General features: G+C 46.4%; 1 protein-coding gene across 1 annotated transcript; it reads left to right on the plus strand.

The window, feature by feature from the left end:
- Window positions 1–12,886: 12,886 nt before the first annotated feature.
- LOC147663114 (uncharacterized) lies at window positions 12,887–117,331 on the plus strand. The gene is made up of 3 exons (XM_086950668.1): window positions 12,887–13,062; window positions 34,678–34,769; window positions 113,371–117,331. Exon 3 carries the CDS (start codon window positions 114,093–114,095, stop codon window positions 115,020–115,022), a length of 930 nt encoding a protein of 309 aa, XP_086806794.1. The 5' UTR covers window positions 12,887–13,062; window positions 34,678–34,769; window positions 113,371–114,092; the 3' UTR covers window positions 115,023–117,331.
- The last annotated feature ends 26,848 nt before the right edge of the window (window positions 117,332–144,179 follow it).

Here is a 144,179-nt window from a genome sequence, read left to right on the forward strand (position 1 = left end):
AAAAGATTCTAAACAAAGTATGTGGTCGCGTTTGGTCTTTACTCACTAGTAGTGTACACCAATCACTGTATATGAACACTGATGCAAAGTCCAAATCCTCACCGCCGACCACCAATATTAGATCTGGAGGTCTCTAGTTGGCAATGGTATTCACTTTTGTCCTGATAGGGACCCTTACTTCTAAATCAGGATAAGGGGTTTACACTCCTTAATAATCCCTGCTCACCCCCTTGGTAGCTTGGCACGAGCAGACAGGCTTATCTCATAGGCAGTGTGTTAGGCAGTTGTGAATATACACAGTAATACAGTAAAAACACTACAGATGGACACAACATAGGTTTTATAAAAATAAGTATTCTTTATAGAGACTTAAACAGAAGACCACAATCGACAAAAATCCACAATACTACACTTAAGATTACTTAAAAGATGATTAAAGTCTCTTAGTTACTACACCCATCAGAGCATGTCCTACCTTATACTTACAATGCACCCTGCCCTTGGGCCTACCATAGGGGTGTCTAATATGAAGCAAAGGGAAGGTTTAGAGACTGGGAAGTGGGTACACTTGGCCAAGTCAACATGGCAGTTCTAGACTGCACACAGGCCCTGCAATGGCAGGTGTGAGACACACTTTACAAGCTGCTTATGTGTGTGGCACAACCAGTGCTGCAAGCACACCAGCCGCATTGGATTTACAAGCCCTGGGCACACATGGTGCACTGTACTAGGGGCAGACTGTAAATCAAATTCCCCAATCATGGAATAACCAATTAGTACATCAATGTAACATAGGGAGCACTTGCACTGTGGCACTGATTAGCAGTGGCACAGTGCCCAAAGCATAAATCCAGCAAAAAAATATCAAAACAGAGGAGGCAATCCATCAAAAATGGAAGGGAGACTCACGCCAATGATGCCAGGTCCAACAATTTACCTCTGAAGCCCTGATGTGGAAGAAATGATGCTCATTTCCATCATCATTCAATCAAATCCGAGGAGACAAAGAAATTAAAACATTTTAGTTATTAACAGGTTTCTGAAATCTTGAACAGAAAAGAATTCCAGTGCTTAGAAGCTAGAATGCAGAACTACTGACTCTCTGCTTTACATTTATGGTCCCTTGGCCTAGAACAGAAATCTGGATTCAGAAGAGAAGGAGCATGGATGATATTTATTCCTGACACAAATAGTATTCTGGGTTAGTGTTTATGAGCAAAACGGAACCCTCATTTACATAAACCCTGCTGGTGTACGTGCCCTCTGAGCAAACAAAGCTGCAGCTGTGTGATAGCCAGGCCGAGCACGAGGCTTCCCTTCAGAAGAGTGCAGGATCAATAATGAAGGTCGCAGAGCTGCTGCAGCTGTGTGATAGCCAGGCCGAGCACACTTCAGAAGAGTGCCGGATCAATAATGAAGGTCGCAGAGCTGCAGCTGTTTGATAGCCAGGCCGAGCACACTCCAGAAGAGAACAGGATCAATAATGAAGGTCACGGAGCTGCAGCTGAGTGATAGCCAGGCCGAGCACACTTCAGAAGAGTGTAGGATCAATAATGAAGGTCCCAGAGCTGCAGCTGTGTGATAGCCAGGCAGAGCACACTTCAGAAGAGTGCAGGATCAATAATGAAAGTCACAGAGCTGCGGCTGTGTGATAGCCAGGCCGAGCATACTTCAGAAGAGTGCAGGATCAATAATGAAAGTCACAGAGCTGCTGCCGTGTGATCACCAGGCCGACCACAAGGCATCTCTTTAAAAGAGTGAGGGATAATTAACAAAAGTCACACTGTATGATAGCCAGGCCGAGCACAAAGTGAACAAAATCACCATATTACATTATTGGACAACAATTGGAGATGGCAGATGAAGCCGAATTATGAAATGATTGATCCACAAAAGGATTGAAAAAAAGAGATTGATTTCACCATGCTGTTATATTCCTAGAACCAAAATGCAAAACAACAGTTGATGGACAGAATGCAGAAAAATGTCATACATTCACTCCAGTACAAGGATCTGGGCCTAAATCCATCGTTTTTTTGCACTCCACACCACCCCAGGTCAGACATGGCCATATGCAAATCAGCCTTGACCCTGTGCCTCATGGGAACAGTCCAGCCCCTGTACTGGGGTAAATGTAGAGAGAAGTGCTACTTATAATACATAGATCTGGGCTTCACTCCTAATAATTCAGTCCTTTTTATCAAACCAATACCTCATTTATTTAGGAAAACTAAAAATATTTGTGTCATGGCACTCCCCGTGTTAATAAACCATATAAATGCCACAAAATGTTCAGTTCTTGTGTGTATTCTGCTACAAGAGGGATTTAAATGTACATTTCATATTCAAAAGTAATTTGTTTTTTTTAAGGTTCTTATTAAGTTTTACCTCATCTACTGAGTGATCACTTGTGTTACATCTAGAACAACGGTGTCTGTGATGGGTGTGGAATGAGGGAGCCGAGTACAAAGAGTTTCTCAGAAAGCTGTGAGCACCTTGGAAGGGTGAACAGTAATAAAGCTAAGGTTATTTAAGGGTTTGCTTTTTGTTGAAATGTTCATGGAACGATCATATCCAGAATGTTGGTTTACCTATGTCCCTGACTAACTGAGAGTTTCAAGCTTTATTCATAGTATGGAAGACTGTTCTTCAGAGCCCCTGGTAAGAACATACAGTGCTAAAATTCTAGCAAAGGCAATCTATGTAGCCATTCCACTGGCACACTAAGTAGGACATGCTTGAGCTGTTGTCATATGTAAATTGTAAAAGAATTCTGTGAGTTCCTCTGGGGAATAATTCCATAGTCCTGCGAGAGCTTAACTCTCAATGTACAATTGGCTATAATGAAACTAAAAGCCCTTGTGGACTGGGCCAAGATATGTGTAAGTAAGTAGTCTGTACTGGTGTTTGTCTTTGTTACTTGACACACTAGTGAAAAACTCTGCTGAGACTCTGAGAGGTCAGGGCTGATTTGCATATGGCTGGGTCCAAACTGGAATGGCATGGTGAGCAATAACACCTTGGATTTAGGCCCAGATCTCTGTACTGGGGTGAATGCATGACATTGTTCTGCATTCTGTCCATTAATTGTTCTTTTCCCTTTTCGCAGCCTAGCACCAATGCAGTTGCATGCAGGATTTCTTTTGTGCAGGAAGGGGCACCTTCCTACACAAAACAATCCTGAGAGGCCCATTCCTCTTTCGATGTGTGCTGCATTCTGAAAGAGGAAGCAACGAGGAGAAATAAAGATATTTCTCCACATTACCCCTCTCCTGGCACTTTCCCAGTTTTACCAGTTCTTGTAAATCTGAGAATGCGTCAAAAACCATGGGAGGTGCATGGGAACACTCACCCAGCGCCCATGGAACGCCATCCCAGGCAGAGTTAGCAACGCAGCGATTTGTGTTGCTTGCTTTTCTCCAGATTTATGGAGCAACTCAGGGCCACGCAAAGTGACCTTGCATGGCTTCATGAATTGCATTTAAGATTTGAGTCGCTCTTGCACCACATTGCGCGGTGCAAGAGTGACGCACACTGGCTCATCAAAATACCCCATTATGTTTAGGAATATGTGGTTCGTTCTGCCATCAGTGACATAACTAATTTGAAACCAGATACTTTAGAAATTTCTTCCAATGAAACACATCCAAACACAGCCCATGGATAGAGATCCAAGAGCCTTTAAAAAAAGAATGACATTAATAAGAGCGCATTTTGGTGCAATAGTAAAGCTAGAAAATGCTGTTAAGATAAAATATAGTACAAAGGGACAACAAGAATGCGAGCAATGTGCGTGGCTTCCATTACAATGACCAGACAGGAAGCTGATTCTGATCCTGTGGATCACGCACATGCACATTCTTTCCTGGGGTGTAGGGACCAGAAAAGCAAAGTCCTATTATCACTCTAGAAACCTTATGACAAACTTCAAGGTGACTGTCTAGATGACTCCCCACTTCACCCCACTCAAGTAGTGCTGATGGCACAGGTCCGTCCCCTTCAGCTCTCTGCCCTTTGATGAACTACCCAGCATCCCAGGGTGGAGGCTCCATACACCTCCCCTCAGCATCGTTACATTTTGGTTGTGGTGAATCATGGCACCAGATGTAAAGAAGTGGTATCTTTGAAAAACACAATTGCATAGGTGGGGGTAAGGTCTCTCCTGGGCATCTTTTCTGGAATGTATTTACAAAGACTGTGATTTTCACCCAAGGAACCCATTCCAAATCCTTTCATATGTATAGGGATGTGATAGCAAGCTGGTGTGACATCCTTTCTCCACTATAAACCATCCAAAAACCAAGGGATTAGTGGAGAAGTTTAACAAAACCCTTAAAAGTATAAAGAGAGCTTTATCAGAAAACTTCAGGAGGAAGTGGGATCTTCTCCTGCCATGTTTCTTATTCACTAACGAGGAGATTCCCGACAAGGGCATGGATTTCAGTCACTTTGACTTCTGTGTGAGCACCCAGTCTGGTGCCCACTCAGGTTGAACAGCAAAGGGTGGAAGGAACTTCCAAGTTCACACAAAATGATGTGGTCGACACTGTGATTGCCCTCAAATGTTTTATGGGGTAATACATGGATCAGGCGATGAAAAACCTTCAGGCTAGTCAGGAGCTAATAAAAGGAGTGATATTTTAAGAAAGCAATGCTGATTGGGCATTAGGAGGGCCTGGGGTGTTGGTGTGAAAGCTCATACCTCTGAAAGCTTTGGAGGATAAGTGGTGTGGACCACACAAGGGGAAGCGGAAAGTGTCTGATGTGAACTGTTTGCTGGACACAGGTAAGACACTCTAACCTCAAAGAGTGTTCCATGTGAACCAACTGAAGACTTACTTCCGGAGATATAGCGCAGTGAACATTATGCTGTGGCAGAGTAATATGAACTTCATGGCACTCTACACCACTCTACTCTTTCCCCATACACACATTTGTCCAACTCTATACTCCACTCTATGAATGTATATTCCATTGTGCAACACTCTAATCCACTATACAACCCTTTTCTATACTCTATGACACAGCCCTACACTTTACTGTACAAGACCCCACTAAATGTATGACAGTTTACTACGTACGCTATGCCACTCCACTCCACACGACTCTGCTCTGTGACACACCAACACACACTATTAGACTTTACTCCCCACTACGCTACCCCACTCCACTCAAATCTACTCCTCTGTAGTAGACTTTACCTCACTTTACGCTGCTGTACAAAATCCACTGTTTGGCACACTACTGTACTCTATGCAACTCCACTCTACAACATTCAACTTCATCATATGCCACTCTCCGACACCTTACTCCAGTCTATGCTCCTACACTCGTACTATACTGTAAGCCACTCAACTCCGCTTTATGCCACTCTATGATACTCTAGTCCACTATTTCTTACGGTACGTAACTCTCTGGATGCCACTGTACACCACTTTTCTCCACTCTACTCTATGACACAGTACTCCACTCCACTAGACGCCACTCTATGTCGTTGTACTCTATAGCACTGCCAATCTACTCTACCACACTCTACACACTGTACTTTACACCACTCCACCCTTCAAAGCGCTATTGGATGTATGCCACTCTTCTCTACTGCTGCCTACAACACTTTCCAATACTGTCCAACACATCACCACACTCTACTGTTCAAAATGGAACTCCAGTTCATGACACTTTATGTAAAATGTCAAATGTCAAAGGTTCTTATAGAGCACACTTATCACCTCAAGGTCTCTAGGCGCTATGCAGCACGGGACAACAACCAGACTTCAAAGAGAGCTAAAGGTGCTTATTTAGGAAAAAGCCAGGTTTTTAATTTTTTTTCGAAAAGACATATAATCAGTGATAAGCAATAAATGGGGCGGACGTTTATTCCACAGATGAGGGGCAAGATAAGAAAAAGCCTGTTCTCCATTGCGTGAAGTACGCACACGAGGTTGAATCAAGAGGGATTGAGAGGAGGATCTTAGTAATCTTTGAGGCCGATGCCATGCCAATTCTTTTGCAAAGTAGATAGGGCCAGTGCAAAAAAGTATTTTATGAGTCAGGCTCAATACTTTGAAGTGAATTCTTTGGCAAACAGGTAGCCAGTGCAGTTTTTTTAGATTTGGAGCAGAGGCTGACTAGCAGGGAGATCTAAGATCAGTCTGGCTGCCGTGTTCTGCAGCACCTGCAACTAAGACAGAACATTCACATTCACTTTACTTTATTTATGCTACGCCACTCCACTCCACTTCCCTGCACTCTACTTTACTCCACACCACTATAGTCTACAACATGCCATGCCACTCCACTCTCCACTGTACTGAACTCCACTGCACACAAATCCACTGTATGCCACTCCAATGTGTGCTATCTTAAAGCTTCACCACTCCACACTAAGGCACTCCAGTGTGAGTAGCTCCTCTGTATGCCACTCCACTCTTGGAGACTCCACTAATTGATATTTCAGTGTATGCCACTCTACTCTACATCATCCCCTCTACACCACTCCACTGTACGCTATTCCACTCTACCCGACTCCTCTCTACCCCACTCTACTCTACACCACTCCTCTCCACAACTTTATTTATCGAGGTCTGGTCGATTTAGAAATTTCTCCACTGTACAATATTCTACTCTAGGCAACTCCACTCTATGACCCTAAACTCTACGCTTATCCACTCTGTGTCATTCTACGCCACTTCAATGCACAACGCTGGACAGGACTTTATTTCATGTGCGACACTCCACTCTATGCCACTTTCCTCTTGACCACTCCACTGTACGCTATTCCACTGTATGCCACTCCACAGTACCCTATATTTCTATACGGCACTATAGTCTACCCCACTCCACTGTACAACACTACAGCACACTGTGCACCACTTTATGCTATTCCACTCTACCCAACTCCCCTTCATTCCCCCCCGGTGTACACTATTCCAATTCAGTGTGCGCCATTCCACACTATGCCGACTCCACTCTAAGCCACTTCAGTGTACGTCACTCCACACTATGCCGACTCCACTCTAAGCCACTTCAGTGTACGTCACTCCACACTACGCCAATCCACTCTCAGGCACTCTAGTGTATGCCACTCTACTCTAGGCCACTTCTGTGTACGCCACTCCACACTATGCCACTCCACTCTAAGGCACTTCAGTGTATGCCACTCCACTCTACATTACTCCACTGTTCCCTATTTTATTGTATGATTCCATACTGTACGCTATTTCACTGGAAGCTACTCCCCTCCAAACCACTCTACTCAACACTATTCCAATGTACCTCATTCTTTCTACCCCACTCTACTCTACACCTCTCCCCTGTACTCTACGCTATTCCACTGTAGGTAACTTCACTCTACCCCACTCCACTCTATGGCACTCCAGTGTATGCCACACCACTCTACGCCACTCCACTGTACGCAATTGAAGTGTATACCACACTATACTACACTGTAAAACAATGTAAAGCCTCTCAATGCCGCTGTCCAGCACTCTATTTAATGCTATATCACTTTACGCCTCTATACATCACTCTATGACACTCTACACAACTCCCTCTATGCTGCTCCACCACAGTTAATATGAGACACTGCTGCACTGTATTCACTCAACCCCACTACTGTACTCTATGCCACACCACTGTATGCTACTCTATGCCACTCAACTATACCATACTGTACCTCACTTTACTCTACTCCGCACCACTCCACTGTACAACACTTTAATCCACTCTGTGACACTCTACTCTACTCCACTCTACAACACTTTCGGACACTCTGCAACACACCAGTCCACACCACCGGACCAAACACCACTCCACTCTACAACACTTGACTCCACCCTATACTACACCATTAACTGAGCACAACTCCATGCAACTGTGCTCTAGAACACGCTGCTACACTCAATACTACAGCACTTCACTGGACTCTATTACACTCTACCTCACTGTACGGCACTTTACCCCACTTTATGGCACTGAACAACCCTCTATTCCACTGTATGTTCTTACACCCAAGTGTACAACACTCTATGACTTTCCACCTCTCTTAAACACACCACCTCACTATACTGTAGAAAACACTGCTGCAAGTTATAACAATTCACTCCCCTCTATGCACCTAAACTACCGTGCACAACCTCTATTCCACTTTATGCCCTAACACCCTAGTGTACAGCAATCTACTCCACTTTACAACACTTTACAACACTCTAAGGCACCACTTCACTGTACTGTAGACAATGCCTTTCCAATTTATAACAATTTACTCAACTTTATACAATGCCTGCTACTCTAGTGTACTGCACACCACAGTAATATATATCATGCAACCAGGCTGTATAACAATTTACTCCACTGTACACCACTCCACTCTACACTATTCCTCTGTAAGCCGCTCCAATGTACCACATTCCATTCTATTCCACAACTCCACAACACTGTACTCTATTACAGTACTCTGTACGACACTCTCCTCCACTCTACTCTACTATACTCCATTTACTAACAGTCTAATTGACCACAGTAAACTGTATGATTTGAAACATACTTTTTATTAAAAATAAATCACCATTGAAATTCATAGAAAAAGCAAAAGGGTAAACCATTTTTATAGTTAGGAAACTGTTATTTATTCTTTCTATACACACCAAAATGAAAATACACAAGCATTAGGAATTATTAAGTTCAAGTCAAAGTCAAATGATCTTTATTCGGAAGTCAAAAGCATCCATAAAAGTACACACAGGTTAAGTTAAAAGATACATTAAAATAATTGATAAAATTTATCCAATACATTGTGTAATTGATCATACATGAAATAACATTAAAAAGTTGCATACACGCATACAAAATAGTTTTTTTCAAATGCAGAATATAGCTATTTGTGCAACATCCAATGTGCAAAAGGCAATTTGTGCAAAGATGAGCAATGTGCAAATATTCTGTAAAACAGTCCCCAAGCAGTCATATCTGAAAAACAAAGGTAACTACATATCTAAACGCCAATAAACAATACAATACTCAGGTGTGCAAAAAAGCTAATGTAATTAATAAGTTGTAGGTGTGCCTTAAACTTATAATTTAGACACCACCTTTAATATAAATGTATTTATTCTTTATCTGCAAACCAAACGGAAACCACACAGAACCCAAATTTCTAAACGTATACCTTTAATTTATAATTCACAAGACAGCAGTAAATTATTAAAACTCGCACACCACCATACACAGTGGGCCTTATTCACAAATGCAATCTGAGACAAAAATCTAACTTTATGACTTTTGGTATTCACAGAGGTAATTTACGATTCATATCTTTATGTCCGCAGTCAGGCGAGAATCACCCCTTAGTGTTTACTGCAGTGCTGATACTACAGCCATCACTGAGGGAAGTGCAAACTGTGCATTGCATGTACCATGATGCAAATGAGCAAACTTTTCTGGGACATGATCTAGTATCCGGTCACACCCTTTTCCCTGCACAAACTGTATTTCATGGCCTCCATTACCATTTACCACACGTTCCTAATGTTCCTTTTTGTAAAAATTGCATTCCAGCCCCCTGATTACACTTCATCCGGCCTGACCCAGAGTACGGCTTTAGCGGAGAGTACAGCCTGGGTGCGGAGGGTATGGCCACAGCCGGAGATTCCTGCCCAACTGCAGACGAAAAGCTACGACTTGAAAATTACCGATGTGAATATCAAAAGTCGTAAAGTTCGACTTTTGTCTCAGATTACCTTTGTGAATAGGGCCCCAAAGTATTTGACTCAGTAGACACACTACAGTAACTATAACTCGTGCCTTCTCCATGAACTACTTCTACTGTTTTATAATATCTTGCTTATGCTGTCTACAAGAACAGAAATGACATTGCAGATCAAATCTTTTGTGAGAACCGAGTGCATGGTAGAGTGGCAAGTTATAGTTAGAGAAGCTTGGCTACTGAATACACTCTGTGTGGAGGTGCATGAGTTATAATAATTTGTTGTTTTCTTTAAAATAAAGATCTTCAATTAGGGTTTGTTTTACCCAGACATACGTCTCCTGATCAACTAACCATGATGGTGTCTTATGCGTTTTAGGTCTAGCTTGATGGCGCTGGTTTGTGCACACGTGTCCAGCCGCGGGCCATGCAGGTAACAGCATTGGGGTGGGGAGGCCGGGTTGGGGGGGATTTTGAGGGACGTTGCTGAAGGAAAATTAGTTATTTATTTAATTTTCCCTCAGCATCGTCCCTCGAAATCCCCCCAACCTGATCTCACCGCCCACCGTTGTTACCTGCACGGTCCGCGTCTGCACCTGTTGTTATCAAGTTGTGCACTGAGTGAGCTTTGGATCCACCCAAAGGAGAATATCCTTCTCACTTCAAGCTAGTGGCTCTTTAGTGTGATTATTCCTCCTCTTATGGAATATTTCCTTTGCAATGCTTGGCGGACTATTTCACCATCTGAAAAGTATATTTAATTATCAAATATTTTTTTAAAATCTCATAAATGCACTGTGTACTGAACGCAATCATTGTTATTTTTTTTTTTCACTCCAGCAGGCTTTTCTTTAATTTGTGAGCCAGGACACACAATGCAAGCATGACTGGTCGGCTTTGAAAAAAGTTACCAACAGAATCTCCCAAAAGTACTATTAATAGAGTAACCACAACCAAAAACAGTCAGTGGTACATTCATGCCAAAAGACCATCTCCAAAAATATTCATCAGTTCATGTTCGGTTATTTAATTTAAAAGCAACTACAAGGTGGATCAATGTGTTCACCAGTCGGGTAACAGAAACATACGTAGGAAAAAAAAAGACCCAAAATGGGCCACGACAAACATGTTCTTTCTCATCAAGAACTCTGTTGCATCAATTACAAACAAGCATTGGCATCGCCAACAGGTCTTGCCTTTGGGACCTTATAAGTGTTTAGCCATGCAACAGTTAATGTTGTTGCACCAAGGATATTGTGCTGCATAACTAACTATTTATTAGGTCCCAAAAGCGAGACCTATTGGCCATGCTAATCGCTGTACTACAATACCTAAGGAACTCAACGTGGATGAAAGGCAGAATGGGACATCATATGTCCCATTCCAACTGAAAACAAATAGGCATTAAAATGTTACTAGAGAATTAGAATGAACCCTATGGTGAAATGATCCGTAGGTAGCTAAAACTCACCAGCTAAGCACACGGAGTCCCCAAATTCTTAAGCAAAAATCAGAAACTGGTAAGGGGACACAGGGATGCGCGGTAACCTGATCAAAAGATAGAAAACAGTACAGATGGAATATTCCACCCTGTAAAAATGCAGTCCAGAGTAGTAAATACAAGAGTCTAGGAATAATTGTATAATTTAACAAAAAATGCATGACCCCTACCCGTGAAAGCTATTATGATTGGAGATTGGCTTAGCTGGAATCTAATCCCACATGGCAACAAATGTTTAAACGAGACCAAGTCACAGTAGTGAAAAAGTCCCAGAAAAAAGACATGTAAGCATTCTTTACCAGTGCATCTGTAACCGCCATCCATATATAACCTGAAACCAACAAAGTAGTCAATGCACGCAAGAAAACATAGTATGTTTATGTAGAAACCGGACGTGAAAACGTGACGCGAACGTCATAACCCTGGTAGACCTCAAAGGTGCAGGGCTCATTTCTATCAGTGCGCTGGCTCAAAGCCTCAATAAAGTTGTATGAGCTTGTGAACGGTGAGTGAGTCTCAATCTGCAAATGTCAATGAATAATTTATACATGTAAAAAAATGAATCCGCAAATAATAAACTTTAAAGTGAAACAAAGGGAAAGTGAAGCAAGAAGCGTAAGCAAGATGGAGAGGCCAAGCGAGGCGCGCGCTTCGGAGAGTAGTCTGCTCTTTTTCGAAGGACACACTCGTGCTTGTGGTGTGCCCCTGTGCGCTCCTGCAAGGTGTATGCCGCCACAAGCACGAGTGCAGTGCTTAAAATAGAGCTGAACGACGGCTAAAGGTCTCCTATGCAGCGCATGTGCGCTGCGTAGGTGAGACCTAAAAAGACACCCCAAAAAGTGTACAACACCTGGAGTCCCTGGGCATGGAGAACACCACAAGCTGTCCGGTGTACCAGTGGAAAAGTCCCCACCTATGAAACATCCGAGTAGTTAAATCCTGGTCAGTTCCATCTAAAATCCATCCTCACAATCTGTATTTCATTCAGAAATGTTTAATCCTTTTGAAACAAATTTTTTACGCCATGAAATATACAATCACACTTAAAACTCCACTTCTGAATTAATGTAATCATTCTTATAATCACGCTGTACATACATAATACATAAATACCATCTGGGACACTCACCCAAAACAAATATTATGTAACTCTGTGTTTAAATATTAGCTTATGCACGAGTCAGGCTCCCACTCAAACCTGCTTTAAAACAGACCAGCCAACGCAATTATAAAAATACATTAACACAACCAAGATTCCCTAAAATGAATAATTCCTGCAATTAAAACAAACTTCATATCCATCGCCCTGACAGCCTAGTAATGCCACATCTGTGTGGCCCGCTGGATTGCAAATGCCGTATTTGTATTGTGTGTCTTAAGACCATCCATGTCTGTGACTAGTGTTGCCATCTCAGCTGCTTTTAGGTGTCAACCCTGTCTGTCGCATCTAGAAATCTAAAACACCCAGGTCTTTACAGGAAAAAGTGCTTGTTTGTGTGAAATGTATTCACTGCTGGAGCCTGGAGGCGGCGGTTCCGTTAGCCGCCACCAGAGGGCGCTCTTCTCCTGCTGATGAATCTACTTAACTGCACATTGCATGAAAGGGAGAAGGGTTTCCTCTTCCGGGTCAGCGGCGGCAGAGACAGCACGAGCAGCGGTGGTGACATCACTTCCGGCCTCTCACTGTGTGTGTGTAGCCTACTGCATGGAGGAAGGAGCCCTGTCTTGTGGGCAGATACCTTCATCTTCAGACCCTCCTAGACCTCAGATCTGCCCCTCTCAGACCCCAGATCTGCCCCCCCCCCCAGGCCCAGGTGGAGGAGAGAGCCTGGACACGTCTGCACAGGTCTCTACTCAGGTAGGAGATTGTCAGCACCTTCTGCTGTGTTTGTAGAAATAGACTGAACAATCCTGGAGGGAATCTCTGCAGGAGCCGGGCTGAGCTGGGCTCTTCTATCCGGGGGCCCCTGGTGGGGCTGAGCTGGGCTCTTCTATCCGGAGGCCCCTGGTGGGGCTGAGCTGGGCTCTTCTACACAGGGCTGAGCTGGGCTCTTCTCAGACATGCCAACCCTCCCGATTCAGGCGTGAGACTACCGATTTGAAGGGTAGTCTCCCGCCTCCCGATTCCTGCAAGCAAAAACCCGATTCCTCGAGGGTTTCAGCTGACAGGGCTTGTTATTGTGTTAAGTGCTAATTCTTCCAGCAAATAGTGGCGATGCAGGGGCTCTCGAAGGGTTGAAAAACCAACAAAGCGTCATTAACAAGGGAATCGTCTTTTAACGACCTGCAAAGTACTGGGGAGGGGGGGGGGCTGTTTCAGCCCGGGCTGCCACAGGGGGGTGGGGGATGCATGCACTGCCAACAGCCTGCCAGTCCAGTGCCCAACAGTTGCATCACCCTCACTGCCTGCCATTATGCTCCATGCTTCTGAAAGGTAAGAGAAAAACGTGCATTTATGTTTCAAATGTCCGATCCTACAGCAGCCACTTCCAAAGCCCATACATGCCAGTAACCCGATTCAAGGCACCATTCTCCCGATTTTTTTTTTTAATCTCCCACTTTGCTCTCCTGAAATGTTGGCATGTATGTCTTCTATCCGGGGGCCCCTGGGGCTGTGCTGGGCTCTTCTATCCGGGACCCCTGGGGCTGAGCTGGGCTCTTCTATCCGAGGACCCTGGGGGCTGAGCTGGGCTCTTCTATCTGGAGGCCCCTGGGGCTTAGCTGGGCTCTTCTATCTGAGACCCCCTGGGGCTGAGCTGGGCCCTTCTATCCTGGAGCCTTGAGGCTGAGCAGGGCTCTTCTATCTGGGGGCCCCTTGGGCTGAGCTGGGCTCTTCTATCTCGGTGCCCCAGGTCCTGAGCTGAGCTCTTCTATCTGGGGGCCCCTGGGGCTGAGCTGGGCTCCTCTATCCAGGGGCGCCAGGGCCTGAGCTGGGCTCTTCTATCCGGGGGCCCCTGGGGCTGAGCAGGGCTCTTCTATCTGGGGGCCCCTGGGGCTGAGCTGGGCTCCTCTATCCAGGGGCCCCAGGGCCTGAGCTGGGGTCTTCTATCCGGGGGCCCCTGGGGCTGAGCGGGGCTCTTCTATCCGGGGACCCTGGAGGGCTTTCCTTCCGGCATCGGGGTGTTTGTGGGCATCATTTGTGTTAAAGAGGAGATCCTTGCACTGTTGCACTGCATCTTCCTGCACTGTGAGGAATCACTGCCTGCTGCACTGATCTTACTGCACTATCCATGCATTTTACACCGCATCCTACTGCACTGGGAGACACCTGTGCATGCTGCGCTGCTTTTTAGTGCATTGAGAAATCTGTCCACCCTGCTTTTAGTACACTTTACGAAATCTGAGCACGCTGCACTGCATCATACTGCAATATGAGGGATCTGTGCACACTGTTCTGCATCTTACTACTCTTTAAGAAATCTGTGCACGCTGCAGTGCATCATACTACAATATGAGGGATCTGTGCACACTGTTCTGCATCTTACTACACTTTAAGAAATCTGTGCACGCTGCAGTGCATCATACTACAATATGAGGGATCTGTGCACACTGTTCTGCATCTTACTACTCTTTAAGAAATCTGTGCACGCTGCAGTGCATCATACTACAATATGAAGGATCTGTGCACACTGTTCTGCATCTTACTGCACTATAAGAAATCTGTGCATGCTGCACTGCATCATACTGCAATATGAGGGATCTGTGCACACTGTTCTGCATTTACTGCACTGAGTAATCTGTTCACACCGCACTGTTTTTTCTGTGTGACGGCAATATATGGGCTGCACTGCTTTTCGTTGTACTGACGAATCTGTGCACACTGCACTGCTTTTTACTATGCTCTGTGTATACGCTTCATTTCTTGTAATTGACTATGATAAAGCATTGCATGTAGTTTACCACACAATGAGATATATGTGCACACTGCACTACTCTTTGCTGCACCTTGAGAAACAATGGGACGCTGCAAAGCCTTTTACTACTCGAGGAGAAATCAGTGTACACTTCAGTGATGTTTACTGTACTCTGGAATCTGTACACACTACGCTGCTGTATGAAAAATATGTGCACAATGGATTGTGCATTCTGACCTGCTGTTTAATACAATTTGAAGAATATTTGAACACTACTGAGATTTGTCCTGATCAATTAGTAATGTGTGCGTCCCTCACTGCTTTTCTGCTAAACTGTTAGAGCACTTTTAGCACTAGGAGAAATCTGTTATGTCCTTTGGTTTAAAAAATGCCCCTGTCACCTGCCAACAACCCAGGCCCAAGTCAGGGCATTAATTGGCTTGACTAAGTACTGCAGTAGGTTTGTGAAGGGATATGGGTCCATTGTGGCTCCCCTCACAGAACTCACCTCCAAGAAAATGCCCATAAAGGTAAACTGGACAGTTAGTTGTCAAAAGGCTTTTGACACCCTGAAAGAAGCAATGTGCTCAGCACCAATTCTGAAGGCTCCAGATCATGCCAAGCAGTTCATAGTGCAGACTGATGCCTCTGAGCTAGGGAAAGGAGCGGTCCTATCCCAGACCAATGATGAAGGCCAAAACCAACCTGTTGCTTTTATAAGTAGAAGGCGTCTCCCCAGGGAGCAGCATTGGAGTGCCATTGAGAGGGAGGCCTTTGCTGTGGTTTGGTCCCTGAAGAAGTGGAGACCATTCTTGTTTGGTACTCACTTTCTAGTTCAAACTGATCACAGACCTCTCAGATGGCTAATGCAAATAAAAGGAGAAAATCCTAAAATGTTGAGGTGATCCATCTCCCTACAGGGAATAGACTTTGAAGTGGAACACAGACCTGGGACTGCCAATGCTAATGCAGATGGACTTTTCAGGTTCTTCCACTTACACAATGAAGACTCTCTAGGGGAAAGGTTAGTCTAATCTTCTTTCATTTGGGGGTGGTTGTGTGAGAACGTGCCCTCTTTCTTGCATGGTATGCCCCCACTTTTTGATGAATTGCTGATGTTCTTTGACAGAGTGTGCCCTGGGCTCCTGCTAATCAGGTTCCCAGGGCCTATGTTTCTTCCCTAAAACTGTTTTGAAGCCTAACCCCAATTGGCATCTCTGGCCACATGTCAGCCCCTTGTAAATGGTACCACATGTACCAAGGGCACTGTGACCAGAGAAGACCCCTAAGGGCTGCAGCACTTATTGTGCCACCCTTAGAGGCCCTGTACCCTGACACTCACACACTGCCCTTGCAGGCTGCGTGTCTTGGTACAGAACAAAGTGAAGAGTCGATATGGCAAACATCTCTGTGTGCCCTGCTCACAAACCACTGCCCTGGCATAGACCAGTCACCCCTCTAGCTGGCTGCCCTATGCCAGTGGTGAGGGTAAAAGTGCATGAGCCCTGTGCCCTTACAGTACCCAGGGCCATTCCAGGGCACTGTAAGTGCAGTGCTGCCATTAAGAGTATATGGTGCTGGGAGTTTGTCATCACGAAATCCACAACACCATAATGGATACACTAAAAACTGAGAGGTTGTTACCAAACTTCTCAGCACATAAAACCCACACTGATGCCAGTGTGGGATTTAATGTAAAATGCACCAAAGAGGGAATCCTAGAGATGCCCCTGAAACTCAACCAACTCCTAGTGACCTGACTGAGTGGCTGCCTAGGCTGCCACCACCAGACATGTTTCTGGACCCCTGGGTCGAGAGCTTGCTGCTCTCGGGGACCTGAAACAATGCACATGCTGGGCCGAGGTACCAAGCCTCCTCCTCCAGGATGGGCAGGGTTCACGAAGGAAAAGATTCAAAGCAGGGCTCGACAAATCTGAAAAAATGTACTCGTCCTGCAGGTCTAGTAACTTGGAAAATCCCCTCGACCCAACTGCAACCTACTTGACCTCTGTCTCTGAAATGGGAGCAAAAGTGACAAGTTAATAAGATTTAAAGGCATCTTTATTGCTTAGTCCCTTTGTGAGCAATAAAAATGCCTTTAAATCTTGTTATATTGTCACTTTCGCTCCGTTTTCAAAGACAGAGTACAAAAGTTAGTTTTTTTCCTACTCGCCAGAAAGGGCGAGTAGGACCTAAAAATAGCTCGACCTCATCCATTCTCCCTCGCAAATGCGAGCGGGCGAGTGGATTTGTCGAGCCCTGCAAAGGCATACCGCCTTTGTGAGCCTCTCCAGACAATTTGCTGCTTTCAGCAACTGGTCACTAGTGGTTCTACCCCCCACTTAGGGCGGGAAAAACAAGTGAGGAAGAGAGGTGTTGCCAACTCCACCCCTCAGGTGGGGGAAGCGGGTTGAAGCACAGCCTCGAGTCCCCAACATCTTGAGGATGGGGGACCCATACAACCAGGGACAGGCTTCAGCCGCCCTCCCACCGGAGAGTGGCAGAATAGGGGGTGTACCCACTCCAGGGAATGGACCCAATGGTCCATGCCCTTTACCTACCTGTAAAATCCCTAAATCTAGTATTAAGGGGGCACCCTGAACCTCACTTCCTCGGATCCAGAAACGACAAGAAAAAAAGATAAGAATAAGGACCGAAATACCGTGCAGAGCTAACAAGAGGACAGCGCCCACTAACTTGCCCCAATCCTACAGGCCTGTCTCCCCTCGAACCTGCTCCTGCAAAATCCCGGTGTGTCCTGCAGCCAGCAACCTCAAAACCACGGAGGACCTGCTTACACTTCAAAGACTGAATCTCCCGTGAACACTGGATTTGTTCAAACAGCAACCCCTGGCAGCAGTCAGGGACCGTAAATACAGCCCACTCTGCACCCGCCGAACCAGGCCCGAACTCGAGTGGAAAAATACCACAAGGAGGTCACCCTGGCGATCCTGACCCGAGACGCGGTGACCCCTGACCTGCCTCAAGCCTCCAGCCGAGGAATGCAGCCTAAATCCAGAAGGCCCCCTTAAACACGACCAGGAGCTGGTAAGAAGATCCGACCCCAGAAGTCACCCCTGCACCCGACGCCCCGCGGCCTTGTGTGCCCAAACCAACGGTGACTAACCAATCCTTAACTTCCCAACTTACCTCTCCCAGTGGTGGCCGCACCCAGAAGTCCTTCCTCTCCCTGTCTGAGGTTCTCCATAGAAAAAAACAGGGCGCCCAACGTCGAATCAGCACTCTGCACCCGGCCGGCCCAGTGCTGCTGAGGGTGCACCTTTTGTGCTACTTTGTTTCCCAATTTGCCCTGACCTTAACCCTAGGAGCTTTGCTCTCACAAACGCAGTGACCTGCTTGCCAGCAGCCACCATCCGGAGACCCCCTCTCCCCCTTTGGATAACAGTGGGCCTCAACACTCTGCACCCCGCCGCCCCAGTGCCGAGGGTGTAACAACAGTGCAACACTGACCATGGGGGACCCCTGCGTCTAACCCCAGAACATTAACTCCCACAGTCGATTACTTACCTATGGACTGTTAACCTGTTTTCTCTCCATAGGATAACATTGACACTTTTTCTCCAAAAAGTTTCTAAGTGTGGAGTTTTGAAACCTAAAAATATTTTGTTTAAATCATTTGAATAACCGAAACGTATTTACGTACCTGTTTCCAGGAAATGTCCAAGTGCTGAATCTAGGTATCCAGCTTTGAGTAAGAAAAGTAACGTAGAAAGTAACTTACCTGTAATTTACTGAAAAAGCATATTCATTTCAATGTGCTGGATTTGCTAACTGTTGCATCCTTCTGCATACCCTGTAAATCAAACAAAGTACAATATCTATTGCATTTTCAGAACTGTTCTATATCCAGTAACTTATTACTGAAAAGTATTTAATGCATACCTGTGCAATGTTTATTTGTCATTTGCTGACTGAGTGTGTACATCAAATGCTTAACACTGTCCTCTGATACTGCCTTACTGCTCGACCAAGCTAACAATTTAGAGAGTAAGGTTCTATCCAACTTTAACCTCTGCCTACCTCTGGGTTCACTTGGTCTCTATACACACTATACCTCATTTTTGTGTAGTATATATATATAGCCAGTTTCCTACAATATGGCATTGAGTTTTTTTGCTACAAGTAATGGATGGGACGGAAGTCTCTGTAGGGTTTGCTTCCAGAAGCATGAAAGATTTGGAAACACAATATTCTGTAATCGAAAGTGAAATGTTGGAATGCGTTTGGGGTGTCGGCAAACGTAAGCCATATCTCTTGAAAAGAAAATGTAGCTTGAGGACCGATCACAGACCACTCGTTGCTATTTTGTCTAGGATCCAGATTAAGATCCTCAACCAGATTATCTATCAAATTATTGGAGTTTTAGTGTGATTCAAATTGCAGGATGAAAGAACATTAGAGTGGACTTTCGGTCTTTGTTACCACTATATATGTGTTCAGTAGATTTACATGAAGAAATTGAGGCATGTATCATTGCATAAAGTGAAGATTTGGTCATTTGTTCCAATTTAATGGAATTGTGTGATCGGTTGAGGGAGGATACTGTATTGACCAAGGTCATGAATTTTGGGAAATTTGGGGGAAAAAACTTTGGAGACTTCTCTGCAATCTTATTGCAAGGTGGCGGATGAGTTATCTTTGAAAGGTGGATTGTTGGTAAGAGGTGATAAGTTCAAATTCAAATTCATAAAGCTTTATTCGATTTGTAAAGACAATCATAAAAGCATACAGATTAAGAACAGCATGATAAAATGCGTTTGGCATATAAAAATAGATACATTAAAAATAGCTAAAAAGTAATACAGTACTCGGGACACTTACTCACAAAAACAGAATAAATTGATGTTAATAACAGATAATAACATTTGCAAATCTAGTTATTTACCGGTTGTTCTAAGGTTGCACCGAGGTCCTGACCCTGACAACCGCTTTTAGATAAGTAGATGCAACTTTAATGACATATGCATTTTCTAGGGTTTTCCGTTTGTAATAGGCCACTCTGCAGGTTCGTATGCCCAAAAACATCAGTAGGGGTTTCAAGAAACTTTCTCTCGGGAGCAAATGGAACCTGCAGTATAATATGCAGTAGATGTTAGACTGGGATGAGATGTTATCACACGGACAGTTTTCTATATTTTTAGTCCAATTGTTACGTTGTGGGAAAGTGACTAATCTAAAAAAAGTATCGGTACGAAAGCGGGTCAAGAGCATACGAGTGAAGGGGGATGGTTCTAAGGTTAATACTTTGTACCCCTTCAGTGATAATGGTCAATTGATGCTCTGCGACCATTCGCTTACCCTTTTCTACAGGCCATCTGTTGTTATCCAGGTACTGTAAGACCAATTTTTTAAGGGTAGTTGCCGGATTAGTAAAGAATTCCGGGTGCCCAATGTCAGTGAGCATATTTCTCACGTATTTAAGCCACTTGATATTATCAGCACCGGCCAAGCTGAGACAATCTTTTATAACTTCCCTGTTCAAGCTAGTCTCCTGCTTTGCCCAGACATTGTGCCACAGTGAAATAGGTGAGGAATTGATGGTGTCCGTGATATATGTAAGACCTAATTCACTGTGGGCCACATATGTTGCTGTGCCCCGAGGAGCAGCTAGGAGGGAACGAAGGAAAAAGTTCTCGGAGCATTGCAGACTGTCTGCATGCTCAATCCCCCAGATCCCAGCGCCATAAGTACCAGTTGATATACATTTGGCTTTATAGATCTGTAAGAGGGCCTTAACCGGCCTTCCACCTAATTATTTCGCAAAATTAATCAGTGCACCCGTAGCCCTGGAGAACGCTAGGCCCCTTGCCATTACGGCTGCCTGCCAAGTGCCCTTTCTATCAAAATTGATGCCAAGGTATGAAAACCTATCTGTGTTCTCCACTTTTCTACCGTCCAGGAAAATTGGGCATTGCTTCTTTCTAGTCCCAGTTCCACAGGACATGGTAAAAGTTTTGGAGACATTTACATGTAGACCTCTATTTTTCATAAACTCAGTGAACTTCCCTACTGCCCTTTGTAGTCCTACCCTTGTTTGTGACATTATAGCGGCATCATCCGCATATAGTAGTATGGGGATTGGAATCCCGTTAATGGTAGGGTGGTCATGGTATGCTCCGTTAAGATGTTGACCAACTGCATTTATGTATAGGGTAAAGAGCAGGGGTGCTAAGATGCACCCCTCTCTTACTCCTCTGCGGATCTGGAACTTATCAGAGCACTTATCCCCCCTTCTGTACCTGACTCGTGCTCCTGCCCCCTTGTAGAGTTCTTTAATGAACAGGAGGATGTGATTATCTAAGCCGCTCTCAGAAAGTATCGCCCAGAGCAGCTCATGGGCTACGCAATCAAATGCGGAACTTAAGTCCACGAAGGTCATAAAGAGGTTTCCTCTATTTGCCTGAGTGTATTTGGCTATTATTAGGGCTAGGTTTAAGCCTTGTTCTATGGTTCCTTTGCCTGCTATAAAACCATATTGTAAATTCGAGATTACATCGTGCTCTTCAGTCCACTCCTGTTTTCTGTTTAAAATAATCCTCCTGGCAACCTTCATCAGGGCATCGAGTAGTGAAATTGGCCGGTAATAGGAAGGGTCATTCCTGTCACCTTTCTAGGAAATCGGCACTACAATAGCCTCTGGCCAGGTTGAGATAAAGCCGGAGGTATTCAAAGAGCTTAGCACGTTAGTGAGCAGGGGTGCCCATAGATCAATCATTGATTTGTATTCATCTATGGGGACACAGTCCGAGCTGGGGGCCTTCCCTGAAGGACTTTCCTTCAATGCCATAAGGACTTCCTCGCATTCAAATGTAATACCTAATGGAACTGGACTGGGTATTTTTTGCCCTGTAGATGCACCACAGTCAGTTCTCTGTACGTTCCCAGGATCCATAGGTTCCGCTTTATCGTATAAGCTACTAAAGTGTGTGACCCAGGTGTCACCAGGTATTAGTAGATCTATTTTAGCAGCCTGGTTGCTTTGCAGGAAGGGGGCATTTACTGCCTTCCAAAAGGCTGTATTGTCCCTCCTGTCGGTTGCCTCCTGAAGTGCCAGCCATGCATCCTTCTTGAGTTGTTTTTCCCTGCTTGTTAAGGCAGCACGGTAAGCATTGCCTGGCTGTCTGGATTTTTACCTGTGATCTTGGGATGATGTGTAAGGCCTCTTTTAGTGCTTTAAGTGCCTTAGTGCAACTCTCATTAAACCAGCCTTGTCTGTTTTGAGAGGCGTGTCTAGGTGCCCTTGTCAAAAGTCTTTTTATCTCTAATAGGATTTTAGTAAACAAGTTAATAACTATCTGGTGGTCGTCTTTGGTTGAGAGATAAGTCTGGATATCCTCATAAGTATTTCTAACTAGAGTTTGTAAAAAGTCCGCAGGCACCACTTTGTCCCATTTTATGGAGTACCCATTGGTACTAGCAAGTTTTAGTGGCGGACTATGTAAAAAAACTATTCGATTAGATTCAAAATCTTTATTCGAATTTTTGCAAATTCATAAAAGCAATACAAAATACAATCCCAATTAATAAAATGACCATGATTACAGATATATTTAAAAACAACACATTATAAAGTACAAACCGATTAGCAGCAACAGTTCAGAAATTTGCTAAGGGTGCTCCATTGTTTTCCGTACATGAGTAATAACTCTTAAAAAAGTGCTAGTGCGGAATATCAGTTCTTCATTGTTCAAAGCTAGCAACATCAAATTTGATTCCTCCAGAGAAAGTGGTCTGTGCTTCTTAAAATACAGTGCTAAGAACCATTTAAAATATTTTTGATAAAATTTGCAAAAAAAGAAGAAGTGTAGGTCATTTTGCAAGCTCATATCATCACATGGACACAATTTATTTCCAGATCTTAAGAAAGAGTAACCGAATGGGAAACATAATATAAATCTAACAGTGCCAGCCCTTAAGCGAAAAAGTAAGGATCTTTCCCAGTTTGTCATTAGCAACATAAGGTACAATGGAATTGGTTGTATGTGCAGATCTTTATTCACATAAACCTGGATTGTTGGTTTGGTTGATTCCTTCGCCAATCTTTCTTTACTATAAAGTGCATACAGTGCAGACTTTAGATTATTTTTGTCTTTGAGCTCAATTTTGCTAGGGTCAAGGAAGAAGTGTCCTTTACCTACACTACTCAATTTTTTAAAAACTCCAGAAAGCATCCCTTTTTCGCAGTTAAGGCAGTCTCTTATAATGTCATGGGTTAAGCTGGCCAGGTTATTCTTCCAGATAGCAAGCCAAAACATTGCCGGTCTTGATGCGATAAAATTTGATATATATGGCAGGTTCAATTCACAGTGGCAAATATATTCTGAAGAAGAAATGGGTACTCCGAGGATTTTTCTGCAGAAACGGTTTTCCTCGGTCTGGATACTCGATGTTTTGCCCAGACCCCAGATCTCTGCCCCGTAAATTGCTACTGGCACACATTGTAATTTAAAACATTTTTAAATTGCTTTCGTGGCACCTACTTTCTTAGGCCGTGGAAGGGTAAGAATAGAATTAATGGATTTTGAGAACTTGCTCGTGGAGTGGACCAAATGTCCACTCCATGAGCCGCTCGCAGCAAAAACCATTCCTAGGTAGGGAAAAGTGTTAGTGGAGTGCAGTTTATCAGAACCTACCGAAATAACGCTTAGTTGTTTCTTCCCCTGGCCACAGGACATGATAAAAGATTTTTTTAAATTTACTTTAAGATCAAGTTTTTCCATGTATTGAACAAAATCTTTTACCAAACTGCGTAAAGCATTTGGAGTAAGGCCCATGAGCACTGCATCATCTGCGTAAAGCAGAGTCGGTAGCAATCCCCCCTTTAATTTTGGGACATCTGTAGTTGCCAATTTTAGAGATTTATTTAATCCGTTAATGTAAATAATAAATAACAGGGGTGCTAAAACACACCCCTGCTCTGACACTTCCCCCGCCATCCCGATCCTTACTTGAGCCCTTGTGTCAGTGTGCAGGTATGCAAGGAAATGTACAAGCGGTTCGTCTAGACCATATTCCAGGAGGATTGACCACAATTTAGACCTATTTGCTAGGTCAAATGCGGACGATAAGTCCATGAACGCTAGTTAGATTGGTACTGACCGAGCAATGGTATATTTGCCAATTACTAAATTTTGATTTAGACACTGCTCGGTTGTTCCAACCCCGCTTCTGAACCCCATTTGACAGGAGTCTAAGATCCCTGTTTCATCTACCCACTCATTTATTCTGTTGTATAGAACTCGCCCCAGGATTTTAAGAGTATTGTCCAGGGGCGAGATGGGTCTGTAATTTGTTGGGTCTGTTCTTTCTCCTTTTTTATAAATGGGCACTAATATGCTTATGGACCATGTGTCAGGTATTGGCGCTAAAGGTAGGCTATTAAAGACATTTTTCAAGATGGGTGCCCAAAGTTCAGGTTTCCATTTGATAATGTCTATAGGGAGGCCATCTGGCCCAGGAGCTTTATTGCCAAGGCTTTGTTTAATGCCTGCGATGGCCTCTCCTAGGGTGATCTCTAAGCAGCGTAAATCGCCCGGTACAAAGTTATTACTGACATTTGGGGGTGTTGCGTACACTTTAGAAAAAGGATCTTCCCACTGACAGCTGGAGATGGTATATCTTATTACTGACATTTGCGTTCCCATGTTACGCATGTTTTTTACTGCAGCCCAAAAGATCGAGCCTTTTTTCCCTGATGCAGAGTCTGATAGCTCCCCCCAGCGATCTGACAAGATGATAGCCTTACGTTTCCCAATTGCAGATTTGTACCTCTTTCTTGCCTCCCTAACCTCAATTTGGCATCTTGGCTTAGCATTCACTGCCTTACGCAAAGCCCTATTTGCAGCTGAACAGTTGTTTTTGAACCACTTAGGGTCCGTATTTATTTTCCGGTTGGGAACAGTTAAGAGTGTTTTTATAACTGAACACAGATTAGTAAAATCTGAGATTACCCTTTGATGGTTGCCATCAGATAGTGTGCACGAGTCTATTAGATTTTGATGTTTGGTTGTGACCTGATTAAGTATGCTACCACTATCCACCCCCCTCCATTTCAATCTTAAGTTATTTGTGGCGGGGATTATATCTCTGGCTCCCACAGTGCTTTTAAACACTGGCGAGGACCCTAGTCTGATGTTTGCAACCGAGGCATTATGATCCCCAAATGCGGTCTCAATAACCTTGGCCACTATAAGGCTGTCAATGATCTCAGGTGACATAAAAATATAATCTACAGTTGAGGAATGATCTCTGCCTCTAAATGTTGGAACATAATTATTGTTGGGGGTAGGGCTTACATCCATAGTGTTAGTTAACATATGTTCACGGATGAGCAAGTCCAGTTCTTGACCCCTTTTTGTTGCTCGGTCACTTCGGGTATTTATCCCGGGTGGCTCCAAATTAGAAATTTTAGCATTGAAGTCCCCAGCTAGGATAATCCTTTGGGCCATACTTTTTTCTGGAGGTTCAGTGATGTCGGACAGAGTTTTTGAAAGTTCAGTCAAATTTTTGTTTGGGATTGAAGAGAAATCATTATTATAAAAATTAATCACATAAAAAGGGGTCTTTCTTTTATATTCAATGATTTGGATGTTTTGGCTTTTAGTGGGTATTACCTTAATGCTACCACCTGCAGTAATCCTTATACCAATTAATAGGCCACCCATCGGTCTGCCAAAATCAGGTTCGACTACAGTTATACTATTGCAGTGAAAACCCTCTATATGCAGATTGGTGGTGGCCCATGTTTCCCGGAACATGATTATATCTTTATCTGAGAGAATCTTTAACCAATCTGGATCTGATAGTCTCGATTCCAGTCCTGCAACGTTCCAACTAAGGATCGCAAGGTCAGATTTGGTTGATATATTAGGGCAGGCGTTTCCGATACTCTCAACAGTTGTGGTTCCCTCAGTGAAAGATCTTATTTCATGTAGCGGACTGTCTTCGCCCTTGCCACTACTTATAATTGATGCTACTGTCTCCTCTCTATTGTTGTTTGTCCGTGTAGGTGAGGAGAATCCCTCTATGAGGGATACTATTCCGTTTGCTTCCTTTGCAATCAGGTTGGGCAGCTGGTGGCTATTAGACAACTGATTGTTTCTACTATCAGGCTTTCTAAAGCCTTCCTGATCTTTATGTGGATTAGTGGTTGATGTCAGTCAGTCAACCATCTCTAGACAGCTGTATCTGTTTGTGGTTGGAATCCCTATAAAATTGTCCATGAAACCTGCATCTCTTCCCATGTTCCCTCCCCAATTTCCCCATTCTTCACCCCAGTCTCGGTAGCCCAATCTACGCCAGTTCCTGTCATGGCCTGGCCAGCCACGACTCCTAGGGGGATAGAAGAAGGAGAGTCGTTTAGTTTCTATGTGTTTGTAACAGCCAGGAGCATATATAATCTACAGTACGAGGGTCTTCAAAATTGATTATGACACAGTCACCCTGGGTAGTTTTACGCTCTTTTCCTATCCAGGGGGCTCTGCGCACTGTTAGGATCCTACTTGAGCAGTGTGGGGGTAAGGGGCGGTTGGCATTAAGCCAGTATTATACCTTGTTTTTTAAGGACCAACTGATTTCGACAATATGGCCTGCCACCTCTGGAACCCCAATCATAACCACTACTAAGTTCAAGTACAAGTTCGGGCAATTATAAAGCGCACTACTCACCCAGAGGGTCTCAAGGCGCTTGGGGAAGGGGTTCATTATTTGTCGAATAGCCAGGTTTAAGTTCTTTTCTGAAGGAGATGTGGTTTTGAGTAAGGCGGAGGTGAGTGGGGAGTGAGTTCCAGGTCTTGGCAGCAAGGAAGGAGAAGGATCTACCACCAATGGTGGATTTTCGGATGCGCGGGACTGCGGCGAGGGCTTGATTGGACGATCTTAGTTGGCGAGTGGGTTTGTAGAAGAACAGACGATTGTTGAGGCATTCGGGTCCTAGCTTGTAGAGGGCCTTGTGTGCGTGGGTGAGAAGGCGGAAAGTAATTCTTTTGTTGACGGGAAGCCAGTTGAGGTCTTTTAGGTGTCCGGTGATGTGATCATGGCGAGGGATGTCTAATATGAGTCTCGCTGATGCGTTTTGGATGCGTTGGAGTTTTTTCTGTAATTTTGCTGGGATTCCGGCGTATAGTAGGTTACCATAATCCAGAGGTGTGCTTGTTGTGTCCGTCTTTCGATCTCTGGTAAAGCACCTTTTAAACTCATGAGAGGTAGAAAAGTGGTGTCCTCGTTGTGTCTCTCAATTGGTCTCTGATAAAGCACATTTTAAACTCATGAGAGGGCGAAAACAAATTAGAGAATTTGTTGGATAGTGAGAGGGAAAAATTACTATTCTCACTCCAGTGAGTGCAACAGTAGGGAAAGCGTTGGATAGCGTAGGTGTAAAAATTACTATTCCCACTCCAAAGAGTGCAACAGTAGGGAAACGGTTGGATAGTGGGGGGGAGAAATTACTATTCCCACTCCAGTGAGTGCAACAGTAGGGAAAGCGTTGGATAGCATAGGGGTAACAATTACTATTCCCACTCCAGTGAGTGCAACAGTAGGGAAAGCGTTGGATAGCGAGGGGTAAAAATTACTATTCCCACTCCAGTGAGTGCAACAGTAGGGAAAGCGTTGGATAGTGTAGGGGTAAAAATTACTATTCCCACTCCAAAGAGTGCAACAGTAGGGAAACCGTTGGATAGTGGGGGGGGAGGTAGAAATTACTATTCCCACTCCAGTGAGTGCAATAGTAGGGAAAGCGTTGGATAGCATAGGGTTAACAATTACTATTCCCACTCCAAAGAGTGCAACAGTAGGGAAAGCGTTGGATAGCGGGGGGGAGGGGTAACAATTACTATTCCCACTCCAAAGAGTGCAACAGTAGGGAAAGCGTTGGATAGCATAGGGGTAAAAATTACCATTTCCACTCGAGAGAGTGCAACAGTAGGGAAAGCGTTGGATAGCCAAGGGGTACAAATTACTATTCCCACTCCAAAGAGTGCAACAGTAGGGAAAGCATTGGATAGCGGAAGGGTAAAAATTACTATTCCAACTCCAGTGAGTACAACAGTAGGAAAAGCGTTGGATAGTGTAGGGGTAAAAACTACTATTCCCACTCCAGAGAGTGCAACAGAAGGGAAAGCGTTGGATAGCGTAGGGGTAAAAATTACTATTTCCACTCCAGAGAGTGCAACAGTAGGGAAAGCGTCGGATAGTGGGGGGAAAAAAATTACTATTCCCACTCCAACGAGTGCAACAGTAGGGAAAGCGTTGAATAGCGGGGGGTGTTACAAATTACTATTCCCACTCCAGAGAGTGCAACAGTAGGGAAAGCATTGGATAGTGGAAGGGTAAACATTACTATTCCCACTCCAGTGAGTGCAACAGTAGGGTAAGCGTCGGATAGTGTAGGGGTAAAAATTACTATTCCCACTCCAGAGAGTGCAACAGAAGGGAAAGCGTTGGATAGCGTAGGGGTAAAAATTACTATTTCCACTCCAGAGAGTGCAACAGTAGGGAAAGCGTCGGATAGTGGGGGGAAAAAATTACTATTCCCACTCCAACGAGTGCAACAGTAGGGAAAGCGTTGAATAGCGGGGGGTGTTACAAATTACTATTCCCACTCCAGAGAGTGCAACAGTAGGGAAAGCATTGGATAGTGGAAGGGTAAACATTACTATTCCAACTCCAGTGAGTGCAACAGTAGGAAAAGCGTTGGATAGTGTAGGGGTAAAAATTACTATTCCCACTCCAGAGAGTGCAACAGAAGGGAAAGCGTTGGATTGCGTAGGGGTAAAAATTACTATTTCCACTCCAGAGAGTGCAACAGTAGGGAAAGCGTCGGATAGTGGGGGAAAAAAAATTACTATTCCCACTCCAACGAGTGCAACAGTAGGGAAAGCGTTGAATAGCGGGGGGTGTTACAAATTACTATTCCCACTCCAGAGAGTGCAACAGTAGGGAAAGCATTGGATAGTGGAAGGGTAAACATTACTATTCCCACTCCAGTGAGTGCAACAGTAGGGTAAGCGTTGAATAGTGTAGGGGTAAAAATTACTATTCCCATTCCAGAGAGTCCAACAGTAGGGAAAGCGTTAAATAGCGGGAGGGTAAACATTATTATTCCCACTCTAGTGAGTGCAACATTAAGGAAAGTGTTGGATAGCGTAGGAGTAAAAATTACTATTCCCACTCCAGAGAGTGCAACAGTAGGGAAAGTAATGATTCCATATTAAAATAAAATTAATTTCATTATCAATACCTATAAAAAATGTATTAAAAATAATTACCAATTAATAAAAATGTATTACCAATTACAACATTATTTACAAATTATAAAAAATTAATTACCAATAATAATTAATTATCAATTAAGTATCAATACATATAATTACAAATAAATATTTACTTTATTACAATGAAATTACTTCACAACCTATTCCCGTATAAACCCACAACCCGCTCCCAAAAATTAATAAAATTAACATAACTATCAATTAATCAATTAATAAAAGATATTTACCAGTAAATAAAAATGACTTACTAATTAAAAAAATTAATTACGAATTAATAAAAAATAATTACGTATAAAAACAATAATTACTAATTGATAAAAATGAATTACCAATTATTAATGAATTATCAATGAATTATCAATACATATAAATACAAAATGATATTTAATTTACTATAATTAAATCACTTCCCAACCTATTCCCCTATAAACTCACAACCCGCGACGGAATTAAATTACACAAAAATTAACTATAACAAAATGAAACATACATTACAAAATTAATACATAATTTTAATACATATACTACCAAACATAACACTAAAAACAATTGATATTATGGAAATCAATATTTTAAATTCAATATTATGGAATTCGATATTTCATACCCCAAATTTGATATTCTGACTTACTATATTGTGGTAATTTGATATTCTAGGCAGTCTATATTATTGATTCGATATTTTGGGCAGTCTATATTTTGGAATCGATATTTAGGGTGTACACCGCGTGTGTGTGTGTGTGTGGTGTTAAAAAAGGGAGAAGATGTGTAGCCTCTGCAGATAGGATGCCTTTACTGTTTATTGTTATTTGATGTAATATAGCAGTGTACAGAAATTGGTCATGTTGTATTCTGTTATGGAATTACTTATGTGATGGTTTGAATAGTGTTATAGATGCAAGGATCCGCTGGGCCTTCTACAGCTGTTTAACAACTGGCTCTTCAGAACCTTCTCAGAACTCTATCCCCCCCACCCCCACCTTGTGGATTGGCGTTACTTCCACATGGTTTCTCCCCTCTGTTTCGGGGGTTCTTACCTGTCCTCCGCCATGCCCTCCGCATGTTTGCTGCCACTGCCCCATACAGTTAATACTGGTGGGAGGGTAGGGTATATTTGTTTGCAAGTTCCACAAAGTTCCTTAGTTCTCCACCTGTTACTAGTTCCATAGCATATTCCTACCCTTTCTCTCCAGCAACCCCGACCAATATCCCTCATGCGAGAGTTGTATTAATGCCGACAGTGTGAGGTACTTCACATACGGAACCCTCATTTGTGTTCTCTGCAAAACCCAAGCCCATTGAAATTGCAGGGTATCCAGCAAGAGACCAGAATATTTAACGCCTGTTTCAGCATTAGGACCAATCAATCTGGTCTATGGCATGGTACTGGTGGAGAGAAAGTGTACGCCAGTCACTACCATGCCCCCTCCTCCCCCATCGACAATGTCTTCAGTAAGCTGCCCATTTCGGGTGCGCCGCCAGGCAATAAAGCTCTGAGTCAGACACCGCTAACCCACCTCCATCAGTGGGGAGCCGGATTTTGGTTAATGCCAGTCTTCGACATCCTGTGCCTTATATGAGGTATATCAATAGGCTGTTAATCTCCCAAAAGATGGATTTTGTGAGCCAAATTGGGCGAGCTGCAAAGTAATGCAAGAGACTGGGAAGGAAAACCATCTTCGCAGTATCACCCTGCCTGCGACTGATAGAGGAAGTGTTAGCCAGAAATATATGGATATCTGTAAAAATCAGTGCCAGTTGAAGATTGACCAAGATCGGCCAAGTTGTAGTAAATATGAATGCCCAGGAAGCATAATGTGACTCGTTCCAAGCAGAGATCCTGCCCCATTTCTGGCAGAATAGCAGCTGTTTTCGGAGCGTGTATCAGGAATGCATTTGACTTATCCCAATTCACCTGGACTCCAACATCTGGCTAAAATCATCCAAAGCGCTAAATGCGTGATCCACATTTGCGTGTTCCCCACACTGGTACACTTATAGATCATTCCCCGCATAGGGAGATATAGAATGGGTGGTCGTCAATCAATATTCCTTGATAATGATGGGTGGTGCAGAGCATCAGGACCAGGGGCTCAACAGCCAAGGCAAATGGCACTGGCGACAGCGGACAACCCTGTGTGGCATCAACCTCTACCCTACAGGGTGCTGATATCACACCCCATTTCGGACCGGAGACATCAGGGGCGAATATAGCAGACATGTCCAGGTGAGGAAGCTATTCCGCAGTCCCATGCTGGCCAGTGTAGCATCAAGAAAGTCTCAGCGCCGATAGTCACATGCTGTCTCTGTGTCAGTGTTGATCACTAGTGCTTTAGGATAGTCCACTAATGGGGTACGGAGCATTAGGCGAATATTAGGGATCAAACTGGGTTTAGGTATAAAACCCATTTGATCAGTGTGAATAAGATCACCTAGATGGGGGCCCAGTCACCAACATTTTATCTAAGCAGTTTATAATCTACATTTAATATGGAGAGCAGTCTTTAGGATGTTACCTTGTCACTCTACCCTTTTTGTGGAGTGGAACAAACAGGAACTCGCCCATGGTTGGTGGGAGACCCCCGCTGCTCTTGCTGCATTATACAATGTAGTCAAGATTGGGGCAAGCGAGTTTGCACAAGATGCATAAAATTCCAGGGTAAAGCCATCTGAGCCTGGTACCTTGCCAGGGCTTTACTCGCCCCCTCACCTCCTGGATTGTGATGTCCCCTCCTAGGGATGCAGCCACTACCCGTGTCATTTGCTTCGTACTTGCCGATAGAACATAATCCTGCATGGGCTGGGTGGGGCCACATCAGAGCACCCATAGATGTTAGAATAATAGACAGCAAAGACCGTATTAATCGCGGCATACCTGTAAACCAGGTCACCCTCCCCTTGTTTCGCATCTGCAATATTTGGGAACCCTGTCTATCAGGATTAGCCAACCACACTAGTAATCTGCCGGATTTATTACATTCTATGTGTGCCCTAGTTGTATAAATGCTCGATAATCGTATGCCGGGAGTCGCTCCACTAGTTTGAGGAGTTTTGCCCTTTCTGCTCTTAGTCTGTCATGCAGCACCTGTTCTCCCTCTGTCGGTAGATCCAGTTTCATTAAGAGGAGCTCCAAGTGATTGATCTCAGTATGAAGCTGGGACCGAGTCCTTACTACTGCTGAGATGCTGCGACCACGCACCATTAGTTTGAATGCCTCCCACTCGGCTAGTGGGGAGGAAGTCGTACCCGTATTTTCCATAAAGTAATTACTGATCACGTTCCCTAGGGTAGATCTGAAGACTGGGTCATCAGCTTCGCAGTATTGAGCTTCCATGTCGCAGTGCGGGGTCTGGACAATGCCCAGGCCAGAATCTGTAATAACGGATCGTGGTCGCAGTATTTTTCACCCGATATTCGACCCTTCTAGCTCTCGCATGTACGCTGGCCGAGCATAAGAAAGTATTTAAGTGTACTGAAAGCTTGTGCGTACCCGAGTAATAAGAGTCGAAGCCGCCCTCCGGAGTTGAGGGTCTCCATATATCAAAAAATCCTCAATCGTTAATCCATCATCGAAATGTGTGGGCAGTTTTATGTAGTGGGGATATGGGCAGTGGGGGTGTGATCTATCTAAAGTGACATCAGCCATGCAATTGCAATCTTCTCCGAGTAACATAGGGTAATGATGTATTCGGGTGATGAGAAAATTAGGGAGAATAGGATGATAGTTTGTCCCACATTGGGGGCATGAGTGTTCCTTCAGGCTATATATTTGCCATCTAGTTTGCCTGCTAATATCACATTGCGAACTTCTAGGTCTATGATCTCGATCTGTGAGAGAAACAGGGAAGGAAGAGGATACAAACCAGCACCACTCACCAATGGCGGAGTAGATGGAGGTGAAGATTTCCCCCTTCATCGCTTCTGCAGCGCAAGGTCCACAAAGCTGTTCTGTTTGAGGTATCTGTGAGGGATGATGCAGCTATATCACCTGTGGTCCCTGTGCCCACCCACAGTTGTTGTTTCAGGAGTACCCAATTGGTGCGTTCGAGATCTGTGGCAGAATGATATGCTTCCTGTGAGAGTTGATGGGCCATATGGTATATTTGCATCTTTGGAAGTCTCAGCCCACCTGTAGTAGTGGCTTGGAGTTTCGACATGGCCAGTCTGCATGTCTCACTTTGCCACAAGTATGTTTTAATGGCTGCGTCTATTAGGCATAGTTCTGATGCCGGGACCAGTATAGGCAGCATGCAGAAAATGTAGTTAAACCTTGGGCTACCACCATGTTCACAGTTTGGACTTGTCCGCCAAAGCGACAATTGCGGTTTGATCCATTTACTGAAACCCCTGTGCATTTGATCAGTCAGTGCAGTCATATTGACTTTGATCATAGTTGGAAAATCGGTAGTAATCAATACTCAATAATCAATACGCGTAATATTTCATCTTGTTGGTCATTTACCGAAATGGATGTGCACGGAGGGCTTCCCTTGTTGTATAGCCCATCAAGGGTAAAACTTACCTTTTGGTCCATTTCCTTCTGTACCTGGAAAATGCTGTAAAGTCTGATATGGTGAACGTCGGTGCTGACAGCGAACGTCTGGAGAGGGTAAAGTGAGGAGCATGTTGTCCGTATACAGCTTAATTTCCAGGTTGCCGGCTTTGGTTTCAGTTCCCCAAATGTCTTCTGAGCAGCATATGATGAATGTGAGGGGCTCTGGGGCTATCAGGAAGGGTATGGGTGAAAGGGGATGGCCCTGCCTAATGTCAGGACTAATGTGATTCTTTCTCTCACTTTTTTTTTTGTCTGCTATCTGTGTGTTCTAATCCAAATGCACACTTCACATTATGTGTTGTATGCATGCTCAAAACCTAGGTTTTCCTAAGTGTACAGATTCAGAAAGTCTCGACAATTATGCATTTCATCCTTAGCTTTATCAGCTTCCAAGTTAAACACAGTTACAAAAAGACTGCACTTCCCAGATCCCATTGGAATGCATGACTACAGAAAACCACACCTGGTGCACCGTCATGACACACTAGGTATCGTTGTTAATACTCCCATACATGCAACAAGTCCTCTTCTCTGATCATAGGCATTGAAAATAAGATTCATAGGCGCTTCTGTTTTCAGTTTCTATGGGTTCTAAATTGTGGGGGGTTTTTCAGTGTTTTGCAAACTTTTAAAATATTTTTTTACTTGTTTTTGCTCTGTAAAAAATCACAGGGCTAGTGAGTTTATTTCCTTCTCTTGCTTGTCCCTATTGCAATTTCAAATATCCATCTATCTTCTTTCAATTTTTATTTTTTTATTTGTTCTTTCAGGTAATGTTTCAGTGTTTTGCTCACCTCCAAACCTTTCTCATTTCCCATCGAGCTCTTTCCAGCAGTCTTGTCCCAGGATGTGCAGGGTGGAGGTATGTTTGCATTTCATTGTTTCATCAATAATTGATTGCATTTTTTATTCTTGTAAAACATCAACAAGTGGAAACTCTTTGAGCGATATAGGTTGCAGGGAACATCAATAACATAATATGTTGCAGGGATTCTGTTTATGCACAGAAAACCAGGACCTTAGTGAATTGTGGTGGACCAGAAACTCACCTCAGAACCCAGAACCCCTATCCGACTAGCATCAGTGTCTCATTAGCTCTCCATCCTAGAGCGAAGCTACCAATGATTAGACAACCCAGAACATGCAACTTAGGGTACTCTCAGGAATGGTGGGAATCAAGAACACTCTTTCGTTTTGTTCTCATACCAGTCCACAACGTGAGTAATTAGAGACACAGAAAAGTTTAAAATGTTTATTTTGAACTACGTGCTCTAAGATGCAGTACTTTGGCTAACGTAAGCAGGCATATGAACTGAAATTAAGCAGTCAGCATTGTTACAATTCCATAAAACAGAAAGGGCGAAATCATATTACAATGATAGTTGAAACAGGTCCTATAGCGCCTTGTGTACCACCCACCCCTGCTAAGAGCTAGTTTTTCTAATAATAGAAGGTCTCTTAGGCTTAAATGAGGAACCCCATACCTCCAAGATCAGCAGAGGTGAATTTATTTTATTTTATTTAAAATTTTATATAGCGCGCCGTTACCCTTGGGCATCCCAGCGCTTATCCAGACACCATCAGATAGTAAAGACGGCCAGATTAATGCACTCAAACAGGAAACAGATAGGTTTTAAGACATTTGCGAAAACGCAGTGTACAAGGCTCGGCGTGTAATTTTAAAGGGAGCGAGTTCCACAGCTTCGCCGTGTTAACTGAGAATCTTCTCCCGCTAGTGCGGGCCCTTTTAACTCTGGGGACTAAAAGAAGGTGTTTTTGGTCGGAGCGCAGCGTTCTGCTCGCTTTATATGGGACCGCTAAATTCTTTAGTATGGGGGGGCCTTTCCCCAGAAGGATTTTATGGGCTGTACAGAGTGCTTTAAATATGACTCTCTCCCGCACTGGGAGCCAGTGCAGCGCCTTTAGGGCAGGTCTAGCTGACTGCGTCCTAGGAATGTCCATGAGCAGCCTTGCCACTGCATTCTGGACCTGCTGGAGTTTATTAAGAGTGGATTCAGGAGCACCCAAGAAGATGGCATTACTGTAATCCAGTCGAGATGTGATCAGGCCCTGAATCAGCAGCTTCCTGTATGTTACAGGTAGAAGAGGGAAAATTTTACGGGCAGACTGTAACAGGGCGAAGCACACTCCTGCAGTTTTCTTAGCTTGGGTCCTATCAATCAATCAATCAATCAAAGCATTTATATAGCGCACTACTCACCCAGAGGGTCTCAAGGCGCTAGGGGAGGTGGGTCCGCTACTGCTCGAACAGCCAGGTCTTGAGTTGCTTCCTGAAGGCGAGGTGGTCCTGGGTCAGGCGGAGGTGGGTCGGGAGAGAGTTCCATGTCTTGGCGGCGAGGTAGGAGAAGGACCGTCCCCCTGTGGTGGCTCTTCGGATGCGAGGGACGGCGGCGAGGGCGTGGCCGGTCGATCGAAGCTGGCGTTTGGGAGCGTAGAAGTTGAGGCGCCTGTTGAGGTATCCTGGGCCTTGGTTGTGTAGGGCTTTTTGTGCGTGGGTGAGGAGTCGGAAGGTGATTCTCTTGTTGACCGGGAGCCAGTGCAAGTCTCTCAGGTGTCCGGAGATGTGGCTGCGACGGGGGATGTCCAGGATGAGTCGTGCTGAGGCGTTCTGGATCCGCTGGAGTCTCTTCTGGAGTTTGGCGGTGGTTCCGGCATAGAGGGAGTTGCCGTAGTCCAGACGGCTGGTGACGAGGGCCTGGGTGACCGTCTTCCTGGTCTCAGTGGGGATCCACCGGAAGATCTTACGTAGCATGCGCAGGATGTTGAAGCACGACGAGGAGACTGCGTTGACTTGTCTGGTCATGGAGAGGGAGGAGTTCAGGATGAAGCCCAGGTTGCGTGTGTGGTCTGTTGGTTTGGGTGCGCTGCCTAGGGCGGGGGGCCACCAGGAGTTGTCCCAGGCGGAGGGTGAGGATCCCAGGATGAGGACTTCCGTCTTGTCCGAGTTCAGTTTCAGGCGGCTGTTCTTCATCCATTCGGCTACCTCTTTCATCCCTTCGTGAAGGTTGTCTCTGGCGGTGGCGGGGTCGTTGGTGAGGGAGAGAATCAGCTGGGTGTCGTCGGCGTAGGAGATGATGTTGAGGTTGTGCTGGCGTGCGATGTCTGCGAGGGGGCTCATGTAGACGTTGAAGAGGGTTGGACTGAGCGAGGAGCCTTGAGGAACGCCGCAGATGACTTCGGTGGCTTCAGTTCTGAACAGGGGGAGGCGGACTCTCTGTGTCCTTCCAGCGAGGAAGGAGATGATCCACTCCAGTGCCTTCTCCTGGATTCCGACGTTGCTGAGTCGCTGCACTAGTGTACGGTGGCAGACAGTGTTGAAGGCCGTGGAGAGGTCTAGGAGGATGAGGGCTGCTGTTTCTCCATTGTCAAGCAGTGCTCGGATGTCATCGGTGGCTGCGATCAGGGCGGTCTCGGTGCTGTGGTTGGCCCGGAAGCCAGACTGCGAGAGGTCGAGGGATCCGTTTGTCTTGAGGAAGGCGGCCAGCTGCTTGTTGACGGTCTTCTTGATGACTTTTGCAGGAAACGGGAGCAGCGAGATGGGGCGGTAGTTCTTGAATGACAAGTCTTGCTCTAACCAGACTCCCAAGCTCTTGATCACCTCTTTAGTGTCCGGAAGGTCTCCCATGCAACTCGGCCAGCTGGTCAAAGGGAGAAGAAGAGTTTTGCTCTCTAACAGCATTATTTCCATCATCAAGCCATTCAGCTTAAGAGCGTATTCTTCCATCCAGGTGTGAACGTCCGACAGACAGGAGTGCAGTATGTCAGGATTCTCAGCTAGTTGGGATAACGAAACCACCAACTGCGTGTCATCCGCATAACTGACGATCTTGATGTTATACGGGGCAACTATGTCCTCCAGGGGGGCCATATATACATTAAATAATGTCGGGCTGAGGGAGGAGCCCTGTGGCACTCCACACTGGAGGGGGATCGATTTAGACCGCTCACCTCCTTCCCAGACCTGGTATGTTCATCCGGTAAGAAATGACCTCAGCCACTGCAGGGCAACCCCAGACACCCCTACCTCTGCCAGCCGCTGAATCAACACATGATGGTTCACGGTGTCGAACGCCGCACTGAGGTCCAGGAGGATCACTGCCACTGACCCTCCTGAATGCAGAATACGTCTGGTTTCGTCAACGACCGCCAAGAGGGCAGTGTCGGTACCCAGGCCTGGACGGAATCCGGTTTGCGAAACTCGAAGCAATCCGTTGGACTCCAAAAAGCCTGACAGTTGTTGATTGACCAATCTTTCAGCAATTTTGCCGAGTCCCGGCAACAGAGAAATGGGCCTGAAGATTTCCAGGTCCGAAGGATCTAAATTAGGCTTATTTAAAAGTGCTATTACAATTGCTGTTTTCCAGCTTGGTGGCACCAAGCCCTGGGCAAAAGAGGCGTTCATTAAGTCTGTAACGGGAGCTACGATGGAAGCTGCTACTTGTTTAAGGAACTTCATAGGGACCGGGTCCATGGGAGAACCACTTTTCAGGGATGCCAAAGCCTTCGAGACTTCAGCCACTGACACTGGGCCAAAATTATCTAGATGGGTGGCTGTCTCCCTAGCCTGTGTTCCTATGTTCAATTTACCGTTGTCCTGAGGCAACAAGGGCTGAGGCAAGGTATTTAAATCTTCTCAATTTTTGTAAGGAAGAACTCTGCTAGCTCTGTACATTTCTGTTTGTCATAAGTGACTGCAGGCTCGGGAAATTTGAGAAGTTCTTTAACCACTTTAAAACTCTCTCTCGAGGAGCTAGAGGCAGATTTTATGCGCTCTTCAAAGAATTGGGCTTTTGCCTGTCGAAGAGCAGACTTATAGCCCCTCATTGCGACCCGATATTCGTCTCTCCTGGTTATCTCCCATTTCTTTCTCCACAACCTCTCCAGCTTTTTACATCCCTTCCTAAGGGAGCAAAGCTCGACAGTGTACCAGGGAGCAGATCCTATTCCTTTCTCCCTCTTTTGCACTCTCTTTTTCGGAATGAGGGCGTCTAGAGAGGCGGACAGCCAATGGTTAGCATCTCCCTTAATTGGGTCCGGCTCACAGGGAAGGGGCATATCTTCCAACTTGGAGGTCCAGTCATTGATCAATAATCTGGACCAGGCTCTGTCCACCAAGAAAGACTGCTTGGCACTTGTGGGCCGTGAGTCGACTTGCCAGAGTGCTGATACCAAGAAATGGTCAGACCACGGGAGGGGATAAGCAGGCCTAACCATAAAACGGGGGATATTGGAGAACAATGGGTCAAGTAAGTGTCCCTTTTCGTGCGTGGCCCCAGAATTGATTAGGACCAACTCACATGCTTTCAAATCGCCCTGAAGATCTTGGGCTGTTAGATCAGTAGGTCAAGGAAGGACAAGGGGAACCCATAAAATCGCTCGGGACCATGGGTGGCAAGTAATTATCAAAACAACAAGTGGTCCTGAGCTTACAAGAATGAGGGAAACAAATGTATATAGATCATAATGGAATTCTATATAGTTCAGGATTCCTTGACCAGCCGGCCAGGGAATGTTTATTTGTTCAATGAGTCTAGAATCACAAAATACAACATATAACCCAAAGCATCCGGGTTACATTGGGGCACAGTCCTGTGCCAAGCAAGAGAAAGAGAGGTGAGAAAGTGGAGGCAAGTGAGGAAAGATATCAGGCAAACAGAGTGAGCTTGCAGGTCACTGAATTAAATTCACATTGACAGTGTATCCTGGAGTCATTCATACAAACAATAATATCATGGAATTAACTGTATGAATTACTCTACGGTCGTCGACGTTTCGATCCCCAGCTCAGTCACAGCCAATTGAATACTCACTACCACAAATGTATGTGTAGCGTTTTCACAAATTATGGAAGCATACTTGGGTATAATTGCATGAGTATTAGAGACCTTTCACAAAAGTCCCACGCCTCACGGCAACACCGAACACTGCGAGTCCGGATGCAATGTCTGTAGTTATAATGTGAGCGCTGACAAGACTAATAATGACTGTACATATATTTCTGTTTTTCCCTCCTTTTTATTCGAAAACAGGTGTTATAACTGACTTTTGTTCAGGCAAAATTATTTTATTTGTCCTGATGATGATCCCGTTGTAACTGAGCTGGGGATCGAAACGTCGACGACCGTAGAGTAATTCATACAGTTAATTCCATGATATTATTGTTTGTATGAATGACTCCAGGATACACTGTCAATGTGAATTTAATTCAGTGACCTGCAAGCTCACTCTGTTTGCCTGATATCTTTCCTCACTTGCCTCCACTTTCTCACCTCTCTTTCTCTTGCTTGGCACAGGACTGTGCCCCAATGTAACCCGGATGCTTTGGGTTATATGTTGTATTTTGTGATTCTAGACTCATTGAAGAAATAAACATTCCCTGGCCGGCTGGTCAAGGAATCCTGAACTATATAGAATTCCATTGTGATCTATATACATTTGTTTCCCTCATTCTTGTAAGCTCAGGACCACTTGTTGTTTTGATAATTGCTAGATCAGTAGGGTCATCGAAATGGAGATTGAGATCTCCAAGCACTATGAAATTAGCCGTGGATGAGGCCAATGTCGTCACTGATTCAATTAGGGAACTCGCAAAGTTACCCAAACCGCCCGGGGGCCGGTAGATCAGTAAACCTGATAGCGAAACTGTAGGAGATATCCGCAAAGAGAAATAGCAGCTCTCAGAGTCCAAGATTTATCCATTCTGAGCCCTACATACAAATGAGTCCCTATATAGGATAGCGAGGCCACCCCCTCACCCCTCAGGTCTATCAAGATGATAGACAAGAAAGCCCGGCGGAAGGGCTTGCACGATATCAGCATCGGAACTGGGAGTTATCCAAGTTTCCGTCAAAAACAAGATATCTAAGTCCAAATCTTGTATAAGTAGGTTGACTTCTGCTGAGTGCCGTGGGAGAGATCTGCAGTTCAATAGACCCACCGCCAAGGTGTTCTTACCTTTGTCGGGGAGAATGGACTCGCTCAGCCTGACGGCTGTAGGGAGAGTAGGGCCTTTATAGGCCGGTTCACAACCGACGATATTCATGTGACGTAATGCTATAAGGTCCTCTCGGTCGTATATCCACCTCAAAGCGGATTTTTTGAGCAGAGTGCCAGGCCCTAGGCCCGTCTGGGTCCGGACGGGCACAGACGGGCTGGACTCTGGCGTGACTCCAGCGCTGAGACGGCGCTTCCGCTGCGCGTCACCGCTGCACGTCTCCATCGTAGCTTTAAGTGGGGACCGCGTCTCGTGTGAATAAACACTAAAGCGCTCCCGAGAATGGTGCCTGCAGAACGTCCTGAAAACTACCCCCAAGATGGCGGTGGTCGTGTCAAACTGCCTGAAGACCCGCGAAAGGTGCAGTGAGGGTCCCAATTTATTGTGCAAGTGAGAGCTAGTCTAAGGAGAGCCTATTTTAAAAACATGGTATAAGAACAGAAATAAAATAATAACTAGTGACAAAAACGGGATACTAATGTTAAAAAACGCGCAACTAAGTCCACACGAAATGCCAGCTTAATAAAATGTACTCTACGCCAAATAACATAGAGCAATAGCGCTATCCGCTTCCGCTTCACATCAGGATCAGCAAAGCTTTCTGACTCTGGAAACAATATTCTTCAAGTGCTTGAATCGTTCATGCATTGCAGTATTAAAGCACTAGGATTTCAGTTGAGTGCACCTGTGTGCGTGTTATGTCTAGAACTGTGGGCTGATCAACCTGAATCACAGAAGACATTGTTGTTCTGACCTTGAAGACCTCTGCACGCAGTGTGCAGACTAAGGTCGCAGTGTAAGTCTAGGGATGTGGAAAACAGACCATTCTCATATGAAGAAAAATAAAGCATTCTAATTTGCAACAACAGCAACCTAGAGTGTTGTGTGCAAAAAGCGTCAAAGTGACAAAATGGCGTTTAACTTCTAAAACGCTTATGCTAACATAGCAATGTGTGCAAGTAGAACCCCGCCCTCACTACAAATATATGTGGCATATGTAGAGCACCTCATGGTTGGGAAGCATTGCCAGTTACATCAGTGTCAGAGCAAAATCTACTAACCCCTTCCATGCCTTGGACATAACGGTTACGTCCAAGGTTGTGGCGCTCCGGTGCCAAGGATGTAACCATTACATCCAAGGCCCACTATTTTGAACTCCAGCTGCCCGAGGCACTTTTTTTCCAGTGTGCGGACAATCGGCGCGCATGGCGTGCTGACTTCACTATAGTGAAAGTGAAATAAGCCGATCGGCTCATTTCACTTTCACTGCCTACATGCTCCTCGGGCTATCTCACCCCCAAGCACGTAGGCCCGACAGGAGAGGTATCATTGGAAAGGGGAGAATCCAGTGGATCTCAGCTTGTGCATCGCCGTAAGAGGGCAATCCCCAATCAGGGGTCCATCACTAGACACCAGGGAGGGGGGAGCGGCCCCTTGGGCAAGGGGCTTTACTCCCCCATAATATTTTGGCCAAATTTAGTCTTTCGCCTCCCCCACTCCTCCCCGGGGAGGTGGGGCGGAAGGCACTCTATAGACCAAGGATTTATTTTTTTCTTTTTACTTAGGGATGCGGGCTGCCCTAAATGGGCACTATAATGCTCCCCAACCGTCACAGAAAGCCCACTAGGCACCAGGGATTATTGTTTTTTTTTTAATAAAAGAGGGGTGGAGGCTGCCCACAATGGGCATGTTTATGCCCACACCCTAACCACAGCAGGGACAGTCTGTCTGCCCCTCTGGGAGGTAGATGGGGGTTATTACCCCCGATCAGTCTCCCTGGGGGCAGAAAACCTACTAGACGCCAGGGATTTTATTTCCTCTCTGAAAGAGGAGTGGGTGATTTCCAGAATGGGCATGCTAATGTCTCTACTCCCCAAAACAAAAGGGACAATCTATCTGTCCCTGCCAGGGGCAGATAGGGTTATTACCCCTACCCCTAGTAACCATGAAAGCAGATCCTACTTTCCTACCCCTCTACCCCTTCTCCCCACTCCTCTAGTGAGTAGCATGTGTAGTGTGTTGTTCTCTGCTCGTGCACAGTGCTGGAGAGTATGCAGCCACCTCTTAGTGTCCGGCACAGAGGTCGCTTTCCAAGAAATTGCTATTCGTCACTTGAAAAGTACGTATGCAAGGTCTTTAAACCTGTGTAAGTGTTTGCCCCTCTTTGCTTTAGGGTTAAGGCCTAGCAGGCAGGATTCAGGAGTAGGTGACCCTGTATGGTCTGCGAGTTCTGCTTTGGTGGCTGTAACCTCGAGCCATGACACCTGTAGTGGTGGGCACTCCCGCACCATATGTTAGAAACCAGCATCAGCCAGTTTACAGCACGGACACTCTGGTGTCGAATCAGGAAACACGCTCTTGATACGGTAGGGGGAGTGTTAACTGTAATGTGTGTAGTTAAATTGAGTGAATTGGAATCGAGGGATCCAGGACACTTGGCTAATATGTTGTAACGCCTGTATGCATGACTTGAGCGGTTGCAGGAGCACAGGGTTCATCTAGCCAATGCTGTCTCCCGTGTGCAGCTGGTGAAAGGCTAATGGTCGGCATTTAAAACACCTTCCTGTTGCTCTGTTCTTCAAACAATCGTTAAAGATTGGCTGAGGTGGAGTGCTCAGTGCTGTGTTATTGGAAGCCTTTTTTTAAATGGGGGGGTTTTGTCCTACGGGTCCTGGCTGGACAATAACATTAGTGAAGAAGAAAGGGCGCCAGGGCTCGAATTTGAAACACCAAAACTTATTTATTCAGCTGGTGTAAGCCTTCCTTTCAATGATTCAGGAGGGTATGTATTTATCATATTTTAACTTGTTCAAAATATGTTCAATCTTTATACAATTTTCAGAGTGAGAAAACATTCCTTAAGCTGTGGAAACAGTTTAAACACATTTTTTCATCCATTACAATGCTTTCATTATATTTAAACACAAAACAAAACAGAAAAGATTTTTCATCAATGGTTACATTCAAAACTTTTTTAGAAAAAAAGAAAGAACTGTGAATCATGCACACCCAGGCTCATTCGGGTACATTTGATTGTGAATACATTGCCCTATTTTATTTATGCGTCTCTTTTAGACAGCCAGATAGCCGACGCGTTTCCAAACCCTTTTCTTTAATCAATGGGGTTCTTCATCAGGGCTGGGCTGTGTACCTGGTTTCGCATTAGTGTTGAGCGCTGTTTTCTAGGCGGGGCATCAAGTAAAATCTAAATTTTCACCATTACTTGTATGTCTGTTCGTGTGATCCTTCACTACATCGGTATCACCTTGTCTAAGGATTTAGCTGCGCGTTCCGCGGTGATTATTGGTTTTTGCGCATTGCGGGGGAGACCCAAGCGTTGCTATATTTGTGCCTGGTTGCGCGATTGGCCACTCGACGATAATTCAAGTTTCCTGGTCCGTGTCTTTGAACGCCGCAACTTGGGGTCTGCACGCCGCGTGACTCTCACTCCGATTGTCAGTCTTCGGGGCGGGCAGCATCCTACTTTCCGCTTCTATATCTCTGAATATTACTGAGCTATAAATGTTTTATTTCTGAGAGATCTTGGCCTGCACCCGCTCTACATGGAGTCAAGCTATCCTGGCTGAAGATGGCTGATAGCCAGAAACCGGTCCTAGGATGCTTGATTCTGGTCCAGGAAAGACATGGCTTGGCAGTTCGGGCTGGACTGTTCCCATGAGGCACAGGGTCAAGGCTGATTTGCATATGGTCATGTCTGAACTGGGGTGGTGTGGAGTGCAAAAAAACGATGGATTTAGGCCCAGATCTCTGTACTGGGGTGAATCTTTGACATTGTTCTGCATTCTGTCCATCAACTGTTGTTTTTGCAAAAGTGCAATTTGCCCTTAAGAAATCGCCATTACCACCAACTTAAAGTTGGTGGTAATTTGCGATTTCTTTGAAAAATGCACTGTTTTGAATTTTGAAAGTGCCATGTGGCGCACATACATGCCATTGTGGCATGTATGAGCGTCACATGTGTACACATACATATTTCAGGGGTGCAACAGGGTATCCCTTTGACACCCTGGCACCCTTGAAATAGCATTCTCAATTTGCGATTCTCTAATTACGAATCGCAAATTGAGAATGTCTTCCAATCCATTCCTATGGGCCTCCTAGCGCATATGAATGAATGGGAAGATATTCCTTAACTGCGAATCGCGATTCGCAATTAAGGAATATTAAGGAATCGCAATTATTATTGTGATTCCTACATACATAGCATTTTGCGATTCCGTAATAGCAATTCGCTAAAAATCGCAATTAAGGAATCGCAGAAGGGCTTGTTCATACATATGCCCCTAAATGTCATAAACTCTCTAAAGTCAGAGGGTTCATTCTTATTTGTCCTTTCTTTTTGCCTGGTATCAGCTGGCCGAAGGGTGAGATCCCATCATGCTTTGCTGCGTAAAGTCTCTAAGTTTATACAAATCCGAATAGATGGCTGCTGTCTGCCTGTTGTAAGGATTAGAGAGATGACAGTTCTAGGTGGTTATGGCGCTTTACACTATATAGGCAGAATTTGTCAGATGCACTATGCTAATTTGTGTCGTTGGGTGCCTAGGTATGGGTTGTCATCCTTACCCACCAATAATCCGCAGATTTAAGTATATACATACAATCCTATCACACCAACAAGAACTATTGAGCAGAAAAGTTATCACAATATTTCAATACACAGAATTAATACAAATTGAGTTGTATATGTGATTCATTTAATTTTTTAGGCTTTCTCCAAGTCCAGCCAACACGTGTTTCGTCGAATGGGCAGGAACCCACGACTTCGTCAGGGCTGGGGAAAAAACATACAATATAGAAAATATTGGAATTGCGAGATACATTATCTCATAATCATTATTTGTACATAAAGTAATTTGGGTTACATCAAAAGCAAGTGAGAGATAACATTTTCCATGTATACCTCTGGTCATTTGAGGAGTGCTTACGGAGAGAAGAGGAGGTGGGAGAATGTAACTGACTCCCATAGAAAAAGAGTGAAAAATCTCTCATTTCTGAGAGATAATAGTATGCCCCACAGTCTAGTGAAGTTCTTTATAAAATTCATTGTGCTTACTCCAAAACCTCACCGGCGTAGTGCTATCCCAAGCCTTTTTTTACCGCTTTTGTGCTTCATTCCGTGAGTTATATAAGTGCCAGTGCCGGGTCTATTTTGTCGCCGGTGTCTATGTGTGTAGATCAATTGGTGATCTGTTTAGTTCATTTAGAAGCTGAGTGTATATACTCAGGCTTACCTGATATCATTAACTTGTGAACTTTTATGCCTGAAATATCCAAGTTATGATATAATATTAAGTATTGTATTGGGTCACAAAGTCAACATTATGATACAATAATACTAATGCAAATGAGTATACCAGCTCAGGGACATACCTTCTGGCTGGTTATACTTCCGGCCCAGCCTCACGTGGCATGGGTGATGGTCTCTTATTTGACCCCAATCTTTATATCCTTTGGGCTCTATAAATGCACATAAGGAGATATATGTCTTGTATTAAGCTGTCATTCACATAAGCAGTTTCGTTGTCAAATATTATTTTCAAATTCCGATTTGGAGTTATATAAAAGTCGGTATTCCTCCAATAGTATTTTTTGAAGGAATCTGTCTCACCCCGCTGTCGAAGGTAAGAAAAAGGAACTTATTATAATACTGGAATCAGTTAATGTTCCGTAGTTTAGTTAGTATCTAGTTTATCCCATGATTATTTGGTATGGGTCCAAATCTCACCTTCCAATTTTGAAGTCCTGGGGCAGTATTTCTACTCCGTATTCAGCGCGTTCTTCCGTATTTTGAAAGTCCGCGTCCCTAACCCGGAAGTATATGTACCTCGGGTTCCTCTTCCTACATGCGCGCTAGACCTGTCTCGTTATTCGCGTTGTCTCGGTCGGCCATATTGGAACGGTGTTTATTATGTAAAAAGCATCGTCATATTTGTGTCGATGAGAGTTATTGATGCTCTTGAATCTTATTAAATCTGGTGTAAATCGAAGTGATTATATATTAATCCTAAAAATACGTTAGGATTTATTATAGTGTCTATATATTCATTACAAATGTGCTTTTTCTCGGTCGGCCATATTGGAACGGTGTTTATTGCGTAAAAAAACACCGTCATAATTGTGTCTATGAGAGTTATTGGTGCTCTTAGATCTTATTAAATTTGGTGTGAATCGAAGTGATTATATACTAATCCTAAAAATACGTTAGGAGTTATTATAGTGTCTCTATATTCATTACGAATGTGCTCGTTACCTGGTGATATCAGAGTCCGAACTGTGGGGCCAAGTACATGTAAATCAATGCAATAGACGTACATTATAGATTTCTATACAGATAGTCATGTCATACATATGTTGAGTACTATGAGATAAATATTGAAACATGTTGTTAGTATTGTAATAGCCTCTTGACTATTCAGCTATTATCATAAGACAAGCTGAAGGGTACATTCGCTTGTATTGTGATTGTGAATTCTATACAGTACAGTTACATTTAGTACATCGATACATATCTAGATAAGTGCCTAATCAAATACTGTATTTCAGTTACCTAGATAATAGTGCAGTTCCTGATCAGAATTCATACCGTGCTCCACCGCACGCATAATTAGTATCCATGACGCTTCTCTGCGTCTCAAGGCCAATTCTCTATTCCCCCCTCTTGGATCATGTTTTACCTGGTCTATTGCACAAAACCCGATGGTTTTGTTCCTGCCTTGTTTAGAACATTGATTGATATGTGTGGCAGTGTTATATCTTGCATCCTGATGTTTTATAGCTCTTACATGTTCAAAAATCCTATCTTTAAGGGATCTTTTTGTACTGCCTATGTAAAAACTGCCACATTTGCATGTGATCATATAAATTACATAGCAACTGTTACAGTTGAGTAGTTGTTTGATAGTAAATTCTCTACCCATATAATTGCGAAATGTCTTGGTTTTATTCATGGCCATGGGGCATAGTTTGCATGTTCCACATTTGTGGAAACCAATACTTTTTTGTGTCAACCAATCAGGAGCTGTCTTGGACTTTATTGGGTAGGTTGGACTTACCCAGGATTTTATGTTTCTCCCTTTTCTGTATGTTATGAGGGGATGTTTGGTGATGTGTTGGTTTAAGGATTTGTCATTATTTAATATCCACCAATGTTTCCTCATACTGTTTCTTAGTATGATTGCTGCATCATCATAATTTGTGATTAATCTGATTTTGGTATTCGTGTTATCTTCTCTCTGTTTATCACGTAGAGTTGCTTCTCTAGGTGTACTGTCTATTCTCTGTTCAGCCTTGATAATAGTGTTTGCATTGTACCCTCTAGCTCTGAACCTTATTCTCATATTGTTCTTGCACTTTGAGAAGTCATCATCTTTACTGCAGTTCCTTCTTGCTCGAGTCAATTCACCAAAGGGAATGGATTGGATCTGATGTCTGGGATGTGAACTACCAGCATGTAAAAGAGCATTGCATGATGTCGGTTTTCTGTATAGTTTACTCTGTATTTTATTGTCTTCAATAAATAATGATAGGTCTAGAAACTCTATTTGAGCTTTGCTTATAGAGTATGTTAGGTGTATACCCATCCTATTCGAGTTCAGATATTCACAGAATTGTATGAGATTATTCATATCTCCAGCCCAGATTAAAAGACAGTCGTCAATGTAGCGACCCCAATATATGATGTATTCACTCCACTTCGTGCCATCTGGGCCCCAGATCCACTCCTCCTCGAACCTGCCCATGAACAAGTTCGCATATGAAGGAGAAAATCTGGAGCCCATGGCTACTCCCTGTTTTTGTCGGTACCAGGTAGTTTCAAATAGAAAAACATTATTCTGTAATATCAGATTCATCATGTCGATCAGCATCTCGGTGTGAGCCCACCGAGATGCTGGTCTTTTGTTGAGAAATTTTCTGGCTGCCAGGAGACCCAAGTCTGTTCTAATGTTTGTATATAGGGAGGTGACGTCTAGACTCGCCATAATCATGCCATCCTCCCATATTACATCCGAAAGAATACTTCAGATATGCTTGGTGTCCTTAATGTATGCTGGTAGATTCCGTACTAATGGTTGTAGAAAATTGTCTACGTATTGGGATAATCTCTCAGTGGGATCCCCTATACTAGAGATAATAGGTCTTCCAGGTGGACATTGGGCGTTTTTGTGTATTTTCGGCAGAGTATAGATGCAGGGGAACCTGGGTTTATCTACTTTTAAATATGTTAGTTCTTCCCTGCTGATGAGACCCTCCTGCCACCATTTTTCTAGATGAGTATTGATGTTAGTTTTTAGTTGTCCCATTGGATTCCCTGTCAGTTTCTCATAACAAGTTTCATCTCTCAATTGTGTGAGTATTTCAGTATTGTAATTTGCTGTGTTCATCACCACGATGTTGCCACCCTTGTCCGCCTCCTTGATGGTAACATCAGGTAATTTGCACAGTTCCAAAAGTGCTTGACGTTCATCTTTATATAGGTTGTCTGAAATCTTCCTATGTTTGGTGTTGTGTTTTAAGTGGTTGTATAGATCTTCTGTGACTAATTTGTGAAACATATCAACACTATTACCACTAGGTAAGGTCGGGGTCCATCGTGACTTATTGTGTAGACCACTAGAGATGGTATTGTCAGGTTCTATATCATGATCATATAACAATTCATCTATAGGCTTGCCTGTGGTGACTGCAGGTACCTGGAATGGAATGCCCTCCCACCTGCCCTGTGCAACCAAGAAAACATGAGTTCTTCCAGGAAACAAATCAAAACCTTTCTGTTCGTGTTCAGGGGCTGTGGGATTTTGATACTTATGTGCTCATACTAGCGCCATGACACTTCTTTACCGAACTAGCTGTGCAGCGCTATATAAATTGGCTCTCACATCCCATCATAAGCCATCGATCTCGGGGCCACAGATTGTTGCCGTTATAGACGCCCTAGGAGGAGGGAAGGCTTCGGGATCTGAAGGTTTGGTGTAGAGTTTTACAAACAAATACCAGCCGCATACCTGCTGGAGGTGTATGCCGAGGCATTGAAGGGTGGTGTGTCGCCTATAAGTAATGCAGTCATATCAGTGCCTCCTAAGCCTGGAAAAGACCCTTTAAGTGATTATCTTATTGCCCTCTGCCACTGGGTAACAATGACAATAAATTTCTGCCTGAGGTGATGCGACTCGGCTATCCCTCCTACTAGAGAAAATAGTCTCCCCAGTACAGTCGGCATTTGTCCGATGTAGATCTACAGCGGTTCATCTACAGACCCTATTCGCAGTATTCGCAGTGCTGCATCGGGTAAACCCAGACATGAAGTCAGCTGATGCCGATAAGGCGTTTTACTCCCTGGAGTAGCCTTTTCAATGACACGTTTAGGCGGCTTGCTGGGTCAGGGAGTTTGAGATCACATATGAAGCTGCTGGACACACAGCCTGTGGCCTGCGTTTACGTAAATGGGCTCAACTCAGACATTAATCAGATCGCCTAGGGCACTGGGCTTAGTGTTAGAATTTCTGATGTCTTCGTCTCAAACTGGAGGGTCGCAAATTTGAATCCTGGTTGGTGCACAAGGGAATAGTGACTTGTATATTTACAGTGCTATGACGTCCCTGCCCGTGACAGACAGCACTTTGAATATGAAAGCCAATAGTTTAAAGAAAGAATTAAACAAAATATACATTACGCTACACAAATTATAGGATGAGCTGTACAGAGTAAGATCAGTCGAGCATAATTTGCAAAAAAAGAGAACGTGTAAATGCTTACTGTGCTATCAGATGTTAAATTTTTAGTAAACACAATCATACTGTAGCTAGTGTTAACCTTTTTTAAGGTTTCCATGAAAATACTGCATTAAAGAAGTACTGGGAACACCCTCACAGTAATCTTAAAAATAATTACTTTTTGTTATTGTGACTCTTCAGGTTTGTCGCGCCCTTGGGTGGTCTGCTCCATTGCCTGCACTCATTTAGTGCAGCTCGGTGATCCCAGCACAACTGGAACAGCCTGGAGGGCGCACACAGCTCAGCTATTCAAGTCTTGCTTGTTTGGTGCTGGGTGGCAGGAGCTGTGAGGCAGTAAGGATCCTGTAGTGAGTGTCCACATGCCAGTTTGTCAATCGCGTTTGCAACCCAACCATTTCAGCATACTACGAATCTTTGCTGCCACCACACAAGCAAACTGACCCAGGAGTTACAAATTAACCATGGCGGCTCTAGGCCATTGCTTACATTTATGGCCCCACCCAGGTCTCTGGCCCTCTGGACAGCTATATAAACAGAGGACATGCCCTTTTGAGAAGCTAGTAACCCCTGTAGCGCTCCATTTTACACAACTAACTCTCACCCCAATGGCCTCCTCAAATGGTACAATGTTTGGGTGAAATTCCTACCGCAAATTCCTGAAGCGTGCATAAAGCACAAGCCCGAAACCCATCATACCAGGATCAACACCTAACGAAAAGAACAAACGCAGAACTCAAATGTTTTGATGCGCTGAGTCGTTCACCGTATTAGCAGGTCTTTTGTAATTAGGCGCTCCTACTTGGTGACGGTTGTTATGTGGTCACTATTAATAAGGGTTTATTGTCTGTCATTGTGGTTACACTGTCTACATTGATACTTCTGCTTTTCCTTAACCTTTGTGTTGTTCTAAAAGTACCAGTAACCTTTATAAGACAAGTCGGTAAGCTTTATAATGTTGTCTATCAGTTGTCGCTTTATCCCCTTCTTGTAAAATATGCAACCAAACTTGAAATAAGTACACTTTGTTGTGAGAATAGCTATTGTTGCCGCTGATTTCTTTTATTGCAGCACAGCAATGCCTCTATTATAAATCGAACATTGATTATTCGAATAGTATTGATTTAATTCCAGAGTGATTTTTGCACCATTAAGGCGATAAATAATACGTTGACCTCATGTTTGAGTTGGATTGGTTTATCCTGTTGTCCTGTCCTTCGTCGTCGTTTTCTAGTGAGCGGCCTAGGCTCTATAGGATCATACGGGCTCTCTCCCTCCCTGCTTCAACAGTGTTTGCCTTTAGAGATGCTGATATGGAGTGTGGAGACCTGCAGTTAAGCAGCTCTGAATGAGTGAATGAAATCCATGCTGGTGGTTTGTGCTGGGAACGTGCCTTTCATGTTTATTTCTTCCATCCATCTAAGGGGACAGAGGCACAGAAAGAGTAGGATTCACTTAGTACTAAACAGTTTAAGTTGGATGAACACAGAACGACTTTTTCCAAAGGTTATTACTTGGACATGTTACATTCTGGTGAATAGTCCATGAGAGTGCGCGATGTACACCCCCCCCCCCCCCCGGAGCAATGTCTATATGGTAATCAAACTCTCGTGTCATCGGTAGGCTAAGGGTAAGATTTATTCAACACTCATCCAACTGCACCAGGAACATAATTTTCGGGAACACTCCTGGCAGCGCATCAACAACACTCCTGGCAATGCATCGACAACCGTCCAGGAGCCGCAGGAATGAATCTTTAGTTAAAGACGCATCACCACAGTCTGGGTCCATTTTTAAAAGCATCCTAAAGAACAACTTTCGGATGGCTGTAAATACCCCCGATCTTGGATAAAAATGGGAAGAGAAGCATAAATTTACTTAGTGATTCCTGAAGCGCACTATTTCACAAATTGGTAGGTCAGGTTTAAACACAGAGTCTCCTGGTTGCACAGTTTCCTAATGCAGTAAACCACACGTGGGGTAGTGGAGATTGTGAGGGAGAAGCTGAGGGACTACTATCCCAGGATAATGGCCTGTACAGTGGCCCTTTTGAGAAGTACCATTTGGTGTTTATTTCCAGCATCTTTAGGTAAAGTGGTAAAGTCGGGATTAGATGTTATGTCTAGTGGTGGTGTGTGCACAGACCAGTGAATTGTCTACCTCGTTAAGGGTTGTCAAGTTTTTTTTTACAGCATTTGGTAGATGTATTGAGCATATTTATAAGTGACTGTCTACCAATATTTTCATGTAAGAGGGTTGAGACCTTATCCTTTCGTCATGGAGCAAAGCTGCTTGTTTTAGGGGACTACTGTCTCCACAACCAGTCCATGACACTACTAACTAGAGAATTCAGTTTCCACTAACGTGTCCCTGAACACCTACTAGCTCTTCCTTCTAGGTTTGTGTTCTGAGCCCCTCCTCCTCCCCTTGGACCCACTCAGGATTATTGGTCTCTGTGTAAAGGCGCTTTCGTGTACTGGATTCATGTGAGGTGCAGAGCCCATTTCAGGTATCTCCCTTGTATTTACATAGCCTCTAAAGTTGTGTGCTGTTCCATAACGTTAGTGACAATCTGCGTTCTCTCCTCTCACTGCATGTCCCGCTGCTGCTTTATAGAGTCACTCTTCGTATTAAAATTATTTGTAAAGCAGATTACCCTTGTAGGGAAGATTATAATCTCTCTGACATTCCTTGGTACGTAATATCCCAAACCTGGACCTCCAAAAAACCAAAGACTGCATGATTTACTATATGGTGATACTTCCTTGAAATATTGCTCATTTTGCCCATGCTTCAGTCCATATGAAACTAGTCTTTGCTTTCTCACCCTCTTGTCCACACAGTACCCTGGAACCCGCCAGCTATTACATGCTCACCTGTCAAGAGAACTTACAGACAGAATAGAAGTGTTCCTGCTGGTGGACACTGAACACTTTCTGTTAGCAAACCCATTGGTGCCTGTCCTGTGTTATTGCATTGTTTGCATAAGATTCTCCTCGTGCCTGGCCTGTGTTATTGCATTGTTTGCATCAGATTCTTCTCGTGCCTGGACTGTGTTATTGCATTGTTTGCATAAGATTCTTTTCGTGTCTGGCCTGTGTTATTGCATTGTTTGCATAAGATTCTCCTCGTGCCTGGCCTGTGTTATTGCATTATTTGCTTCAACCCAAGTGCCTGGCCTGTGCTATTGCAGTGTTTCGTCAGACTCTCCTTGTACCTGGCATGTGTTATTGCATTGTGTGCATCAGATTCTCCTTGTGCCTGTGTTATTGCAGTGTTTCATCAGACTCTCCTAGTGCCTGCTCTGCATTATTGCATTGTTTTAATCAGATTCTCCTTGTGCCTGGCCTGTGTTATTGCATTGTGTGCATCAGATTCACCTAGTGTCTTACCTGTTATTGCATTGTTTGCGTCGGATTCTCCTTGTGCCTGGCCTGTGTTATTAGCATTGCTTGAGTCAGATTCTCCAAAAGCCTGGCCTGTGTTATTGCATTGTTTACATCAGATTCTCCTCGTGCCCGGCCTATGTTATTGCATTGTTTGCGTCAGATTCTCCCAACGCCTGGCCTGTGTTATTGCATTGTTTACTTCAGATTCTCCTCGTGCCTGGCCTGTGTTATTGCATTGTTTACATCAGATTCTCCTAGTGTCTGGCCTGTGTTATTGCATTGTTTGCGTCAGATTCTCCCAACACCTGGCCTGTGTTATTGCATTGTTTACATCAGATTCTCCCAACGCCTGGCCTGTGTTATTGCATTGTTTACATCAGATTCTCCTAGTTTCTGGCCCGTGTTATTGCATTGTTTGCGTCAGATTCTCCCAACGCCTGGCCTGTGTTATTGCATTGTTTACATCAGATTCTCCTCGTGCCTGGCCTGTGTTATTGCATTGTTTACATCAGATTCTCCTAGTGTCTGGCCCGTGTTATTGCATTGTTTGCGTCAGATTCTCCCAACGCCTGGCCTGTGTTATTGCATTGTTTACGTCAGATTCTCCTAGTGTCTGGCCCGTGTTATTGCATTGTTTGCGTCAGATTCTCTAAACGCCTGGCCTGTGTTATTGCATTGTTTACATCAGATTCTCCTCGTGCCTGGCCTGTGTTATTGCATTGTTTACATCAGATTCTCCTAGTGTCTTGCCCGTGTTATTGCATTGTTTGCGTCAGATTCTCCCAACGCCTGGCCTGTGTTATTGCATTGTTTGCGTCGGATTCTCCTTGTACCTGGCCTGTGTTATTAGCATTGCTTGCGTGAGATTCTCCCAAAGCCTGGCCTGTGTTATTGCATTGTTTACATCAGATTCTCCTCGTGCCCGGCCTATGTTATTGCATTGTTTGCGTCAGATTCTCCCAACGTCTGGCCTGTGTTATTGCATTGTTTACATCAGATTCTCCTCGTGCCTGGCCTGTGTTATTGCATTGTTTACATCAGATTCTCCTAGTTCCTGGCCTGTGTTATTGCATTGTTTGCATCAGATTCTCCTTGTGCCTGGCCTGTGTTATTGTATTGTTGCTTCAGATTCTCCTCATGCCTGGTCTGTGTTACTGCATTGCTCGACTTAGATTCTCCTATGCCTGGACTGTGTTATTGCATCATTTGCATCAGATTCTCCCCGTGCCTTGCCCGTGTTATTGCATTGTTTGCATCAGATTCTCCTTTTGCCGCGCTTGTGTTATTGCATTGTTTGCACCAGATTATGTTCGTGCCTGACCTGTGTTATTGCAGTGTCTCGTCACTCCCCTAGTACCTGCTCTGCATTATTGCATTGTTTTCACCAGATTCTCCTTGTGCCAGGCCTGTGTTAATGCATTGTTTGTTTCCTAAAGACTTCCCTTATCCGGTCTGACTCTGTAACAGAAGTCTCCTGTAAATCTAAGATCTCCTTTATATTGGTTGCAGCTGTCCGCTGCCTGGTTCCCACTGACAAGATGTGGCCGACCCTTACGCTCAGTTCATATACTTCCTGTTTTTTTACCAGATAACTCTCAGCTGCTTTGCTACTGAGGCCTTCTATAGCATCCCCTTTGAGGGCTATAATTTTAAGCAGGAAGGGCTCCAAAGAGGCATTCTGTCTTATGGCTATAACTAATTTTCCTTCCTCTACAATTAGCCTTTGTCGAGTTTCTTCAATCTTATTTCTTTCCCTTTTTCGTTTCACCAGCACATAACTCATTATCTCCCCTCTTATGCTGGCCTTAAAGCAGTCCCAGATCGCCCCTGGGGATGCCGAGCCTCTATTTATATCCCAAAAAAACTTTATCCAAGCTTCCATATGCTTCAGGTAAGCCCCATCTTTTAGTAGAACACGTTCAAAAGTCCACTGTGTGTTCCTACTCTGAGCCCTAGGAATATTAAATATTAACACCAGGGGGCTGTGGTCTGAAATAATCCTAGGATGTTTTTCGACTTGTACAGTAGAACTTAAACAATTAGAAACTAAAAAATAATCCAATCTAACCAAAGTCTTATGAGGGGCAGAAAAAAAGGTACTGCCATCCACAAAGGGGTGTTGTTTTACCCATGGGTCAATTAAAGAATTTTGTTGCACCATATTGGCTAAGGCGCAGTATGTTTTTTTCTTCCTCCCTACATATCTACCACCCGGCCTTGTGAAGGAACTTTCGGGGTCATGAATGTTGAAATCCCCACAGCATACAATGGGTTCTGGCCACTGGGCCAGTTCTACATCCATAAACTGCCAAACATCAGGATCATCATCAGTAGAGCCATATATTGTGACCAATGTAAACCTCACCCCTTTCAAACATATTTCCACTATCGCCCATCTACCCCATTGATCCTCCTTCTTCATGCGTACCACCACATCTCTATTCCTCCCCAGAATTGCCACCCCTCTTGTCCTCGTACCTTGTTTACTGGCTGCTAAGACTGCAAAATCCAACTGGTCCAGAAGGTATACTTGCTTAGCATCAATATGGGTCTCCTGGAGACATACCAAATCCAGTTGGAGAGCTCTTAACAATCCTGCAACTTTTTCTCTCTTATTTGCATCGTTAAGACCGCATACATTAATTGAAAGAATCTTGCAAGACATTAAAAAACATCAAACATGTCTCTACTCATAAACCATCCTAGAATAGAAAAGATGTAAAAGATGTCCAAACAACATTCTACTTTCTTTATGCATTGCCTATACTGCTTATATTGTAACCAAAACCCAGTGAAAATGTGCGTTATAACAACAGAAAAACCAACAAAATAAACCATTTTAAAACCCCCAGCCCCCTCCCCCGCCCTTGCCTTTCCCTCCCCTGTGTGCCCACCCCCGCCCCCACTACAGGCAAATAGGTCAGAAATGACCTATGTGTGACCGTTTCTGGGTTGCAACAGTCGCACCCCTCCCCCATCACCACACATCAACTCGTAGCACCCTCCAGCCTGATCCACTCTAGGTATCCTACCAAGCCCCAAGTACTACTACTCTTGTTACTGCCCTATTCCTTATACTACCTATTTTTTCAGTTCTTCCATTTATTGCATTGCTTTGATCTCTGATAGAAACATTCTGACTCTCCCATTCGTTACTACTTTCAGTTTAGCAGGAAATAGTAAGTAGACCTCTGATCCCAGGGCTTGAAATTGCGAAATCAGCTGCCTCAGCCTCCACCTTCTTCACGTGACAAAAATCTGGCCTGGCAAAAAATGTAGTACCCTCAAAAGATCTCTTCCTATCGGGCCTTGCCAATAATTTCTTGTCGTAACAAAAAATTCCCTACATAAACTAGAATAGCTCTGGGGAGCGATGCTTGACTACCTCCTGCTGCTCCTTGCGCTTTCCTTTGCACGAAGGGGAACCTATGTGCCCTCTGAATCTCCTTGTCCCACTGCCACTGGGACTCCGGAAATGCCCCCTCAAGTAGATTTACCACATAGCGCCTGGTGTCTTGCCCCTCCAGCCCCTCAGCCACACCCAGCAGTCTAACATTGTTACGCCTCTGGCGATTTTCGAAGTCCTCCATTTTCCACTGGAGGTCTTCCGAGAGCTTTTCCTGTGTTGACTTAAAGGATTGCCAGTTCCCCAGATCATCTTCAAGCTTGCCCGTTCTCTCTTCAACCTCTGTTACTCTCCCCACTAAGTCATCATAGAGTTTATTTGTTTTCTTTAGGGGCAAGTGAATTTTTTTAGAGTCCTTTCTTGCTTTCCGGCTGACTGTTCTAGCCTCAGCCTGCATTTGCTTCAGCATGTAAACAACAGATCAAATGGAGCGTTGTGCTTAGAGGAGCCCGCTGAGTCCTCCTCCTGGTATGTCTGAGAGGTTGCTGAATAATCCCAGAGGAGCCGCTTCTCGGTACCCCCTGGGGAACCCATCATTCGTCTGATCGGTTTGGTCTGCCTTCTCTTTTGGGTGGTGTCATTGCCCTTGTCTGTGCCTGAAGAACTGGAGTCTGACAATATATCTACCTCAGCGTCATCCTCCTCTTCAGAGGGCTCTTCACTAGGCTGTACCGAGTCAGAATCTTCATTTAGTGAAAAAAGTGCTCCCCTTCAGCTGAGCCGACATCCCCTTTCTTCTCCATTACATGGGTTCCTAATCTCTCAGCAGTACAGAGATCACTGTTTGTAAGACTAACTGAGCTCCCCCGAGTGGCCATAGTGTTTTTTGTTGCCCGCAGCTCTTCCTCGAGTGACATAATAGCACTCAGCATATCCGCCTTCCCACTCTCACCTTTGAGTGTGCTCCCCACCAGCGCTGGCACCGCGCCCCCTGAATTTGAGACAGGAGCTACTTCTTCCTGCTTCTGTAGATGACCTGCTTCCTGGGGCCCAGAAGCGCTGATTTCACGGCACGCCATGCTCCGGCTGGGCGGTTGCCTAGCAACAACTGGGGACGCGTTCACTGCGTCTGCAGCGACCTCGAGGATGCCTCCGCCATTGCCCAGACCTCCCGACTCGTTATCGCTGATCCTGCTTGGAGCGTCCTCACTTTGTCCCGTGGAACGAGCGGAGAAAACCTTGGACAGGGTAGGCTGTCGGAATGAAGTCTCCTTTGATTGCCTTCCTTCCGCTCTATCAGTCGCCTTTCCAAGTAACGTTGAGCGCGTCTCTGCTGGGCTGCTCAAGTCAGGACCGGAGTTCACGCTGGGTTTTCCCCGCTGCTCGATCTTCCTCTTCTGTTGTGGGGCCGTTGTCTTCCTAATTGCCCCCGGGTTCTTGGCACGAAGGGTGACTTCTTCAGTCGAAATGCTCTTCCCTGCGTCTGGTTGCTCTTTTGTTTTATCTTTCACTTTGTCCGTCTTAGCAGGGCGCGGGGGCATTTTAGGCAGCTGCTGCACCAGAGCTTTTTTAGCGCCAAGGGAGCTCATCAGAGCGGTAAGTTTTACTTTCAGCCAGAGATACTCTTCCAAAAACCGGACTTTTAGTATGCCGCTAACAGAAGAAAAGGCTCGTATCTGCCACAACCACTCGGAAGCCATCAGGGGTCATATCGACTCATAAGTTGATATGCATAGGTGATAACGGAAGAGAGGTCTCAGTGCGACCTTTCAGCACAACCCGTCCGCGGCCATCTTGCCATCTGATACCTTCACTGTTTGACTTTCTTAGCACTGAATACAATCCTGTGTAATTCGAATCCAGTCGCTCTCCTTGATGACAAAAGTACTCCATAATGTGGTTATTGCTGATGTTTTGCTGCTAATTACAGTGGTTTGAATAGGAAGACAGTATTTAACAGCACTAACTTCCTTAACTGGAGGTATAGCACCAGCAGTACTCTGAATGCCTTGGCTACAAAAATAGGCTTTGTATTTCTTGACATGATTAGAGAGTCCTTTACTACTGGAATTGAACTGGACACATGTAAGCCATCTGAGTGGACTCTGCGTCCAAATGAACCTCAGTGGTAGGTTACTGACCTGGCATAATGTGAAAGGAAAATTACAAAGCGAACAAGCCTTCGCAATTCCTCATTGTATACTATACAGATCATTAACTCGCACATGTAAGGAACTATAGCAGTGGTTTCCAAACTGTGCCCGCTGGCCCCCAGTGCCCCTGGATTCAGCTGGAAGTGTCCAGCTTCAGTTTAATTGCAAACAGATGCAGCCACTTTATGGCTAGAGGGCACACCCGTATTGTGAAAAGTGAGAGTAGACATATCTTTGCATTGCATGCACTATTCTCCCTACCTTCAGCCCAATTACTTTCAGGGATTAAAATGTAAGTGCTACTGAGGCCGGGATTACACGCACACACACACAAAGCATTTAATGGGGAGCCGCGGTCAATGGCCAGTTGATCAAGAGAGCCGTAGGTCAAAAACGTTTGGGAACCACTGGACTAGGTGGAGAGAGGGGAGGTAAGGCTGCTAAGTCGTACCCCATGCTTCCAGGAAGAGCACGGTTTTGAGCTTCTTCCTGAAGGGAAGGAGATTCACTTCCTTGTGTAGGCTCACTGGAATGCTATTCCAGGTCAGGAAGATTGCTGCTGAGAACGCTTGCCCTCCCACGGAGGACAGTTTGAAGCGGGGGCCTCTGCTGACCGCAGTGTCCTACTGGGGACCTAGGGGGCAATGCAGTCCTTGATATAACTTGGGGCTTTGCCGTACAGGGTTTTGTGTGTAATGCAGAGACCCTTAAATTTAATTCTCTGCCTGATTAGGAGCCAATGGAGATTGCGTAGCATGGGTGTGGCGTTCATCCATCTTGGTTTTTTCAAAAAATGAGCCTTGCTGCATCGTTCATGATGATTTGTAGTCTGTCCAACAGTTGTTGGGGGAGACCAGCGTACAGGGAGTTGCCGTAGTCCAGACGCGACAGGATCATTGCTGAGACCGCTCGTCTGAGCGTGGCCAAGGTGAGGAGTGGAGACAGTTTTCGCAGTTGTCTCAGGAGGCCAACACAAGTACCTACGACTGCTGAGACTTGTTGTGTCATAGAAAGTTTGTCATTAATTTTGATTTCCAGGCTTTTCACGGCCACTGCCGGTTCAGGAAAAGGGCCAAGTTCTTTTGGCCAGAAGAGGTCATAACATGGACTGGAAGCTGAGGTAACCGCCAGTGCATCTGTTTTATAAGGGTTTATTTTTAATGAGTTGGCTGACATCCAATTAACGATGAATTTTAGTATGTTTTGAATTCTTACATGTGCTGTTGGAGAGCTGTCGATTTGGATAATGATCTGAGTGTCGTCGGCATGGTTGTAGATCCGACACTCCATCTGGTTTAGTGCAGAGATCAAGGGCTGTAGATAAGCGTTAAAGAGGAGGGGTAAAAGTGCTGATCTTTGGGGGACTCTGCATGGAAGAGCTGCTGGGTTGGATACCAGATTTACCAGTTAAACTCTCTGAGCGTTTTTTTTTTAGAAATGAAGTGAGCCAGGCATGGGCTGTGCCCTGAATGCCAAGGTCCCCCAACCGCAACAGTAGTTGGTCGTGGTTGACTGTGTCAAATGCCGCGAAAAGGTCTAACAGCACCAGGGACAAGGCATTTTTTGTCTGCCCTGAGTCTCAGTTCATCCAGCACGGAAAGCATGACCAATTCCGTGCTGTGATGGGCCCTGAAACCAGCCTGATTGAGTTCGAGGAGGTGTTTGTCTTCAAGATGACGGGAGGGAAAAGGGAGAACATGCTGTTCAATTACTTTGGCAAGGAAAGGCAGCTGCAATATTGGTCTAACATTTTTCAAAGTCTTAGTGTCAGCGCCTGGTTTCTTTATGAGCAGGATAACACAAGCCTCCTTGAAATTGGCAGGGACAAGTCCTGTTTCCAGGGAGTGATTACGTCTTCATCGATTCCTGGAAGGGCCATCTTGAAAATCAAGGGTGGGCAGGGATCCACTGGTGACCCTGATTTCACCAGCCTGGTCAGGACTGCCAGCGACTCTTTAGTGAGTAGTGCCAAGGTGGTTAAAGGATAGGCAATCATAGGGGGTGTGGGGGTGGGGCTTGTGGGACAGGGGAGGCTCGGGGTGCGATGAACTTCCAACAGGAGATCCTTTATTTTATTAGTAAAAAAAGACTGAAATGTGTGGCAGTCTTCCTGGGTGCCCCTTATTTTTCCTTAACTCATTCAGGACCTTAAAGGTTTCTTTCTGGGGTTTGCTAGCAGCAGCAATTCTGTCCTCATAGAATTCAGCCTTCGTAACATGATGGCCTGTTTATAGGTGGTGAACGCTGTTGCGTAGGCAATCTGGGTGCTAGGTTCATAATCTTTATGCCAGGCTCTCTCGCTCTGGCGGAGAGATTGTTTCCTGTGTAAGTGTTTGCCCCTCTTTGCTTTAGGGTTAAGGCCTAGCAGGCAGGATTCAGGAGTAGGTGACCCTGTATGGTCTGCGAGTTCTGCTTTGGTGGCTGTAACCTCGAGCCATGACACCTGTAGTGGTGGGCACTCCTGCACCATATGTTAGAAACCAGCATCAGCCAGTTTACAGCACGGACACTCTGGTGTCGAATCAGGAAACACGCTCTTGATACGGTAGGGGGAGTGTTAACTGTAATGTGTGTAGTTAAATTGAGTGAATTGGAATCGAGGGATCCAGGACACTTGGCTAACATGTTGTAACGCCTGTATGCATGACTTGAGCGGTTGCAGGAGCACAGGGTTCATCTAGCCAATGCTGTCTCCCGTGTGCAGCTGGTGAAAGGTTAATGGTCGGCATTTAAAACACCTTCCTGTTGCTCTGTTCTTCAAACAATCGTTAAAGATTGGCTGAGGTGGAGTGCTCAGTGCTGTGTTATTGGAAGCCTTTTTTTAAATGGGGGGGTTTTGTCCTACGCGTCCTGGCTGGACAATAACATTAGTGAAGAAGAAAGGGCGCCAGGGCTCGAATTTGAAACACCAAAACTTATTTATTCAGCTGGTGTAAGCCTTCCTTTCAATGATTCAGGAGGGTATGTATTTATCATATTTTAACTTGTTCAAAATATGTTCAATCTTTATACAATTTTCAGAGTGAGAAAACATTCCTTAAGCTGTGGAAACAGTTTAAACACATTTTTTCATCCATTACAATGCTTTCATTATATTTAAACACAAAACAAAACAGAATAGATTTTTCATCAATGGTTACATTCAAAACTTTTTTAGAAAAAAAGAAAGAACTGTGAATCATGCACACCCAGGCTCATTCGGGTACATTTGATTGTGAATACATTGCCCTATTTTATTTATGCGTCTCTTTTAGACAGCCAGATAGCCGACGCGTTTCCAAACCCTTTTCTTTAATCAATGGGGTTCTTCATCAGGGCTGGGCTGTGTACCTGGTTTCGCATTAGTGTTGAGCGCTGTTTTCTAGGCCTGTGCATCAAGTAAAATCTAAATTTTGACCATTACTTGTATGTCTGTTCGTGTGATCCTTCACTACATCGGTATCACCTTGTCTAAGGATTTAGCTGCGCGTTCCGCGGTGATTATTGGTTTTTGCGCATTGCGGGGGAGACCCAAGCGTTGCTATATTTGTGCCTGGTTGCGCGATTGGCCACTCGACGATAATTCAAGTTTCCTGGTCCGTGTCTTTGAACGCCGCAACTTGGGGTCTGCACGCCGCGTGACTCTCACTCCGATTGTCAGTCTTCGGGGCGGGCAGCATCCTACTTTCCGCTTCTATATCTCTGAATATTACTGAGCTATAAATGTTTTATTTCTGAGAGATCTTGGCCTGCACCCGCTCTACATGGAGTCAAGCTATCCGGGCTGAAGATGGCTGATAGCCAGAAACCGGTCCTAGGATGCTTGATTCTGGTCCAGGAAAGACATGGCTTGGCAGTTCGGGCTGGACTGTTCCCATGAGGCACAGGGTCAAGGCTGATTTGCATATGGCCATGTCTGAACTGGGGTGGTGTGGTGAGCAGAAAAACAATGGATTTAGGCCCAGATCTCTGTACTGGGGTGAATCTTTGACATTGTTCTGCATTCTGTCCATCAACTGTTGTTTTTGCTTTTGTCACCCGAGTGGGACGGGTATGCTCAGACATAATTCCTGTGCTCTCCATGCCACTGGAGTCAAGCTATCCTGGCTGAACACGACTGATAGACAGAAACCGGTCCTTGGATGCTTGATTCTGGTCCAGGAAAGACATGGCTTGGCAGTTCGGGCTGGACTGTTCCCATGAGGCACAGGGTCAAGGCTGATTTGCATATGGCCACGTCTGAACTGGGGTGGTGTGGAGTGCAAAACAACGATGGATTTAGGTCCATATCTCTGTACTGGGGTGAATGTATAACATTGTTCTGCATTCTGTCCATCAACTGTTGTTTTTGCATTTGTCACCCCGAGTTGGATGGGTATGCTCAGACGTGAGTCCCATGCTCTCCACACCACTGGAGTCAAGCTATCCAGGCTGATGACGGCTGATAGCCAGAAACCGGTCCTAGGATGCTTGATTCCGGTCTAGGAAAGACATGGCTTGGCAGTTCGGGCTGGACTGTTCCCATGAGGCACAGGGTCAAGGCTGATTTGCATATGGTCATGTCTGAACTGGGGTGGTGTGGAGTGCAAAACAACGATGGATTTAGGTCCATATCTCTGTACTGGGGTGAATGTATAACATTGTTCTGCATTCTGTCCATCAACTGTTGTTTTTGCATTTGTCACCCAGAGTTGGATGGGTATGCTCAGACGGGAGTCCCATGCTCTCCACACCACTGGAGTCAAGCTATCCTGGCTGAAGACGGCTGATAGCCAGAAACCGGTCCTAGGATGATTGATTCCGGTCTAGGAAAGACATGGCTTGGCAGTTCGGGCTGGACTGTTCCCATGAGGCACAGGGTCAAGGCTGATTTGCATATGGTCATGTCTGAACTGGGGTGGTGTGGAGTGCAAAAAAACGATGGATTTAGGCCCAGATCTCTGTACTGGGGTGAATGTTTAACATTGTTCTGCATTCTGTCCATCATCTGTTGTTTTTGCATTTGTCACCCCGAGTGGGATGGGTATGGTCAGACGTGAGTCGCATGCCCTCCACACCACTGGAGTCAAGCTATCCTGGCTGAAGACGGCTGATAGCCAGAAACCGGTCCTAGGATGCTTGATTCTGGTCCAGGAAAGACATTGCTTGGCAGTTCGGGCTGGACTGTTCCCATGAGGCACAGGGTCAAGGCTGATTTGCATATGGCCATGTCTGAACTGGGGTGGTGTGGAGTGCAAAAAACGATGGATTTAGGCCCAGATCTCTGTACAGGGGTGAATGTATGACATTGTTCTGCATTCTGTCCATCAACTGTTGTTTTTGCAAAAGTGCAATTTGCCCTTAAGAAATCGCCATTACCACCAACTTAAAGTTGGTGGTAATTTGCGATTTCTTTGAAAAATGCACTGTTTTGAATTTTGAAAGTGCCATGTGGCGCACATACATGCCATTGTGGCATGTATGAGCGTCACATGTGTACACATACATATTTCAGGGGTGCAACAGGGTATCCCTTTGACACCCTGGCACCCTTGAAATAGCATTCTCAATTTGCGATTCTCTAATTACGAATCGCAAATTGAGAATGTCTTCCAATCCATTCCTATGGGCCTCCTAGCGCATATGAATGAATGGGAAGATATTCCTTAACTGCGAATCGCGATTCGCAATTAAGGAATATTAAGGAATCGCAATTATTATTGTGATTCCTACATACATAGCATTTTGCGATTCCGTAATAGCAATTCGCTAAAAATCGCAATTAAGGAATCGCAGAAGGGCTTGTTCATACATATGCCCCTAAATGTCATAAACTCTCTAAAGTCAGAGGGTTCATTCTTATTTGTCCTTTCTTTTTGCCTGGTATCAGCTGGCCGAAGGGTGAGATCCCATCATGCTTTGCTGCGTAAAGTCTCTAAGTTTATACAAATCCGAATAGATGGCTGCTGTCTGCCTGTTGTAAGGATTAGAGAGATGACAGTTCTAGGTGGTTATGGCGCTTTACACTATATAGGCAGAATTTGTCAGATGCACTATGCTAATTTGTGTCGTTGGGTGCCTAGGTATGGGTTGTCATCCTTACCCACCAATAATCCGCAGATTTAAGTATATACATACAATCCTATCACACCAACAAGAACTATTGAGCAGAAAAGTTATCACAATATTTCAATACACAGAATTAATACAAATTGAGTTGTATATGTGATTCATTTAATTTTTTAGGCTTTCTCCAAGTCCAGCCAACACGTGTTTCGTCGAATGGGCAGGAACCCACGACTTCGTCAGGGCTGGGGAAAAAACATACAATATAGAAAATATTGGAATTGCGAGATACATTATCTCATAATCATTATTTGTACATAAAGTAATTTGGGTTACATCAAAAGCAAGTGAGAGATAACATTTTCCATGTATACCTCTGGTCATTTGAGGAGTGCTTACGGAGAGAAGAGGAGGTGGGAGAATGTAACTGACTCCCATAGAAAAAGAGTGAAAAATCTCTCATTTCTGAGAGATAATAGTATGCCCCACAGTCTAGTGAAGTTCTTTATAAAATTCATTGTGCTTACTCCAAAACCTCACCGGCGTAGTGCTATCCCAAGCCTTTTTTTACCGCTTTTGTGCTTCATTCCGTGAGTTATATAAGTGCCAGTGCCGGGTCTATTTTGTCGCCGGTGTCTATGTGTGTAGATCAATTGGTGATCTGTTTAGTTCATTTAGAAGCTGAGTGTATATACTCAGGCTTACCTGATATCATTAACTTGTGAACTTTTATGCCTGAAATATCCAAGTTATGATATAATATTAAGTATTGTATTGGGTCACAAAGTCAACATTATGATACAATAATACTAATGCAAATGAGTATACCAGCTCAGGGACATACCTTCTGGCTGGTTATACTTCCGGCCCAGCCTCACGTGGCATGGGTGATGGTCTCTTATTTGACCCCAATCTTTATATCCTTTGGGCTCTATAAATGCACATAAGGAGATATATGTCTTGTATTAAGCTGTCATTCACATAAGCAGTTTCTATTTCTTTTCGCTATCAACTGATAAAGGTAACAAGCTTACCTACTGATAAGCCAAGTGTATAGTCTCCGTCGTTGTCAAATATTATTTTCAAATTCCGATTTGGAGTTATATAAAAGTCGGTATTCCTCCAATAGTATTTTTTGAAGGAATCTGTCTCACCCCGCTGTCGAAGGTAAGAAAAAGGAACTTATTATAATACTGGAATCAGTTAATGTTCCGTAATTTAGTTAGTATCTAGTTTATCCCATGATTATTTGGTATGGGTCCAAATCTCACCTTCCAATTTTGAAGTCCTGGGGCAGTATTTCTACTCCGTATTCAGCGCGTTCTTCCGTATTTTGAAAGTCCGCGTCCCTAACCCGGAAGTATATGTACCTCGGGTTCCTCTTCCTACATGCGCGCTAGACCTGTCTCGTTATTCGCGTTGTCTCGGTCGGCCATATTGGAACGGTGTTTATTATGTAAAAAGCATTGTCATATTTGTGTCTATGAGAGTTATTGATGCTCTTGAATCTTATTAAATCTGGTGTAAATCGAAGTGATTATATATTAATCCTAAAAATACGTTAGGATTTATTATAGTGTCTATATATTCATTACAAATGTGCTTTTTCTCGGTCGGCCATATTGGAACGGTGTTTATTGCGTAAAAAAACACCGTCATAATTGTGTCTATGAGAGTTATTGGTGCTCTTAGATCTTATTAAATTTGGTGTGAATCGAAGTGATTATATACTAATCCTAAAAATACGTTAGGAGTTATTATAGTGTCTCTATATTCATTACGAATGTGCTCGTTACCTGGTGATATCAGAGTCCGAACTGTGGGGCCAAGTACATGTAAATCAATGCAATAGACGTACATTATAGATTTCTATACAGATAGTCATGTCATACATATGTTGAGTACTATGAGATAAATATTGAAACATGTTGTTAGTATTGTAATAGCCTCTTGACTATTCAGCTATTATCATAAGACAAGCTGAAGGGTACATTCGCTTGTATTGTGATTGTGAATTCTATACAGTACAGTTACATTTAGTACATCGATACATATCTAGATAAGTGCCTAATCAAATACTGTATTTCAGTTACCTAGATAATAGTGCAGTTCCTGATCAGAATTCATACCGTGCTCCACCGCACGCATAATTAGTATCCATGACGCTTCTCTGCGTCTCAAGGCCAATTCTCTATTCCCCCCTCTTGGATCATGTTTTACCTGGTCTATTGCACAAAACCCAATGGTTTTGTTCCTGCCTTGTTTAGAACATTGATTGATATGTGTGGCAGTGTTATATCTTGCATCCTGATGTTTTATAGCTCTTACATGTTCAAAAATCCTATCTTTAAGGGATCTTTTTGTACTGCCTATGTAAAAACTGCCACATTTGCATGTGATCATATAAATTACATAGCAACTGTTACAGTTGAGTAGTTGTTTGATAGTAAATTCTCTACCCATATAATTGCGAAATGTCTTGGTTTTATTCATGGCCATGGGGCATAGTTTGCATGTTCCACATTTGTGGAAACCAATACTTTTTTGTGTCAACCAATCAGGAGCTGTCTTGGACTTTATTGGGTAGGTTGGACTTACCCAGGATTTTATGTTTCTCCCTTTTCTGTATGTTATGAGGGGATGTTTGGTGATGTGTTGGTTTAAGGATTTGTCATTATTTAATATCCACCAATGTTTCCTCATACTGTTTCTTAGTATGATTGCTGCATCATCATAATTTGTGATTAATCTGATTTTGGTATTCGTGTTATCTTCTCTCTGTTTATCACGTAGAGTTGCTTCTCTAGGTGTACTGTCTATTCTCTGTTCAGCCTTGATAATAGTGTTTGCATTGTACCCTCTAGCTCTGAACCTTATTCTCATATTGTTCTTGCACTTTGAGAAGTCATCATCTTTACTGCAGTTCCTTCTTGCTCGAGTCAATTCACCAAAGGGAATGGATTGGATCTGATGTCTGGGATGTGAACTACCAGCATGTAAAAGAGCATTGCATGATGTCGGTTTTCTGTATAGTTTACTCTGTATTTTATTGTCTTCAATAAATAATGATAGGTCTAGAAACTCTATTTGAGCTTTGCTTATAGAGTATGTTAGGTGTATACCCATCCTATTCGAGTTCAGATATTCACAGAATTGTATGAGATTATTCATATCTCCAGCCCAGATTAAAAGACAGTCGTCAATGTAGCGACCCCAATATATGATGTATTCACTCCACTTCGTGCCATCTGGGCCCCAGATCCACTCCTCCTCGAACCTGCCCATGAACAAGTTCGCATATGAAGGAGAAAATCTGGAGCCCATGGCTACTCCCTGTTTTTGTCGGTACCAGGTAGTTTCAAATAGAAAAACATTATTCTGTAATATCAGATTCATCATGTCGATCAGCATCTCGGTGTGAGCCCACCGAGATGCTGGTCTTTTGTTGAGAAATTTTCTGGCTGCCAGGAGACCCAAGTCTGTTCTAATGTTTGTATATAGGGAGGTGACGTCTAGACTCGCCATAATCATGCCATCCTCCCATATTACATCCGAAAGAATACTTCAGATATGCTTGGTGTCCTTAATGTATGCTGGTAGATTCCGTACTAATGGTTGTAGAAAATTGTCTACGTATTGGGATAATCTCTCAGTGGGACCCCCTATACTGGAGATAATAGGTCTTCCAGGTGGACATTGGGCGTTTTTGTGTATTTTCGGCAGAGTATAGATGCAGGGGAACCTGGGTTTATCTACTTTTAAATATGTTAGTTCTTCCCTGCTGATGAGACCCTCCTGCCACCATTTTTCTAGATGAGTATTGATGTTAGTTTTTAGTTGTCCCATTGGATTCCCTGTCAGTTTCTCATAACAAGTTTCATCTCTCAATTGTGTGAGTATTTCAGTATTGTAATTTGCTGTGTTCATCACCACGATGTTGCCACCCTTGTCCGCCTCCTTGATGATAACATCAGGTAATTTGCACAGTTCCAAAAGTGCTTGACGTTCATCTTTATATAGGTTGTCTGAAATCTTCCTATGTTTGGTGTTGTGTTTTAAGTGGTTGTATAGATCTTCAGTGACTAATTTGTGAAACATATCAACACTATTACCACTAGGTAAGGTCGGGGTCCATCGTGACTTATTGTGTAGACCACTAGAGATGGTATTGTCAGGTTCTATATCATGATCATATAACAATTCATCTATAGGCTCTCTGCCTGTGGTGACTGCAGGTACCTGGAATGGAATGCCCTCCCACCTGCCCTGTGCAACCAAGAAAACATGAGTTCTTTCAGGAAACAAATCAAAACCTTTCTGTTCGTGTTCAGGGGCTGTGGGATTTTGATACTTATGTGCTCATACTAGCGCCATGACACTTCTTTACCGAACTAGCTGTGCAGCGCTATATAAATTGGCTCTCACATCCCATCATAAGCCATCGATCTCTGGGCCACAGATTGTTGCCGTTATAGACGCCCTAGGAGGAGGGAAGGCTTCGGGATCTGAAGGTTTGGTGTAGAGTTTTACAAACAAATACCAGCCGCATACCTGCTGGAGGTGTATGCCGAGGCATTTATTTATTTATTTATTTATGAAGTTTATAGAGCGCACAGCTACCTCCGTCGGAGGTGTCCCGGCGCTAAAATTACATGATTGTCCCCATAGAGAGAAGCCAGAATCATATCACACAGAGGGACTGAAAAAGCGATAATTTGATTTGATCGAGCCCGATCCTACCGCTTAGTGAACAGCCAGGTCTTAAGTTTGCTACGGAAGATTGGCTCGGATTCGCAGAACCTGAGGTCAAGGGGGAGACTGTTCCAGAGCTTGGCGGCAGTGACGGTGAAAGATCTGCCGCCAGTCCGAGAAAGCTTAAATCTAGGAACCATCAGCAGACGCAGATTGTTGGATCTAAGATGTCTAGCTGAGACAGAAATTTTGAGAGGCATTGAAGGGTGGTGTGTCGCCTATAAGTAATGCAGTCATATCAGTGCCTCCTAAGCCTGGAAAAGACCCATTAAGTGATTATCTTATTGCCCTCTGCCACTGGGTAACAATGACAATAAATTTCTGCCTGAGGTGATGCGACTCGGCTATCCCTCCTACTAGAGAAAATAGTCTCCCCAGTACAGTCGGCATTTGTCCGATGTAGATCTACAGCGGTTCATCTACAGACCGTATTCGCAGTATTCGCAGTGCTGCATCGGGTAAACCCAGACATGAAGTCAGGCATTTTACTCCCTGGAGTAGCCTTTTATGATCGACACGTTTAGGCGGCTTGCTGGGTCAGGGAGTTTGAGATCACGTATGAAGCTGCTGGACACACAGCCTGTGGCCTGCGTTTACGTAAATGGGCTCAACTCAGACATTAATCAGATCGCCTGGGGCACTGGGCTTAGTGTTAGAATTTCTGGTGTCTTCGTCTCCAACTGGAGGGTCGCAAATTTGAATCCTGGTTGGTGCACAAGGGAATAGTGACTTGTATATTTACAGTGCTATGACGTCCCTGCCCGTGACAGACAGCACTTTGAATATGAAAGCCAATAGTTTAAAGAAAGAATTAAACAAAATATACAATACGCTACACAAATTATAGGATGAGCTGTACAGAGTAAGATCAGTCAAGCATAATTTGCAAAAAAAGAGAACGTGTAAATGCTTACTGTGCTATCAGATGTTAAATTTTTAGTAACCACAATCATACTGTAACTAGAGTTAACCTTTTTTAAGGTTTCCATGAAAATACTGCATTAAAGAAGTACTGGGAACAACCTCACAGTAATCTTAAAAATAATTACTTTTTGTTATTGTGACTCTTCAGGTTTGTCGCGCCCTTGGGTGGTCTGCTCCATTGCCTGCACTCATTTAGTGCAGCTCGGTGATGCCAGCACAACTGGAACAGCCTGGAGGGCGCACAAAGCTCAGCTATTCAAGTCTTGCTTGTTTGGTGCTGGGTGGCAGGAGCTGTGAGGCAGTAAGGATCCTGTCGTGAGTGTCCACATGCCAGTTTGTCAACCACGTTTGCAACCCAACCATTTCAGCATACTACGAATCTTTGCTGCCACCACACAAGCAAACTGACCCAGGAGTTACAAATTAACCATGGCGGCTCTGAGCCATTCCTTACATTTATGGCCCCACCCAGGTCTCTGGCCCTCTGGACAGCTATATAAACAGAGGACATGCCCTTTTGAGAAGCTAGTAACCCCTGTAGCGCTCCATTTTACACAACTAACTCTCACCCCAATGGCCTCCTCAAATGGTACAATGTTTGGGTGAAATTCCTACTGCAAATTCCTGAAGCGTGCATAAAGCACAAGCCCGAAACCCATCATACCAGGATCAACACCTAACGAAAAGAACAAACGCAGAACTCAAATGTTTTGATAGACCAATGTCATAGTCACAGTTTGATGCGCTGAGTCGTTCACCGTATTAGCAGGTCTTTTGTAATTAGGCGCTCCTACTTAGTGACGGTTGTTATGTGGTCACTATTAATAAGGGTTTATTGTCTGTCATTGTGGATACACTGTCTACATTGATACTTCTGCTTTTCCTTAACCTTTGTGTTGTTCTAAAAGTACCAGTAACCTTTATAAGGCAAGTCGGTAAGCTTTATAATGTTGTCTATCCATTGTCGCTTTATCCCCTTCTTGTAAAATATGCAAACCAAACTTGAAATAAGAACACTTTGTTGTGAGTATAGCCATTGTTGCCGCTGATTTCTTTTATTGCAGCACAGCAATGCCTCTATTCTAAATTGAACATTGATTATTCGAATAGTATTGATTTAATTCCAGAGTGACTTTTGCACCATTAAGGCGATAAATAATACATTGACCTCATATTTGAGTTGGATTGGTTTATTCTGTTGTCCTGTCCTTCGTCGTCGTTTTCTAGTGAGCGGCCTAGGCTCTATAGGATCATACGGGCTCTCTCCCTCCCTGCTTCAACAGTGTTTGCCTTTAGAGATGCTGATATGGAGTGCGGAGACCTGCAGTTAAGCAGCTCTGAACGAGTGAATGAAATCCATGCTGGTGGTTGGTGCTGGGAACGTGCCTTTCATGTTTATTTCTTCCATCCATCTAAGGGGACAGAGGCACAGAAAGAGTAGGATTCGCCTAGTACTAAACAGTTTAAGTTGGATGAACACAGAACGACTTTTTCCAAAGGTTATTACTTGGACATGTTACATTCTGGTGAATAGTCCATGAGAGTGGGCGATGTGCATCCCCCCCCCCCCTCTAGGCAATGTCTATGTGGTAATCAAACTCTCGTGTCATCGGTAGGCTAAGGGTAAGATTTATTCAACACTCTACCAACTGCACCAGGAACATAATTTTCGGGAACACTCCTGGCAGCGCATCAACAACACTCCTGGCAATGCATCGACAACCGTCCAGGAGCCGCAGGAATGAATCTTTAGTTAAAGACGCATCACCACAGTCTGGGTCCATTTTTAAAAGCATCCTAAAGCACAACTTTTGGATGGCTGTAAATACCCCCGATCTTGGATAAAAATGGGAAGAGAAGCATAAATTTACTTAGTGATTCCTGAAGCGCACTATTTCACAAATTGGTAGGTCAGGTTTAAACACAGAGTCTCCTGGTTGCACAGTTTCCTAATGCAGTAAACCACACGTGGGGTAGTGGAGATTGTGAGGGAGAAGCTGAGGGACTACTATCCCAGGATAATGGCCTGTACAGTGGCCCTTTTGAGAAGTACCATTTGGTGTTTATTTCCAGCATCTTTAGGTAAAGTGGTAAAGTCGGGATTAGATGTTATGTCTAGTGGTGGTGTGTGCACACACTGGTGGTGTGTGCACACACCAGTGAATTGTCTACCTCGTTAAGGGTTGTCAAGTTTTTTTTTACAGCATTTGGTAGATGTATTGAGCATATCTATAAGTGACTGTCTACCAATATTTTCATGTAAGAGTGTTGAGACCTTATCCTTTCATCGTGGAGCAAAGCTGCTTGTTTTAGGGGACTACTGTCTCCACAACCAGTCCATGACACTACTAACTAGAGAAGTCAGTTTCCACTAACGTGTCCCTGAACACCTACTAGCTCTTCCTTCTAGGTTTGTGTTCTGAGCCCCTCCTCCTCCCCTTGGACCCACTCAGGATTATTGGTCTCTGTGTAAAGGCGCTTTCGTGTACTGGATTCATGTGAGGTGCAGAGCCCATTTCAGATGTCTCCCTTGTATCTATGTAGCCTCTAAAGTTGTGTGCTGTTCCATAACGTTAGTGACAATCTGCGTTCTCTCCTCTCACTGCATGTCCTTCCGCTGCTTTTTAGAATCACTCCTCATATTGAAATTCTTTGTAAAGCAGATAACCCTTGTAGGGAAGATTATAATCTCTCTGACACTCCTTGGTACGTAATATCCCATACCTGGACCTCCAAAAAAACAAAGACTGCATGATTTACTATATGGTGACACTTCCTTGAAATATTGCTCATTTTGCCCACGCTTCAGTCCATATGAAACTAGTCTTTGCTTTCCCACCCTCTTGTCCACACAGTACCCTGGAACCCGCCAGCTATTACATGCTCACCTGTCAAGAGAATTTACAGACAGAATAGAAGTTTTTCTGCTAGTAGACACTGAACACTTTCTATTAGTAACTCCACTGGGTGCAAACCCATTGGTGCCTGTCCTGTGTTATTGCATTGTTTGCATCGGATTCTCCTAGTGCCTGGCCTTTGTTATTGCGTTGTTTGCATCAGATTCTCCTCGTGCCTGGCCTGTGTTATTGCATTATTTGCTTCAATCCAAGTGCCTGGCCGGTGTTATTGCATTGTTTACATCATATTCTCCTCATTCCTGGCCTGGGTTATTGCAGTGTTTCATCAGACTCTCCTAGTTCCTGGCCTGTGTTATTGCATTGTTTGCATCAGATTCTCCTTGTGCCTGGCCTGTGTTATTGTATTGTTGCTTCAGATTCTCCTCATGCCTGGTCTGTGTTACTGCATTGCTCGACTTAGATTCTCCTATGCCTGGACTGTGTTATTGCATCATTTGCATCAGATTCGCCCCGTGCCTGGCCCGTGTTATTGCATTGTTTGCATCAGATTCTCCTTTTGCCTGGCTTGTGTTATTGCATTGTTTGCACCAGATTATTTTCGTGCCTGACCTGTGTTATTGCAGTGTCTCGTCACTCCTCTAGTACCTGCTCTGCATTATTGCATTGTTTTCACCAGATTCTCCTTGTGCCAGGCCTGTGTTAATGCATTGTTTGTTTCCTAAAGACTTCCCTTATCTGGTCTGACTCTGTAACAGAAGTCTCCTGTAAATCTAAGATCTCCTTTATATTGGTTGCAGCTGTCCGCTGCCTGGTTCCCACTGACAAGATGTGGCCGACCCTTACGCTCAGTTCATATACTTCCTGTTTTTTTACCAGATAACTCTCAGCTGCTTTGCTACTGAGGCCTTCTATAGCATCCCCTTTGAGGGCTATAATTTTAAGCAGGAAGGGCTCCAAAGAGGCATTCTGTCTTGTGGCTATAACTAATTTTCCTTCCTCTACAATTAGCCGTTGTCGAGTTTCTTCAATCTTATTTCTTTCCCTTTTTCGTTTCGCCAGCACATAACTCATTATCTCCCCTCTTATGCTGGCCTTAAAGCAGTCCCAGATCGCCCCTGGGGATGCCGAGCCTCTATTTATATCCCAAAAAAACTTTATCCAAGCTTCCATATGCTTCAGGTAAGTCCCATCTTTTAGTAGAACACGTTCAAAAGTCCACTGTGTGTTCCTACTCTGAGCCCTAGGAATATTAAATATTAACACCAGGGGGCTGTGGTCTGAAATAATCCTAGGATGTTTTTCGACTTGTACAGTAGAACTTAAACAATTAGAAACTAAAAAATAATCCAATCTAACCAAAGTCTTATGAGGGGCAGAAAAAAAGGTACTGCCATCCACAAAGGGGTGTTGTTTTACCCATGGGTCAATTAAAGAATTATGTTGCACCATATTGGCTAAGGCGCAGTATGTCTTTTTCTTCCTCCCTACATATCTACCACCCGGCCTTGTGAAGGAACTTTCGGGGTCATGAATGTTGAAATCCCCACAGCATACAATGGATTCTGGCCACTGGGCCAGTTCTAAATCCATAAACTGCCAAACATCAGGATCATCATCAGTAGAGCCATATATTGTGACCAATGTAAACCTCACCCCTTTCAAACCTATTACCACTATCGCCCATCTACCCCATTGATCCTCCTTCTTCATGCGTACCACCACATCTCTATTCCTCCCCAGAATTGCCACCCCTCTTGTCCTCGTACCTTGTTTACTGGCTGCTAAGACTGCAAAACCCAACTGGTCCAGATGGTATACTTGCTTAGCCTCAATATGGGTCTCCTGGAGACATACCAAACCCAGTTGGAGAGCTCTTAACAATCCTGCAACTTTTTCTCTCTTATTTGCATCGTTAAGACCGCATACATTAATTGAAAGAATCTTGCAAGACATTAAAAAACATCAAACATGTCTCTACTCATAAACCATCCGAGAATAGAAAAGATGTAAAAGATGTCCAAACAACATTCTACTTTCTTTATGCATTGCCTATACTGCTTATATTGTAACCAAAACTCAGTGAAAATGTGCGTTATAACAACAGAAAAACCAACAAAATAAACCATTTTAAAACCCCCAGCCCCCTCCCCCGCCCTTGCCTTTCCCTCCCCTGTGTGCCCCCCCCCCCCCATTACAGGCAAATAGGTCAGAAATTACCTATGTGTGACCGTTTCTGGGTTGCAACAGTCGCACCCCTCCCCCATCAACACACATCAACTCGTAGCACCCCCCAGCCTGATCCACTCTAGGTATCCTACCAAGCCCCAAGTACTACTACTCTTGTTACTGCCCTATTCCTTATACTACCTATTTTTTTCAGTTCTTCCATGTATTGCATTGCTTTTATCTCTGATAGAAACATTTTGACTCTCCCATTCGTTACTACTTTCAGTTTAGCAGGAAATAGTAAGTAGACCTCTGATCCCAGGGCTTGAAATTGCGAAATCAGCTGCCTCAGCCTCCACCTTCTTTCGATTGTCACGTGACAAAAATCTGGCCTGGCAAAAAATGTAGTACCCTCAAAAGATCTCTTCCTATCGGGACTTGCCTTGTCAATAATTTCTTGTCGTAACAAAAAATTGCCTACATAAACTAGAATAGCTCTGGGGAGCGATGCTTGACTACCTCCTCCTGCTCCTTGCGCTTTCCTTTGCACGAAGGGGAACCTATGTGCCCTCTGAATCTCCTTGTCCCACTGCCACTGGGACTCCGGAAATGCCCCCTCAAGTAAATTTACCACATAGCGCCTGGTGTCTTGCCCCTCCAGCCCCTCAGCCACACCCAGCAGTCTAACATTGTTACGCCTCTGGCGATTTTCGAAGTCCTCCATTTTCCACTGGAGGTCTTCCGAGAGCTTTTCCTGTGTTGACTTAAAGGATTGCCAGTTCCCCAGATCATCTTCAAGCTTGCCCGTTCTCTCTTCAACCTCTGTTACTCTCCCCACTAAGTCATCATAGAGTTTATTTGTTTTCTTTAGGCGCAATTGAATTTTTTTAGAGTCCTGTCTTGCTTTCCGGATGACTGTTCTAGCCTCAGCCTGCATTTGCTTCAGCATGTAAACAACAGATCAAATGGAGCGTTGTGCTTAGAGGAGCCCGCTGAGTCCTCCTCCTGGTATGTCTGAGAGGTTGCTGAATAATCCCAGAGGAGCCGCTTTTCGGTACCCCCTGGGGAACCCATCATTCGTCTGATCGGTTTGGTCTGCCTTCTCTTTTGGGTGGTGTCATTGCCCTTGTCTGTGCCTGAAGAACTGGAGTCTGACAATATATCTACCTCAGCGTCATCCTCCTCTTCAGAGGGCTCTTCACTAGGCTGTACCGAGTCAGAATCTTCATTTAGAGAAAAAAAGTGCTCTCTTTCAGCTGAGCCGACATCCCCTTTCTTCTCCATTACATGGGTTCCTAATCTCTCAGCAGTACAGAGATCACTGTTTGCAAGACTAACTGAGCTCCCCCGAGTGGCCTTAGTGTTTTTTGTTGCCCGCAGCTCTTCCTCGAGTGACATAATAGCACTCAGCATATCCACATTCCCACTCTCACCGTTGAGTGTGCTCCCCACCAGCGCTGGCACCGCGCCCCCTGAATTTGAGACAGGAGCTACTTCTTCCTGCTTCTGTAGATGACTTGCTTCCTGGGGCCCAGAGCGCTGATCTCACCGCACGCCATGCTCCGGCTGGGCGGTTGCCTAGCAACAACCGGGGACGCGTTCACTGCGTCTGCAGCGACCTCGAAGATTCCTCCGCCATTGCCCAGACCTCCCGACTCGTTATCGCTGATCCTGCTTGGAGCGTCCTCACTTTGCCCCGTGGAACGAGCGGAGAAAACCTCGGACAGGGTAGGCTGTCGGAATGAAGTCTCCTTTGATTGCCTTCCTTTCGCTCTATCAGTCGCCTTTCCAAGTAACGTTGAGCGCGTCTCTGCTGGGCTGCTCAAGTCAGGACCGGAGTTCACGCTGGGTTTTCCCCGCTGCTCGATCTTCCTCTTCTGTTGTGAGGCCGTTGTCTTCCTAATTGCCCCCGGGTTCTTGGCAGGAAGGGTGACTTCTTCGGTCGAAATGCTCTTCCCTGCGTCTGGTTGATCTTTTGTTTTATCTTTCACTTTGTCCGTCTTAGCAGGGCGTGGGGGCATTTTAGGCAGCTGCTGCTGCGGAGCTTTTTTAGCGCCAAGGGAGCTCATCAGAGCGGTAAGTTTTACTTTCAGCCAGAGATACTCTTCCAAAAACCGGACTTTTAGTATGCCGCTAACAGAAGAAAAGGCTCGTATCTGCCACAACCACTCTGAAGCCATCAGGGGTCATATCGACTCATAAGTCGATATGCATAGGTGATAACGGGAGAGAGGTCTCAGTGCGACCTTTCAGCACAACCCGTCCGCGGCCATCTTGCCATCTGATACCTTCACTGTTTGACTTTCCTAGCACTGAATACAATCCTGTGTAATTCGAATCCAGTCGCTCTCCTTGATGACAAAAGTACTCCATAATGTGGTTATTGCTGATGTTTTGCTGCTAATTACAGTGGTTTGAATAGGAAGACAGTATTTAACAGCACTAACTTCCTTAACTGGAGGTATAGCACCAGCAGTACTCTGAATGCCTTGGCTACAAAAATAGGCTTTGTATTTCTTGACATGATTAGAGAGTCCTTTACTACTGGAATTGAACTGGACACATGTAAGCCATCTGAGTGGACTCCGCGTCAAAATGAACCTCAGTGGTAGGTTACTGACCTGGCATAATGTGAAAGGAAAATTACAAAGCGAACAAGCCTTCGCAATTCCTCATTGTATACTATACAGATCATTAACTCACACATGTAAGGAACTATAGCAGTGGTTTCCAAACTGTGCCCTCTGGCCCCCAGTGCCCCTGGATTCAGCTGGAAGTGTCCAGCTTCAGTTTAATTGCAAACAGATGCAGCCACTGTATGGCTAGAGGGCACACAAGTATTGTGAAAAGTGAGAGTAGACATATCTTTGCATTGCATGCACTATTCTCCCTACCTTCATCCCAATTACTTTCAGGGATTAAAATGTAAGTGCTACTGAGGCCAGGATTACACGCACACACACACAAAGCATTTAATGGGGAGCCGCGATCAATGGCCAGTTGATCAAGGGAGCCGTAGGTCAAAAAAGTTTGGGAACCACTGGACTAGGTGGAGAGAGGGGAGGTAAGGCTGCTAAGTCGTACCCCATGCTTCCAGGAAGAGCACGGTTTTGAGCTTCTTCCTGAAGGGAAGGAGATTCACTTCCTTGTGTAGGCTCACTGGAAGGCTATTCCAGGTCAGGGGGATTGCTGTTGAGAACGCTCGCCCTCCCACGGAGGACAGTTTGAAGCGGGGGCAGACCAGAAGGGTGGCCTCTGATGACTGCAGTATCCTACTGGGGACCTAGGGGACAATGCAGTCCTTGATATAACTTGGGGCTTTGCCGAACAGGGTTTTGTGTGTAATGCAGAGACCCTTAAATTTAATTCTCTGCCTGATTAGGAGCCAATGGAGATCGCGTAGCAGGGGTGTGGCGTGCATCCATCTTGGTTTTTTAAAAATTAGCCTTGCTGCATCGTTCATGATGATTTGTAGTCTGTCCAACAGTTGTTGGGGGAGACCAGCGTACAGGGAGTTGCCGTAGTCCAGACGCGACAGGATCATTGCTGAGACCGTTCGTCTGAGCGTGGCCAAGGTGAGGAGTGGAGACAGTTTTCGCAGTTGTCTCAGGAGGCCAACACAAGTACCTACGACTGCTGAGACTGTGTCATAGAAAGTTTGTCATTGATTTTGATTTCCAGGCTTTTCACGGCCACTGCCGGTTCAGGAAAAGGGCCAAGTTCTTTTGGCCAGAAGAGGTCATTACATGGACTGGAAGCTGAGGTAACCGCCAGTGCATCTGTTTTATAAGGGTTTATTTTTAATGAGTTGGCTGACATCCAATTAACGATGAATTTTAGTATGTTTTGAATTCTTACATGTGCTGTTGGAGAGCTGTCGTTTTGGATAATGATTTGAGTGTCGTCGGCATGGTTGTAGATCCGACACTCCATCTGGTTTAGTGCAGAGATCAAGGGCTGTAGATAAGCGTTAAAGAGGAGGGGTAAAAGTGCTGATCTTTGGGGGACTCTGCATGGAAGAGCTGCTGGGTTGGATACCAGATTTACCAGTTAAACTCTCTGAGCGTTTTTTTTTTAGAAATGAAGTGAGCCAGGCATGGGCTGTGCCCTGAATGCCAAGGTCCCCCAACCGCAACAGTAGTTGGTCGTGGTTGACTGTGTCAAATGCCGCGAAAAGGTCTAACAGCACCAGGGACAAGGCATTTTTTGTCTGCCCTGAGTCTCAGTTCATCCAGCACGGAAAGCATGACCAATTCCGTGCTGTGATGGGCCCTGAAACCAGCCTGATTGAGTTTGAGGAGGTGTTTGTCTTCAAGATGACGGGAGAGAAAAGAGAGAACATTCTGTTCAATTACTTTGGCAAGGAAAGGCAGCTGCAATATTGGTCTAACATTTTTCAAAGTCTTAGTGTCAGCGCCTGGTTTCTTTATGAGCAGGATAACACAAGCCTCCTTGAAATTGGCAGGGACAAGTCCTGTTTCCAGGGAGTGATTACGTCTTCATCGATTTCTGGAAGGGCCATCTTGAAAATCAAGGGTGGGCAGGGATCCACTGGTGACCCTGATTTCACCAGCCTGGTCAGGACTGCCAGCGACTCTTTAGTGAGTAGTGGCAAGGTGGTTAAAGGATTGGCAATCATAGGGGGTGTGGGGGTGGGGCTTGTGGGACAGGGGAGGCTCGGGGTGCGATGAACTTCCAACAGGAGATCCTTTATTTTATTAGTAAAAAAAGACTGAAATGTGTGGCAGTCTTCCTGGGTGCCCCTTATTTTTCCTTAACTCATTCAGGACCTTAAAAGTTTCTTTCTGGGGTTTGCTAGCAGCAGCAATTCTGTCCTCATAGAATTCAGCCTTCGTAACATGATGGCCTGTTTATAGGTGGTGAACGCTGTTGCGTAGGCAATCTGGGTGCTAGGTTCATAATCTTTATGCCAGGCTCTCTCGCTCTGGCGGAGAGATTGTTTCAGTAACCTAAGAGCATCATTGAACCAAGGAGCACCTTTGCCCTTGTCCAAGATTCTCACCTTACGTGCATTCTTGCATTGATTGCATCAGATTCTTCTAGTGCCTGGCCTGTGTTATTGCATTGTTTGCATCAGATTCTCCTCGTGCCTGGCCTGTGGTATTGCATTTTTTTCATCAGATTCTTTTAGTGCCTGGCCTGTGTTAATGCATTGTTTGCATCAGATTCTCCTCGTGCCTGGCCTGTGTTCTTGCATTGTTTGTGTCAGATTCTCCTAGTGCCTTGCCTGCGTTATTGCATTGTTTGCTTCGGATTCTCCTTGTACCTGGCCTGTGTTATTAGCATTGCTTGCGTCAGATTCTCCCAAAGCCTGGCCTGTGTTATTGCATTGTTTACATCAGATTCTCCTCGTGCCCGGCCTATGTTATTGCATTGTTTGCGTCAGATTCTCCCAACGCCTGGCCTGTGTTATTGCTTGTTTACATCAGATTCTCCTCTTGCCTGGCCTGTGTTATTGCATTGTTTACATCAGATTCTCCTAGTGCGGCCCGTGTTATTGCATTGTTTGCGTCAGATTCTCCCAACGCCTGGCCTGTGTTATTGCATTGTTTACATCAGATTCTCCTTGTGCCTGGCCGGTGTTATCGCATTGTTTGCATCAGATTAACCTAGTGTCTGACCTGTTATTGCATTGTTTGCGTCAGATTCTCCCAACGCCTGGCCTGTGTTATTGCATTGTTTATTTATTTTATTTATTTATTTGCAAAGTTTTATAGAGCGCAAACAAGATCCTTACGGAGATTTCTTTAGTCTTCCCAGGCTTGTACAGGTATTCTTGTATACAGACCACCAGGCTCGGTGGGGCCGTTTTTAGAAGAACTGCAGGCAGCCCTATCCATTCCATGCCTTAGATCCAATCACTGCCTTCTATTGGGTGATCTAAATATTCATATGGATAATAGTTCAGATCCGGACACTCAAAAACTGCTGGATATTACTTCCGTGCTTGGATTACTTCCTTATGTGGTAGGACCGTCTCACAATAAAGGCCACACTTTGGATCAGATTTTTTCCACTCTTTCTATCTGCGTTGATCCTCCCATGCCAGTTCTGTGGTCAGATCATTTTCTCATTTCTTTCTCCTTTCCTGCTATGGCTTCATCACGGTCCAAACCTGCTGGGTCGTTAAAGCATCTCTCTAAATCTTTCCATCTTCTTACTAGAGAGATGCTATCTAATGCTTTAACAAATTTTCCCTGTCCTACCTCTGACAATTTAGAGGATTACATTGCTCTCTTTCATAATTGGCTCGCAGATTGTCTTGAGAGCCTGGTTCCGGTCAAGAAACAAAATTCTGCCGACAAGAGGACATCTGCCCCATGGTTTACTCCTCAATTAAAAAAATCACGACAAGATCTTAAGAAATCTGAAAGAGCATGGAGGCGATCTTATGACCATTCTGAGAGGCTGAATTTTAAGGCACTGACTCGAGCCTTAGCCTCAAGCTTGGCACGTCACGTGTGATCTCCCGTTATTGCGCGCAATTATTCCCACCTAAATGTATAGACAGAGTGTCAAATCAATCTTGATCTATCTTGCTGTGCGGTTTTTTGTCTTTGTTTTTTGTTATTGTTTCTTTAAACTTCAGTCTATTCCTTTGTAGACACAGGTTGCTCACGCCACTTGACTGTTGTTAGGGTTCAACGTTGTTCAAATTGGTACACCCTACTCAGCATGCCTCACCGCCGTGAATTCAGCCTCTTCGCCATGACGCATGCTGATAATGAACAGCATGCCGGCCTATTACAGAACGTAGTCCTTCCCGCTCTGTATCTGGCACCCCCTTTTCCCTCACAGTACCTCTAAACACTGCCATGAACCATGCAGTTTTTATCAACTGAGCACACATCACTGCCACTGTCAATGTAGGCACCTTATGATGTACTCCGGGCACTAATAACGTTAATACCAGAAATTCTTGCTTATTTTCTCCCTAGTTCCCAGGAGGTCCCCCGCAAGGAACTACTTTTTGTGCGACACGGTACAGGTCGTATACCGGAGTCCTCTACTTCTAGAGGACTCCAGCAATTATATGAGCACCAAGGTCCTGACGAATTGCCCTTTTGGGCAAGAAACATGTCGACCGCACTCACATTAAGGGTTGAATAAGGATTGGTCCCATTGCCCATCACTCCTTAATACCCCTGTATTTTTAATAAAGCAGTGAGCCTGACCATTAAAGTATTCTTCATAGGACTCTACTGACTTTTTTTACACTCACTTCCTCACGCTCACTATTGCACTTTTTTAGGCCCCTCACACACAGACACCCGCTGGCTCGGAATAGAAGATCTCCGCCAAAGTGCAGCTCCCCACGCTGCCCGACGGGCATTGCACCGCCAGCCTGCCGTAGGAGCAGGATACCAATGATGACGCTGGACGGTCATCGGTTGGGATGTCAGTTGCCATCCTGCCGGTAACCTGTGTGAGGTATCCTTACATTCTGAAAAGGGTCTACACCATGCACTCAAACCCCCCCTTAATCTGTGAGAGAAAAATCAACCTGAGCTAAACTACTGGCTCCCACAGGGGAACTCTGTACAATACTATTTGTTTACTGACTCGAGCCTACCATAAATCAATTTGGGCAGGTAAAAAATCTTATTTGGAATTCAGAATAAATGAGGCGGAGCATTCTTTCAAGGAAATTTTCAGGGTGGTAAAAGATTTTACCTCTCCATCTGCTTACACCCCGATCCATGCTCATTCAGAAGCCTGGTTGAAGGAATTGGCTGTCTATTTTGTACAGAAAATTACCACTATTCAAGAATCTCTCCTGTCTACTTTTCAGCAGCATACTGTGAGTCTGGGGTGTCCCTTGCCAGACCATGGTCCCTTCTTGTGTGACTTTCCCCCATTAGATCATGAGAGTTCTCTTAACATCTTGGCAAATCTTAAATCCGGATCTCCACAGGATCCTTGCCCTGCCAAGTGTCTAGCAAATATGGCACCTGTTCTAAATGACCTGGTTAATCCCATCTTGAATCTGTCGCTCTCATCCGGGGTAGTTCCTAAGGCTTGGAAGAGCGCCATGATCCTGCGAATTTCAGCACGGAGACTGCGCTCCTTGAAGTCACAGACGCCATCAGGGAGGAGTTAGATGTTGGAAGAAAAGTTGTATTGGTTATGCTTGACCTGTCGGCGGCTTTCGACACCGTTCCCCGCGCACTTCTCCTTTCTAGACTCTGGGACTTTGGTCTGCGGAGAACGGTGTGGAGTTGGCTTAAATCCTTCTTAGCCGACCGCCGACAGACAATCTGGGCGCCTCCCTACTCCGCCGAGATGTCACCGCTAGAAGTGGGGGTTCCCCAAGGTTCCATCTTGAGCCCCCTCCTTTTTAACATCTTTATGGCTCCTCTGGCGGTGATGGCGGAGTCTTTCGGCGCCCGAATTGTCACCTATGCCAATGACACCCAGCTACTCTTTGTAAGCAACAGGGATGGTCTGTTTGATGACGCCCAGGTTAGGGGTTGTTTGAGCGCTGTTTTTGAATGGTTTGGACGTCATGGACTGAAGTGCAACTCCGACAAGTCGGAGTTGCTCTTCTTTGGTTGCACTTCTGAGCCTTATTGGAAACCCTGGTGGCCGCAGGATATGTTCCCTCCCGCTAGCTCATTCTTGAAGGCCAAAAATTTGGGAGTTAATATAGACAATGATTTATCTTTCGGACCGCATATTTCCTCTCTTACTGGGAAATGTTTCGGCATCCTTCGGATGCTTCGTAAATTTCTCCCTTAGTGTCCATCCAGCACAGGAAAATCATTGTCCAGGCACTGGTCGGCTCTAGGCTTGATTACGCGAATGTTTTGTTTCTGGGACTTCCCAAATATCTGGTTAGACGTCTACAAATCGCCCAGAATTCTGCGGCCCGAGCCATCTTTGGTCTTCCAAGAAAAGCCAGAGCCACTGATCTTCTTTCAACCCTACACTGGCTACCTATTGCCAAAAGGATTCTTTTTAAAACTTTGACCACGACTTTTAAGGCTCTACATGGTATAGGCCCTAAATATATTTCCAAACGATTGTCCTGGTATCATCCCTCCAGATCTCTTAGATCTTCGTCCCTATCTAAAATGAATGTTCCCATCATCAAGCGCGCTAGAGCAGGAGGACGGTCCTTTCGCTACTTGGCTCCTCATGCTTGGAATGACCTCCCAATTTCCTTAAGACAGGCTTCTAGCCTTCTGTCCTTCCGAAAGGCCCTTAAAACATGGCTTTTCCCTTAAATTGGTGTTTGCTTTCCTGTATCTGCGTGTCCTCTCAGTGTTATGTTCTCCCTTCTTCGATGGGCTCCTTCGATAAAGCGCCGGGATACTCCCTGGAGTGGCCGTGCGCTATAGAAGTATAATAATAACATAACATAACATATTCAGGTGAGTTTAGCTAAGAGGAGTGATTTTACTTCTTTTTTTAAGGATGCCGTGGATGAGATAAGTCTGATTTCTGGAGGGAGGGCGTTCCAGATCCTGGGCGCCATCCCTGAGAAGGAGCGTTTATATGTATTTTTCAACTTTACATGGTTATAAATACACCTGATCTTGGACAAAAATGGGAAGAGAAGCATAAATTTACTTAGTGATTCCCGAAGCGCACTATTTCACAAATTGGTAGGTCAGGTTTAAACACAGAGTCTCCTGGTTGCACAGTTTCCTAGTGCAGTAAACCACACGTGGGGTGGTGGAGATTGTGAGGGAGCAGCTGAGGGACTACTATCCCAGGAAAATGGCCTGTACAGTGGCCCTGTTGAGAAGTACCATTTGGTGTTTATTTCCAGCATCTTTAGGTAAAGTGGTGAAGCCGGGATTAGATGTTATGTCTAGTGGTGGTGTGTGCACACACCAGTGAATTGTCTACCTCATTAAGGGTTGTCAAGTTTTTTTTTACAGCATTTGGTAGATGTATTGAGCATATTTATAAGTGACTGTCAACCAATATTTTCATGTAAGAGGGTTGAGACCTTATCCTTTCGTCGTGGAGCAAAGCTGCTTGTTTTAGGGGACTACTGTCTCCACAACCAGATCATGACACTACTAACTAGAGTAGTCAGTTTCCACTAACGTGTCCCTGAACACCTACTAGCTCTTCCTTCTATGTTTGTGTTCTGAGCCCCTCCTCCTCCCCTCGGACCCACCAAGGATGATTGGTCTCTGTGTAAAGGCGCTTTCGTGTATTGGATTCATGTGAGGTGCAGAGCCCATTTTATTTATTTTATCATTTGTAAAGCGCGAAACGAAGGCCCATGGGCATCTCGGCGCTGAGTAACTGCAATGTTTGGCCAACAAGGGGGCCAGGAGATCATTGATTAAAAAGCCAAGTTTTGAGGTTTTTTCGGAAAGACCATAAAGAAGTGCTGGTCTTGATCGAATGAGGCAGTGTATTCCATAGTTTTGGAGCAGCCACAAGGATTCTTCTGTCACCCCAGTTGACAGATTTAGTTCGGGGGATCACCAGGTTCAGGGAACTGGAAGAGCGCAGTGCTCTGGATGGGCAGTAGGGGGTAAGGTTCTGAGTGAAGAACGCTGGAACAGCGTTGTGTAGAGCCTTATATACCAGGCATAAGGTTTTAAACTTAATCCTCTTCCTCACCGGAAGCCAATGGAGTTGTTTTATGGTGGGTGAAACCGGATGGAATTTGGGGATTCGCCCTAGGAGCCTGGCGGCCGCGTTCTGTATAGACTGCATTTTTGTTAACACTCTCTCCTGGGCCCCTAGAAACAAAGCATTACAGTAATCTAGGGTGGAGAGCACCAGGGAGCTTACCAGCGTTTTCGCCATGTTTTCAGGTAAGAAGGGCAGAATTTTTTTAATGAGCCTAAGTTTATGAAAGGCGGAGGAGGATATCTGATTGGCATGTGGGAGGAAGTTCAGACGGTTGTCAAACATGACTCCCAGGTTCCTCACTTTGTCGACCGGGACTGGGGGCTGGCCCATGGATGACGGCCACCAAAGGGGGGACCACTCCGGAGAGAGATTGCCGAAAATTACCACCTCCGATTTGTCGGAGTTAAGCTTCAGACAATTGTGTGACATCCAGTTCCCGATAGCCGTCATACCCTGGTTGAACATATTGGCTTTCTGAAGCCCGTCATTTTTGACGGCAAGGACCAGTTGAGTGTCATCAGCGTATGAAGTGAGGCTCATCCCATGTGCCCTGATGACATTGGCAAGGTCCGACACATAAATGTTAAATAGTGTCGGACTGAGGGATGAGCCTTGGGGAACTCCACACGGTAGTGACAGGGGGGAGGATTCAAAAGGTCCCACAGTGACGACCTGGGTCCTGTTGGCCAAGAAAGAGGCAAGAAGATTTTTGGCGTTGCCTTGAATGCCTATGCTCTCGACACGGTCGACCAAGGTGGTGTGGTCGACCGTGTCAAAGGCCGCCGACAGGTCTAGTAATATCAGGACGGCGGTGCCTCCCGCATCCCGGATGGATCTGATGTCGTCCGCCGCTTTGACCAAGGCCGTCTCGGTTCCGTGGAAGCGACGGAAGCCAAACTGAGATTCATCTAGGCAATTGTTGTCCTCGATGAAGGAGGAGAGTTGGGCATTCATAATTTTTTCCACTATTTTAGCTAATAGTGGGAGACTGGCAATGGGGCGGTAGCTTTTTAGTTCTTCTTTATCGAGGGTGGGTTTTTTGAGCAGCGGTTTTATTAGGGTTTTCTTTAGTGACTCGGGGTAGATGCCGGTGTTAAACATGGAGTTGCAGATGTTGGTTATAGAGGGTAAGACTGCATCCATGATAGGTCTCAAGACCTTCAAGGGACACGGGTCGAGAGCCGATCCCGATTTGATGGTGGATATTGTTTTTAGCACCTCCGGACACGTGACCTCGCAAAACTGCGAGAAAATGGGTCCTTCAGGTTGAATTGATGGCCTGTGGGGGAGAGTAACGTTATTGGCGAAAACCCTGTAAATGTCATCAACTTTGCTGAAGAAGAACTCTGATAGAGCGTCGCAAAGAGTTTGGGACGGGGGAGGTGTGAGATCCACAGAGAAACCCGCTAATTGTTTGGTGGTCTCATATAGGCATTTATTGGAATTTTGGGCGGTTTCAATTTTATTGCAATAGTACTTTTTTTTTGCGTCCAAGATAAGCTGTTTGTATTTTGCTACAGACTCTTTATATAAGAGTTTGGCTTCGGGTGAATAGTCCTTCCGCCAGTGTCTCTCTCTATTTCGGCACTGTTGCTTTTGGGTACGCAGTATCTCTGAGTACCACGGGGCCGAGGGGGTAGATCTGTTGCGTGACCGTTGTTTAACTGGGACCAGATCTTTGGCTGCTGAGCTCACCCAGTTATGAAATTGGGACGTGGCATTGTTAGGGTCCGGAGATAACGTAGGGAGGGTATCGTTAAGCAAGGTTTCCAGCCTGCATACATCTAAGTCATCCCATGCCAAGTAGGGGAGACAGCGGTTAGGGTGGGGTTTGTCGACCAGGGGGTCCCTTACTGGAAGTGAGGCCAGAATAAGATGGTGATCCGACCAAATTAAAGGGAGTATTGTTGTGAGTTTGAGGCCCGGGGCATTAGAAAAGATGCCGTCTAATGTGTGACCTCCTTCATGCGTAGGGGAATAAACCAAAGGGGATAGGCCAAAAGTGGACATGTCAGCTAAAAGCGTGGCTGTGTCGGGATTGTCGGGCACATCAAAATGGAAATTAAAGTCACCTAAAATGGTGAAGGAGTTCTCCAGCGCGGATGTTTCCAAAAAGGATCTATGAGCCCCCAGGAAGTCGCACCTGGGTCCCGGTGGTCGGTAAAGGAGGATCCCTTTGAAGGTGTAGGAAGGGGTCAGTTTTATTGCGAATTCTAGTGCTTCGCAGGAAGTCTGGGGAATGAGCATATGCCTTACGATATAGGTGTCACGGGCGATGATAGCAATGCCGCCGCCTTTTTTCTTGGTTTGCCTGTCCAGTCTGTAAGTGCTAAACCCCGCAGGGACGGCTATGACAAGATCCGGGTCAGATGCTTGTCCCATCCAAGTTTCCGTCATGAACAGGACATCTATTTTATGGTCCTGTATCAGTTCATGGATGTCCTGGCTGTGTTTGCCGAGCGAACGGACATTTGTAAGCGCAATGGTGTAGGATTCCATGGGGTGGTGCTTGCCAGTCTGAATAGATTTGCGAATGGACGGTAACGTAACGTGACAGCCAGGGCAGTAAGCTGCAGGCTTTGTGGGCAAAGCCATAGGGTGGGATATGCAACATAAATGGCTGGTCGTGGGGCGTAGCGACCGTAGCTGGGCTGCTGTGTAACAGATACGGGGGTAGGGGGGATGGACCAGGGGGGTTGGCCCTAGGCCCGGGCCAGGCGCGGACGGGCGCAGACAGGCTTGTCTTTGGCGCGCCTTCGGCGCGCCGCCGGCGCGGCCGGGCGGCTCTGTTATTAATATACATAGTGGGGCGGGACAGGAGGAGGGTGGGAGGGGCGCAGAGCAAACCGGGCAGCCTTCCCAACACAAGATGGCGCCCAAAGTCGACCTGATCGCTTCCCAGCGCGTGATAATGAACCCTAGCCTCGGGGAATTAGCCTCGCCTATATATAAAACTGGAACAGTTTAAAATATTTACAGATGTTAAAACGAAATAAAAACGAATCTAGTAATCAGTCGTTTTTAAATTTCAAAGTACACAGAGCAGACCTCCGGCTTCCGCCTCAGAGGGATAACATTGTCAATTACTTAGCTGGGCGAGTGAAACGCCTTTTAAATACCCTGGGAGGGCGGGAGGGGCGCAGAGCAAACCGGGCAGCCTTCCCAACACAAGATGGCGCCCAAAGTCGACCTGATAGCTTCCCAGCGCGTGATAATGAACCCTAGCCTCGGGGAATTAGTCTCGCCTGGGTGGGGGGGCGGGCATATAAAACTGGAACAGTTTAAAATATTTACAGATGTTAAAACGAAATAAAAACGAATCTAGTAATCAGTCGTTTTTAAATTTCAAAGTACACAGAGCAGACCTCCGGCTTCCGCCTCAGAGGGATAACATTGTCAAATGCCCGTAGAGAGAATATTCAAGGAGGTCAACTCTGGTCAGTCACACAGGGGTCAAGATATTGAGTCAGGTATCTCCCTTGTATCTACATAGCCTCTAAAGTTGTGTGCTGTTCCATAACGTTAGTGACAATCTGCGTTCTCTCCTCTCACTGCATGTCCCGCTGCTGCTTTATAGAGTCACTCTTCGTATTAAAATTATTTGTAAAGCAGATTACCCTTGTAGGGAAGATTATAATCTCTCTGACATTCCTTGGTACGTAATATCCCAAACCAGGACCTCCAAAAAACCAAAGACTGCATGATTTACTATATGGTGATACTTCCTTGAAATATTGCTCATTTTGCCCATGCTTCAGTCCATATGAAACTAGTCTTTGCTTTCTCACCCTCTTGTCCACACAGTACCCTGGAACCCGCCAGCTATTACATGCTCACCTGTCAAGAGAACTTACAGACAGAATAAAAGTTTTTCTGCTAGTAGACACTGAAAACTTTCTGTTAGCAAATCCACTGGGTGCAAACCCATTGGTGCCTGTCCTGTGTTATTGCATTGTTTGCATAAGATTCTCCTCGTGCCTGGCCTGTGTTATTGCATTGTTTGCATCAGATTCTTCTCGTGCCTGGACTGTGTTATTTCATTGTTTGCATAAGATTCTTTTCGTGCCTGGCCTGTGTTATTGCATTGCTTGCATAAGATTCTCCTCGTGCCTGGCCTGTGTTATTGCATTATTTGCTTCAACCCAAGTGCCTGGCCTGTGCTATTGCAGTGTTTCGTCAGACTCTCCTTGTGCCTGGCCTGTGTTATTGCATTGTGTGCATCAGATTCTCCTTGTGCCTGTGTTATTGCAGTGTTTCATCAGACTCTCCTAGTACCTGCTCTGCATTATTGCATTGTGTTAATCAGATTCTCCTTGTGCCTGGCATGTGTTATTGCATTGTTTGCATCAGATTCACCTAGTGTCTGACCTGTTATTGCATTGTTTGCGTCAGATTCTCCAAACACCTGGCCTGTGTTATTGCATTGTTTGCGTCGGATTCTCCTTGTACCTGGCCTGTGTTATTAGCTTTGCTTGCGTCAGATTCTCCAAAAGCCTGGCCTGTGTTATTGCATTGTTTACATCAGATTCTCCTCATGCCCGGCCTATGTTATTGCATTGTTTGCGTCAGATTCTCCCAACGCCTGGCCTGTGTTATTGCATTGTTTACTTCAGATTCTCCTTGTGCCTGGCCTGTGTTATTGCATTGTTTACATCAGATTCTCCTAGTGTCTGGCCCGTGTTATTGCATTGTTTGCATCAGATTCTCCCAATGCCTGGCCTGTGTTATGCATTGTTTACATCAGATTCTCCCAACGCCTGGCCTGTGTTATTGCATTGTTTACATCAGATTCTCCTAGTTTCTGGCCCGTGTTATTGCATTGTTTGCGTCAGATTCTCCCACGCCTGGACTGTGTTATTGCATTGTTTACATCAGATTCTCCTCGTGCCTGGCCTATGTTATTGCATTGTTTACATCAGATTCTCCTAGTGTCTGGCCCGTGTTATTGCATTGTTTGCGTCAGATTCTCCCAACGCCGGGCCTGTGTTATTGCATTGTTTACATCAGATTCTCCTAGTGTCTGGCCCGTGTTATTGCATTGTTTGCGTCAGATTCTCTCAACGCCTGGCCTGTGTTATTGCATTGTTTACATCAGATTCTCCAAGTGTCTGGCCCGTGTTATTGCATTGTTTGCGCCAGATTCTCCCAACGCCTGGCCTGTGTTATTGCATTGTTTGCGTCGGATTCTCCTTGTACCTGGCCTGTGTTATTAGCATTGCTTGCGTCAGATTCTCCCAAAGCCTGGCCTGTGTTATTGCATTGTTTACATCAGATTCTCCTCGTGCCCGGCCTATGTTATTGCATTGTTTGCGTCAGATTCTCCCAACGTCTGGCCTGTGTTATTGCATTGTTTACATCAGATTCTCCTCGTGCCTGGCCTGTGTTATTGCATTGTTTAAATCAGATTCTCCTCGTGCCCGGCCTATGTTATTGCATTGTTTGCGTCAGATTCTCCCAACGCCTGGCCTGTGTTATTGCATTGTTTACATCAGATTCTCCTCATGCCTGGCCTGTGTTATTGCGTTGTTTACATCAGATTCTCCTAGTGCCTGGCCTGTGTTATTGCATTGTTTGCATCAGATTCACCTAGTGTCTGACCTGTTATTGCATTGTTTGCGTCAGATTCTCCCAATGCCTGGCCTGTGTTATTGCATCGTTTATTTATTTTATTTATTTTATTTATTTATTTGCAAAGTTTTATAGAGCGCAAACAAGATCCTTACGGAGATTTCTTTAGTCTATATTCAGGTGAGTTTAGCTAAGAGGAGTGATTTTTTTGAAGGATACCGTGGATGAGATAAGTCTGATTTCTGGAGGGAGGGCGTTCCAGATCCTGGGCGCCATCCCTGAGAAGGAGCGTTTATATGTATTTTTCTTGTGGAATCTTTGAGGTTTCAAAAGAAGATTTTCTAGGTTTCTTGTGGTTCTTGAGCCACCCAAGGTTGTCAGTTTCCGAGCGAGGTAACTGGGTGAGTTGTGGTGTATAGCCTTGTGTGTCATGCATGCGATTTTCAGGTGTATTCTAGCTTCTTATGGCAGCCAGTTCAAGGATTTTCGGTCGGGAGGGATGTGAGAGTGTTTTTTTGAGCCAGTGATGAGTCTCACTGCAGCATTAATAGAGGCTCCTAGGGGTGCGGTTGTCGATGTAGGGAGGCCACAGAGGGCGACACCTCCATAATCCACTCGAGGGATAATTAGGGCTTGTACTGTAGTCCTGAAGTCATTGGCTGGAAGGAAGGGTTTCAGCTTCCTCAATGTGTTGATTTGGAAATTAGCTCCCTTCGTTGGTATACACCCGTTACAACGCAACTTTTACTCCGCACTACCATTACAACGCAGGCATTACAACGCATGACATTACAACGCATTGCGCTGGGGGGCGCTCTAGGATAAGAGGTAAGTTTAATTTACTATCCAACACCTTCCCTAGGGTCCACGGGGACTGGAGTTAGAATAGTAAATTATACTTACCACTATCCAGCACCTCAAAGCGCTATGCGTTGTAATGGTATGCGTTGTAAAAACCGCGTTGTAATGGTATGCGGAGTAAAAGTATGCGTTGTAACGACATACATCCCCCTTCGTTGCAATGCTGATATGATGCTACATATTGAGATTGCAGTCGAGGGTTATGCCTAAAGATTTTGCTGAGTCCACAATGGTTGGTTGCACGTTGAATGCAGTGAGATGATTCAGCCAAGCTTGAGTGATGTGGACTTTGGTGGGAGGTGCTATTAGGAGGAATTCTGTTTTTAGAGCGCTAAGTTTGAGATGATTCTCTGCCAGCCAAGTCTGTGTGTTCCTAAGCGTTGTGTTGAGTAGTTTGATGTCTTCAGGGGTGTGTATTTTAAGGTAGAGTTGGGTATCATATGCATACATGTGAAATTGCACATTAGATGCTTGAAGTAGTGCAGTGAGTGGTGCCATGACTAGGTTGAACAATGTTTGGGATAGGGAGGATCCTTGTGGAACACCTAGTGTTACTGGAAGGGGTGTGGACATAGTATTGTTAATCTTAAATTTCTGAGTCCGATTATGTAGAAAGAAGGTAAACCACTTGAGTACTGTCCCTGATAGACCCATTTTGAGACTCAGCAGATCGAGTAAGTTCTAGTGTTTGACCGTATCAAAGGCTGATGAGAGGTAGAGTAGGATGAGGAGGCAAGTACCGTTCTGATCAAGAATTCGAAGCGCGTCATCAATTATGTGTGTCACTGCTGATTCCGTACTGTGGCTTGATCGGAAGCCTTATTGGTGTGATTTGAGGAGGTCAAAGTGCTCGATGTGTTTTGTCAGTTGGATGTGTACACATTTTTCTAACAATTTGGCAAGGGTAGGGATATTGGAGATAGGGCGAAAGTTGTTCAGATCTGTGGGGTCTGCTGTGGGTTTCTTTAGTATGGGCGATACTTATCCCACTTTGAGGGAGTCCGGGATGCATGCTTGTTGAAGTGAGCTATTAATGATTTTGGTCCAGAGCGGAAGGAGCAGTGGGATTTAGTCTTTTTCAGCGGTTGCGGGTAGAGGATCAGTGAGGTGATTGGAGGGCTTCAATGTGCTGAGATCCTTGCCTATATATTTTTCCGAGTAAGTTTCGAAGGAAGATCATGTAGCATTGTTTTTTAGATTGAGGGGCGTTTTGCTGTGTGGGCTAGAGTGTAGGCTTAGATCAGTGAGGAGGTCTTTCTTGATGTTGTCTGTCTTTAGATTAAAGAAAGTGGCGAATTCTTCATAGGTTGGTAGTGTGCAAGAATTTTTTTGTAGTCGTTGAGGTTCATCCTTGGATTGAGTTTTGATAAGCTCAAACAGTTTTTTTGGTCGGTTTCTCGCTTGGTCAAGCTGGTGGCTAAAGCAATCTGCTTTCGAGCATTTGATTTTTCTAAAGTAAGCGTTTCTTTTTTTCTTTAGTGTTTTGAGGTGCATAGCCGAAGGGACTGATCTCCAATTGCGTTCCGCCAATCTCATAGCTCGTCTGTCTTCGTTAAGCAGCCCGTCGTACCATGGTTTAATGTTTTTAGAGGAAACTCTCTTTAATTGAAGGGGGGTACCCTCGTTGATAATGGAGGTCATCGACTTGAGGTAGTGGTCGGTGAGAACCTGTACGTCTGAGGCGCAGGTAGGAGAAGATTGTAGCTGGGAGAAGGTAATGAGTTGAGATTGAGTTTCTTCAGGTCTCGCTTCCAGATATTTGGTTTAGTGGGTTGGACCGGGTTAGATTTTACGTTTTCATTGATGAAGAATGTGATAATGTGGTGGTCATACCAGTAACAGGGTTGGATTGACTCGAGTTGAATGGAGTCGTCTTTGGAATTGATTTGATCCAGGATAGAGCCTTTATTGTGAGTAGGGCTGTTGCAAATTTGGGTGAGGTCTAGAGCGCTGAGGAAGTTTTTGAGACTAATGACCACAGAGTCGTTGTGATCCTTACAGTGGAGGTTGAAATCGGCAAGGAATATTTGTGTGTGTTGCCGTCCAGAATTCGTTGTGATCATGTCCATGAGGTGTTCAGTAAATTATTATTATTATTAAAGGGGTTTGTAAAGCGCCTGGTGACGCCTCCCGGCGTGTCCCCGAGCTGTGGAGAGAGAGTCTTAGGAGGGCGGAGACAGAAAACAGGCAGCTAGAGAGTGAAAAGATAGGTTTTCAACAATTTTCTGAAGGAAGCCTCATTTATATCTAGTCTGATGTTCATGGGGAGGGTATTCCACTTCTTAGCTGCAAGAGTGTGGAAGGACCTACCTCCCATTTTAGCTTTTTTTGGGAGCGATGTTTTAAGCAGACCCATTCCCTTGGAACGAAGGGATCTGTTGGGCTCGTACGGTAAAGCTAGATCGGACATGTAGGAGGGGGCTTTTTGATGAATACTCCTGTGGCACCAGAGGAGTGCTTTGAATAGTATCCTCTTGCTAATGGGTAGCCAGTGGAGGGTGGCCAGGGAAGGTCTGGAAGGAGCTCTGCGGGGGAGTCTTAGCACTAGGCGTGCGGCTGAGTTTTGCAAGACTTGTAATCTTCTGATGTTTTTTTCAGAAGTGCCCAGCAGCAGTACGTTGCCATAGTCTATTCGGGAGGTAATGAGTGCCTGAGTCATGGTGCGTCTGGAGTTTAGAGGAAGCAAGTCCAGGGTGCGATTAAGGGTTTTCATGACTCCAAAGCACTTACCTACTGTTTTTTTGACATGGCTGTCATAGGAGAGCTTGTTGTCTATCCAGACACCCAAGTTCTTAGCTTCCTGACTGGGAATTGGTAAGGGTCCCAGACAGGTAGGCCACCAGTCTTTAGTCCATTTTGTGTCTTTTCCTCCTATTATTAGTACCTCAGTTTTTGTGCCATTTAATTTGAGGCAGTGTTCGGTCATCCAAGCTGCAAGCTTGCTCATGCAGGATTTAAAATTGTCGGCCTCGGAGGAGAGAGCTTGAGACAGGGAGATCAGAAGTTGAGTATCATCGGTGTAAGAGACAAGCTCTACGCCGAACGATTGGACCACCTCTGCCAATGGTGCCATGTACAGGTTGAACAGGGTGGGACTCAGGGCAGAGCCCTGAGGTACCCCCTGTTCTAATGTCATGCTGTCCGAGAGGAAAGTCCCTCTCTGGACCTGAAAACTCCTGTTGGTAAGGAAGGCCTTCAGCCATCCCAGAGCCTCTTTGGTGACCCCGCTCTGTTTAGACACTGTAGCAAGATGGAGTGTGCTACAGTGTCAAACGCGGCGCTGAGGTCCAGCATGATGAGAGCCATGGTCTTGCCCTCGTCGGCTCCTTCCTGCAGAGTTTCAGTTGCTCTCAGGAGTGCTGTCTCTGTGGAGAAGCTCGGTCTGAAGCCCGACTGCGATGTGTGAAAGGCATTTTGGGCTTCAAGATGGGCCATTAGTTGGACATTGGCTACTTTCTCTGCTAGTTTTGCTAGATAGGGTAGCAGGGAGATTGGGCGTAGGTTCTCCAATATGTCCTGACTCATGTTGTTTTTTTTTTGATGGGGAGCACTATATCTTTCTTCCATTCTGCAGGTAAACAGGCAGTGGAAAAAGATGTTTGGAGCATATGTCTGAAGTGGGGCTCTAAGACCAAAAGGCTGGCTGCTAAAATTTTAGGTGGAGCGGGATCTCGTGGAGAGCCGGATTTGATGCTTTTGCAGGTTTTCACAAGGATTTCAGCGGGAGGAACGGAAAAAACACATAGGCAGGATTGTGTACGTATATGGTCTTCACTCTCTGCAAAGTGAGTACCAGGTTTTATGTTGCTAGAGAAATTAGCATATATGTTCGTGATTTTGTCAGAGAAAAACTTAGCAATTTTATTACAGGTTTCTACTGAGTCATTATGGGAAGTGGAATTGGAGTCGATTATTGAGATTTCCTTGAAAATCTGGAAGAGCTTCTTCGAGGAGTTTTCAGCTTCCAAGATCCGATTATTATAGTGAGATGCTTTGAACCCGCGTATCTTTTTATTATATTTTTTTTGCGCTGCTTTATACCGGGCTTTGATTTCAGGGCAGAAGTTGTGACGCCATTCTCTTTTGAGCTTTTTACAAGCAGTTTTGGCAAGCTGGAGTTCCTGACTGAACCACGGGGCCGTTTTTATAGTCCTCGTGGCGTTAGTTACAGTGCGATTAGGGGCAGTAATGTCCAGAGCTTTCGTGATGCATTCTTGTAGGTGTTCATATGCTGTCTCACAGTCGGATCCTCTAGGAGGCCCCGCGTCTTGGAGAATTTTTGTGAAAGAGTCTATAGAGAAGTTTTTCCATTTCCTGCGTTTATATCGCTGTGAGCTTTGTTTGTGATGCTCAGTTCCATCTAGTTGGAGTTGTATAGGGATAATGAAATGATCAGACCAGGGTACTGGCTGGGGAGATAGGGTCTGAACTCCCTTCCAGTTCCCAAATACAGGGTCCAATAAATGTCCTTGTTGGTGTGATGGATCGTTATTTTTTAACTCTAGTTGTAGGGAGAGTAACTCGGATTTGATGTCTACCGCTTCCTTATCGAGGGGGTCGTCAAAATGGACATTTAAGTCGCCTAGCACTAATATTCGTGTTTTTCTAAGTGCTAGATGGGTTAAGGCTTCCATAAGAGTAGGAGTAAAATCATAGAGCCTTCCAGGGGGACGGTACACGAGGATACCTGAGATAGAGTGGTTCGGTCCAGTAGTGATGGTAAAAGAGCCAGCTTCACTATGGTCAACCGAGATAGGAGAGAGGGTGCATTCTAGAGGAGCTTTAGTAGCAATGGCAATACCCCCGCCTCTGCCATCCTTCCTATCCAGTCTGGAGAGGGAGTAGCCGGGGGGTAGGGCCTGAATGATGTTGGGGTCTGAGTATTCGTCCAACCATGTTTCCGTGAGAAACAGGATATTAATATTGTCATCTTCGAGTAGGTGAAAGATTTCTGTACGGTGAGGTTGTCCCCTGGTGGGTGGTAGATAATATGTAGGGAGCATACAGGATTGCCAACACTGTTGATGTCGAGGCAGAAGTGTTCACAGGAGGAGAATATAGGGGATATGGCTCTAATTACTGAGAGGTTGCGCCGGTGAATACATGCGATTCCCCCCCTGTCTTGCCACTCCTATCCAGTCTGATGAAGTGATAATTAGGGGTACTAGAATGTCACTGAGTGGCAAGGAAGATTCTGTCAACCAGGTTTTGGTGAGTATGGTCAGGTCTAGGTCATGTGCGATAATGAGGTCGGCAATGTCTGATGCGTGTCTGGGGGCCAATCTACTGTTCAGGGGTGTGCATTTAAGCCGGGGAGTGACAAGGGAGGAGGAGGGGTCTAGAGTGAGTGTGACTTTTTTAAGATTATTGGCAACAATACCTCTGTCGTTTTGTGTGAAGGACCTGTGAGGGTTGGGGTGGATAGTAGGGATGGGAAGGTGTGTGGGGACTATGTGGGTCGTGAGAGTGGGATCATAAGAGTGCAGGAGGGAGCGTATGTCGTATGCCAAGAGTGGATTGATGCAGAGTGGCAGAATTACGGGAGGGAATTGAGGTCCAGTAAGGAGGATTATGTTTGTGTGGAAGTAGAGGAAGGGTAGTGGGCTTGTTGGGTGGGAGGGTTTTGGGGGGTGTGGGGTGCCTGGGTTGATTCGAGATCAACTCTTTGAAGGTATGCAGTTCATCTTAAATTTGGAGAAGAGTGTCCAAAGTGGTGTTTGGAATGGTAGTGGAGTTGGACTAAGGTGTGAGTTGAGGGGGTTTGGCTCGGTTCGGTGTGAGATCTGATGAAGGCGAGGAGGGAGAAGGGGGGGTGATGAGGAGAGGGTTAGGCATAGCGTAGGCATGGATGTATGGGTAGTTGGAGTGATTGGTGGTGGGAGAAGGGGTGTGATGGAAGTGTCCTGGAGTGTAGTATGCTCTGGTGTATGAGTTAGTGGAAATGTATGAGAGGGTGTAGCGTGTGTGATTAAGAGAGTTGTAGTTGCAGCTAACTGGGTAGTGGTTGCGTTTGGTAGGGAGGGTGGGAGGAGTAATAGGGGATGGGATATGTTCTAAGGAGGGTTAGAGGGTGGTGGGACGATCATTGAGTGGTCGTGGTGGGGAGAGTTTTTATACACCACCTGGTGAACACAAGGGTGTTGATTGGGATGGGAGGGTTCAGAGTTTGAGGTGACCAAGTGGAATAAGGAAGGAGTAGAGGAAGAGAGAGTTAAGGTGGGAGAGCTGTTAGAGGGGAAGAGATCTCTGATTGGAACCGGTGGGGGAACAACTTGTATAGTTGGTAAATGAGTAGGTTCATTACTGGGTTGGGGGAGGAAGAAGGTGTTGTTGTGAGACTGGGCGGAGGTAGGGGGAAGGATGGTGACGGAGGAGGAGGGACTAGAGGTGTGGGGGCTATGGTCGTTGTGGGGGATATAACAGATTGGGTAAGGGGTGAGTTTGTTGTTACGGTCGTGCAAGTTGGAAGTATGTGAGGGTTAGGTGAAGAGCGGAGACGTGTGTTGCAGGGTAGGGTCGACTGGTTGAGGGAGGTGTAAGGCTCAGAGCTCATTTGTGGCAGGAGGGTAAGGGGTGGGAGGGTGGAATAGGGGGTAGGAGTTGTGGTGTCTGGGGTGCTAGGTGTGAGGGTCTGTTGGGTGGAAGTCGGTGGGTTAGATACATGCTCTTTAATAATCGGGAAGATGTTATCAAATAGGTATAGACTACGGTCCGTGGACTGAATGAGAATAGTTCCATTGTTGTAAATGGTGATGGTTGCAGTCGCATGGAAGAGTTGTGATGGTGCAGTGTAGATCATTAGACCATGTGCGGATTTCCTACTGGAGGAAATCGAGAATAAGACTAAGAAGGCTTCTCTCCATTGAGCTCTACGTTTATATCGCTGGTCGTGATCCCATTGTGTAGTGAGAAATATGGGTCAGCAAAGGCGTTTCTGGGTGAGATTTTAAAAAGTTGTGCTTGAAGCGTTTGGCAGATTTTTTAGTGAGTTTGGGGCGGTAAATGATTTTGTAGGTGTGAGTGACTGTATTCCATGCTTTGAGCTGTGGTGTAGGTGAGGGGAGTCTGTTGTGGTGTGTGTTGTGGTGTAGGCTAGAGAGTCAAGGCTGGCTGGGGTAGGTGTTGAGTCGGGGCAAATGTAATAGGGATGTGGAAGTGGTTGAGTCAGTCTATAATATGGGCATTCTTGAATACCAGCAGGGATAGGTTGAACCAAAAGTGGGGGGATCTGGGGTCAGTGTTGAATAGGGGCTAATGTAATAGCGATATGGAAGTGGTTGAGTCAATCTAAAGTACGGGCATTCCTGAATACCAGCAGGGATAGGTTGAGCCAAAATAGGGGGGAATGCACTGAGGTTATGATCTAATATGTACAGGAGGTGAGGTCGGTAGCTGAAGATGGCCGACTTTATAGGAGAGCTACAGAATGTCTATGTAGTCCTCTGTTTGTTTCCATGAGATATGAGATAGAGTGTTGTCCTGTTTCGCTTCCTATCCTGGGGGTGAGGAGATAAGTCCTATTTCAGTTAGGATGATAAGGTCAAGAAGAGTAGTCAAGTACTATTTCCGTTTTGGGGGGCACAGGTCAAAAACAAAGCTATTACCCTGCTTAGTACCGGTCAGTGGTTGGGGTTGTAGTTTATGAACCCAGTCATTTTGTGCCACTGCCAACGTGGAAAATGCTTAGTTACATGAAAGGGAGACATTCAAGAGAGGTAGTAAATAAACAAATCCAAACGTACCTTTGTGCAGAGCGCTTTGCCGTCTCTGGAGTTCGATTGAAACAAATAAAGACAAAGTTGCAGGTTACATCGTGCGACCCATTGGAAGTAGAGGGAGGTAGAGGAAAGTGCTGGTTCAGAACCTTGGCGCTGCGTGTATCATTCTTTGAATCATTACCTCTGATGTGAGCGCTGAATGTGGAATCGACGCTTTTGTGCACAGCTACTCCCGAAGGGGCGGGGCCCCGCAGAGAGCCGGTTCCGGTGCACACTCCCCGATCTCGGAGTCCACAGTCAGCCGAGGGCTCCAATCGCGAAGGCACCCCTGCTGTGGGGATGGATCTCACACCCCAGGGTCCTTTCAGTGATCACGATTAGGGGCTGTAGGAGTACATAAGATTCTCCTCTTGCCTGGCCTGTGTTATTGCATTGTTTGCATCAGATTCTCCTCGTGCTTGGCCTGTGTTATTGCATTGTTTGTGAAATATTCTCCTTGTGCCTGGCCCGTGCTATTAGCATTGTTTCCGTCAGATTCTCCCAACGCCTGGCCTTTGTTTTTTTTTGTTGTTGTACATTTATTTATTGGCATTTCAGAAAATAAACAGGAACAGAAGACATTGGCATCAAATCGTGACATTGGATAATGCATACATCGTTTGAGTATCAAAGCAAACCTTCAACAGATAACACCCATTGCATAAACACAGTAAGAGTGTAGACCATCATAGCATGGCAATGAAAGACCCACAGAGGTCAGAGCATCTCGGTCGTTGGACCCTACCCGGGGCCTGCACAGTCAATCCTCAAGTATGCAGCCTGTCCACATGGCGTATGGAGCGCTTGGTGTAGTTCCTCCTCGAAAGGAATTGTGTGTCCCCAGTTAAAACCTCAACCCGTGTATATGTGTCTGCACCTTCCTCATCTGAAGTGTCCTGTGTGGGCCTCTTGTCTAGAAACAGTGACCAAACGTTCTTATGTCTGTTGCGTTGGGGCAACATTTCGCTGTATAGTTCGGTTTGCGTGCTGCAATATATCATTTCGTTAGTCCATTGTGACAGTGTCAGTACATGGCCTCGTACCCAAGAGAGCGCTACAACCTTCTGGCTAGGAGGAAGGCCATATCAACCAGCCTTCTACGATCCTTCTGGACATGTTTAGAGTAACCCAGAATAGCCAACAGGGGATCCGGAGACAGAGTTAAATCAGTGACCCTATTCACTTCCTCATATACCTTGCACCAAAAGGATGAGATCCCCGGGCAAGACCATGCCACATGTAGGAAATCCGCCACCCGCGCTCTACATCAATCACAGTGAGGGCTCTCTCGCAGACCGTATCTGTGAAGTCTTTCCGGGGTAAACCCTGTTTAGGAAGTTAAAATGTATCAACCTGTGACGGCCGTTGAGTGATATTCGCTTCGTGCTTGAGCAGCAGTATTGCCATTTCACGTCTGTCAGGTATATAGCCAAGTCGCTCTGCCATGCCAAGCGAGGTTTAGCATATTCCACCGTCCTTTCTGAGAGGGCAATGCAATACAGATTGGTTACCAATTTAGCGGGGGACTTAGCGTTAATAATGTAAGCTAATGCCGTAACCACCCGGGGCTCTGTCATATCCTCCCCTATAAGTTCCTTAAGTGCATGCGTCACCCTGTGGAACTGAAAACACGGCAACAGCGGATGGGGACGTCCCCCGTCTCAAACTCTTACCATGAGAGTGCGGTGCCTTACGAGAAAAGATCCCCCATATTGTGTATATTCAATGAACCCATCGCAGCCAGCACCCCCTTGTCCCTACATGGGGCCAGCCAAGAGCACCAGGCAAGGGGAGCCTCCGGGGCATAAAACAGGCTGCAAGCCTGTACGTCCATCATATGGCGCCAAGCGTGTGTGGCCGTATTCAGCAAGTCTAGAATACCAGTACGGCGATCCGAGGTCAGGACCGAAACGCAGGGAGGGGGACAGGGGCTGCAACAATAGTTTCTATGTGTATATGCGCGATGTCCGCTGGCCATGGATCTAGTGGTAGGCATGCGCGTTTTGTGCAGCCCGATAATAAAGTTCCAGGTTCGGGGCATTCAGGCCGCCCTCCGCATACGGCCGAGTGAGAATTTTCCGTGCCACCCTGGGCTGTGTCCCGGCACAAGCCAGACAAATCATTAACGAGTGTAGTTGCTGGAAAAATGAATTGGACAGCACCATAAGAATATTGCTAAACAGGAACAGGCAGCGAGGTAATACCATAATTTTTATGAGAGACCTGTCCCATCAGTGACAATGGCGGAGCGATCCACTTTTCAATATCATCCTCCAGTTTGGAGATGACCACGCCGTAGTTATCCCTCAGTACTACCTCCGAGTTCGTATGCAGACAAATCCCTAGGTATCACACCGCTTCAGTAGTCCACTGAAGTGGGTATTCCGGAACTACCCTCCTCGTAGCTAGTCTTAGTGGGAACATAATAGATTTGTTCCAATTCATATGGATACCCGAAAGAGATCTGAAAAAGAGCACCTCGCGTAGCACCGCAGAAAGGTGCGTCTCCGGGTCCCGAACAAATAAGAAGGTATCGTTCGCATACGTGGACACAATCAGATTGTATGTGGGGAATCGTATGCCCCTGTGCCTGTGGTATCCCCGTAGGGCGCATGAAAGAGGCTCGGCCGTGAGTGCATAAAGTATAGGGGATATTGAGCATCCTTGTCTCGTGCCCCTGCTTATTTGTATAGGGTCTGTGGTCAACGTCCCAATCAGGATGCGGGCCGTGGGTGAAGTGTACCGTGTCGGTAAAAGCTGAAGGAACGGCGCACCCACACCCATTCGGCTTAAGACCTGTCTCATGAAAGGCCACTCGACAGAGTCGAAGGCCTTTTCGCTATCTAAAAATACTGCTACTGCAGGGACCTCCGGGCGCGATGTTGGAGAGCTGCGAACACCGTCCTGAGATTATAATTGAGGTTGCTACTGGGCACGAAGCCTGCCTGTACAGGGGCAACCATCAAGTTAACCATGGGACTGAGACGGTTTGCTATCAACTTGGCGAATATCTTCACATCGACGTTCAGTAACGACAGCGGTCGGTACGAGGCGCAATCTCCCGGGGGTTTCCCCGGTTTAAGATTGGCAACTAGTATTGCCTCGCTCCTAGTGGGCGGCATTGCTCCGGAGTCCGCTATGTCCTCAAACAGCGAGAGCAACTGAGGTATCAAAAGGTCCGCAAATGCCTTATAGAAGGAGACAGAGCCCATACGACTTCCTCTCGCTCAATCGGACGAACCAAAAATTCCCAGTGTAGGTTAGACAGCCAAGGCAACTCAATGTGGGAAAGATAATCTAGTATGCATTCCTCCGGGGCGGGCCCTCGGGAGGCATACAGAGCTGCGTAATACTCACAGAGCTTTTCTGCTACCTGATTCTCAGAGAGCAGGTCGTCTGTCGGTGAGGACCTCATGTCCGGTATCACTACTCTGTTCCTGCATTGTTTGGCTAACTGCGCCGGAACCGACCCGGTGCGCTCCACCCACCATAGGTTCTCACAATGGCGTACTTTCCCAGGTGTTTTACTTTAGAGTCCACCTCTTCGTGAAATTCGCGCAGTGTTCGGGCAAGTTCCTTCGTGAGGGCATCACTACAGTCTGTTAGGTGCCGAGCCGCCAGCTCTTTAAGCTTTTTCTCCAGGGTCTCCAGCCGACCCCGGATCAATTTGAGCACCCCAGCATTTTTGGAATTGGCGACCCCCCTCATATATGCCTTAAAGGCCTCCCAGACTGTATGGAATGAGTTGACTGTACCCACGTAGGTGTAAAAAAACAGCTCGAGGGACGCGGCCAGCTCCTCCTTAAAGGAGTCGTCCAGCAGGGAATAAGGAGGGAAGCGCCAAGCAAATGGTGTAAGGCGCTTCTTAGGTGTGGAAATTGTCAACAACAGAGGTGAATGGTCCGTATATATGCATGGCAATATCGTGCAACCCTGCATATTGTGAGTTAAGTGAGTAGTGGCTAGCCAATAGTCAATCCTAGTATGTATATTATGTGGTGCTGAGTAGTGAGTATAGCCTCCCTGAGTTGGGTATCAGTATCTCCACATGTCTCTCAGGTCCAGTCGTGTCATTGATGCCTCTAGCGCCCTAGCAGAAGCCGAGGGCCGTCTATCAGGGCCGTCCAATCTGTCTATATTGGGTTGTCTTGTTATATTAAAATCGCGCCCCCAAAGGACGTAGCCCCCCGAGCTCGCCAGAACCTTATCTGTCAGATCTGAATAAAAGGCAGGGTGGTCGTAGTTAGGGCAGTAGGTATTAACTATACAGATCTCCATGCCTTTCCCACAGCATTTCGAGATAGTGTACCGTCCCTCCCTGTCTGTCTCCAGTGGTGTCAACATCAGTGGTGCTTTAGGGTTAATCCACGTCAGAACCTCCCTAGCATGTGATGTGAATCCCGCAGTGTGTACATTACCCATTAAACCCCTGGATCATAATATAGGACTGCCTGGGTGGAGGTGCATCTCCTGTAAGTGCGCAACATCACCTCTATGTCTGGAATGATATTGTAGGACCTTCCTGACCGTACGATGGTCATTGAGACCTCTGACATTCCAGGTCATCAGCGTCAGTGTATTGGGGGCTCCCCGATTGGTGCCATCTGTATGTAAGCGGGCGGTGTATGGGCTCCAGCGATGTGTCCTGGACGTATACGATCCCGCCATGCCTTGCCACATCTGTGCCAAAAAACAAAAACCACCAAACAACAGGACAGTGTCCCACACCTGTTCAAGTGGCACTCGAAAGTGCTGCAACTCCCCTATCCTTCGCCCTCCCATGCCTGCCCTACCCCAAATAGCCTGCTGAAATCCCCCACCCCTGCAAAACCACACACTCTCCCCTCCACATCCCCAATAACAGCAAACAAAAATGTAGAAAAGTGTAATTCACACGGGGACGTAGGTAGCCAGCAGAAAAATCACAGTACAGTACTATGCCTAGTGACCACCCATCCCGTCTCATATCAAGTATAGTTCGCCTGTAACAGCATCTTGCATATGTGTACCCCTGAACCAAGTATGCGCCATGCACACTCCTACGGGACCATACATTCTGCGGTAGCTCTAACTCCTTTATCCACAGGGCCCCTCCTCCTCCATTGACTCATAATTAATATACTTGCACATAGGCCCACCTCATTGTGTGAATGTTTATCATAACTTTGTGACACAATGTACTTCAGGACCATAACCCATTGAGAATCAGGCTGAACTTCACCCCTCCCATCCCCTCAACCCCCCCATCCCGCAACACAAAGCCATTTAAGGGCAACCTCAGGAAAAGGGCACACAAGGGCCAGATCATTCCACCTACTCTTTAGCACCACCACCCCGGGACGTCCAACAGTCAGAACACATACTCAGCCACCTGCAGCTGTGCATCTTAGTTAGTCCTGTTCATCCAGGGGGCCTCCCGCTGCTTCGTCCTGTAGCTCTCTGTTCAGGGAGAACCGCATGTCCTTGCGCCATTCTCTGAGGGCCTTCTGGAGCGCCTTAGGGTCAGTGAAAATCATAGACTTCCCCTGTCTGTTGACCTGCAGCTTCTCAGGGTACAACATCGCAGAGTCAGTTCCCAACTCACGCATCTGTCGTTTCAACGTTACAAACTGCCTCCTTGCTTCCTGAACTTTTGCCGTAAAATCTGGGAACAATGAGATCTCCGACCTCTCGTAATGTAGCGGCTGTTTCTCTCTGGCGAGCTTCAGCGCCACGTCACGTTCTCTGTAATCTAGCAACTTCGCAATTATAGGTCTATGAGGCACCCCAGGTTTCGGCCTCGAGCCCAGAGATCGGTGGGCCCTCTAAACCACAAACATTCCAGAGAAGGCTGTGCCCCCTAGTATCTTCTTCAGTAGGCTTTCCACAAACACCTCCATATTCCCGGTTTGCGTGGTTTCCGGGAGACCCCTACTACGGAGATTGCATCTCTGAGAGTGGGCCTCTAAATCCTCCGTCTTGTCCTGTAAAATCACTCTGCCCAGCTGTTTGTGCTCCGAGTCTCGGGTCGTTTGGACATGTCTATTCGTTCCGCCTGTTTATCGAGCCTCTCCGCCATGCGGTCTATTCGATAGGCGAGCACGTCCATCTTGGATCCCAAGGATGCAATCCCCCCCATGCAGGCTCTTCTCCATGGCGAGCAAAAGGCTGTGGATATCCTGCTGCGGGGGCTCTTCGATAGGTTCCAACTCTCCGAGGCCCTCTTCCCGGTGTGGTCTCGCCAGTCTTGGGCCTCTTCGGGTCAAACATCAGCTTAGGCTGGTTCCGGTCCGTCCATCCCATCTTGTTGTCGCTGTGTGTCCCCCTATCACAGCGGGTATAGTAAGGGCCTTAGTGTCCAAGTGCCAGGGTTGCCGCAGCTCCCACTCCGTGGTAAGCCTTTGCGCAGAAATTTGGCGAGCACCACAGGCAACCACACAGATACAGCGTGCCTTGTCCCTCAGGGGAGCTTGTAGCTTTGCGGATCACCTGGGTTACAGTCAGAGCCACCACAACTTTTTAATCTGGCCCATCATTCGCCTCGCTCTAGACCCTCTTCAGTCTGTGCTAGGATACTCTCAAAGGCAGCAGTGCAGGGTCCCTGGGCGCCTCTGTGCCTGTGAGGAGAGGCGACCAGCTTCCGGCACTGTGTAGCCCCAGCTGTCGCACCCCTACGTGCCTCAACCCTGCTGGCAGCACTTCCAACTGTTCACTCTGGAGGCTGGGGGAGCCGATTAGAGTCTAGAGGGGCCTCCGCATCCCAATGTAGTCCTGCCTCCTCGCATAGCTGATGTGTCCTTCTCCTCCGCCGTACTGCTCTATGGCCACCTCCCCCACTGCACCTCCTCTCCTGCAGCGGGCACCTCTGCTCCTAATTGCCGTTGGGGGAAGGGTGCCGAGGAGCCCCCCACAAGGGGGATCCCAGTCCAGCCCATCACCGGGGCACAGTACACCGTGGGGGCCTCTCCCGGCCGCACACACTGCCCCCCTCCGTCTCTGTGTTGGCTCTCAAGGCCCGGGCCCAGTCCCCACTGGGGGCTGCTCTTTAGGCCCCACTGGGCCGCGCTCACCTCCCCGCCTGGTTCCGCCATCTCCCGAGCCGCTCCTCGGGACCACGCTCTACCCGGGCAGACGCGCGGTCTCCAACAGCAAGGGGGGCACTCGCTCCTTACTTTTCCTGCCGACCGCGGAATCGACCTCTGCCGCTACACAGCACACTCTGCCCCCCGCAGTCACGGTGTTGGCGCTCGCGGCCCCGAGCTCAGCCTCCGCGCCAGAGGCCGCTCTGAAGGCCTCACTGATGCGTGCTCACCTCCCCGCCTGGTAGCGCCGCCTCCTGCACCGCTCCTCAGTCCACACACCACCCGGGCTGACTCATGATCTCAAGAGGCGGGTTATCGCTCGTCACGTTTCCCGCCAAACGCGGGATCGACAGCCGCTGCTGTACAGCGGCCTTGTCAGAGCATCCGCCCCTTGCAGTTAATTCCTCCGCTGCAGCTCCCGCTGCAGCCGGCGTCGCAGGCCCACGCGGCTCGCTCAGCGTGAAGGGGGGGCGGGATCCGGACCCATACCGTTCGTGGACCACTGCAGTCCTGGGGCTCGGTCCATCGAGTCAGGGCAGCTGATAGTGGAATAGCACGCAGGATTGATGTAGGATAATTACACGAGACGGGGGAGCTCACGGCTCAAGCAGCCATCTTGGTTGCGAGCTAGCTCCGCCCAGCCTGGCCTTTGTAATTGCATTGTTTACATCAGATTCTCCTCGTGCCCGGCTTGTGTTATTGCATTGTTTGCGTCAGATTCTCCTCGTGCCTGGCCTGTGTTATTGCATTGTTAGATCAGATTCTCCTAGTGTCTTGCCTGTGTTATTGCATTGTTTGCGTCAGATTTTCCTCATGCCTGGCCTGTGTTATTGCATTGTGTACATCAGATTCTCCTAGAGTCTGGCCCGTGTTATTGCATTGTTTGCGTCAGATTCTCCCAACGCCTGGCTTGTGTTATTGCATTTTTTACATCAGATTCTCCTCGTGCCTGGCCTGTGATATTGCAGTGTTTACATCAGATTCTCCTTGTGCCTGACCTGTGTTATTGCATTGTTTGAACCAGATTCTCCTAATGCCTGGCCTGTGTTATTGCATTGTTTGCATCATGTTTTCCTAGTGCCTAGCCAGTGTTATTGCATTGTTTGCGTCACGCTTTTCTAGTACCTGGTCTGGTATTGCATTATATGTGTTGCTTTTGGTATGTTATTATTCTAATAGTTGCAGCTTTTCTAACAAACATGGTACCTTTTATCTCAATCAAGTGCATCTGACTGAAAGGACACTGCACTCTCCCTGCAGTAGCAATCTACTTCCTATTTATGTAGCAACAGACAGCACAGCATGCCAGCCAGAGATGTCGTAGTGTCAGAAACAGTACATAGGTAAGTAGGTATGATGCAAAACAAACTGAGTAAGATTTTAAATGAAGAAGCTGCTGTGATAGACGGCAAAACATCCATGTCAAAACAACAGCAGTAGGACAACGGTACATGGAACGATAATAGTAGATTTATTTACACTTCTGTGCAGTGCGCTTTTCTTCCACTCTCATGAGATGGTTTTACAAAGCAACTCTGAGCTCAGAGTGTGGAGCTTCCACGAATCCCAGAGACAGGCCGTTCTAAAGACGGTAACAGAGAAGGTTGAAAGATCTGAGTCTTGATCCTATCAGATGGACTGGTGATCCCTGAGGGGGTGTAGTTAGTCTGTGTGTTGCCACGGCTGTCCAGGGGGTGTAAGAAATGTCAGCAATTTGTGGAGGGCCTTCTTTTGGGTGAGAACCACCCAGCTTCATGCAATACGGACTAGAGGATTTGTGTCGGCGCAGGATGAGTTACATTCTGATAGCAAAATGGAGGACCTTGTCCAAAGGGGATTGATGTTACCAAGGTTTAACATCTTCAGTTACGACAGACCGAGAAAGTCAAGGTACCTCGATATTCTTGAAAAGCTTTCTGCACTCTGTTGGTGCAGGCAGGATGTTTATTCTCTAGTTGGCATTTGCCAGGGCATGTTCAGATACAGTGGTTGAATTAAACCTTGGAGCAGCACTTGTAGCGTTGACTCTTGGAGTCTTGTAGTATGTGCTGGATGCGGTAGAACTGTATTCATGTTCCACGGAGCTCAGAAAATCCAGACTCTCTGTCCTCTCAGAGCACGAGGTCTGTGGCTTGACCAGTAGAACTGTAATAAAGAAGATGACCTGGACCAGTTCTACCTCTTCTGACGTTTGAACTGATCATTGATGAAAGAAGCCCCTGTCTGGAAAAGATCTACACAAGGTGCAGCTGACCGAAGCCCTACCTGGAAGGAAAATCTGCACAAGGCGCAGCTGACAGAGGTCCTGACTGAAATTAAGATCTGCACAAAACTCAGCTGACAGAAGTCCTGTCTCGAAGGAAGATCTGCACAGGGCACAGCTGACAGAAGTACTGCCCGGAAGGAAGATCTGCACGAGGCACAGCTGACAGAAGTACAGCCTGGAAGGAAGATCTGCACAGGGCACAGCTGACAGAAGTCCAGCTGGGCAGGAAGATCTGCACAGGGCGCAGCTGACAGAAGCCCCTGCCTGGAAGTAAGATCTGCACAAGATGCAGCTAACAGAGGTCCTGCCTGAAGGAAGATCTGCACAGGGCACAGCTAACTGAAGCCCCTGATTGGAAGGAAGATCTGCACGAGGTGCAGCTGATGGAGGTCCAGCCTGGAAGGAAGATCCTCACAGGGCACAGCTGACAGAAGGTCTGCCTGGCGGTGACCTCAAAGCAGTGAGAGACCTACAAACCACAAGATCCGTCAAGCCCAGCTAGCCACACCGGACGCAATGTACACCAAAGGCCTGATTTAGATTTCAGCAGATGGTTTATTCCATCACAAATGTGACAGGTATCCTGCCCGCCCCATTAAAGATGCATTGCATCCTATAGCAATTATAATAAGGCAGACAGGATATCTGTCATGTTTTGATAATGCCTTGGTGCAGTTTGCTCCAAAAAGCGCCAGGGAAACTCCGCCGCACTCTGCAGACTTCTACAAGTGGCAGAGTTTGTTAAGTTGCACTGCACTCACAGATTTTTAGTGCCAGGAGTTTAACCCCCACTGTAAAATCAGCACAAACAGCACGAACAGCACTACGCGTCGTGTCAGAGGGCGATGCTGCTTTCTGCCGCTCTAATTGATATTCTAATCGAATGGTAGCTTCATCAACGAGAATGGCAGATTTTAACACTCGAGTGGTCGCAACCTGCTGTGACCTCCTGCAATGAGAAATCTCTCCAGTAGGAGGTCTAGCGCATTATATTTTCTGACAAGTGCTCACCACTTTACCGTTGGCGAACCGCTGGAGAAAAAAACTCCGTTTTGCATGGAGTTTTTTGGACCAGAGTGGGCAAAACTTCACGAGCTCCGCTGGCAGAGCGGAATTCTTCACCCACCCCTAGTTTTGGGGCAATAATCTGTTGGACAAACTCCTAACTAGGCCCTATGTCTGCAATAAGTGTTGTAGAAGAAGTGAGATCCTTGGCCTTGTGAGCATGAGGCAGTTATCTGACTTCTGATGAACCCCACAGAGTGTGCTGACAGTGGACAGTAGGAAGGCTATGAAATTAGGTAAACTTGAATATGAGAAATATGGAAAGGTAGAAATGCCGCATCACCTTTGGATAACTGACACCTCCTCCCATTCTTCCAAATGCCCATCCGGTCACAAATGGCATCCTGGCCCCCAAAAGGACAACGTCATGCCAGATGCCATGTAATGTTGGAAAAGGGGGGAAAAGAGTAATAGGCGCACATCTGCTGCAGGGATATGTCAGGGAAATTGTTGGTTGTGAAGGATTCTCTATACGTACTAAATGACTGATATCATTGAATATTAAATTATATGAATAAATATTTGTTTACCTTATCTGCACTTATAATGTAAAGGACGGGCCTTACAGTGAACCCCTCGCTCTGTTTTACACAAAAGCTCTGGAAGGAGGTGCATCTTTCAGAACTTTATCCACCTTAGGAAGAACTAAAGACTTGCTTTTTAAAGTTATCTTTCAGGGCCAGAACAGGGTGCTGTAAGCTGCACTAGTTTCAGGACGATGGACAGATGTTATGGCGATAGGAAACCCCCCTCAACCCACAATAATGTTCCAATCTTCCAGGTTAGAAGAAACCAGAAATGCTTGAACCAAGGGAGCTGTTGAAAGTGTCAAAGGTGACTTATGAACAGTGAGGTAAAGACAGGAGTTGGTATTTGAGATGATCTTAAGTGAATAGGGAAGAACGAGAAGAAGTGTATGAATGTAGTTACTTTTGTTGTATACTTCGTGCAGAGTTACTGGAAATTTTGCAGCCCAACCTGATCCATCTCTTTTTCTAAACTCTATCGTTGTTTAAATGAAATCTTCACCATATGCCTCTATCTTAAGCTATACCTCAAGCACTTGGGTGCTCCGTGAGCGCCCTTACTTTGCTAAGTTACTCTGTAAATGTAATAAGATGTCACCTGATCAACCGAACTTTTAGTTAAATATCTGTGTATGATGAAATATTCCTTGCTAAGCTTCAAAAGCGATAAAGAAGAAGGGGGAGATTTACTAAGAATTTGCGCTGTATTTGCGGCACAAAAGTGCACAAAATGGTGCAAAATCTTTTTTTCCTAATTTACTTTCCAGCGCTAAACTTGTTTAGTGCTGAAAATAGCGTTAAAGTAATGTGACACTGCGCATAGCATTGTTTCGCATTACTTTGTGCCATGGGTGCCTACCAAGGGTGGTGCAAGGGCGCTCCCGTGCAACCACAAAACTAGGTGCAAGGAAGGAGAAATGCTTTCATTTCTCCTTCCTTTTCTGACTTTGCATGCGTGCTGCACTGTGCAACACGTATTCAATATGGTAAAAGCTTTCCCTCGTATCTAGGCATAGTAATTTGTACAGGAACGGTGTCTTTCCTGTAAAAAACCTATGCTGGACTCACACACACACACCCTAGCGCTCTGGTGCTAAGGTGTGTGCATGGCACAGGGCCGCTGTAATCAGTGCCGGCGCAAAGGAAAGGGAAGGAGAGAGCCATATCTTTGAAAATATGGTGCTCTCCTGTTCCCTCTTTGTTGCGCAGTGCATCCTCCCGGGGGTAGGGCTGCGCTGCATTGTGTGGAGATTTGGTAAATCTCCCCTGAAATGTCTTTTACAACCAGTTAAACATTGTGAATTCTCATTCCATTATGTTTCAATTTTGTAATTTCAATATCTTTACATCCAACAGAAAACAAGCCTTGAATGTATGAAATGACCATCAATAACAAAGCTAATGCTGTGAATGTTCAATAATAGCAGAAATATTGAGCTACAGTATTCAGGAAAACATCAGCGCAGTCGGCGACAGAGGAACCTGCACACAAACTGACAGATCTCGGATGAAGCATTAAGGGCAGTTCAGTGATTGCAAGAGGCTGAGCTGTGCACCTGCATGCCACAAGATGAAGAAATGACCTTCGGAAAATTAAGGCAACAACAATAACAAACCGCATCCTGTATAAACAAGTGTCCAACACCAGATTTGATCATGGGATCGATATAGTGTGATTACCGCAGTGCTCTGTTTTAAAAAATGACGATAAGCCATCATTCAGTGCTCTAGGTGAATTTTAAACTCTTTCTGGCCAAACCACAGAAACCAGAGAAAAGCACAACAGAGCGGAGCCAGACAATTGACAGGTAAATGAAAGAGGAGTTCTTCTATCTAAAATACAACAGACTGTCCCTATTTGCACCTGCCAGAAGGAAGATACATCTTTACCCACAAGTGTGCATTGCCATAATCCAATTTAAAGGTACAATCGCCTACATAGACACCTTCTACATATTAGGAGTGAGGCAAATATTTGGTGGCTATCGCATTTTGTTATTCAAAAAACAGAAATCAAACGTGCAAAATACTGCACACATATAAAGTGTGTGAGAAAAAACACAAGCGCTTTATCAGTCATGTTGGCCCATCAGGAAATGCAGTCATGTGATGTAGGCAAATGTACACCCGACCCACAGACACTAACCAAGAAAGAAGAATCTTACACATGCAGCAAGAGCTTTAGTTTGTCATCACTACTCCAGCTTCATCAGCACACGTACACAGGACAAAAACCATTCAAGTGCAGTGAATGTGTAAAGAGCTTTAGTCACTTATCAAGCCTTCAAAGTCATCAGCGAACACACACAGGGGAAAAGCTATATCATTGCATTGAATGTGCAAAGTGCTTTAGTCACTTATCAAACCTCCAAAAACATAAGCGAATACACACAGGGGAAAAACCATTCAAGTGCAGTGAATGTGAAAAGTGCTTTAATCGGTTATCACACCTAAAAAGTCATCAACGAACACACACAGGAGAAAAACCATTCAAGTGCAGTGAATGTGAAAAGAGCTTTAGTGACTTATCAACCCTAAGAAGTCATCAGCGAACACACACGGGGGAAAAACCATTCAAGTGCAGTGAATGTGCAAAGTGCTTTAGTCACTTATCAAACCTCCAAAAACATAAGCGAATACACACAGGGGAAAAACCATTCAAGTGCAGTGAATGTGCAAAGTGCTTTAGTCACTTATCAAACCTCCAAAAACATAAGCGAATACACACAGGGGAAAAACCATTCAAGTGCAGTGAATGTGCAAAGTGCTTTAGTCAGTTATCACACCTTCAAAGTCATAATCGAACACACACGGGGGGAAAATCAATCAAGTGCAGTGAATGTGCAAAGTGCTTTAGTCACTTATCAACCCTCCAAAAGCATCAACAAACACACACAGGGGAAAAACCATTCAAGTGCAGTGAATGTGCAAAGTGTTTTAGTCGATTATCACACCTTCAAAGACATAAGCAAACACACACAGGGGAAAAACCATTCAAGTGCAATTAATGTGTAAAAAGCTTTAGTCAGTTATCAGACCTAAAAAGTCATCAACAAACACACACAGGAGGAAAACCCTATCATTGTAGTGAACGTGACAGTAGTTTTTGCAGCTCATCAGCATTAAGTTATCATCCGCGAACACACACAGTAGAAAAACCATTCAAGTGCAATGAATGTGGGAAGAGCATTAGTCAAATATCAGACCAACAAAGACATCAGCGAACACACACAGGAGAAAAACCATTCAAGTGCAGTGAATGTGGGAAGAGCTTTAATCTATTATCAAACCTCCAAACACATAGCGAACACACACGGGGGAAAAACCCTATCATTGTAGTGAATGTGACAGTAGTTTTTGCTTCACTTCAGTATTAAGGTATAATAGCAAACTCACACAGGAGAAAAACCATTCAAGTGCAATGAACGTGGGAAGTGCTTTAGTAAATTATCAGACCTACAAAGACATCAGCGAATACACATGGGAAAAACCATATGATTGCTGTGAATGTTTGAAGAGCTTTAGTCAGTTATCAACCCTACGAAAACATCAACAAACACACACAGTGGGAAAGTCACTCAAGTGCAATGAATGTGGGAAGAGCTTTAGTCGACGATTAGAGCTACAAAGTCATCAGCAAACACACGGGGAAAACATAGAAGGGCACTGAAAGTGAGAAGGGTTTTGTCAATTTTCGATCCCACACAGCCCTCAGTCAATACACTCCTTCATTTAACTCACAAGGAAATAATCCTAGAGATGCAGAGATTCCGGAAAGAACTTAAGAACATCAAAAATAATATTGACCCATCTGAGGACATAGACAAGAGCTAAACAGTGCAGGTATTGTGAGAGGAATGAATTACGGAAAAAAGATAACATTCAAACTGTGGGACATGAAATGCCAGATGATAGAAGGCCCTAATAGAAGTAAAGAAGAAAAACAGATAACAGTATTTGCAGAATTATAAAAGTGTTTGTTTCCAGTGATTGTTCACTTCTGTACACATAGCAAAGTGACATGCTGTACCGGAAAACACAGTGGGAGACAAGCACAATGTGGATTAAAAGAAAAGAAACATTGTTGATTTTTATTTGGTGAAGAAGAGATAAAAAGAAAAACATTCAATCGCACCTGACCACACTACCTGTAAAAGCAACACTGAACAATTCTGGGACTAACAATGGTATTTTCAGCTAACCTGTCGGATTAGTGATAAAACCTATAAACGCAACACACCCAGAGTGGACATGTCGTCAGGGCTCTGGCGATGGGAAGCTTCATTGGTAAAATGCATGTATTACTATTAACAAATGCCACAGCAGCATATATGATGAACTAAAGTGAAGCGCAAGTGTTAAAGAAATAACCTATTTTTAGATATAAAAGCATAAACCTTGTTTTTGCTGCATCTTTTACACACTGTTATCGGTTGTTGGATCAGCTCGTGCCTCGGGCCTTGTAGCTAAGTGTAACCCGTGGCTCCTCCCCGACTTGGCTATCCCTATTCATTTTGTGACTTGCCAGACTCTACTTTTTACCAGAATTGAGCCATTGTAAGCAGTAGACTCTGTTTGAAGAATGTGGTGAAATAGTGAAATTTCACATCAAAAGCATATATGTGCCAGGACAATCAGTTGCACTCCCAGCAACTCGTCTTCCACACTGATTGTCCCTTGTTCTCAAATGTTCTGAAGGATTTGTCGTATGAATGCCAGAAGTGGCAGTGAGATTCATGAAGCTAATGCTAACAGGAGTGTGTCGGAATAGAGAGGGGGAGAGATAAAGAGCGCGAGATAGACAAAGAAAGGGGGAGAAAAAGAGAGAAATGGAAGGAGGGGGAACGACACGTTATTTGTACTTACCTAAAAATAGAAGAAGCAGCCGAATACATGTCAATGCGTGACATCACCAGAGAAATGGGCTGAACACCTATGAATTTATATGTTTATTTTTAATACCTCTAGACCCATGTCATGCCAATAAACAGGGCGCAAGTAAGGAAAATAGTGAAGGAGCCCATTATCATATGCAAATCACAGTGACGTCACATGTAGTGACATCACAAGAAGTGATGTCAGGCCCTTATAATAATTTTCACGTGAAAGGTTGAGGGCCTGTTGTAAAAACAAGAAACGTAAAATAATGTAAAAATACGTTTTTGGTTTCAGTTTTTATACATCATGTGTTTCCCACTATTAGTTTGTAACTAAATTCGGAAATGACTGAAAGTGTCAATATTTTTTAATAGATATGTGGAACTAATAAATTAAATTTTTAAACAGTTTTCAGCGAATAAATGAAATATGCTTTTAATTTGCGTTTGTTTCCTGATGTTATTCTTTATCCAGCCCCTAAGCCCCAAAGTGTTTCACATTTAAAATGTATTGAGCAATAGAAGGGCTAATTGTGTCATGTTCTCTGTTCCTTGTTTGCACCACTCACACAAACAAACACTCAGATGCCTGTGTCTGCAGTGCTGTGGCACAAAGTAACAATTATCAGTCGCAGGCTAAGGAGCTAGGTGGAACTGAGTCCTGTTTCTAAATAATAGTGGGGGGACGCCTTCAAACTGTGGCTACCCCCCGACTTATGCCGTGCTGATAAAGCAATAGTGAATTTGAGTAATTTATGATGAATTGAAATGAGAGAAAGAGAAGAAGAGAGCGAGGTGCAGGATATATTAAAGAAAATGAAAAAAAGAGACACAAGACTTTACCCTGTTCTGTGTACAAGCACTTTACGTAAACAAGTTGTGCTGTGCTTTGTGAACAGACTGTCACCCCCCTTTGTATGTAAATGAGCTTCTGTGACCAGACATCCCAGGCTCCCATCTCTTCCAGCGAGGATGATGTGAGCACTGTAAGGTAATCACAAACAAGGGCTATATTGAGAAATAATCGGCTTCCATGTCACACAGCGGTGGATATGTAGTTCTTTATTAGTTTTTTTTAATTTACTTACCGGTTACTTTTTCTCAGTATTACACTTCAGGTCGCTCATAGCTCTCCATCAGTTAAATGTGAGGTTGGGTGTAGGATTTGTTGTTAGTGTCCCTAGACCATGTCCCAATCTCTTTGTCCTTGATTTGTCGGCATGGGTTTTGTCCACACACTGGTCTAGGATGGGCCATCTCAAGGTAGAAGTCGCTGTAATAGGAATAATAAATCAGACATATATGATATTGTATGTAAACAAATATGGGGATGTGTTTTTCACTTGTTGGCCATAGAACTGTTGGGTCTTGACTTACTTGGCACTCACCCCTGGATCCCGTACTGCTGCCTGTATCACCTGGACCTGACGGCTGTACCGCATGCCCTGCTGGCCCAGACGTGGACGGCCGAGAATGACATCTCCCAGCATCCTTCAGTGGCGCACACCACCAGCATCACTACAAAGCGCCAGGAGGCGTTTAAAATACCTTCATGCCTCCCGCAGCGGGGGAAGTGTTTTTCACTTGTTGGCCATATTACTGTTGGGTTTTGGCTTACTTGGCACTCACCCCTTGATCCTGTACTGCTACCTGTATCACCTGGACCTGACGGCCGAACCGCTGGCCCTGCTGGCCCAGACGTGGACGTCCGAGAACGACATCTCCCAGCATCCCTCAGTGCTGCACGCCACCAGTGTCACTACAAAGCGCCAGGAGGCGTTTAAAAGACCTTCGTGCCTCCCGCAGCACGTGCGTGTTTTTCACTTGTTGGCCATATTACTATTGGGTCTTGACTTACTTGGTACTCACCCCTGAATCCCGTACTGCTGCCTGTATCACCCGGACCTGATGGCCATACCGCTGACCCTGCTGGCCCAGCCGCGGACGGCCAAAAACTACATCTCCCAGCATCCCTCAGTGGCGCATGCCACCAGCTTCACTACAAATCACCAAGAGGCGTTTAAAAGACATTCGTGCCACCCGCAGCGCGGGACGTGTTTTTCACTTTTTGGCCATATTACTGTTGGCTCTTAACTTACTTGGCACTCACCCATGGATCCCGTACTGCTGCCTGTATCAACCGGACCTGACGGCCGTACCGCTGGCCCTGCTGGCCCAGACGCGGGCGGCCGAGAACTACATCTCCTGGCATCCCTCAGTGGCGCACGCCACCAGCGTCACTACAAAGTGCCAGGAGGCGTTTAAAAGACCTTCGTGCCTCCCGCAGCACGTGCGTGTTTTTCACTTGTTGGCCATATTACTATTGGGTCTTGACTTACTTGGTACTCACCCCTGGATCCCGTACTGCTGCCTGTATCACCCGGACCTGATGGCCATACCGCTGACCCTGCTGGCCCAGCCGCGGACGGCCAAAAACTACATCCCCCAACATCCCTCAGTGGCGCATGCCACCAGCTTCACTACAAATCACCAGGAGGCGTTTAAAAGACCTTCGTGCCTCCCGCAGCGCGGGACGTGTTTTTCACTTTTTGGCCATGTTACTGTTGGGTCTTAACTTACTTGGCACTCACCCATGGATCCCGTACTGCTGCCTGTATCAACCGGACCTGACGGCCGTACCGCTGGCCCTGCTGGCCCAGACGCGGACGGCCGAGAACTACATCTCCTGGCATCCCTCAGTGGCGCACGCCACCAGCGTCACTACAAAGTGCCAGGAGGCGTTTAAAAGACCTTCGTGCCTCCCGCAGCATGGGACGCGCGCGGGCGTGCCTGGGCGCTGGCCGGGTGAAGCCCGGGTCAAGGGTGGGCTCGTCCGCGCCCGCCAGTGACCGGATGAGGCTGGGCTGGGCCACCCCTCCAACATTTACTCCGGGACTTTAAGTAAGCATTTGTTAAGGATTGTTTGAACTTACGTGGGAGTGATAACTTGTCAAAGAAAATCAATATTTGCAAACAAACAGACTCTTTTAATATAATTGGCACTACATATTTAGTTTGGACATGAGTAAGATCACACGCAAAGAGGTGGTGGGAGTGGCAGGGACTTTGGATGCCTGCCTTACTCGGTCCAGATCCGTGCTCTGCTTGGATCATGGATTAAGGGCGGTCCATGGGAGGGCGAAATCTGACAATCATGGCTCCCCCACTTATAGAAGCGGGTTGAGGTGTAGTCCCATAGACTACATACTCATTAACAAGGATTTTGAGCGTGAATCTTTCTGGATTCACTCTGCTGTGCATTATTCCGCGGACTAGTGGTTGGGTCCAGAATCGTAGTCTTTTCTTTTTTTGTTTTTTGTTTTCGCAGCCCAGGTGGGCGTCGACGTCCCACCTTTTGGTGTCCTTCCGTGACGTCGGCATGCTTCTTGCGGAAGCTCCCACCGTTGGGCACCATCTTCAGATTCTTTTTTCCGCCGTTGGGTCTGGATTGTTCCCGAGAGGCTCCAGAGTTTTGGACGGGAAAAGACGAGAGAAGAGTCGAACTTGCAGGAAAAAACTGAGACGACGACGAGGAAAGAACAAACTAGCCGGGACGATGAACAGGAAGGAGAACTTCAAAAACTTCGACGTCCAACACAGAATGCACACTCTGGGGGCCCCCTGAATGCAAGAAATGGACAACACACCTTTTAAATTCTGCCATAACTGCCTCCACAAATACGCGTAGAAGGACCAGCACCCGGTTTGCAACCTCTGCCTACCAGTCGATCGCGAGAGCAAGGATTACAACGCTTGCTCTGCCTTCACACCGAAGACCCTCCGAGTCAGAGAACGACAGAGAAGGGCAAACTACACCATGCAGGGGAAGGGCCGAACCCCGTCCCTTCGAGACCTGGGACTATCGACCGACGAAGAAGATAACGTCGCCGTAGAAGACGATGACTACACGGTCGTAGAGACTGATAAGAAAACGTCTAAAGAGGTAGGAGAGTCGTCGACCCCTAAACCCCGACATACCATCGAAGGTCTGAATCAGACTCTCGAAAAAATGAGTCAAAGTCCTCGAAGGGAGCACTGGCGCTGAAAACCTCCACGGTCGCAGCTGCATCTAAGGACAAAGAGCCCAGCGGATCCTTCGAGAAGGACTCCCAGTCGGCGAAGACCGGCGAAAAGCCAAGGTCGTCGAAGCACGTCCTCGAGACGAAACGTTCGACTTCGAAAGAAAGGGCCCCGAAGACCGCCTCAGCGTCGACAAAGGACCCGAAGCCCATTTCGACGTCGACGTCGAAATTTTCAACGAAAAGACCAGCCGAACAGTCTGACACCGAACAGGCTGCCTAACTGGGAAGAAAGAAGAGAGGGCTTGAGGCCGAAATGGATAACATCCTACAAAGGAAAAGGGAGTTCGACGAAAGGCTGAAACAATTCACGATTCCGTCGAAATCACCGACAGTAATCGTCGAAGAGGAAGAAGAGGAGGAGGATTTCGAAGTCGAAGAGCCGCCGAAAAGCCCCGAAGCTCAAGAACACCAGGAGGATGAGGAGTTCTACTATGAGGAGGAGGGTGACGACGACCAACGGACAATTCCTTGGGTCGGCATCCTCTGGGACACAGGACCTGGAATGGCAGGACCTCGACACCAAAAGTCCAGAAGAGGGAGTAGACACGTACCCTTCGAGGCCTTCGCCGCCAGACGACTTTGGGGCATACAATATAGTCGTGAAGAACGCGGCAACGGCATTTGGGGTCAAGCTGGACGAGGAAAAGCAGAAATCTGACTTTTTATTAGGCACCCTACTCCCCACACAGACCAGGAGCCAGTATCTAGAGAGTGTCATGGCTCAGGGGAAGGAGGCATTCAAGGAGCCAGCAACATGCAGGTCCGTTACGCCAAGAACCAAGAAAAAATACAAACACTCCACAAAAGATCCCCCCTACATCAAGAGGACTGTCCTAGCAGACTCCATTATCACTGCGACTGCAAGGAAAAGGGCAAATGGGCGACAACATCAGGGCCACCACCAGACAAGGAATGCAGGAGGATGGACCTGACGGGGATGAAAATTGAAAGGTACGCAGCAATGCATTTGCGCATGGCAAATTCAAATGCCCTACTAAATAGGCACCAGTACCATTTCCTGGACCAAATTTGGCCAGCCGGTGAAGGCCCTCCCAGAGGAGTACTAGCAGAGGGCAAGGCACCTCGTGGAAGAGGGGAAGAATGTGGCGAACGCATGCCTTAAGACTGCCTTAGATGTAACATACACATCCAGCAGGCTGATATGATGGGAATCACTGAAAGAAGGCAAGCCTGGCTCAGAATCTCAGGATTCAAGCCGAAAGTTCAGCACAACATCCTTAGCACCCCTTTTAATGGAGAGACACTTTTTGGAGCAACGGTAGATGACATGCTCACCCAGCTTAAAAAAGAGAACGACACTGCAAGGTCCATGGGAGCCCTGCAATTCAGAGGGATGAAAAGAGGTACCCCGTCACGGAGACCGAATGGCAGAGGGGGAAACCAGCCGGGAAGGTTGCACCAGACCTTCCAGCAGTCCGGCCAGGGTGACAACCAGATGCAGCAGGGACACCAAAAACAAAACTGGCACAACCAGCAAAGAGGCCACTCCTTTCGCGGGAGAAGAAACAGACATGGTCAGAACAAAAGAGAGGACCACCAAGCCACCTCTAAGTGACGCTGTCACACAGTAGGTGCCCACCCACACAAGACCTCCCGGGGTGGAGCACAAGAAAAGAAAAGATGGGTTACACAGACAAAAGATCACAGAACATGTAACACCAGTAGGAGGCAGGCTAAGTCTCTTCTTCAGAGAGTGGAAGAAGATAACAACAGACAAGTGGATCCTGAACATCATACAGTTCGGATACTGTATTGAACTAGAAAGGACTCCACCAAACAGAAGATCAAAAAAGATGACGCAGTCAGGAAAAGAAATCGAACTGCTTCAAAAGAAAGCGGAGGAACTGCTCCAAAAGGAGGCCATTGAACCGGTACCATACCAGGAAAGGAACAAGGGGTGTACTCCACTTACTTCCTAGTACCAAAAGTGGACGAAACACTAAGGCCCATCCTGGAACTCAGATTCCTAAACAAATACATAAAGACACAAAATTTCAAAATGACATCTCTACAGGAGGTCATTCCACAAATAGGATTCGGAGACTTCATAGCCACCATAGACCTAAAGGACGCCTACCTGCACATACCAATGAACAGGAGACACAAACACCTGCTCAGATTTACCATCCACAAGCGTCACTACCAATTCACAGCCCTAGCGTTCGGCCTAAAATCCGCACCAAGGGTGTTCACAAAGTGCCTCGCAGCAGTGGCAGCGCACCTAAGAAGGGAAGGGATCCATGTATACCCTTACCTAGACGACTGGCTAATAAAAGCAAGTTCTCACAAGACATGCAAGGAACATGCCCAGCGCGAGACAAACACTGATGGACCTGGGATTCTCCATTCACTGGGGGAAATCCTCTATGGAACCAGAGCAGGTAAAAATCTTCCTGGAACCACAGATCAACACCATACAGTGCAGGGTGTTCTCAAGCGACAAAAGGACTCAGGCGCTAATCAAGGACACGCACCTCTACCAGAAGGGGCGAGCTCTGACAGTGAGGACAGCGAGCAAAGTCATGGGCATGATGGCCTCATGCATACATTTGGTACCAAACGTACGCCTCCACATGAGACCATTCCAAGAATGGCTACAAGAACAATGGTCACAAGCTACAGGGAGTTGGGAAGATCTAGTGGTTGTAACGCACGCAGTGCAGGAAGAAATGTCGTGGTGGAACTTGGAGAACATAACAAAAGGGAAGCCTCTAACACCACTGACCCCAACAGTGACCATCACCACAGATGCATCCCAGAAAGGATGGGGGGCACACATGAGCAAGCTCGGAGTGAGGGGTCTGTGGACTCCAGCGGATGCGGTCAAACACATCAACTACCTAGAACTAAAGACCATGTTCCTCGCCCTGAAACCCTTCCAGACGCAACTGTACAACCGGAGAGTGTTGATCCAGACGGACAACACAACGACTATGTTCTACATCAACAAACAGGGAGGAACGCAATCTCCGCCACTGTCGAACCTAGCGCAGGAGATATGGAAATGAGCCATCCCACTAAATATAGACCTGCTAGCCATACATCTACCAGGGAAAGACAATGTGGAAGCAGGCTGGCTCAGCAGACAGACATCGGCATCCCACGGGTGGGAACTGAATGCACAGGAAATGCTAAAGCTATTCAGAAGGTGGGGGACACCAACAATAGACCTATTTGCAACACACCAGAATGCAAAATGCCAAAGCTTCGCATCCAGGCAACCAGGGGAGGGTTCCCTGGGGAATCCCCTATGGATAGACTGGTCGAGGACATTAGCTTACGCTTTTCCCCCTATACCTTTGATACAGAGTACTCAACAAGTGCAGGACCAGCACCATGACTCTGATCCTGGTGGCACCGCAATGGGCCAGGCAGACGTGGTACTCTCAGATAATGGAGATGGCACAGGGTGCACCCCACAAGTTCGGGAAAAGAAAAGACCTACTGTCCATGCAAAACGGAGAGGTACTTCACCCAGAACCAGAGAGCCTCAGCCTAGCAGCATGGCTCCTGAAGACATAGAGTTTGCACACCTAAGGTTACCAGAAAGCACCCTGCGGGTACTGCGAGAGGCAAGGAGGCCTGGCACACGAAAGTGCTATTTGGCTAAATGGAAGAGGTTCACGCAATGGTGCAGCAAGAAAAAACTGCACAGGAAAATGACAAAAGAGTCAAAAGTACTGAGGTACCTCACGCACCTACTGAAGGCAAAGCTAAGCTCATCCTCGCTGAGAGTACACCTAGCAGCGATTGTGGCCTACACTAGAGGAGAGACTGGGACAAGCTTCTTTACGTCACAGATAGTAAAGAGATTCATGGAAGGGGCAAAAAGGATGGCACCTCCTTAGAGGATGCCACCGCCAGCATGGAACCTTAACCTAGTCCTAACGGAACTCATGAAGGCGCCCTTTGAACCAATTCATAAGGCTTCACTACAAATGTTAACAATGAAAACAGCCTTCTTGGTGGCTATCACCTCACTGCGAAGGGTGAGCGAACTACAGGCGTTAACGCTACAAGAACCCTACATACAAATTCACACTGATAGGGTGGTGATGAGAACAGACCCACACTTCATGCCAAAGGTGGTGTCTAGGTTTCACATCAACTAAACAGTTCAAATACCAAGCTTCTTTCAAAAACCAACCACAAGCGCAGACAGGGCACTCCACACTCTGGACGCTAGAAGGGCAGTAATGCACTACACAGAAAGAAAGAAGGAACACAGGAAAACAAAACAGTTCTTTGTGTCCTTCGCAAACAGTTCCCTGGGTAGACCAGTAACGAAGGGGACCATCGCACGATGGATCGCACAAACTATCCAGTTCTGCCACAAACAGGCAGACCAAGAACTAGCCGAAGGAGCACGGGCCCACTCAACTAGGAAAAAGGGAGTAACAATAGCCTTCCTGGCTAACACACCCATTCAGGACATATGCCTGGCGGCAACATGGGCTTTAGTGCACACGTTCACAAAGCACTACTGTGTGGATATACAAATGAACAAGGAAGCACAAGGCGGACAAAAGGTGCTTCAACTCATATTCAATAACCAACGCTCATCTTCAACCCAGCCACCACAAAAGTAACAAACCACTACAAAGTCTATGCACAGCATAGTGAATCCATAAAGATTCAGGCTGCAAAACGAATAGTTTCTTACCTGTCGGTGTAGTTTTGCAGCTTGAAGATCTTTCTGGATTCACTAGCGAACCCACCCACCTCCGCCAGAAAGATGAGGCTGGAGAATAAGGTGGTGAAAAAACAAGGAGAATACTGAAACAAGATACCTTTAATGACAAAGCGGATAAAAAAATAATAATAATAACTTACTTAAACATTGCCAAGGATTCGCAAACACACTAAACAAGAAAAAAAAATCCAAAGATGGCGCCCAAGTGTTAGCTCCCAGCCAGCCCAAGCACTGCAGGAACGTAGCATGCACCAGTCCCCTTCACCTGCCCACTGGACACCCACAGGACAAACTCTATGGGTGCACCAATGGACCTGAAAAGAGGGTGGTAATGTTGAGGAGACACCAAGTCTTCCACCCTTTGAGGTAACAGGACACAGCTCCCTCTGTCTTTACGCTTCTGCACCTATGTACAATGGGGGAAAACAAAACCTTCATGTATACTGTACACTAGTGTATTCCAACCCCCAATGACCATGCCTTACCAAACATACAACCCTTCTTACTTGTGGCATATGCAGGCTCTGCCTCGTAAAGATGTGGAGTACTACAACAGCAAAAACGGGGTACTCCGGTATCTGCGCTGATGACTTGTAGCAGAAATAGGGAAGGAGCTGTAATTGATTTGTCCACGTACCAAAAAAATAATACAAGGGGAAAAAAGGTCGAATATGGCCTGCAGCCAACACCAAAAAAACCCCGTTATCTAAATAAAGTAAACCGAAGGGACAGGGAGCAGGGAAACCCTCCTTTTCGCTATACAAACAGCGCTTTCGGCAACGAATCCGCCGCGGAGTGACCCAAAATGTCACTTCCGCACACAACGAGGCGAAGCGTAGTCCCGCAAAGACGCGCTGGGAACAACAGCAAGCCTCGGTAACTCAGCGTTTGTTTGATCTATAACGTTAGAGTGAACGGGAGCCCCCGAACACCCAGGACAAAAATTAAACAGTAAAACTGGGACAAAAAAGGAACGTGGGAGGGGGGGAAGGATACCAGGAGCCCGCTAGCTAGCTAAACAAGGAAAAGAAAAACGGGGAGGGAACCAAACGAATCAGGAATGATTACAAACCCTTCTCACGAGCCCGTGAGAAAGGGCAAGGCAGCAACAAGGGCGTAGGGCAGCAGATGAGGAGGCTCTGCTCTGCAAACTTCAGCAACCAACAACCAGGAAGGGAATCCAAACACTGGCAATATCGAGCAATGAGCCAAAGGTAGGACTGGTTTTTATCTACCTTTCTGCGGTCATGTGATGTTAAGGCATGGTCATAAAGATAGGACTAGCTCGATTCCTAACAGTACCCTCCCCCAACAATCCTCCCCACAGGTCTGGGCTTGGAGGGGTGTAGTCTATGGAATAATCGAACCAACCGCGGGGCGTGCACCCCCCAGCTGGCTCCCACGTCCTATCATCCTTCGTGTACCCTTTCCAGTCTACCAAGTATAACAGACGTCCCCTGACTCGCTTCGAATCGAGGATAGCCTGAACCTCAAATTCCTCCTGCCCATCAACCAATACAGAAGGAGGGGGTGGCAGTACCTGGTCTGTTGGTACATAGGGTTTAAGCAGTGATGTATGAAAGACGGGGTGCACACTAAACTCCTGTGGTAACCTAAGCTTCATTGCTACGGGGTTAACAACCTGGAGGATGGGATATGGACCCACAAACCTGGGCTGCAACTTACGAGATCCCTGCAATCTCAAGTTGCGTGAAGACAGCCATACTAGATCCCCTATCTTATATGCAGGAGCAGGGACTCGATGTTTATCCGCCTGTACTTTCATAGCCTCCTTTGCCTCCAAAAGGCCTTTTCTAGCCAAAGCCCAGATGTCTCCCAATTGCCTACACACGTCGTCAATGGCTGGCACGCGACCCGTGGGTTGTATAGCCATCGCCCTCGGATGATACCCCAGGGAACAGAAAAAGGGTGTCATGCCCAAGGCGGAATGCACACTGTTGTTATAGGCGAACTCCGCGATGGGCAGAGCTGTCACCCAATCACAGGACAAGGACGCAATTAGACACCTTAAGTATTGTTCCATCGTCTGGTTAGTGCGCTCAGTCTGACCATCAGACTGAGGGTGGTAAGCCGAGGATAGACGTATCTTGGTTTTAAGCACCTGACACAACTCGGTCCAAAAATGTGAGACGAACTGTGCCCCCCTATCGGATACAATTACCTCCGGCAACCCATGCAAGCGCACAATTGAAGACATGAACACCACCGCCATCTCCTTTGCGGTAGGAATTTTGGGAAACAGTATAAAGTGGGCCATCTTGGTGAATAGATCCACCACCACCAATACAGTGGTGAGGCCTGCGACAGAGGGTAAATCAGTTACAAAATCCATACTCAAAGAATGCCACGGGCCAGGTGGAACCTCCAAAGGCTGTAAGAGTCCCTAGGGTTTACTATGCGAGGGCTTGCTGGTTGCACACACCGGACAAGCACTCACATAACCCAGAACATCCTTGGTCATGGACTCCCACCAAAACCACCTCATGCACAAGTCCTTGGTCTTTCTTATACCTGGATGAGCTACCAGGGCAGAGGAATGACACCACTCCAACACCTCATCCCTCAACACAGGGGGAATAAACAACCTGTCCTCCTTATACAAAAGACCATCTTGCATCGCTACCTGGGGTATGGATAACCAAGGGGCCAGATCTAAGTGGCTTAATCGGTCTTTCCCGAGAGCAGGAAAGTCTTCCACTACCAATGCCCCTACGATTTTTTCTTTAGCAATCATTGCCCTGCTCATACTCAAGAGCCTTCTTCCTTTACATCCACATGTATTCGGGAAAGCGCATCGGATTTCACCTGTTGGGCTGCAGGCCTGTAGGTTATGATGAAGTCGTATTCATTAAAGAATAAAACCCATCTCATCTGACGCGGTGTTAATGCCCTGGCTGAACGAAAGAATTCTAGATTCTTATGATCCGTGTAGATGGTAATCACGTGTCGGGCACCCCATAAATAATGACGCCATTCCTCAAACGCCAGTTTGACCGCCAGCAGCTCTCTTTCTGCCACCGTATAATTACGTTCAGCTGGCAATAGGGTCTTAGAAAAGAACGCAATTGGATGCATATGGCCAGTGGCTTCATCTCGCTGTGACAAAACCCCACCTACAGCACACAAGGAAGCATTGGTTTCTACAAAGTACGGCAGGGCAAGATCAGGATGCACCAATACCGGAGCAGACACAAACTGTCTTAGCAACATACAAAAGGCGTCTTGAGTCTCACTGGTCCAATCAAAAGGGACGCCCTTTCTCAAGAGGCGAGTCATCGGAGCCACTATGTCAGAAAAATGCAGAATAAATCGCCGATAAAAATTAGCGAAACCAAGGAGCACCTGTATTTGTTTCACATTCGTGGGCACTGGCCAGGTCTCTATAGCCTGAATCTTTTTTGGGTCCATACGAATGCCTGCAGCAGAAATAACAAATCCCAAGAACTCCACTTCGGGAGTACTAAACTGGCACTTTTCCAGCTTAGCATATAAATAATGTTCCTGTAACGTCTGCGAGACCTGTAACACATGCTTGGTATGATCAAGCCCTTTCTCTGAATAAATAAGGATGTCATCCAAATACACTATGACTGTCTGATCCAAATACCTGCCAAGAACTTCATTTATAAAAAACTGAAACGCCGCAGGCGCATTGCACAAGCCAAACGGCATTACGGTGTATTCAAATAGTCCGTACTTTGTTTTAAATGCCGTCTTCCACTCATCCCCCGGCCGAACCCTTATAAGATGGTAAGCGCCCCGCAAGTCTAATTTGGTAAAGACCGTAGCCTTGCGGAGCTGGTCCAGTAACACGGAGATGAGCGGAAGAGGGTACCTGTTCTTAACAGTGGCGGAATTCAATGTTCGATAGTCAACACACGCCCTCAAGGACCCCTCCTTCTTGGGTATAAAAAAGATAGCCGATGACACAGGCGAGGAAGAAGGACGTATATAACCCAACAACAACATCTCGTCTATATACATCTTCAGGTGAACCTCCTCAGGTTCAGACAATGCGTAGACCCGACTACACGGCAACGGAGCCCCTGGTATTAGGTCGATCTTACAGTCGTACGACCTGTGTGGAGGAAGGCCTTGGGCACATCCCTTATCAAACACATCCTTATAAGCAGAATACTGTGGAGGAATCCTACTCATCTCGGTCACGGCACAGGACAAAGGATCGATCTGCTCCGCCGCCACAACATAACAATTCTTTAAACAATGTACCGAGTCCAACGTAACCAGTCTTTGTACCCAGTCGATCCTCTGGTTATGTGTTTGTAACCACGGGACCCCCAGTACCAAGCCGAACGAGGGTGCATCGATCAAATCAAAGATCACGGATTCCACATGCCCATTGTCACACAATAAACCTAATGGTTCAGTCTGTCGGGTAATACACCCCGAGGTCAACTCAGTCCCATCGATAGCCCTTACTGGCTCTGGTTGTTCCTTTAGATGACAAGGAACCATCAGCTTATCCGCCATCGAGATATCCATAAAGTTCCCAGTGGCCCCAGAATCTAGTAACACTGACACAGGGACACGGTTCTGCGCTGATATCAGCAATTGAGCATTAATCACAAAATGCCTAGGGGCCTGATCTATGGCGCCCACCACTTCATACTGAGCTTTCCTTTCCTTCTCTGACCTTTGATCCACTTGAATACATGCCACCTTTTTCCCAAACCCCACGCCAGATGGTTTCACGGGGCAGTCACGTGCGAAATGTCCCCCCTGTCCGCAATACAGACACAAATTCTTCTCTCTCCTTCTCTTCTTTTCCTCTGGAGTCAAGGGACCCCGTACTCCACCTATTTCCATAGGCTCGGGGACTGCTCTACTCTCACCTCCCGCCTTCACCTCAGGTTTCACATAACTACCCCGTGAAGACTGGAACCGGCTACGTTCTCCTCGCCGTTCCGTCACTCGATGATTCAATTTCACCACCAGGTCGATGAAAGCCGCGCAATCCTCAGGCGGATCTACCACCTGCGACACTATGTCCTTCAACTCTTCGCATAGACCCTGATAGAATAGGGATCAATCAATCAATCAATGACACTTGTAAAGCGCGCTACATACCCGTAGGGTCTCAAGGCGCTGGGGGGGGGGGGGGGTGTGCCGCTACTGCTCGAACAGCCAGGTCTTCAGCTTCTTCCTGAAGGAGAGGTGGTCTTGGGTCAGGCGCAGGTCGGTCGGCAGGGAGTTCCAGGTCTTGGCAGCCAGGTAGGAGAAGGACCTTCCTCCTGTAGTCGCTCTTCGGATGCGGGGGACGGCGGCGAGGGCGTGGTTGGCTGATCGGAGGTGGCGTTTGGGAGCGTAGAAGTTGACTCGGCTGTTGAGGTAGCTCGGGCCTTGGTCGTGTAGGGCTTTGTGTGTGTGGGTGAGGAGGCGGAAGGTGATTCTTTTGTTGACGGGGAGCCAGTGAAGGTCTCTCAGATGTCCGGAGATGTGACTGGTTCGTGGGATGTCGAGGATGAGTCTGGCTGAGGCGTTCTGGATCCGCTGGAGTCTCTTCTGGAGCTTGGCGGTGGTACCGGCGTAGAGGGCGTTGCCGTAGTCCAGTCGGCTGGTGACGAGGGCCTGGGTGACGATCTTCCTGGTCTCGGTGGGGATCCACCAGAAGATCTTCCGTAGCATGCGTAGGATGTTGAAGCACGCCGAGGAGACGTTGTTGACTTGCCTGGTCATGGAGAGGGAGGAGTCCAGGATGAAGCCCAGGTTGCGTGCATGGTCTGTCGGTTTGGGTGCGGTGCCCAGGGCGGGAGGCCACCAGGAGTCGTCCCAGGCGGAGGGTGAGGGGCCCAGGATGAGGACCTCCGTCTTGTCCGAGTTCAGTTTCAGGCGGCTGGTCGTCATCCACTCGGCTACCTCTTTCATCCCTTCGTGCAGGTTGGCTCTGGCGGCGGTGGGGTCGTTGGTCAGGGAGAGGATCAGCTGGGTGTCGTCGGCGTAGGAGATTATGCTGAGGTTGTGTTTGCGTACGATGGCCGCGAGGGGGCTCATGTAGACGTTGAAGAGGGTGGGGCTCAGAGATGATCCTTGAGGGACGCCACAGATGACTTTGGAGGCCTTTGACTTGTACGGTGGTAGGCGGACTCTCTGTGTTCTTCCATCGAGGAAGGAGATGATCCATTCCAGCGCCTTGTCCTGGATTCCGATGTTGCTGAGGCGCCGTACTAGGGTGCGGTGGCAGACCGTGTCGAATGCCGCGGAGAGGTCTAGGAGGATGAGGGCCGCTGTTTCTCCATTGTCCATCAGGGCTCGGATGTCATCGGTAGCGGCGATGAGGGCGGTCTCGGTGCTGTGATTGGCTCGGAAGCCGGACTGTGAGGGGTCGAGGGATCCGTTCGTCTCGAGGAAGGCGGCCATCTGCTTGTTGGCGGTCTTCTCGATGACTTTGGCTGGAAACGGGAGGAGTGAGATGGGGCGGTAGTTCTTGAGGTCGGTGGGGTCGGCTGCTGGTTTCTTGAGTAGAGCACTGAGTTCGGCGTGTTTCCAGCTCTCAGGGAAGATGGTGGTGTCGAAGGATGTGTTGATGATGTCTCGCAGGTGGGGTGCGATGACAGCGTCGGCCTTGTTGAAGACGTGGTGCGGGCAGGGGTCGGTCGGTGATCCGGAGTGGATGGAGTTCATCGTGCGGATGGTGTCTTCGGTGCTGATCGGGGTCCAGGCGTGGAGGGTGGTGGTGGGGGGTGGTTGTTCGGTCATGGTGTGCGTTGGTTGGTTGTTGAAGCTGTTGTGTATGTCCGCGATCTTGTTGTGGAAGTATGAAGCCAGGGAGTTGCAGAGGTCTTGCGATGGGGTGATGTCGTTGTTTCCTGCGCTGGGGTTGGAAAGCTCTTTCACGATGTTGAAGAGTTCCTTGCAGTTGTGTGCGTTGTTGTCCAACCTGTCCTTGAATGCTGTTTTCTTGGCGGCGCGGATCAGCTGGTGGTGTTTCCGGGTGGCCAGCTTGAAGGAGGTCCTGTTGTCCGGTGTCGGTTCCCTTCTCCAGACTTTCTCGAGGGCTCGGCAGTTCTTCTTGGAGCTCTTGAGTTCGTCGGTGAACCATGGAGCCTTCTTGCTGCCGGGTCTGCTAGGCGGGGTCCTCAGTGGGGCGAGTTCTTCCGCGCAGTTGCTGATCCACTTTGTGAGGTTGTCGGCGGCCTGGCTGGGGTCCGCTGAGCTGGCAGGAGGGTGCTGGCTCAGGGAGGTGGCGAGCTGGTCTGCTGTGATCTTGCTCCAGCTTCTGCGGGCGGCCTGTTGCTGGTGGTGGTGGGTCGTCGTTCTCTTGAAGGTGAAGTGGACGCAGCTGTGGTCCGTCCATTGAAGCTCTGTGGCGTGGCTGAAGTCGATGTCTGTGCTGGAAGAGAAGACTGCGTCGAGTGTGTGTCCGGCGAGGTGGGTGGGGGTGGACACCAGTTGCTTCAGTCCCAGGTTGGCGAGGTTGTCGAGCAGGGTGCTGGTGTTGTGGTCGTTGTTGTTCTCCAGATGGAAGTTGAGGTCTCCCAGGAGGATGTAGTCGGCGGAGGGGAGGGCATGCGGGCTGACGAAGTCGGCGATGTCCTCGCTGAATTGTGTGCGTGGTCCAGGGGGTCGGTAGATCAGGGTGCCTCTGAGGGTGGTGTTCGGGTTGGTGTGGATCTGGAAATGCAGGTGTTCGGCGCTGGTCAGGGTGTTGTCGGTGCTGGTCGTGAGACGGATGGTGTTCCTGTGGATGATGGCGATGCCTCCTCCCATCTGGTTGGCGTTTCGGTCCCTCCGGACGATCTTGTAGCCCTCTGGGATAGCGATGGCGATGTCGGGAGCTGAAGAGGCGTTCATCCAGGTCTCCGTGAGGAAGGCAACGTCAGGGGCTGTGGCGTCTAGAAGGTTCCAGAGTTCGATGGCGTGTCTGTGGACGGAGCGGGTGTTGAGCAGGATGCACTTGAGGTGCGTGCTGCTGGTGTTCGACTTGGCGGGTGCTGGTGCGAGGCTGGTCCGGATGCAGGAGAACTTGCAGGCGTGGCAGCTGAAAGGTCCGTGGGTGCGTCGTGGTGTGGCTTGGTGGCAATCTGGGAGTCGGCCGGTGTTGAGTGCGGTGAGGGTGGCGGCGGAGTACGTCAGGCGGGTTGGTCGGGCTCTTCGGGGGCCAGGGGTCCTGGCACTGGGCGCGGTCCAGGCGCGGACGGGCGTAGACGGGCTTACCTTTGGCGCGCCTTCGGCGCACAATCGGTGCGCCCGCTGCGCGTGACCGCTGCGCGTGACCGCTGCGCGTTCGCACGGTCGCCATATAAGGCGAAGTGCGCGGGTGGGCGGAGCAGCTGGGAGGCGGGAGCGGGGAGGGAACAGAAGAGAAAGGGGCGGGGCTAATGGCGGTGGCGGGAAGCGGGAGCGGGGAGGGAGAGCGGAGGGCGGCGAGGTAGGCGGGCAAACAGGAAGGAGACAGGCACAATGCACAATGGGGGTCAAAACACTAAGAGGAGACGGCACAGAAAAATACAGGCAACAATTCTGGTCAAAACGGGGGAAAACAGTTAAGCTGACGATCTTACGGCACACAAAGAAACAAGCACAAATGTCGGGCAAAAACGGGTGAAAACCAACGGGGATCGCTCAAGGCGGCAGTGAGGCCGGCGCTGAGGCAGAGGCAGGCACTGGGGGCACACGCAGCAGCTGGTGGCCGTGCGGCGCGGGGGTGTCCCACAAGTGGACAAGGGACAAGTGGACAAGGGATGTCCTTTTCTCAGTCGGCCAATGCGTCTCAGATACCAATCGGTTAAAGTTGGCTATATAAGACAACAAGTCCTGCCTGCCCTGCCGTAATTTCAACAGTTCAGCATCACTGGCCTGCATGAACGCATGTTTGGCGAAAAGACTACGCATCAAGTCCTTGAATGCCTGATAGTTATACAACACACGGTCGTTGTTTTCCACTAATGGAATCGCCCATTGGGCCGCGTTACCAGCCAGATACGACAGTATAAACGCAATCTTTGCAAAATCGTCAGGAAAGGCATTTGTTCTGCACATAAAGTGCAGCTGACACTGATTCATAAAGGTACCGAATTTATCACTCTCTCCTGAGAATCTCTCCGGGGGGGCTAAAGGCACTGCCACAGGGGTTGATACTGTTACAGCTATGGGAGAGCCGCCACTTGCGGTACTAGATCCCGCCCCTCCGGTATACTGGAATGTGGCTGGCTGTATCACGGGACCAGTTCCCCTATGCTGTGACTGTTTTCTGGCCCTTACCGCCACTAACTCCTGTTTCAGTCCTACATTCTCTTGTTGCAACTCTTGCACCTGTGCCTGTAGGGTGTGTACAGCTCCCATTATATCCTGCATTGAGGGACCCCCCGTACCCCCACCCATCGGATTCCCGTCCTCATCCATGCTAGTCCGGGCAGTGCTGTTTTAACGTGGGCTCGATATTCTGTTAGCTCCCAGCCAGCCCAAGCACTGCAGGAACGTAGCATGCACCAGTCCCCTTCACCTGCCCACTGGACACCCACAGGACAAACTCTATGGGTGCACCAATGGACCTGAAAAGAGGGTGGTAATGTTGAGGAGACACCAAGTCTTCCACCCTTTGAGGTAACAGGACACAGCTCCCTCTGTCTTTACGCTTCTGCACCTATGTACAATGGGGGAAAACAAAACCTTCATGTATACTGTACACTAGTGTATTCCAACCCCCAATGACCATGCCTTACCAAACATACAACCCTTCTTACTTGTGGCATATGCAGGCTCTGCCTCGTAAAGATGTGGAGTACTACAACAGCAAAAACGGGGTACTCCGGTATCTGCGCTGATGACTTGTAGCAGAAATAGGGAAGGAGCTGTAATTGATTTGTCCACGTACCAAAAAAATAATACAAGGGGAAAAAAGGTCGAATATGGCCTGCAGCCAACACCAAAAAAAACCCGTTATCTAAATAAAGTAAACCGAAGGGACAGGGAGCAGGGAAACCCTCCGTTTCGCTATACAAACAGCGCTTTCGGCAACGAAGCCGCCGCGGAGTGACCCAAAACGTCACTTCCGCACACAACGAGGCGAAGCGTAGTCCCGCAAAGACGCGCTGGGAACAACAGCAAGCCTCGGTAACTCAGCGTTTGTTTGATCTATAACGCTAGAGTGAACGGGAGCCCCCGAACACCCAGGACAATAATTAAACAGTAAAACTGGGACAAAAAAGGAACGTGGGAGGGGGGGGGGAAGGATACCAGGAGCCCGCTAGCTAGCTAAACAAGGAAAAGAAAAACGGGGAGGGAACCAAATGAATCAGGAATGATTACAAACCCTTCTCACGAGCCCGTGAGAAAGGGCAAGGCAGCAACAAGGGCGTAGGGCAGCAGATGAGGAGGCTCTGCTCTGCAAACTTCAGCAACATACAACCAGGAAGGGAATCCAAACACTGGCAATATCGAGCAATGAGCCAAAGGTAGGACTGGTTTTTATCTACCTTTCCGCGGTCATGTGATGTTAAGGCATGGTCATAAAGATAGGACTAGCTCGATTCCTAACACCAAGGGTGGGAGCTTCCGCAGGAAGCATGGTGATGTCACGGAAGGACACCAAAAGGTGGGACGTCGACGGCCACCTGGGCTACAAAAAAAAAAAAAGACTCCGATTCCGGACCCAACCACTAGACCGCGGAATAATGCACAGCATAGTGAATCCAGAAAGATCTTCAAGCTGCAAAACTACACCGACAGGTAAGAAACTATTCGATATTGACGTAGTCTCTTAGATATGATTGTCCAGGAGAGGGTTGAAAGTGATCATAATCCCCTGTTGTTAGCAGTTGTACCAGTAGGCAATCGCATAGAAGTTGGTTTTCCTGCGGGTGTAGAATTACATCTAAGTAACGACACCAGAAGAGTAAAATGGTCGAACCTACTAAAGAAAGAGGATCAGTTGGAGGCCATCAATAATTTGGTGACAAAGGCGACAAAAAACTCTGCATAAGGCATCGGCTGACTCATGGTAATGGAAAACATGTAGGGTGGCATTTAAAGCATTAGGTATGGCGATAAGATCCAAGAACAGGGACAGGGACAGGATCCACGATGCACGGGTGGAGTATAAGTTAGAGCAACACAAAGCGAAAAAGGAATGGGACAAGGGACATTGGAAAGAGCTGTATTGTACTAGCCAAGACGGGAACATGGTTGGATTTTGGCACTTGGTTAAGGGGGGTAAGGGAAAGCCCAGCCAACCGCCGAACAACCATGTAGCTCCCGAACTCTGGGTTTCGCACTTTAAGACACAGTTTGCCAATGATGCCCGAGAATGTGAATTATACCAGGGTCCTTTGATTATCCAAGTTGGTAATCCTGCGCTGTACTTTACCAATCAGAAAGTTGAAGCTGCACTTAATACTGTACCGAGTGGCAGAGCGCCCAAACTCGATTGTGTTCCTGCCGACCTGTTCTTGTATAATAAGGCTCTGTGGGTAACATACATACAGATCTTAGTGAATGCCATTTCAAAGGGTTCTCCAATCCCTGAGTCATGGATGGGTGCAGAGATTATACCGATTTTTCAAAAGGGAGACAGATCGGATCCTGGTAATTATAGGCCTATAAGTTTAATCGACTGCATCCAGAAGGTGACAGCCAGGCTTGCATGGCGTGACGAGTTTGACATCCTCTCACTTTGACAGGCGAGGTTTCGCTCACATCAGAGCACAATAGACCAGGTTTTTAGATTTGTTTTAATTTATTGGCGCAAGGCGATCCTTAATGGTGGTAGAATATATGCCGCTTTTGTAGACTAAAAGTCAGCTTTTGATCTAGTACCGCGAGCCAAGTTGTGGAGTGTCCTTGCAGAACAGGGAATGTTCTTGGACCTGCTGGCTTTTTAAATCAAACTTAATGACGCAAACTTTGCTCAAGTTCGCTGGGGTCAGCAAGGTCAAGTGACAGATAGATTCCCGATCGCTAGAGGGGTTCGACAGGGGTGTGTACTGGTACCAACTCTTTTTTCTCTTTATATTAACAGGGTGACCCAGTACTTCATAAACCATCCTACTGATGCTCTGACTTTAGATGCCCCTGTTAATTTTTGCCGGCGACACCATGTTAATTTCAAAAACCCAACAAGGCCTGCAGAAGGCGATAGGGAGATTTGAGATGTTCTGTCAGGATTATGGTCTCAAAATTAACGTAGACAAGACTAAGTTCATGGTGCTACACAAACAAAAATCTAAGAGGGAGAGTCACCATGAACGATGTTACACTTGAGCTGACCCAAGTTTTTAGTGGCAAAGGCCACTTATACTGACATGGGCCTTAATTGGCTGTGGCAAAATCCCACAAATAGTGCATTTCCATCTCGAAAGGATTTGAGGGGGCTATACTGGAACATGGTCACTATGAAACGCTTTGTCTCTGACAAGTCCCTCACTGTCAAGAGACTTTCTAGAGACCAAACATGTATCTGACTATGAAGGGTACTGGGACCTTATTATGGTACCCAGTGATAGGAAATGGTACCACCAATTTAGGATAGGTACCCTTCCTATTAAATCATTTACTGGTAAATGGGGTAAAGGTTCCTGCACAGAATGTCCGTTTTGCCCGACACAGTCAGAAACAATAGCTCATATTTTATTTGTTTGCCCCGTTGTTAGATGGGGTCTTTGGTTGCTGCAGGTAGGTACTTGTGACAAGCAGGGACCCTCTCCTCTAGTCAGGACAAGGGGATTACACTACTAAAATTACCCCTGCTCACCCTCTAGGTTGCATGGCGCGAGCAGTTAAGGCTTATTGCAGAGGCTTTGTAAGTTAAGCAGTTGCGACCACATACAGTAAACTAGTGACAATACTACAAATGGACACCACACAGGTTTTATATAAAACATAAGTATACTTTATAGAGAGTTACCACAAGACCATAAACAACAAAAATACACACTATGATTACTTTAAGATGGTAGATTTAAGCTTAGTTCAGTTTTCTTCTTAGATGCAACACTTTGCGTCAATGTACCTTAGGTTGCGTTGCGCTTCCACGATGCAGCAATGTCGCAACAATGAGAATGGGGCAAAGTTCAGGTGCAAAGAAATAAAGACGTGAAGATCTTCCAGATGCAACAAAGAAGAGGGATAAGGAGGGGCACAGCTGTTTTGTAATAATCCGTTGGAAAAGGTATAATGGTTCGTGTGCTCTCGAGGGTCGTGGTTCCGTCAAACCGCGGAGATTCAATATGGAGTGGTGTATGCACCGTGATGCAGGTACATCCCCTATAGGAGGCACAACGTAGGAGTTCAAAACAATGATTCAAGAGTTCATTTGAGTGTTTTTAATTTCTTCAAGTAAAGTTCAATCCATCGATATTGTCAATCATATCAGGAATGTTAACATTGTACAGGTAAAGTAGCGGTGATGCGGGGGGAACGCCTCCGATGCATTTCGGGCCGGTGGCCCTTTTTCAAGGAGCGCTAGAGAGAAGACAAACTATCGTGAGGGAGCGGAAGAGAAACGAGAAACGGGTGTTAGACATTTATCCAGCCCTCGCAGTCATCCACTTCAGGCGTCTCAGCTTTCCGGAAGTAGTGAGTCCCACTACATGCGTTAAGAAGTAAGTCCTAGGCAGCACTGCCTGTGCTCACCTTCTCCCGCGACCCCACTCCCTCACCGCCAATTACCCTCGTCACGCGCTGACGCTACCCGGCTACCCCTCACTTCCTTCACTACCCTTATTTTAACATTGCCCCCACCTTTAATGTCTAACACCCGTTTCTCGTTTCTCTTCCGCTCCCTCACGATAGTTTGTCTTCTCTCTAGCGCTCCTTGAAAAAGGGCCACCGGCCCGAAATGCATCGGAGGCGTTCCCCCCGCATCACCGCTACTTTACCTGTACAATGTTAACATTCCTGATATGATTGACAATATCGATGGATTGAACTTTACTTGAAGAAATTAAAAACACTCAAATGAACTCTTGAATCATTGTTTTGAACTCCTACGTTGTGCCTCCTATAGGGGATGTACCTGCATCACGGTGCATACACCACTCCATATAGATCTTCCAGATGCGGCACGCTTCTGGGGGATGCGAGAAGTTCTTGGTTCGATGTGTGGACTACAGCGGCGACATCCAAGATGCGACGGCAGCAGCTCCAGCGGCGACGCTCTTCTCCTACGATGCGTGAAGATTCCGCACGATGCGACAACTACAGCGGCGACATCCAAGATGCGAAGGCAGCAGCTCCGAAGACGGAACGTTTCTCGGGGATGCGAGGTGCTCTTGGTCGAGGCGGTGCAATGCGACAGTTCCAGCGCCAACACACTCCTTTCTCCGGAGTTGCGACGGCAGGCACAGTGACGGCGACACTCTCCAACCTCATTGCAAGATTCTTCTCCTGATACGGTGCAGTGCGACAACCACTGCGGCGACACCCTCCTTCTTCGGTGTTGCGACGGCAGCACCAGCGACGGCGACACGCTTCCTCTTTGTTACGGAACGCTTCTCTCCGATGCGGTGCAGTGCGACAGTTCCAGCGGCAACACCCTCCTTTCTCCGGAGTTGCGACGGCAGGCACATCAACAGCGACACGCTTCCTCTTGTTGAGTCGCGCTTCCAGCTTTGCGACACGCAGTTCCTCAGAAGGCCCAAAACAGCAGCAGGCACTAACACAAGAACTCTGGGGATCTGGGGGGTGAAGTCTGTTGTCCCTGAGACTTCAGCAGGAGGCAAGCTCTTTTCCAAGCCCTTGGAGATCCTTCACAAGTTGAAAGCAAAATAAAGAAAGTTCCTTTCTCCTTCCTTTGGCAGTAAGGCAACCACTACAGGCCAATCCCCCAAGCAGCACTTCAGCTTGGAAATAGTCTCTCCTCAGTTTCTTCAGGTTCCTCTCCTCAGTCAAGGTTTCTTCTTGTAGCCCAAAGTGATCTAATTTCATGGGATCAGGGTCCCAATATTTATACCCGAAAATCCTTTGTTCTCTGAGGGGAGAGGGGCCTTTGCCCAGGCCAAACCAGTTCTGAAGCACTCTGTTTACCAGACTTCTCCTTTCATTTCACAGTGCAGGGCAGAAACATCAGACGCCCCACAGGAGATGGAGCCAGCATTGTGGAAGTCAAGTACAGTCCTGGAGCACTTTATTTACAAGACTCTTTCACTTCTTTCAGTGTGCAGGGTAGAGACATCAGCCGCTCCCCAGGAGGTGGAGCCAGCATTGTGGAAGGCAGGCACAGCCCTATTCAGAGTTCAGGTGCACTCCTCCCTCCAATCTAGTTGCAGATCTCTCTATTCACCACTGGGTGACTCAGCCTGTCTTGGAATCCCCCAGCCCTGTCACTAACAAAACCAGAAAAAGGAATTCACATCCTAGCAGAGGCAGGTTTGAATGGTTAGACAAGAAAATACCTACTTTCTAAAAGTGGTATTTGCAAACACAGAATATTAAAATAAACTTCACTAAAAGATGTATTTTATTATTCCGATTCCAGGCATACTAAACTCGAATTTCTACCATGTTCTCTGAGCCTGTTAGGATTATAAAATGTAACAATTCTAACAGCCCATTCTGGCCTATGGAGAACAGGTAGCCTTACAATAGTGAAAAATGAAAATGGCTGTAATTCACTATTAGGACATGCCACACACACCAGGGCTGGTCCTATCGTATACTTACAATGTGCCCTGCCCTTGGGCCTACCATAGGGGTGACTAATATGAAGAAATGGGAAGGTTTAGGGACTGGCAAGTGGGTGCACTTGCCCATTCAGCATGACAGTACCAGACTGCACACAGGTTCTGCAATGGCAGACATTTGACACATTTTACAAGGCTGTTTCTGTTGGTGGTACAACCAGTGCTGCTGGACCACCAGCAGCATTTGGATTTACACGCCCTGGGCACATTCAGTGCACTGAACTAGGGTCTAACAAGTAAACCAAATAGTCAAACATGGAACCACTGATTAATACAGCAATTTACAGTAGGGAGCACTTGCACTGTGGCACTGGATAGCAGTGGCACAGTGCCCAAAGCATCTAACACAGCAAAAACACACGAGGCATCAGCAAAAAATATAAGGAAGACCCACGCCAATGGTGCCAGGTCTAAAACGTGTCCCCTCCAGCTGAAAAGTGGGGAGAACTACCCTAACTCCTGGGAGCTCTCTTCACTAAGGTAGAAAAATCTGGACAGACCATCAGCGTTGGCGTGTTCTGTACCAGGGCGGTGTTCCACCATAAAGTCCATACCCTGTAGGGAAATGGACCACCTCAACAGCTTTGGAATCTCACCCCTCATTTGCATCAACCATCTGAAGGGCCTGTGGTCTGTCTGAACCCAGAAGTGAGTCCCAAACAGGTATGGTCTCAGCTTCTTCAGTGCCTAGACCTCCGCAAATGCCTCGCGCTCAATAGCACTCCACCTCTGTTCCCGTGGAAGTAACCTTCTACTGATAAAGGCTACAGGTTGATCAAGGCCCTCCTCATTCATCTGTGACAGAAAAGCCCCCACACAATGCCCTGAAGCGTCTCACTTGACAATGAACTCTTGAGAAGTTGCGTGCCAGGAGCACGAGCGCCGTGCACATGGCAGCTTTCAGGGCCTCAAAGGCTTTATGACAGGTGTCAGTCCAAATCACTTTCTTGGGCTGCTTCATGGAAGTCAGCTCTGTCAAGGGTGCAACAATGTTGCCATACCCCTTGACAAACCTCCTGTAGTACCCTGTGAGACCTAAGAAGGCTTTCACCTCTGTCTGGGTTTTGGGTGGCTCCCAAGCCAGGATGGTTTCAATCTTGGATTGTAGGGGCGTCACCTGGCCGCTCCCAACTTGGTGTCCCAAGTACACCACAGAACCCAGCCCGGTCTAGCACTTACTTGCCTTGATCGTGAGGCCTGCCTTCCGCAGCGCCATCAACACTTCCCAGAGGTGGCACAGAAGTTCCTCCCAACTGGCACTGAACACTGCGATGTCATCCAGGTAGGCGGCACTGAACTCATCCAGTCCAACCAACACCTGGTTGACCAACCTCTGAAAGGTGGCAGGGGCATTCTTCATCACAAAGGACATAACACGGAACTGGAAATGCCCATCTGGTGTGGAGAATGCTGACCTCTCCTTGGCCCCATCAGTCAAGGCGATATGCCAGTACCCAGACGTCAAGTCAAACGTGCTGAGGCACCGTGCAGCCCCTAGCCGATCAATGAGCTCATCAGCTTTGGGGATGGGGTGCGCGTCAGTCTTGGTGACTGAATTGAGTCCTCTGTAGTCCACACAGAACCGGAGTTCGGGTGTGGCACACGGCGCTGCAGCCTTTGGGGCCAAGACCACTGGGCTGGCCCAAGGACTGCTAGATGACTCAATCACCCCAAGGGCAAGCATCTTTGAGACCTCCTCTTTGATACAAGCTCTCACCCTGTCAATTACCTGGTAAGACTTGTGCTTCACAGGTAAGCTGTCTCCTGTGTCTACATCATGGACGCACCAATCTGTGACACCAGGAACCAGGGAGAACAGATCAGAAAACTGTCCCAGCAACTGGCAGCAGTCATTCTGTTGCTCAGGGGTCAGGGTGGAAGAGAGGTTAACACCATCCACTGACCCATCTTGCTCTGAGGCTGACAGGAGGTCAGGAAGATGCTCGGTCTCCTCCATCCCAGCATCGGTTGCCAAGAGCATGCCCACTTCTGACCGCTCTAAGTGGGGCTTAAGGCAGTTGACATGTAGGACCCTCAAGGGTTCCTAGGAGATCGCAAGTCCAACAAGTAGGTAAATGTACTCTTGTGCTCCACAACCTCAAAAGGTCCGGTCCACTTATCTTGGAGCGCACAGGGCGCCACTGGGGCCATGACCCACACCTTCTGTCTAGGTTGAAGCTCTACCAGAGTGGCATTCTGGTCATACCAGCGCTTCATCTCATCCTGGCTGGCCTCCAGATTTGCCTGAGCGAGTTCACTGAAGCGCCTGGTCTGGTTCCTGAAGACCAGCATGTAGCTATATATACATCCTGGGGAGGTTTCTTGGGAGATTGCTCCCAGCCTTCTTTGACCAGACTCAAAGGTCCTCTGACTGGGTGTCCATAGAGAAGCTCAAAGGGACTGAACCCTAGAGATTTCTGTGGCACCTCACGGTATGCATAGAGTAGGCATGGTAAGAGGACGTGCCACTTACGCCTCATGGCTTCCTCAAGACCCATTATCATGCCTTACAGGGTCCGGTTGAACCTTTCAACCAACCCATTTCCTTGGGGGTGGTAAGGAGTGGTGAGCTTGTAGGTCACACCACACTCCTGCCACAGAGACTTCATATACTTAGAAATGAAGTTGGTTCCCCGGTCACTCACTACCTTGTGAGGGAATCCCTCTCGGGAGAAAATTCCCATCAGTGCTTGTCCCACCACGGGGGCCGTCACTGTCCTCAGAGGTATGTCTTCCGGATACCGGGTAGCATTGTCCACCAAGACCAGGATGAATCTGTTGCCCATGGCTGTCTTGGGGCCCAGTGGTCCCACAATGTCAATCCCCACCCACT

This window comes from Lissotriton vulgaris, unplaced genomic scaffold, assembly GCF_964263255.1.
Source record: "Lissotriton vulgaris unplaced genomic scaffold, aLisVul1.2 SCAFFOLD_2441, whole genome shotgun sequence".
Lineage (NCBI taxonomy): Eukaryota > Metazoa > Chordata > Amphibia > Caudata > Salamandridae > Lissotriton > Lissotriton vulgaris.

What these genes read in the sequence shown, in the direction of transcription:
- LOC147663114 (XM_086950668.1), top strand. Translation starts at nt 114,093, where the DNA reads ATGTTGGCCCATCAGGAAATGCAGTCATGTGATGTAGGCAAATGTACA.